General features: G+C 43.8%; 5 protein-coding genes across 8 annotated transcripts; 1 reads left to right on the top strand and 4 right to left on the bottom strand.

Annotated features, from left to right (window-relative positions):
- Nucleotides 1–27,242: 27,242 nt before the first annotated feature.
- HUS1 (HUS1 checkpoint clamp component) lies at nt 27,243–35,329 on the bottom strand. 3 transcript variants are annotated; one of them, XM_076068146.1, is made up of 8 exons: nt 35,063–35,327; nt 34,316–34,443; nt 33,765–33,941; nt 32,341–32,448; nt 31,471–31,545; nt 31,268–31,367; nt 30,421–30,552; nt 27,243–29,434 (listed from the first exon to the last, which is right to left on the bottom strand). In XM_076068146.1, exons 2-8 carry the CDS (start codon nt 34,400–34,402, stop codon nt 29,349–29,351), a joined length of 765 nt encoding a protein of 254 aa, XP_075924261.1. In that variant the 5' UTR covers nt 34,403–34,443; nt 35,063–35,327; the 3' UTR covers nt 27,243–29,348. The 3 variants fall into 3 exon arrangements, with proteins under 3 accessions (XP_075924261.1, XP_032812996.1, XP_032812997.1); XM_032957105.2 differs by having other exon boundaries at nt 35,109–35,324; XM_032957106.2 differs by lacking the exon at nt 31,471–31,545 and having other exon boundaries at nt 35,109–35,329.
- A 1,278-nt stretch (nt 35,330–36,607) lies between these two features.
- COA3 (cytochrome c oxidase assembly factor 3) lies at nt 36,608–39,086 on the bottom strand. The gene is made up of 2 exons (XM_032957107.2): nt 38,842–39,086; nt 36,608–37,834 (listed from the first exon to the last, which is right to left on the bottom strand). Exons 1-2 carry the CDS (start codon nt 39,047–39,049, stop codon nt 37,728–37,730), a joined length of 315 nt encoding a protein of 104 aa, XP_032812998.2. The 5' UTR covers nt 39,050–39,086; the 3' UTR covers nt 36,608–37,727.
- Nucleotides 39,087–40,666: 1,580 nt separating this feature from the next.
- LOC116943848 (uncharacterized) lies at nt 40,667–48,881 on the bottom strand. Its single transcript, XM_032957104.2, has 2 exons — nt 47,331–48,881; nt 40,667–44,758 (listed from the first exon to the last, which is right to left on the bottom strand). Exon 1 carries the CDS (start codon nt 48,658–48,660, stop codon nt 47,344–47,346), a length of 1,317 nt encoding a protein of 438 aa, XP_032812995.2. The 5' UTR covers nt 48,661–48,881; the 3' UTR covers nt 40,667–44,758; nt 47,331–47,343.
- Nucleotides 48,882–64,699: 15,818 nt separating this feature from the next.
- On the top strand, nt 64,700–85,065 carry IQCB1 (IQ motif containing B1). Its single transcript, XM_032957102.2, has 13 exons — nt 64,700–65,032; nt 69,921–70,083; nt 70,593–70,722; nt 71,720–71,813; nt 72,976–73,075; nt 73,821–73,993; nt 75,772–75,878; nt 76,257–76,366; nt 76,988–77,130; nt 78,066–78,214; nt 78,563–78,697; nt 79,430–79,586; nt 80,323–85,065. The coding sequence occupies exons 1-13, from the start codon at nt 64,906–64,908 to the stop codon at nt 80,538–80,540; spliced, it is 1,806 nt and encodes a 601-aa protein (XP_032812993.1). The 5' UTR covers nt 64,700–64,905; the 3' UTR covers nt 80,541–85,065.
- Nucleotides 84,433–109,130, bottom strand: TGFBR2 (transforming growth factor beta receptor 2). 2 transcript variants are annotated; one of them, XM_032957101.2, is made up of 8 exons: nt 108,850–109,130; nt 95,614–95,827; nt 94,891–95,135; nt 93,828–94,436; nt 92,530–92,864; nt 91,759–91,900; nt 90,129–90,256; nt 84,433–88,239 (listed from the first exon to the last, which is right to left on the bottom strand). In XM_032957101.2, the coding sequence occupies exons 1-8, from the start codon at nt 108,878–108,880 to the stop codon at nt 88,003–88,005; spliced, it is 1,941 nt and encodes a 646-aa protein (XP_032812992.1). In that variant the 5' UTR covers nt 108,881–109,130; the 3' UTR covers nt 84,433–88,002. The 2 variants fall into 2 exon arrangements, with proteins under 2 accessions (XP_032812992.1, XP_032812991.1); XM_032957100.2 differs by having other exon boundaries at nt 94,888–95,135.
- Between the last annotated feature and the right edge of the window lie 35,049 nt (nt 109,131–144,179).

A 144,179-nucleotide genomic window follows, 5' to 3' on the forward strand; every position in this document is an offset into this window, starting at 1 on the left:
ACAAGAAATTGCCGGGCTGAACCTCTACCCTCTCTCCCTTGTACAGAGCAACAGATGCATTTGCTTTATTACTCCCAGAATGCGCGACTAAACTACTGGTCGAGGATGTAAACTAAAAACTCTTACTCTAAACTATTTCTTTTTTTATTTTTACCAGGTAAGGCCCACTGAGCTATGGAGATCTTTCTCAGAAGCAACCCTGGCCACGAATGATAGCTCAACGAAGTGGCTTACGTGGAAATGTACTCGAAACGCGTGATGTTGATTCGAAATGTGGAGGGGAAAACAGGAGGACTCGGAGAAGAATCCAAGCGACCGCGGGGAGAACATGCAAACTCCCAATATAAAGGCGTCAGGGTCGGCATCGAAACCACGACCTCCTGTACACCAGGCGAGGTAGTTAACATCTTGACACCGTAGCACCCGTAATGTTTCATAATAACCGCTGTGTGCTTCTTTGCCACAACACGTAGGAACAACATCACATGTATCCCTCTAAGACCGAAGCAGGAGGATTTACCCACAATCCTGGCTGTCCGCTTGATGTTGCTAGTTGTTATTACTGGCGAAACGTCGTACTTGAATTGTAAGTGTTGTGGGTTTACTCTCCAACACACCGTTGTGCTGAACTAATAACGAATTGGCGTGCTCTATTTAAGTGACCAACCGCACTAATTGGCTGTGTCGGGTGGTGGAGGGTTAAACGACGCGTTAATATTGACGCGATCTAACCCAAGAAAACCTCTTTTATTGATAATATTGGTCGCGAAAGCCTACGTGTTCAACACACATGCGAATGTGGCCGTGTCCCGAGAGAGGAGAGGGGACAGCTGGAACACGCTATATCCCACCTCGTTGAAACAATAAACACCCACGGCACGCATCACCGCACCCAGCGGCAACACAAGCGTGTCGCCTCCCCTACGAACAAGGGTTCCAATCCCCCGTGTCTTCTGAGTTCTGACCTTGGCTTCTTCACGACACCTCCCCCCCTCCCACCACAATGCCTGTCTATGTGTCCCTATATGGTGCCACAGCACAGCGTGGTTAGCCACGGCGCCCCCCATCCCAACACACTCACAAACACGTGCAGGGGACTGCTGTACACATACAAAGACCAATATTCGCCGTGTGGCCTTAAGAAGACTTTTGGGGCAAGTGCTGTTCACGAGCACCTGTGAACGCCGGCACAGAGCACGTGGGGGCTTGGCGGCCAGAACCACTGCCGGCCGCCTTTGTCTCTCCAGTATTGATGTCTACACAACACACCAGGTACTCATTTAAGGCTGAGCCAAGCACCGGTCCAGTCGTGAGCGGGAATCAAACTCGGGATCAGGAGTTCGTAGCACCACAGAGACGCGTCGAGAGACATTCGCGACGGCGTCGTGGAGGAGAAGCTTGCAGAGCCTCAACGTGGATGTCATGCTGAGACAGTCCCGCAGGGATGCCAAATTCTCCGTCCGCCTTCCACAGCGGAGGTTTGAGTCATTGCCCTGGAGGAGGCCCCGCGATGCTAATGAATGTCGTCGTATTCTTTTGTATTATAACACAATTATTATTAGTCCAGCTTGCGTGTGGTGGGGGTGAATTGTGAGCACGCCCACACCTCGATCCAACACGTCGGGTCTGCGCGGAAAAGTACAACAGATGTCACTCTCGCGATCCCTCTCGTGGAAGCCCTTCCGCCATCAGTGGCGTGAGCAAGCAATTGCAGGGCTGCGCCTTTATCTGTGTTGCTACCCTATTAGCTGGGAAGGGTCGCACTCGCCCTGCCGTTTGTACTTTTGCACGTGCCAATCGGTGCATGGGATTGCTAATGTTCCACGTGAAACGGTTACCGGTTCCTTGTGTTTTGGAATCGGTAATCGACAATACGGATACACGTGACGAAAAACAAATCTACGCATTCGTAAATAACACTGTGGCCTTCAAATGGGGAAAAATATATATAATAGGCGACGTTTCGGGTAATGGCGCTTCTTTAGAGCGCATAACACAAATGGTTACCGGTTTCAAGATTGTAGTCTCACAACCATAGCGGATATCACACTGCGTCATGGACTATGCAACCAGCATTCCGGATTTGATTCGCAGCCACGGCTCACGTTTCGTGAAAGTGTCTTTGTGTTTAGTTTGTTGTCCTTCCCCCGCACCTCCGATTAGCACGGATGGCTACGTACGGTGCAAAAGAAGTTCAACATACGTCCAGTCCTACCTGCTCTCCCGCCTAACCCAGCCCGCTCAATCACCATCCTGCACTGGCCAGAGCGGCGAAGTATATTTACCAACTAACTTTTTTTCCCCTCCAAGGACGGGTGTATATTGCAGTAAATCCGAAATATTCAATAGAAAAATGGTTCAGCTCATGATTATTAATGAGGGGGGGGGAGGGGCCTCGTGTGGAGTGACGTCACGCGCGGGACGGACAGACATTTCTGGGGCATTATTTATAGGTAAGATAAACCCATGACTGACTCGGCAAAGGAGGCACTGTAATAAAACGACGAATCCCGTCGCGGATTCATTACGTCCTGTCACAGCGCCTTCATCACCCATGCGCGCCTAACTTTGTATAATTCATACGACACAAAGACAAAGATGCCTCGTGCAGCCTTACAGGCTGTCGAGGCAAGTGCTGTAAGCTCGCACTCATGAAGGCTGGATGGTGTGGCTGGGACCATTCCCGGCACGCTGTTGTCTGCCCAGTGGCAGCCTGAAGGCGCCGCAGCGTCGAGATGTTATCTGCCTCGCCTGGTATGGAGGGGGTCGAGGGTTCGATCCCGACCCTGACGCCTGTATTTGGTATTTGGAGTTTACATGTTTCTCCCCGTGGTCGCGTGGATTTATCTCCGGTTCCTCCGGTTCCCCCCCCCCCCCACCCCCTCCACGTTTAGAAACGTGCGTTTAGATTATTTTGCTGCTATAAATGTCCACGTGATAAGCCACTTCGTTGAGCTATCATTTGTATCCAGGTCGCTACTGATGAAGAGCGTTAAGCTCAGGCGGCCTTAGCTGGTAAATAAAATAGGTCAAGGAGTTCCAGGACCGGTACAGCGATTCGCTATTGAAGTTCAGCAACGGGCCGGGAATCAAAATCAGGTGGCCGGTTTCATAGCTCAGTGCATTAACCACTACACTACCGCTACCCACAAACACACATGCCCGCACGCACTCACACAAGCACGGACGTGCATCATCAACATGTTTGGCCCAGAATAGCAAACACGGCCGCATACTTTAAAATGTTGAGTCTCATCATCTCAACTGCGTGGCGCAGCTGTGTTCTGGATAAACCTAAAAATTCCATGACGTCTTCACTACAGGTGTGTCCTGTTAACCGGTCAGGTCAAAGGGTATTCCTGTTCAAACAAGTATGTTTGTGCCCTCTGAAAATCAGTGGAAACTCCACGTTTCCAATATCTTTGGGCCAGGATCTGTATCAAACAACTTATGAACTATTAACTTCCCCACAACGTAGGATTTAAATCGTTCGATTCTTAATTGAACATTGGGTCAGATCACGTAAGTAAAACGTGCGCCGTAGCGTATACATTTTTATCGACCCCAGTGAAATGAAAGGACGAATAGACCCGATTCACGGGATTGTGTGTGGAGATTTCCAACCAAATTGCTTACCATTCAATATGAATATGTATATTCGGAATTTGCATGTTCTCCCCGTGGTCGCGTGGATTTGTCTCCAGGGTCCTCCGGTTTCCCCCCGCACATTCAGAATCAAGCGTTTAGAGTATTTAACTGCTATACATTTCCACGTGATAAGCCACTGCATTGGGCTATCATTTGTGGCAAGGTCGTTTCTGAAAAAAGAGCTATATATCTCAGTGGGCCTTACATGGTAAACTCCAAAAAATTGTTTAGTCTAGAAAGGGGAGGTATCCGGTTGAATCGCAAGTGGTTGGTGGCGACTGAATCACACAGAAGTAGGTCGCGAAATTATCTTCACAGCCACCCAGCCCAACCAGGCTGATCAAGACACATTGCTTGCAGCGTCCAAGCAAATAACATAGATAATGGCTTTGCAAATCAACCTGGGAACACTCCTCGCTTTTCACCTCTCGAACCTATTCAGTGGCCTAAAATATGGCTCTAGGGTTTGGTGTTACATGTTATTTATGTAGTTTATAGTTAAAAAATCGGTCACAGTCCCTATGATCACTGTTACATTGCATTTATGGCTTTTATTTTGGTGATTTCGAAAACGTTTTTTTTGGTTTGGCCATGTTTTTGTTTATTGTAGTACGGAGTTAGACTGATGGCCTTAATCTTAGTTGTCTTGTGGTTGTTGTTGTTGTTTGACTTGCATCCCACTGGGATTTTTGCACACAGCGTTGGTGTACGGTGCTATTTCAGGAATATTTTGATATTTTTTCCTGGATTTTTTGTTTGCACAGTCACATAATCACTTTAAGATGTTTCCTTGTTCATGTTTTTGTTTTTTGTTTGTTGCGGTTGCACCCGATTCAAGAGCCGAATGGCTCACAGGGCTATACCAAATAAATGGAACTATGGAACTAAAGGCATAATTTGTCTGCACTTATCACCCCCTGCTTCGGCTTCGCAGGGGCTGTCTTCACTCAGGAAATCCCGCGGCCACCAGAAGCCGTCATAATCGAGTCTCGGAGGTGATGCATTGAGACTGATCACCCAATTACAGCTCAGCGAGGCAAATGCCATTCATAAGGCTAACGAAGCAGCAATGACATATTGTGCTAGCAAGCAGCCCCTCGCGAGAACGGAAGCCAATGAGTTTTAAATAAATAGCAATCGGCTATTCTGTGGGTCTCTCGGTAAAGTCACGTAGATAGGTTCCGAGTAAATAAAACTACGACGTTTTGATCGCAGCACAAGCGGTCGTCATCGACCGTTTGTGTTGCGATCGAAACGTCGTAGTTTTTGTTATTTTGTTATTTTCTTTGAACCTATCTCCGTGACTTTACCGACCCCAGTGAAATGAAAGGACGAATAGACCCGATTCACGGGATTGTGTGTGGAGATTTCCAACCAAATTGCTTACCATTCAATATGAATATGTATATTCGGAATTTGCATGTTCTCCCCGTGGTCGCGTGGATTTGTCTCCAGGGTCCTCCGGTTTCCCGTGACTTTACCGAAAGACCCAAAGAATATGAATTCCTGCAGTCACGAAAGCTTTAAGTCAAGAGCAATCTGCTAATTGGCTTATAAGTATTATAGGACATTATATTTACCGATAATAATTTACAGCCTTGGGTCAATGTACTCTTGAATGAACCACCCCTCCCTGCCATGTGGTATCATGGGGGTTATTTGACCACATTTCACCATGCTCATTGGTGAAGTAGGTAACCCAGGAACGCGACTGATGTTAGCCGTGGCCAGGAATCAAACTCGGGAGCATTACCCACTGTGCCACCGCTCCACACATAATGCACACAGCGTTGTTGTACGGTGCTCTTTCAGGAATAATTTGATTTATTTTTTCCTGGATTTTCTGTTTGCACAGTCACACATAGTCACTTTAAGATGTTTTCTTGTTCATGTTTTCGTTTTTTGTTTGTTGCGGTTGCACCCGATTCAAGAGCCGAATGGCTCACAGGCCTATACCAAATAAATGGAACTATAAACATATGGAACTATGTAACAATGTGGACATGTACAGAGAGCCCTTTGTCAATCCACTGCTGGATGACGCACCACACACAGCCCCACCATGCGCCGTGTTGGGTAGCGTGTGTTGGTTAAAGCAGGAAGTAGAGATGTAGGGAGCGTTTAAGTCCGACGCAACAGTGGCAGCCTATACTACCCGTTATGCATTACGGTCACCGTGCATAACAGGTGTTATAGGCTCAACCCTGCTTGGCTTCCGAGATCTGACAAAGTCGAGCGCACTCCAGACTATTCGCTCATACGAACTGGAATAATGTAGCGGGATATGTCTCTGCCGATATGTCAACATGCACATGTAACACACATTTATATGGCATATGCATTTGGTTATGATTCGAAATATATTCAAACTGCCTTCACAGCCATTACCTTGTGTATCTTTAAAGAGTGTTTTCCGCACTGTTAAACACGCGGGGTGGACATCATTCGCGCGCAGAGAGCAACGGGCGCTTATGTACTCACCAGCTGAACCCTTGCAAGATACACGTGACAAGATCTCTGTTTCTGCTGTCCTCAAAGCACCTCCCATAGCCCCCCCACCCACCCACCTCGTCCCACTCTCTCCCCTCCACTCACTCTTCTCCCATCTCTTTTTTTTACGATTAGAGGAAACAAGAAGATGCTCGGTGTAGTCGGCACTTTCCTTCGTTCATCATTTCGTTTAAAAAAAATGCTTTATGTAACCCCCCCCCCCCCCCCCTTTTAAATGAAAGATTTAACAAAAGATTTCTCGCTCTGCTCTCCTTACCCCTTCCCTCACTCTCTGCCCCCCTCTCTGCCCCCTCCCTTTCTCTCTCTACCCCGTCTCTTCCTACTCCATGTCGCTCTCTCGCTCACTTCTGGTACACGCGCACACAGATCCCAATTTAGCCTCAGACCGGAGGGACCCCCAGTGCTGTTAGCGAGCACCTATTAAAACACATTGCCGAGTCACGTTTGTCCACCCAGTGCTTATATTAACGCACTGCCGTAGCAACTAATTTCAAGGTTGAGTTAACTCTTGCCACCCACTGATGTGTATGGTCAGGAATGGAGACCAGGTCACCAGGTGCAGTGTGTGAGCCATTGCGCCGCAACTTGCACACACACACACAGATCGACAGTGCACAATATCCACACACATTATTCCGAAACGGGTACATAGAACACACACATAATATATAGCACATCAAAACAAGTGGCAATATGATTGGATGTATGGACAAATACAAATTGCGATCACGGGTCAACTCAGCAATTTATTAATTCAAGGAGTAAAAGGTCAATAATATAAGCAAAACTTTATTTTGCAAATCAACAAATCACACACTTCGGATTATACATAGCAATAATCGCCCCCTATTGGTAGACTAATGCCCCAGGTCACTCTTGAAAACGAGACTCTCCTGGTCTCTTGAGTTGTCGCCTGAAATCTTGCAACGTTAAACAGTGGCCATAGAAATGTGGAAATTCCACCACTGGCTGAGAGTTGTCAATAGACACGAGAAGTACCCTAATGTCTGTTGAGGCATGGAGACAATTTGACATTGACTTGACTTGCATACATTTTGAGGCTACACACACGCACGTACACCTCGTAACCACTGCCACCCACCGTGCCACTTAGCGTGCGGTTTCCTCTACCTAAATACAGTTCCCACAAACGCACAGAATGCATCCAACCCGCCACGGCGACGACGCAGCGTAAGGCGCGGACATTAAGCCACACGGGATTTGCCTTAATTGGGACCAAGAATAACAACTTCAAACGCCAGCGCATCCTGTACGCGCATGCATTTGAGGCGGTCTTGTCTCCCCTTCCCACCGGAGACCCTCCTTAAAAGCCTAAACAAGGCTCCCTTTGTCCGTTTCCTGCCGTGATGCGGAATTCTTGTGAGGTCGGGCTATTTTTGAAGCTGTAGCTAGTTCGGGGGGGGGGGGGTGGGTGGGTGGGCAACTGTGTCACTCTTGGGGAGACATCCGCACCTTCGTTGGCACGCGGGGCACTGCGTCAAACGATGCACGCCGAGGCTTAACGGATTTAGGCCACACGTCATCACGGGTAAATGCCACACGATCCCACAAGTTCTCGGTGAGCTCGGTTCGATTGCTAGCCGGGGGGGGGGGGGGGGGTGCACAGAACCGGTGGTATTTGAAACACGTGCCTTGCCTGGGTCATCTCAGCCGAAAATGAGTACAGCCTGTTCTCCTATAACACGGCAGTTGCGTCCGCGAAGAACAACGCGTTGTGGAGAAATCGCATTATAATAAATAATATAAATATATAGAGGGGTAAAGCGCAATCCGCAATAACACGTGAGATGCGTATTCAGACTGGGTAGCATGTAGAAGCATCCAGCAGTATCCCGGTGCTGTGTGCGATGCTACGCCGAGACAGCAGTACGACCGCTTATTCATACCTATGTGACGTAGTTCCGTTAATTCAATAGTGTTATATTCCCTTCAACGTGACTTTACCGAAAGAGCTAAAAATATAGTGTTATATCCAATTAGCGTTTTATACAATTCGCGTCATGAAAACACGCGTTATAAGAGAACAGACTAAATAAATGGTTCTATTGTTGGTGGCTGCGCGAGTATGGTGCTGCCCAAACCACCTCCCTCGTTGTGTTGTGTTAGCCTCAATAGGTGCTCATAACCATACTTTGCCCCCAGTCTATGAAGTGGAGGTTGAGGGTCTTTGCCATTGCACGCGTACATAGATATATGCAAATAGACAACAAAGCAAGAGGCGTTAGTGCTAACGTTATTTTCCATTGGCTAGTGCACTCAACTTTGAACCCGTCGATGCTGAGGATGAATGGCGGCCACGGATATCATCAGTCGCCAGGGACATGTGAAGCATTACTGGGTGTCCGCCACCGACAACCCACACTGAACAACGTGGTGAAGTATGGTCAAACGACTCACAATCAACACCATGGGGAGACATTCATCTAGCAATCCATTTACAAAGGGCTGTATACATCAAGTAGTTTACATTTGCACAGAGTATACAAACAAAGACAACGATCTCCAGTATAACCTTAACATACTGTTGGGGCAAGTGCTGTTGATGAAGACCGATGGAGGCCAGAATGGTACATGAGAGGGTGGGTTACCAGCACCACGCCCGATCGTCTTTGTGTCCCCAGTGGCGATGATTTTACACACCATACCAGGTACTCATTTGAGGCTGAGGGGAGACCCAGGATGCGATTTAGATAATCGTCACTGGCGTTGCCCATGAACAGCAACCGAACTCGGGACGCCGCGTTCGTATTGCAGTGCGGTGACCGGAAAACTCCCGCTCCCCACACAGAGTATACAAAAACAAGAGTACACGCACATACTGAATATCCTCAGCACAGCACTCGACGGCTGGTTTTTAAGCGCTGTCGTCTGTCTTTAAAGGACTTGTTTATGGGATCATGTTTAAGCAATTTAGCGAGGGACGTGTTCCATCGACTTCAAAAATGTGTTTCCAATGGAACATTAATGCCACGTGCATTATGCGAGCAGCACATGCAGCGTGGATTTCATGAATGCCAAATGTTCACACTGAAGACATCCTCCAAGAGCCAGCTATATGGCCGCGTTGCTAAGCTGGTGTGCACTCATAATGGCCATGCCAGAGGGATTGAGCTGGATCTCCTGAGAAACCTTGTTTTGTATCCGGTTTCACCCACCTGAAATTAAACTGGGTTCTCAAGCAAAGTGAGTTAATGGTCTCAGCTTTGGTCACCAATTGAACCTTATGGCGTCACCCCAGGGTACCATAGTACCCCGGCTCTCGCATAATATCCGTGATGCAGTCATTTTTATTCTTTTGATGGTCGGCGATGCGGCAATCGACTCATCTCGACGAGCTGCACACCAGGGACGTGCGGTCAGGGGCGGCAGGGGAGGCAGAGCCTCACCTGTCATACTCCAATGAAAATAGCTGTTACGAAAAAAAAGAACAACCAAATTAAATCAATATTAAGGTTTTCCACTGATCTGTGTTATAAATGTAATTTCTGTACGATTCCAATCATTTGCATAGTCACAATCGCCAAATTTGCGGAGCTCCGCTGCAAATACAGGAAGAGACGAGAGGTGAGGCAGCGACGAGCTCAGCCTCCCCTCTGATTGCGCAACCCCTCATTAACTGGATGGAGCGCGGGCAATAAGCGCGTGCCTGTTACTATCTCAGTATGTCACCAATGTAATGTTTGTAGACCCCTTCATTTCATGTCCTCGCCTTCCATACTCCAGGTAACTTATTTCACGTATGTGTATCAAGATATTTAGGCTCGCTGGTCTCGTCATGAAACTGCAATGAAAAACACGAGGGGAGGCAGCTACAGTGAGGGAAAAAAGTATTTGATCCCCTGCTGATTTTGTACGTTTGCCCACTGACAGAAAAATTATCAGTCTATAATTTTAATGGTAGGTTTATTTGAACAGTGAGAGACAGAATAACAACAACAAAATCCAGAAAAACGCATGTCAAAAATGTTATAAATTGATTTGCATTTTAATGAGGGAAATAAGTATTTGACCCCTCTGCAAAACATGACTTAGTACTTGGTGGCAAAACCCTTGTTGGCAATCACAGAGGTCAGACGTTTCTTGTAGTTGGCCACCAGGTTTGCACACATCTCAGGAGGGATTTTGTCCCACTCCTCTTTGCAGATTTTCTCCAAGTCATTAAGGTTTCGAGGCTGACGTTTGGCAACTCGAACCTTCAGCTCCCTCCACAGATTTTATATGGGATTAAGGTCTGGAGACTGGCTAGGCCACTCCAGGACCTTAATGTGCTTCTTCTTGAGCCACTCCTTTGTTGCCTTGGCCGTGTGTTTTGGGTCATTGTCATGCTGGAATACCCATCCACGACCCATTTTCAATGCCCTGGCTGAGGGAAGGAGGTTCTCACCCAAGATTTGACGGTACATGGCCCCGTCCATCGTCCCCTTGATGCGGTGAAGTTGTCCTGTCCCTTTAGCAGAAAAACAACCCCAAAGCATAATGTTTCTACCTCCATGTTTGACGGTGGGGATGGTGTTCTTGGGGTCATAGACAGGATTCCTCCTCCTCCAAAAACGGCGAGTTAAGTTGATGCCAAAGAGCTCCATTTTGGTCTCATCTGACCACAACACTTTCACCCAGTTGTCCTCTGAATCATTCAGATGTTCATTGGCAAACTTCAGACGGGCATGTATCTGTGCTTTCTTGAGCAGGGGGACCTTGTAGGCGCTGCAGGATTAAAGTCCTTCACTGCGTAGTGTGTTACCAATTGTTTTCTTGGTGACTATGGTCCCAGCTGCCTTAAGATCATTGTCAAGATCCTCCCGTGTAGTTCTGGGCTGATTCCTCACCGTTCTCATGATCATTGCAACTCCACGAGGTGAGATCTTGCATGGAGCCCCAGGCCGAGGGAGATTGACAGATCTTTTGTGTTTCTTCCATTTGCGAATAATCGCACTAACTGTTGTCACCTTCTCACCAAGCTGCTTGGCAATGGTCTTGTAGCCCATTCCAGCCTTGTGTAAGTCTACAATCTTGTTCCTGACATCCTTGGAGAGCTCTTTGGTCTTGGCCATGGTGGAGAGTTTGGAATCTGATTGATTGATTGCTTCTGTGGACAGGTGTATTTTGGTAACACGCTGAGATTAGGAGCACTCCCTTTAAGAGTGTGCTCCTAATCTCAGCTCGTTACCTGTATAAAAGACAACTGGGAGCCAGAAATCTTTCTGATTGAGAGGGGGTCAAATACTCCGTCATTAAAATGCAAATCAATTTATAACGTTTTTGACATGCGTTTTTCTGGATTTTGTTGTTATTCTGTCTCTCACTGTTCAAATAAACATACCATTAAAATTATAGACTGATCATTTCTTTGTCAGTGGGCAAACGTACAAAATCAGCAGGGGATCAAATACTTTTTTCCCTCACTGTATCACATCTGCCTCACTGAGGGGGACGTGTCTAACACGCCCCCCTCAGTGCGGACACGCCCCCCCTCCGTGAGGCCACGCCTCCCTCAGTGTGTGAATCTGGCTCTGACACTAGCCAGTGGCCTCCCCGCACGTCACTGCTGTACACGATGCACTATTGTGCGTACGAGCGTTTAGGGTTTCAGCACAATCGTCCTCGCTGCGTTTCGACATCGCAGAGTGGCACTGATTTCGGATTGATTTGTACCCCAGTCGCGGAGTTAAGTAACGCCCCTGGAAAAAAAAGTGTCCCAGAAATAAAATATTTAATTGCCTCGGCCATTTTTTATTATTTGGTACCCCGGGGTACCGCTATAAGGATCAATTGTAAAAAAAATAACTCATGTAAAACTTAGGTTGTCATACAGAGGTGACCAAGTGGCTCTAAAGTTAGAGCACAGACTCTTTGGTTCTTGCGGTAAAATCACGTAGGTATAAAATAAATTAAATCACGACGTTTCGGGCACAACACAAGCCTCCGTCATCAGGTGGAACAATCACAGCAAGAAACAATTGCTGTGGTTGTCCCACCTGATGACGGGCACTTGTGTTGCGCCCGAAACGTCGTGATTTATTTTATTTTATACCTACTATGTGACTTTACCAAAAGAACCAAAGAGTATGGATCCCTGCAGTCACGAAAACTTCAAATCTAGATTTTCAGAGCACAGAGCCAACACCGCTGAGATTATGGATTTGAACTGAGTTCTCAAGTGCAGAAAGTTTATGGCTTATGCCCGGTCACCAATGACTTCATTGCCATGACATACATTTTAAAAATTTCATTTGGCAAAAATATCACCACTTTTGAGAATTGTACATATGCATAAAGATTTGATAGCCATGACATGAACGTCTCTATCACATGGAATTTGTGAGCACCCCTACCCTGGATAATGGATGAGGTCACTTGAAGGGATCTCAGACGTTGTTCTTTGATATCACCTTCCATGGGCCATGTTTTAACACAGGGTGATGTAATATGCAAGATATATATCAGCCGTGGCAGATCACTGTTATAATTCAGTGGGCTCACATGACATTGACTTCTCCAAGACGGAGGTTCTCTGCAAGCCATCCGGCTACCATGAGAGATTCGTTCATGAGGCCATCCACAAATACAAACACAGAGACAATTTCAACCGAGAAGATGGATTCTGGCTTAGTAATCATTGGAAAGACGTGATAAACCATTTCGGTTCTTGATTGATTGTATTTTACGGTGACTTTCAGACCGCAGTCCATTCGCTGGCACTGCCTCTTAATACCTTTCACATCATGGTCAATGGTATGGTTTATAGCATGTTGTATAATAATAACTAGTATAACAGTGCAATGTTTAATATAATTAATAAGGCAATATAATATATTGTAATTGTATATTGAATATACAGCAGTGTGGTATACAGTAGGGTTGGTAGAATATTATATAGTGTAATTTTACAAGTCTAATATTTTTATAGTCTAAAGTATAGGGTAGTGTTTAGTAATGCATTGTATAATTCAATGGTGGGGTTTGTCTCTGGCACTGTATAGTACAGTGTATAGTCGTGTAACGTAGAAAAAAGTTTAGTTGGAGGCATATCAATATCATGCATAATGTTAGAGCTTATATTGGGCTGTGTATACGATATTATACAATGTAGTTTAGATTGGAAGGTATAACATTGTAATGTATAGTAGCCTAGTTTATAGCATAGTTGTAACGCAACACAGGACAGAGCAGCGCATCGTGGCTGTTTCTCTCTCTCCCCCCTCCTCCGTTCCGATCATAAATGGACTCGTCCGTCTGAACAAAGCTCGTCGCTTTCCGTGGTGCTAACGTTGAGAAAAGAGAAACCGCCACTTTTTTCGACATAGAATTGTAATTTATGACGTATTGTTAGTAGCTCAGCTGATGGGAGAGTATATTGAGTTTCTTCTTTGGTTCTTTCGGTAAAGTCACGTAGAATGAGAATAAAATAATAAATTGATAAAATAAAATAACACAATAATATTCTCACGACGTTTCGGCCACAACACAAGCGGCCTTCATCAGGTGAAGGGAGCGAGACTGTCTGGTAGGACAGCGCTGGAGTGAGAGAGCCACGTTCAGATCACGGCTTTTAAGCTGTGTGAGAGGAACAAAGAGCCTTGACGAAGGAATTAGCATAAAATTTAGCATTGAAAAGGCTGAATGATTAGCTTGTGACTGGTCACAGAAATAGCTATGTTAAAAGTTAAAGCATACACATCCGCAGAGGCACCCATTGTTAAAAGGAATTAGCATAGAATTTAGCATTGAAATAGCTAAATTAAGGCATTCGCTTGTAACTGCTACAGAAATAGTTACGTTGAAGTCAGAGCATACACATTCACCGAGACACTTAGTACAAATCAAAACAGGAGAATTTAGCATTGAAATAACTAGGCGAGTTTAGCATTGAAATAACTGGGTGATTTGCTGGTGACTGGTCACAGAAATGACTACACATCTGAGCTATTCACAGTACTATATAGTGAACCAATAAAAACTAAAATATAAATTACCTTCATGTTATCAATAAACTCTATATTCTCCAATCAGCTAAGCTACCAACCATAAGTCGTTAGATATCACAATGCTATATGGCGAAAAAATGGGTGGATTCTTACCCTCAAATCCACCCATTTTTTCGCCATATAGCATTGTGATATATAACGACTTATGGTTGGTAGCTTAGCTGATTGGAGAATATAGAGTTTATTGATAACATGAAGGTAATTTATATTTTAGTTTTTATTGGTTCACTATATAGTACTGTGAATAGCTCAGATGTGTAGTCATTTCTGTGACCAGTCACCAGCAAATCACCCAGTTATTTCAATGCTAAACTCGCCTAGTTATTTCAATGCTAAATTCTCCTGTTTTGATTTGTACTAAGTGTCTCGGTGAATGTGTATGCTCTGACTTCAACGTAACTATTTCTGTAGCAGTTACAAGCGAATGCCTTAATTTAGCTATTTCAATGCTAAATTCTATGCTAATTCCTTTTAACAATGGGTGCCTCTGCGGATGTGTATGCTTTAACTTTTAACATAGCTATTTCTGTGACCAGTCACAAGCTAATCATTCAGCCTTTTCAATGCTAAATTTTATGCTAATTCCTTCGTCAAGGCTCTTTGTTCCTCTCACACAGCTTAAAAGCCGTGATCTGAACGTGGCTCTCTCACTCCAGCGCTGTCCTACCAGACAGTCTCGCTCCCTTCACCTGATGAAGGCCGCTTGTGTTGTGGCCGAAACGTCGTGAGAATATTATTGTGTTATTTTATTTTATCAATTTATTATTTTATTCTCATTCTACGTGACTTTACCGAAAGAACCAAAGAAGATGAATCATTGCAGTCACGAAAGCTTTAAATCGAAATATATTGAGTTTATTGATAATATTGATGTAGTTTATATTTTGGTTTTTATCAGTTTACTATATGGTTTTCATTATATAGTGTAGTGTATACCCAGTTACTTTATGTTAATAGCTCAGCTTATTGGAGAGTATATTGAGTCCATTGATTATATTCTTGGTTCTTTCGGTAAAGTCACGTAGAAGGGAAACAATAAAATAATGAAAATATAAAACAATAAAATTATCACGACGTTTCGACTGCAACACAAGCAATCATCATCAGGTGTGAAAACCACAACAAGAAAATTTGAAAAAAGTGGCGTTTTTTTACGTTTTTTAACGTTACGGATAGCACCACGGAGAGCGATTTGACAGTTTGGTCAGATGGACGAGTCCATCTATGTTCGGAAAAGAGGAGGGGGGAGACGAAAAATAATGGATGCGGTCTGAAAGCCACCTTAAGCGTGATCAATCAATAAAGACCCAAAATGGTTTATCAAATCCTTCCAATGATTGCTAAGCCAGAATACATCTTCTCGGTTGAAATTGTCTCTGTGTTTGTATATGTGGATAGCCTCATGAACGAATCTCTCATGGTAGCCAGATGGCTTGCAAAGAACCTCTGTCTTGGAGAAGTCAATGTCATGTGAACCTACTGAATTATAACAGTGATCTGCCACGGCCGAGGTGTTGGTCCTACCGTGTTTCAGGTCTGCTTTGTGTTCACGAATGCGGTCCGAGAAATGTCGTTTAATTTCTCCAATGTAACTGCTACCACAGAGGCAACTTAGATTGTAGACGCCAGGGTACTGTATGTCCGGAATCACTTCTTTTACAGACGGAACCAGATCACGGATTTTCTGTAATGTGTTGAATCGGACCTGGATCTTGTGTTTATTCAATATTTTGGAGATCTTTTTTGTGATCCCCACAATGTAGAGTAAAGTGATGGTTTTGAAAGGCTCCTCAAGAGGGTCCTTCTTCATGGTTGGAGTGATAGCTTTGCGGATGTGTAGTCGGAATAACCATTAGCCTTAAGAGCTTGGTGTACGTGCTTGAGTTCACTGGCTATGTGTTCCTGGTCGGATATGCATTGGGCTCTATGATGCAGAGTCTTGATGAGGGAATTCTTCTGGGATGGATGGTGGTGGGAATCCGGTTTCAGGTAGGCATCCGTATGGGTAGCTTTCCTGTAGACAGAGTGGCTCATTGAACCATCAGGTCTTTTTTTTATTAGGACATCCAAAAAAGGTAGCTTGCCATCTTTTTCGACTTCCATGGTAAATCTGATGGCTGAGTGTATGGAATTGATGTGGTCGAAGAATTGGTCTAGAGCAGGCCAGCCATATGGCCAGATGACAAAAGTGTCATTCACGTACCTCTTCCATAAGGTTGGGCGCAGAGTGGCAGTCTGGATGCCGTCAGTCTCAAATTTCTCCATGAAAATGTTGGCTACAAACGGAGATAGGGGGGAGCCCATTGGGGTGCCCTCAGTTTGTTTGTAAAACGTTCCGTTCCAAGTGAAGTATGTATTGGTTAAGCAGTGTCTTACCAGGGGGGGTACCTCAGTGTTTAGTCCTTGATGAACCAAGTCTTCAATGATTGTGATGGTGTCAGGTACAGGAACTTTGGTAAATAAGGAAACTACATCAAAACTGACAAGCAGGTCGTCTGGGGACAGGGATATACCCTTGATTGTCGATACCAGGTGAGTAGAATTTTGTACTGCAGAGGTGTTTTTTCCAGTGAAAGGCCGCAGGATTTCAGACAGAAAACGAGCCAGTTTGTAGGTGGGGCAGTTGATAGTAGAGACGATGGGACGAAGTGGTATATCTACTTTATGTAATTTTGGTAAGCCGTATCATCTTGGTGGCCTGGCAGCAGAAGGTTTCAACGAGAACTGTTTGGTTTGATCAATTAATGCGGTTGAATCAGAAATTATTTTGTTGGTTTTATGACGAGGCTATTGGTGGGATCTCTTTTTATTTTTGTATAGCTATCATCGTTGAGTAATTCTTGAATTTTGTTGTTATATTCTATTTTATCCATGATGACAGTGGCATTGCCCTTGTCGGCTGAGAGGATGACAATGTCATCCCTCTTTTTTAATTTATATAATTCAAAACGCTCATCTTTGCTGAGGTTGCTAGCTGGCATCTTAGCGTTTTTAAGGGTTGCAGCGATTTCAGATCTTGCTACGTCTGCTGCGATGTGACATTGATTATATTGATGTAGTTTATATTTAGTTATTTCACATCGGTTTATTGTATGATAGTTGGGTAGTTGCAGTCTTTAGCGTTAACATAATAAATGCCTCTGTTGATATGTAAACTCTGACTTTAACATAGCCACTTCCGTGACCAGTTACATGCTAATTCCTCACATTAACATCATGCTAATCTCCCAGTTACATGCTAATTTCTCACCTTAACATCCTGCGAATATCTTAGTACCTTTCAGTGTAATGTTTAATATAATTTATTTGGTAATATATAGTATCGTAATTGTATAGTGAATATACAGCAGTGTGGTATACAGTAGGGTTGGTAAAATAAAATAATACATATTACAAGTCTAATATTATTATAATCTAAGGTATAGGGTAGTGTATAATAACGCAGTGTATAATTCAATGTTGGGGTCTGTCTATGGCAGTTTAGAATAAAAAGATTAGTTGGAGGCATATTATAATAATGTTTGCGACATAGAAGTGTAATGTATATTGACTTATTGTTAGTAGCTCAGCTTAGTGGAGAATATATTGAGCAAATTGATTATATTGATGTAGTTTATATTTAGTTCTTTCACATCGGTTTATTGTATGATAGTTGGGTAGTTGCAGTTCTTTAGCATCAATATACTAAATACCTCTTTTGATATGTAAACTCTAACTTTAACATAGCGACTTCCGTGACCAGTTACATGCTAAATCCTCACACTAACATCATGCTAATCTCCCAGTTACATGCTAATTTCTGACTTTAACATCCTGCTAATCTCTCACATTAACACAGCTACTTCAATGCTAAATTCCTCTGTTGATGTATAAATTCCTTTGTCAAGGCGCTCTGCTCCTCCCACCCAGCTTAAAAGACGCTGCCAAGCTTAGCAGTGTTCATTGGAGCGCTGTCTTTCCGACAGTTCTGTTTCTTCACCTGACGAAGGCTACTTGTGTTGTGGCCGAAACGTCGTGAGAATTTTAGTTTATTTCATTATGTTTTATTTTTATTATTTTATTATTTCCCTTCTACGTGACTTTACTGAAAGAACCAAGAAGATGAATCCTTGCAGTCACGAAAGCTTTAAATCGAAATTTAATATGCAAGAGTTAAGTTTGAACTTTTGTCTCATTACATGATATCAATGTCACATTTCGAATAACAAGAACTTTTTTTTTTCAATTTAATCAACATGTTCTAGTTTTCGGAATCAACAGATTGAAGGTTCACTTGTGATGGACACTATGTTTAGCGTGTAGAGAAGTGCAATGTAGTGTGGGTGTGAGATATGCCTATTCAAATAAACAAAATAGCACAGCTCCTTGTTCAGGTCCGATCCAATATTATTCATTCTCATAAATCAGGGCCGTTTTATTTCTGATAATAATTCAGTCTATCAAATAGTGAGTATCCAGGTAATGGCCCATTATAGCCAGGTGAGAATCCAAGCTCCTCAAGATTAATAAAGATTTTTTTTTTAAAGTGGAGAACCTTTAATAGTTATATTCAACTGCATAGCTCAAACTATTAAACATAAAAAAAATCATTGTGCCGAATGGGCCCCACGGTAAAGTGCAATCTAACAGACTGGCAACATTTGATTAACAGCCCTGGCTCTCCTGATGAAACACAGAACGTTGAACAAGGTCTAGAGTTTTCCTGTTTAAACAAATGCTGTTGGAAAACCTGGCTCCCAAAGGTCTATAGGCTGATGGAATCAAAATTTATTTTTGAGTGGAAAGAAAGACTATGGCCCATTTATAACATAGAGCTGAATTGTGGTGATGTGAGAAATGTTACTGAAGAGTAACCATGCACACTTCTGCGTAGTTCTGCAGCATCACATCTGGCCGTGTTGTTGTAAGATTCTGGAACGCACAACACTTATTAAAATGTAATTGGCCAAATAAAACAAGCAGGTCGTTTCTGCAAAACAGTATTGAGCCTCAGTAAGGCTTTTGTTGGTGTTGATAAATGTGCCGATGGGATATATTTAGTAGGACAATGTTAACATAAAAACGTTAAAAGTCATAAACATGGACCTGCAGCACAAACGTGATGTTGGCACACGGGCAGCATGGATTGGAATATTAAACAAACTTTAGAATGAGCAACACTGAGAATAGGTCATATGAATCAAGACATAGCAACGCATTAACGTCAAAAAATATATTTGGAAACAAATATTGGACTGGCTCAGTGTTTATTTCCATGAAATAATATGGGTATTTTTCCGCGTTTGGTATAAATTAAATGCCAGTCATTTCTAAAGCACATTGGGTCCCATTTTCCTATTGGACATATACTGCATACATGTTTTTTTCATTGAGCATAATATTATATAAGCTGTTAAAAACATCTGCGTGGTTTACATACGAAAACTCAAATGTGGTAAAAGTCTGGCCTTTATTTTGAAACGTACCACAAGTGTTCACAACAATAATAATTAAGCATCAATGTGGAGAATGTTAATGACAAAATAAACAATGCCTGCTTCACGTATTTGTCCACGCACACAAACACATGGAAGTAGAGTTTTTACACAACCCATTGGACACACGGAAATCTGGGAGTGCATCCTATTATCATTTGTTAAATGCATTAAAACTCTGTACCGGTTTTAACATTCGGTATCTCATCATCAGAATTAAAATTGTCAGGAAACATTGTAAACATTTTATCACCGTCTGCAGTCATGGATACCAGAAGCCTTTAATTATGAATTCATAAACACAAGTAATGTACTCAAACCATACTAACAATCAATAATAAAAATGTCTACAGTGAAGTGCCTCAAACCTCAAAGTGGGATCCAGTCTATTCCTAAGACAAACACTGTTGACTTCCCACAAAGTGGTAATCATTTTATCCACCCAGGATGGGTGATGCATTAACCCGTTACTATTAGACTTCGCAATTTTCTGTGTGAATCAAGTGGTCGGCAGGATTACCACCCGGCCAGATGAAATCGACCGATACATACTTGTGACATGCTGATAACCAGGTACCTCTTCACTGACATTTTTATGGTAAATAACAGAAAAGATGAAGGTTGGGATGGCTGAGAGGCAGGCAAAAGGCTTTTCTGCATGAATGACCATCAACACCAAGTGGAAGAGTTTTAGGTTGATTTAAGTGGTGTGAAAAGTAGACAATGCAAGGTCTGGATAAATGTTAAGCCTAAATTAGAGCCAGACTGCATCCATATTCCCAAGTCAATATACACCCACATTTACCCTGGAAAATCAGCATCGCACACAGTATTTAGCTGGTTGACGTGGAGAGATCTGGACTTTGTCTCAGACTGCTTGGGGATGAATATTCCACCACGTATGTTAAATAGAAATTATCTTTTGTGCATTTCAGGCAACTTTAAGAAAATATGGGGTGTAATAACCTACGTGACTTTACCGGAAAAAAAACAAAGAGTATGTAATAACCATCGGATATCTTTTTTTTCCACTTAATTCAGCCCAGCTGAACTCTGGGAGATTAAACTTACAAACACAGAGATGCTGAAGGTGCTGAAATGGCCTAGCAGTAGCGCATTAGCCATTAGTTGTGAAGATTCACGGTTCGAATCCAGCAGCCGCCCTGATTGATACTGAAGGTGTAAAAACCATTAAATACTACGTGCCTTCTGCTTCACAATAGATGTTAAAGATCCCTTGACATCATTCCTAATGAGAAGGTTGTTGTGTGCCGGCATATATATAGCATTAATTGCCCCCTACTGGCAGCCTAATGCCCAAGGTCACTCTTACAATTGAGATGATCCTAGTCTCTTGAGATCTCACTTAATTGAAACAAAATCAACTTGAGCTTGAAACCTAAGTACGGTAGACCACTCTACGTTGTGTGTTCATAGAACCACCTTGTGCTGGGTGAGAGTGGCCTACTGAGTAGCGTCATCTTCTAGGACAGATTTTTTCTCGAAATTCTTTGGCCCGCGGACCACTCAGCCGAGGCAAATCCGCGGACCATCCAGCCCCCCCATCCAAGGTGACAAAACACATTCACTTCTCTCTGAATACCAGTAATGCAAAGTGATTCATATTACCGGAGCATAAAAAAACACATTTGTAAGCTTTTTTTAGGAGGGGGGGGGGGCATTTAGAGCGTAGGGTTAGGGTAGTTAATCAGGGTACTTTACCTCACTTCATTTTAACATTAAATATCATGAGTAAAATAAAAAAAAGATATAAGCATTGTTATTATTTCCGGATCAACCCTGCTTTTGAAATCACACAGCCCCCACGGGCCACCTGGAGGACGGTCGCGGGCCACCGGTGCCCCGGGGTTCACACTTTGAGACCCCCTCTTCGAGGGCGATTCTTTCACTTGACCCGCTGCCCTGCCGAATTGCATCGTTCCAAAGGGGCACTTTCTACGCTGCATAACATGACTGGTAGCACGGCTGAGATGTTTACGAAAGTAAATAAATGAAAACAATTCAAAGAACAATTTCAAGTAGATGGCACCACGTTTTGTGTACGCTCGTGCCTTGTTTTAAACGGGTGTCGTGTTCGAAAATTATCTACAAACATGGTGAGTTCTGTGAAATAAAAACTGAACTTGATGTGAGAAAGGGAATGATTGTTAGTCATTTTTGCCAGATAAACGGTACTCTTCTTAGATATGAAAGTTATTGCGTTCCTGAACATTTTAATGTAAGACATTTACAGATGTTATTTCACAGGTGTAAATGAGTTTAGAGATGTGTTCATGAAGCATATATTAGAAATAATGATTTGAGAACAATAGCATCACTCAACAAAAAAGTAAGTGTGCCTGGATAAAGCACAATCTGTACAAGCGATGAAGGCCGCTGGTTGAGAAGAATAGCGGAGCAGGAGCTAAGGAACGGAACGTGTCTGAGAGGCCATCCTCTGAAGAGATGAACCGATAAACTCAGCCCATGTGCCACAATCATAAGATCGATTGGCGTTAACCCCTTAGTCCAGCAGTGGATTAACCACAGTTGCGAATGGTGATTTATTTGGGGAAAAAATTGGAAACAATTCTCAATTTTTCTAATCCCGCTGTGATTCACTCAATATGGATGTAATTAATTATGTTTGAGGCTAATGGCTTTAAAAATACAGCACTCAATTATTACCTAAATAACATTAACCAGACATTCATTTGCCGTTAATACGTCTGCCTAATATGTCAGTTTAATTCTTTCGAAAAATCGGTGTGTGTGTGTGTTTTTTTGTCTATTGGTCGAGGGAAGTTTTCGGGTGGTTTTATTTTTTTACTTTCTTTGGGATATGGCAAACGTGGTTTCCATTGACAACGTCGACAAGGGGGCCCTGGGACTTAACAAAGAGGCTGAACGGCGCGAACACTGCGCCTTTAAACAAAAAAAAACACACACACACACTCCATCTTTATGAAAATTGACGGTCGACTGCTGACACGTGAGAGGCAGGATTTCCTTGAGGCTGGGAGGCCCTGGGGGAGACTGGGCAGCAGCGTCCTTAATGCGTTCCACGTGTCCGCGGCTGTGCTGGCGCGCGCCGCGCCTCTGCGGTTGTGCGAGAGGTTTGAGTGTGCGAGTGGAGCATTTGAGTGAGTTACGGCTTTTGGTATGTGCGTGTGTGTGTGTGTGGCACTGGGGGAGACAAAGGTGGCCGGGTATGGTGTTGGTAACAACCGCTCAAATCACGCGTTGTGCAACGATTTAATAGGTGCTCGCTGACAGTGCTTGCCGCAACAGACTGTGTAGGCTACACAGAGGATCTTTGTTCTTGTGTGTTTGGAGGAGTGGCAAAGTGGTTAGCGCGTGAAGCTGGCGACCCGAAATTCATTCAAGGCCACAGTTAATATTCGTGGTGATTGCGTCAAATAGTTCATAGGTCTCTCCTAGGTCGACTCAGTCTCAAATTAGTACCTGCTGCGATGTGTAAACATCAGTGGCCAGACATAGGCACCCTGCCAGTCTCAAAAGGTGCTCGCTAACAGCACTTGCCCCAACAATCTTTAGGGGGATCTTTGTCTACGCATTCGTGTGGTTGGTGCAACAGTACAATGCAATGCATGACAATCCTAGCAACCTAAGTTTGATTTTCATCCATACACACTATAGGCAAATAGTAAATGAACCAGGGCCTTCCCTAGGCCAACCTATCTTTATATAAGTATCTGCGTGTGAACATCAACACTGGGAGCACAAAGGCAGTCAGGCATGGAACTGGCCACACCTGCTCTCAGGTATTGTATTCGCCTTTATAAAATGCTTACTCACAGCAATGGCCCCTATGGTCTACATGGCTAAATTTTAATATTCGTTTTTTTTGTGCGTGGTTGCATTTTACATCAGTATCGATGTGTTAGTAGAAAAATTATCTAAATAAATGGCCATAAACCTATAGATTTGACAAAAATATCTAATTTGTAAAAAAATATATACACAAGCTAAAGGAAAAGAATGATCAACTCAATCATCCAAACATGAACGGTTGTCATTCTTAGAGCATTTACTTTCAGCTTTGTAGAAACAAGAGAATACAAATTCTGTAAACCTAACATTTACTTCTACAAATACCTCTCCACAAAATATCTAGGGCTAAATTTCTTACAATCCAACCTTCAGATATATAGCTAAACATCTAATTTGAAAATATTGTTTGCATTTCAAAGTCAATCTGGGCTGGCACAAATGCTTAGCCGACATCGCCACCAAATACAGTCATGCTAAATTGCAACTGTTGTTGTATGTGGTGTTTTTTTTGCAGTACACATATCGTGGTGAATCAAATTAATTTCCCTGAAAATGATCCACATTGCCAGTGCCAATTAGAATCTTGACTTTGCTTGCGCCTCTTATACGTTGACTCCGCCTAAAATTGATGCCTACAACACTGTAAAAATCAGCACCTGAGAGAAAACGAGCTGGGCATGGTTCTGGGCATGGTGTTGGCCACACCACCACCTTTCTGGACTCAATAGGTGCTCGCTAACATCCCTTTACTCTAATCTGCAAAGCTAAATGGGGAATTTGTTTTTACTTTTGTGTAGTACGATTAGTGCACTTCAATGCAATATCCGCAACTTTTATAGTACATTCTGCCCATGATGTATAATGCTATGGTCAAATCAGTGTTTGGTACGAGGGAGGCGCATGGTTATCCACCATACACTTGAGGATTTATCGTGGTCCATGGGCTTAGAAACGTTGGAAACCATTGCCCTAGCCAAAGCAGACCCCCCGCCCCATTGCAAACATTGGCGTGACAAAGGTGGCTGGGTGTACATGTTTGCTGACTCCACTACTACATCATATGCTGCGCTCACCTTGATAGGCATTCACGAACACAGCTGGCAGTGGATATCGAAAAGATATCGAAAAGTTGTCGAAACGATATCCACTGGCATGGAATTAATGAACAAATAAAGTAACTTTCATTTTTTTTTCGATTTAAAGCTTTCGTGACTGCAATGATTCATCTTCTATGGTTCTTTCGGTAAAGTCACGTAGAATGAGAATAAAATAATAAATTGATAAAATAAAATAACACAATAATATTCTCACGACGTTTCGGCCACAACACAAGCGGCCTTCATCAGGTGAAGGGACGAGACTGTCTGGTAGGACAGCGCTGGAGTGAAAAAGCACGTTCACATCACGACCTTCATTCTACGTGACTTTACCGAAAGAACCAAAGAAGATGTCATTTTTTTCCAAAGGGATATTTAATTCCATTTACCAATGCTATTTCTTCACACAAGTTTTTTTTTCCAGCAACATTTATTGAAGGAAAACTCTGAATGGGTTTCAACTTCTCTGCATCTCGTCAGCAGGGCGTAGTTTGAGGGTAGTCCTCCTGGTGTGCTTGGGATTCGAGGAAAGAGACCTACATGATCACCGTGGGGCTTTTGCACACAGTAAAGGAATGATTTTGCACATTCACTAGCTATGGTTGATCCACTGCTGGATGAAGGCCTCCCCATGCTGCCGCCGCCACGTCTCACGATCCTGTGTTGTAATAATCCACGCAGCACCTGGACATGAACTGATTTCACTGCTCCATCTATTCCGTGGACATCCCCTTGCGAAATCGGCCGGCAATGTGTTTTTTTTGTTGGAGGGATGAGCAGAGAAAGACTGAGAACTGTGTGCAGGAGAGAGGAAGAGAGAAACAGATGATGGTAAGACAAGCCAAAAATAAATAAAACAATGTGAGACAAATGCAGGCAACATAATATAAAGGGCGAGTTTGAGCGTTGTATTCCCATGTTGGGACGTCAACAGCTAAGTGCCTTTATGAGTCAATTAGCTCCAAGATTCCTATTTAATTGACTGGTAAAAGAATGCAGTCATTACCTACAGGAGGTCCTGAAAATGCTTCACAAGGCCTTGTGGGGCAACAGAGAGCTCTAGAAATCTGCGGAAGGCACCTTTGCTACATGTACTTAAAGTTGACTGCTCTGAACTAAATGCTGTCGTGTGCGTGCACATTTGAGCGAAGTAAAAGAAGTTGTATAAATTGACAAAAATTACAGCAACGTAAATGTTGCATAAATGTGTGTGAATTTCAATTCAGTGTTGTTGATTTCTATCAAGTTACATGCAGAACCAGAAAATCCTATACACGTTCAGCTTTTGACGATGGTGCCATCTGCTGGCACTTCAATATACATTTTCGACCTATAGATTGTGCTGAGTGAAACATTGAAGTCAAAATGTCACTGTCATTCAAATAGACAGCCTCTATTACACTGCATGTAGATGAAGGCAGTTCCATTAAAATCACTTACTATGGAAGTTTATTGACTCTATTGATGAATGTAATTTCGTAAACATTGGCTTCACAGAGGCACGTAACTCGTGTATTAACACAATTCACACCAATCTTGCCACTCAGTGAAAAGTAGCTCCAACCCAAACCCTTTGTTCCCTAGATCAATAGTTTCCAACCTATGGTCTATGGACCAGAAGTACCCCGCACGGCCGTGGGAGATGGTCTGCAGAACTAGTGCTGATTACAAAAACATTCACAAAACATAATTTTTACTGCATGGTTATCCACCATATACTTGAGGATTTATCGTGGTCCATGGGGCTTAGAAACGTTGGAAACCATTGCCCTAGCCAAAACAGACCCCCGCCCTATTGTAAACATTGTAAATTGTGATGTACTGCACTGTATTGTAGTTGAGACATTGTGCAGCATAATATAAATATATTTAATGCTGAAATTATGAGGGAACTTCAAGTTCAAACAGAAATTACGTTTCCTCCGATTGGCTTTAAAAAAATTGGAATTCCTATTCAAACAAGCACAGGGCTGTGCGCATTCGTTTTCAACCCTGGGGCCAGAAGACGGAACATTATTTTAAAATGTATCATAAGTTTGGCAGGTTAAGATTGTAGTACGATCCTAAATGTCATAACAGAAAACATTTAACAACCAAAATGCATGTGGGTGTTAAGAGTATTGATTGCAACTCTCGTAAGATTCCTCATAGCTTTACGAAGCCCAATATCGCAACCATTATTTACTTATTCATATTCTTAGCTCTTTCGGTAAAGTCACGTTGAAGGGAAACAATAAAATATATATAAAATAAAAAATCTCACGTTTCGACCATAACACAAACGGTCGTCATCAGGTGTGTCGGTTTGCATACATTTATTTTTAAACGGTGTATTTATAAAAAAAAACGTCAGCGCCACGCGCAGCGATTTGGCAGTTTATTTAGAAGGACGAGTCCATCTATGTTCTGAAAAGAGGAGGGGGGAGACGAAAATTAATGTATGCTGTCTGAAAGCCACTGTAAGCGTGAACAATCACTGTAAGCGTGAAAAATCATTATTTACTTCTGAGTTATACTCTGGAACCTGCTGTTCATGTCCCACAAAATGGTACAAATTTAATTAAGCCCCAAGGAAAGGACCGAGTCAAACCCTGGCTGGGACTTGAAATCGCAATCTTCTTCATTCTGCACTGAAGGGCCTGTTAAACATGGCTGCTTTTTACACGTCATATAAAAAAAACAGTGTAAGAAGACACAAACAGCAACACGTGTACAAATAAGTGAAACTTTATTAGTACAAAAATTGTGCACCCAGCCATTGTGTAATATCCATAAGGCTGGCACGTGCTCAACACGCCTACATAGGTGTTAGCAGATAGGGCACTTTCGCTGCCAATTTTTTGCACAAACAGCCAAACCTGTAGAAAAATAGCAATGATCTTGAGTGCTTTTTACAAAACATAAGTGGAGACTGCATGTCTGCCAACACAATAATCTGACCCACCATGTTTTGTAGTTGTGGGAAATTTTGAGGTTGCTTCTATATATAACCCACAGGCTAAACTATTAATCATTTTTAGGCCTCAACAGAGAATCATCACGGATACAGAATTACAACCTGGTCACCTTTGCCTCGGGTTGTGTTTTCAAACCATTGCGTAACACTTTAAATGGACCATAACTCGAGGCTCAACAATTTAATTCACGTGACAGACTTTGGTATGAGGTAAGTGGGCGAACACTCCAATACCTTTTAAAAGGGGCAGCTGTTTGGCACAAGTAATGTTTAATTTGGCAATGGATTGTATTCATAGCATATGTTTATAACTTGGCAAATTTGGTTATATTGCAAAATTCTGACCAGACCTATAATCTACAATGCGCTTCTTAAACCAGTCTGTAATTTATTCAATTACACCAATCAAGATATGACAGTGGCTCTCACAGTCACCGACCTAAAATTAAACAAATTACATGGTCAGGACCACATGGATGCTAACGTTTTAAAACTAAAGACTGTATACATTTACAATAAGTACAAAATGTATTAAAACAAGGAATGGCGTTGCATATACCTTGAAAGCAATGTAAAGGATGAAGCTTTTAATAAAGGATTACACTACATGTACAAAAAAACTAATTTTGAGAACTATAAAGGTAGAATTATGGTTTGTGCGTTGTGCTATGACTCCTGGTAATATTTAACATTAGTGGCAATTCAATACTGAACGGGGATTCCCCTTCACCAACCCGCACTGACCAGCGTGAAGTATGGTCGATCGATACCCACAGCTGACACGGCATGGGGAGGCCTTCATCCAGCAGTGAATGACAAAGAGCCTGAACACTTGTTAATTTTATACAAAACTCAAAACGTAACAGTATCCTAAAGTTAGGCTTAGCATTTTAACCCAAAAGCATAATCGAATTGGAATATATACTGTTTCCAATGTCTTCCGGGGAACTCGTTTGATTAACATGTGAAACTCGTAAACATGACGACGTGAAATTGGAAAACGCTCAAAGTGCAACTTAATAAACCAACCACTCACAACAGACGTACAAAAGTATTCGCAACTGACATTAGGCAATAACTTAAGTCACATAAAACAATGATCTCAACTCTTGATTCAACAAGTTATTTGACGATACTGCATTGTTAATGGTCCACAAGCACATTAAAAAAACTCAATACATTCGTCAATAGCACTGCCTTAAAAGGAAAACAAAAGTATATACAGGTTTCCCATGCTTCATGTGGGCTCAGTTTGTGCGATTTCTAGGATATGCAGCTAGCTCATTTCTACCCATGATTAGCTACATGCGATTTTAATTCTGTCTCATGCAGTTTCACTTTGTATGCCTTTTTTTTTTTTAAATATCTACCACATAAAGCAAGGGAAATCTACAGTAGGCAACATTTCTGGCAACACAGCCTTTCTTCACAGCACTTAGAAAGGCCAAAGAGTCAACTCCTGACTGTAGGATTCCTGAACTGATAACAGGTACCACCAAAGACAAAGATCCTCCAGAGCCTCCACAGACTGTTGGGGCAAGTGCTGTTAGAAAGCACCAATAAAGGCTGGCACGGCACAAGTTGGGGTGGGTGGCCAGCACCAAGCCTGGCCACCTTTGTCCCCCTGTGGAAATATTTACACACCGCACCGGGTACTCATTTGAGGCCGAGTTGAACGAGGGGTGGCCCAGGACCAATTCAGATAGTCGTCACTGTTGCTGGCATTTAGGACGGCGCGCTAAATGCTACAATACCACACCCGCACAGGTACCATCACACACTCATTGACACGCATGGACCATGTTCGTAGTTTAGCTGGCTCAGACGAGTCCCATGTTAATATAAATGAGCAAAAGACATTTCATAACGTCATGGCGGGGATGAAATACTGCAGGATGTGGTCTTCATGAAACATTGTGAAGTGCAGTAGGCTGTTGTCCACTATGTCTGCATACCACACCACAAAACATTTTCAGTACAAATTTGCCTGGTCATTGCGGTACATTACTGAAAACCAGCACTCTTGAGAACATCTTAGAGCTAAGTGGATCGCGCAAAAAGCATTGTGTGTGTGAGATACCCAACTTGCAGGTAGCTGAAATGTTCGATAGAAGACAGTACAAAAAGGTTAATGACCTTATCAGAATTAACTTTAGAATTGACATAACATCATGAGCAGGACCCTCTAGAGAAAAGTGTCCTGAGAGAGTTGGCAACATCATGAAAGAATGAAAAGGTGATTTCATGAAAACCAGAAACCAATAAGGTGATTTTATGAAAACCCGAAAAGGATTTTAGTCAATGATAAATCGTTTCAGCATATTATTAAACTAAGACCAACTGAAAACAATGTTATTGTAGAGCATGTGGAATCACAAAAACAAGGCTCATCTCAAACAATTTCAAAAATGTTAAGTTTGTTGACCTTCCCCCCCCCCCAACTTCCAATTAGCACGGTTGGCTACGTACGGTGCGAAAGAAGTTGAACATACATACAACAAAAATGCCGTTGTTTCATTTGGTTACTCTCAAAATGTCCATCAACGTTTTTCAGCTTTTATATCCAGCTGGGTGGTGAAGTGACAATGCACTCTACTCACAATTACAAGTTATGAGTTCAGTCAGGGGTTAACAGGGCCAACTATCATGCCTCCGGTGCTTTCAAAATGCTAACAATTAAGTAGAATGGTCAAGTGGTCATCCTACGGAAATAAGGGACCCATCCTAAGAATGCAATATTACAATCACAGGCAAGGAGCTGTGAAGAAAGGTGACCCAGTGCCCGACACTTACTCTCGCTTGAGCAAGGAGACACTCGCTCCCTGTTGAGGGAATCGTCATCCTTCAAATACCATTCATATCACTGTCAGTGAACCTTATCAATCAGCATTCGTTGCTCTCAAGAAGAACATTAATTAATGGGTGACACTCACTGCAAACAGCCTTTTTCGGAGTCATCAGCTGGCTGGACACAAACTGCAGCAGTTTCCGGATGTCCGTGCGTGCACTCGCCATTTCTTCTGGGTCTCGTTCCTCTCCACTCCTCTGCTGTGTGCCGTCACTCACTGCACACACACACACACACGAACAGAGAAAAACACGACCCATTGAGGTTCATCGAATGTGAAAGCATAATCTTTTAGAAAGCACCATTTACGGCCAAGATTGTGATTCCAGCACTGTACACACCCAGCCACCGTTGTCTCACTTGCAGTACTTATTTTAGAGTGAGCTGACCTTTCAGAACCTTGGATAGATTTTAGTTAAAAGCTGAAAACGTGATGTGCATGCAACAATATAATTATGGTCACTGGGATTGCATTGCAGTGCATTAGTACATCACCCATATATCTACATGTTCCTGGGCAAATGTGTGCAGAAGAATGTGTGTGTATGAGTAGGAAAGTGGTGCATTGGTTATTGCACTGAATTACAATCCCAGCAATCTATACTGGATTCGTGGCTATTAACATCAATTACACATGGCATCTGAACTGGTCCTGTTGCTCTCCTATATTCATGCAGCCTTAATTGAGTACGTGGTGTAGCTCATCTCTCCCTTCAGAAGAAAAAAGCAAAAAAGTTTGGTGTAGGCCACACCAACCCCGAGTGTGCTGTGCCAGACTTTTTGGGGCATGTGCTGTTAGCATTCGCCCTTTCAGACTTTGACTAAATGGGGAATCTTGTGTTGAAATATGTGTGTGAATGTGTCTGTGTGCGTATGTTAACGTGTTACACAGTTTCTTACACGGTGCATTGCGCGAATGGGTACGCATTTACCCCATGGTGCCTTTCCCAGGTCGTGGAAATGTGTGGTCACAGTCAAAAGCTCCGTCTCTATCTTGAGGTTCATCTCTCCCTTCTGATTGGCTTCCACCACCTGTATGGGTTACGATGTCAGAGCACAGTGACATGCAACACGATGGGCATAGTGCCTCAACAACCAGCACTGCCACACGAGCACACAGAATGCTCGCACGCACCACAAAGTTGCTGAAGCTCTTCATCCGTTCCAAGAAACCCTTCAGTGTTTTCAAGGGTGGCAGGTAAATACCAACCTGAAAGTAAAAACAAAACAGTATGTACCGGACAGAATGCAATATATTGTTCAAGAATGAAAAAATAACGTCAGCGTATTAATAACTCATTTATTTCCTCAGGGAATCCCATGCACTGAGTGTTGAGACTAAATTACAAGACTGTCCCTGAATTTGGATGTTTGGCAATCTCAATGATTGGTTTAATTGACCAACTCAAACTCCAGTTGCTAAGCAGAAAACAGGCTTGAACAGTACACGGATGGGTGATCAACAGTTAAAGTTAACACACCTCTCTGCTCAAACAAGCAATAGAGCGGTACTTATTAGAGGCCCTGGACCAGTGATAGAAATTTCACATTCCTATGGTGGGGTCCAGTCTGTACACGGAACCACCAAATCTGACTTGCCACAAAGTGGTACACAGTTTATTGACTGCAAAAAGAAATGAAAAAGAGTTATCAACCATTGCATGCTGTTGTCAGCTGCTGGCCACCTTTGGAAATCTTAGTAATGTCGTTACACCCCAACACTGGTGATCATGCAGCTCACAATCGGCTTGTAGCAATTCGTCCCCCCTCGAGATTCAATGATTTGTCACAATTCAAGGGCACAATTCAATTCAAGAATAGATTATTGTGTTAACACTGCAGTGAACGTAGGGCCTGCCTCACTGCGCCACCTGGAGGCACAGCGGGTGATGCTGCGGCTCCTCGGAATCTGTGCACATATGATGCATGACCTTAAGAATTTATATGAATTGACAAATTAAAGTAGGAATGAAGCATGGGTGAGTGAGGCGGTGCAGGGTCTCACATCAAAGTCGGGCATGCTGGGCTCGCGGTAGTCACACCAGATCTGCCGCGGCACAACGTACACGGGGATGTCGTGCGTGACCACACGGCTGCATCCTGTCACTGTCAACTGTGTGCAAAGAGCAGGGAGAAAAACACTTGCATTTATATCGCACTAATAATGCAACAAATTGCTCAGCATGTCGTTTATAAGCCTAGGGGGATCCCTTCGTGGCAGCTGTCGTCGTGTGCAACAGGGTCATGAATGCTCTTTGTTTAGTTTGTTGTCCTTCCCCCACACCTCCTAATAGCATGGCTGCCTACGTATGGTGTGAACGAAGTTCAACATACATGCGTACAGGTCACGCAGCACTGGCCTGCAAGTGGGCAGTAGTCTCTCAGTAGAGGGTAATATATTGCTATTCTTTTTTCAAATTAAGCAATTAATGAGTATATTTTTCAAATTCGGCACACAGGGCCTACACTTTTTCGAATGTCATACGATCTTTAACATCCAGTGGTGTCACAAAGTGGGGAGAGGCACAGTAAATACATGACAAGAATCAACAAAACGCAGCGCATGTATATAACAAAAGGTTCAATAAAAACTTACCACCTTCGGCACTAGCAATACCTTATGATGAAAACTACCCAGAATACAAATAGGAATATTTTTGGCAATGGCCCTTCTTCACAACAAGGCTAAGTTGAGCTCATTTTTCATGAGTACCATGGTCCCTTTTGTGATACACATGTCAAAGTATCCTCCTGCTTAAATGAGCATTGGGCCACTCATCTCCAACAACAGCAGTGAGCTTTAATGGAACTATGCATTTATATGATGGCCAGTCTATGAACATGAGTGTTTACTTTACAGAAGTTCAAATCCAGGAGGAATTATCGTCTCCTTTAACTTACAAATGAGATTTTAACACACAACCTTCCAATTGTGAGTCAAAGGTTCTCGCCAGTGACACCTGATCAATAAATAATGTACACGTGCAGCCCGTTTATCAATCCACTACTCGATAAGAGCTTCTGCACAGTGTGTGGGCCGTGGGGGTTATCTGACCAACTCCACAACGCTGGTCAATGCGGACTATATGTATGTTGAGCTTCTTTCACACCGTACATAGCCAACCGTGCTAATCGGAGGATTGGTAAAGGTGGGGAGCATACATTTTGGAGAATGGGATAAAACAAGAGCAAATTGCAGGGCAGTTCTTTCTGGTTCCCTCAATGCATCCCTGCAACAGACGACACTAACACTTATTTAATGCACGGCGTCTGCCCATCCAGTGTTCAGGCTCAAACCTGCTTAGTTTCCGACAATTCGTGCGACTGGGAACATTCTAACTGAATTGGTGACAGGCAACCAACTGAATCACGAATATTTCGTAGGTATTGTTTGCGAAGGAGCGGGGCTGGCGACTCTGTGGAGCTCACCAGCTCCACGGCGAGCGTGAGGCACGGGCAGTGCTTGCGAGTCAGCTTGATCTTGACCGACTTGGCTGCCTGCGCTGTGCGTAGAGCACGGGACACACTTTCGGGTGCCACGTCAAGGTAGATCTCGTTGTGCTCCGCAGAGACCCCGTCCATCTGGTACTTATCGAAGAAGTTGGCCTGGCGTAGGTGGGATGTGACGGGTGGAGAAGCGACACATGCACAATAAGAGCGGCAAATAGGGAGCACCTTTCTACGATCAACACAATCAGCAGAACTTTAAGGGAACTTGACCGGGCGGTGTCACGATTAAAGATCCCAATGAACACTTGGAAGTACCGAAATTTGACTCGGATCATCACCCTTCTGGCGTCGATAACACCACCGCCACTTTGCGGGATTCCACCACCTGTGTCCAGGTCACCACAACGCGCACCGCTGCCGATTGTACTGATCTCAGAATGATGCATCATGTACTGTACATCCGACACAAATGCAAATTACACATCCCTATGTGCAACATATGTCACGCGAGTTGAGGCAGCAGTGACCACCTGCTGTAGCTCACACCACAAGCCCATGGCACCCTGGGAGGCCCGGTCAGATAGCGTGAAGTGCAGGTGGTCAGGGGTGATCCGCATCGTGCACGCCTTGGTCAGTTTGGAGATGCAGGTGAGCAGCCCTGCAACAAACACCACCAATCAATCGTACCAGAATATAAATAAGCAATCGGCCTCCCTCATACATCTGTTCCTCCACCAGAAAAAAAAAATGGGAGTGCAGAATTTCAGCGGCATATCTAACAGGGAGGATCGGGCCCTTGCCTATGAACATTTTGCAATTCACAACCATTGGTTGAACCCTGACTGCTGATGAGCCACTGAATGCCGAGGCCCGTTGTGCTGAACCAATGCTGCTGAAACTCGGCCCTCCCGAGAAGGCCGTGCGACTGATGGCAAGGTTAAAGAAATAACGTTTGACACACGTGGACGAACAGCCTCGTTTGCTTTCTAAAAAAAAAAAAGCCGATGACTTTTATCAAGAATACCATGGTCAGTGCACGTAGTTGACACCCGATTGACCCAGGTGGAGGTGGTACGGTGCTAATTTTATTAGCCCTCCCACACGTGAGCCCATTACAAACACCGATGCACGCGAGCCCACAGTGCGCAGTTCGCACACACCTAGACACCGTTACAAGGGTGCAATGCTTTGCCAAGTACCACACATGGAGGCTGTAAGGGGAATGGGGGGGTGTATGGAACGAGGGTTTAATTCGACTGCGTGATGAATGCACGCACGGTTACTGTTCAAAGTGCAGAGCGCACAGTCGCGACGGGCCCCTACGTATGAAGTGGTTGATGCAACCAACGTCCACGAGCTTCGCCCGAAACCGCATCGCCTCCGGAATGGTCGCACACCGAGGGTTCCCGAGTCCTTCGGTCTTAGTTCTTATAATCGAGTCGTCCCACGTGTTTGCCGGATTTGGCGCGCCGGGCCGCGAAGCTCGGCTAGAGGACTCCCGGTTCACTTTGGGCGTTTCCGGGGCAGTGGGCGGGGTGTTTGGTGCTTGATGGGCAGGGCTTGAGCATCGATGGGCGGGGATTGGTCATTGGTAGGCGGGGCTTGAGCCTTAACGGGCGGGGATTGAGATCCGGTGGGCGGGGTTTGAGCCTCGATGGGGGGGGGGGTTTGCGATGTTGTGGCTCGAGACACGGTGGGCGGGGCTTGATGCTTGTATTGAAATTGGCTGGCGACTGAAACTTTGCAAGCAGAACTAAGATAAATACTGCTGATGAGACACTGCATGTCGAAGCTGGTCCAATTTTCTTGAACTGAATCATTGCTGCTGAAATAATGCACACCAGCAAGGCCGAGCAGCCGATGATTTTGTAAATAAAACAAAAATTATGTGTTGACAGGTATATGGGTACGTACAATTTCTTCTCTATTTTGAGATAAATATTGTACGTTTGTAAATCAGTGAGGCTCAGTGAAAAGGAGTACACGCCATACATTTCAAAGTGGCAACTTGATCGTAGAGATTACAGGAAGTGGGATTCTTTGTCTCTCTCCGAATGATAGAATTGTACTATTCCGATCGTGCTGCCTGAAAGATTTTAAAAGCCGAACCACTGCGGGACAAAGATAACTTATGTTACAAAAAGTCTGTTAAGGTGGAGTAGATCAAATGTATAACGAATTAACCAAATTCTAAATGAAAAGCAATCACGTCAAAATCAGTCCAGTTTTGTTGTCTTGAAACAATGCTGCCGAAATTATGCACTTTCAGCAGAGCGGCATGTGGTTAACGTATTATTTATTGCCATAAAGAGTAAAGCCTATTCCTATATTTTTCATAATTTTGATACTGGCAAAAAGGTCCCAAAGATATTTAACTACTGTATTTTTTGTGCCCATTTAATAATGGATGGCTTAGTACTTTGTACGTGGGGGGTTTGGTACTCAAGTACTATACAGCCCAGTAATTAGCCGGCGTCTCCCATGCAATCGCACAGCTAAACACGGGAACCCATTAGTCATTGCGGCGTGTGCAGGACCACAGCAAATGAACTTAAAAATGCAAGTCATCCTAGAGTGGCAGGAATCGAGACTGGCTGAGCCTGTTAAAGATTCAGACAAGGTGGCTATTATAATAATAGGCTGTGTGCCACGTCAAAGCCCAAATTCATAAAAATAACCAGTTGCAAAATGAACTATTAAAAAACACAAGCAATTTTCAGCTCATCTGGTTAAATGGTGATAAAAATACACTCTTGATTGCAACTTCTCCAGACATGTGCAATGCCATGTTAATAGAGATTTAAAGTTGTAAACAGTCAAGATTAAGAAAGCTGCCCTTTATTGTGTGCAATGGAGGAAATTGTCGTACATCAGACTAACATGTGTAGTATCGGTGGATACACATTAACACGGCAGTAAAGATCTTTCAAATGTGCCTTCCGAAGCCAATGGTGAAATGCCACACCAACAATGTAATCTCTTAATAATCGCATGACATTTATTTTTCTAGAAATGGAGCTAAAGAAGTTATGAGCAATAACATTTGACTTGAATTACTGTAGTTTAAATTGAGACAAAAATTTTGCCAAATATGCAATATTGCATTACACATCAAATGAACCATTAAGCCATAAACAAGGCAATGATGACAATTTGTAAGAAGAATGTCATGTTGCCATGATAAATAAAGTATGTACTGTTCGGTTACACATTAGAAGTACCATAATCAGTACAATTATTTTATGGATATACCGTATAAAGAAAATATTGCATGTTTAATATCACAGGAATTCATTCAACTTTTTTTACATAGCCCCCTTTGCTGTTGTCAGTCTTGTTGCAAAGACACATTTTTGTTGTTAAATACATTAATCAGTTGATGTTTAACATTTTTAAATACAAGTCGGGCTGACATGAGCCGTTTTGGCGACTGGAAAGACACCCCACCCAAATCGCCTCAAGTCCGCTTAAATCCATTGTTTTCTTCACTGCATTCGTTCAGTCGGTCATTGTCATGTGTTCATTTTACATGATCAATTATATCCACAGGAAAGCCACAACGCTAAAGCGTGACTCCATAATCCTGAATTCCAACACTAACCCAAAGTGCGTAACACTCACTTTAATAAATCACCATAGCGCAACCCATAAACCAGGGAGGGTTCAAAACATTGTCAACGCTTTAAAAATAACCTACATATATGAGACTTGAATATGATATACACTTTTGACATCAATATTAATGACCCATAACAGCAACAAAAAAATCCACGAGGTCAACGTTTTAGAACGGTGCTGGAGGAAAACCTCGCGTGTTTGAACGACTGCAGCCAGATGAGGTTCAGCGATGGGACTTGCTCAGGACTTGATCCGAGTTCCCTGGTCCTGTTCTGAAGCAATCGACCAGCTTAGCCGGAACTCCCAGGGCCGTGCGAGGTCGGTTTAATTGTTGGAATGGCGCTCCTCACTGCGTGCCTTTGCCGCCTTCACGTCTTCATCGATGTCATCGAGGAAACGCTCCTGTCCAACAGAGTAGAATGTGTATCCGTCTGCCGAGCAGGGTGGTGGAGGGTTAAGGAAGCAGCGAAGATGGCAATAGGGAGAGGTCCCTGCTCTCGTATCAATTAGAGAAAATGCTAAGGGTTGGTTTACAGGTCAATGTGTTTAGCAGCATGGGTTTGTTTCGGTCAGGTGTTCATTTTATTCAAAAACATCGCCGTGTTTTTTTTCCATTATAAACCATCAGGGTAAGTGCTGGCAATATTTAAGAATATGATAAAAAAACGATAGAATGGTGGGTCCGGATCCAGGCAAACCCGGACGTCTGTATCTACCCAAGTGTTGATTATAACAGAGCTAAAGAGAAAATCATCGTACGATGGATGGGTCGAATTGTTCAGACACGTAAGAGAGCACGCCCAGAATCCAGCGCTACACACAAGCACAAGCCAAAATACAGATAACAGTACACGTGACGGTAAGTATTGTGCTGTACAATTCTAAGTGGAGGTTAAAGAGGTACTTATTTTACCAACCCTTGATTGGCAATTGAACGTGCAACTCTCACCTTAGGGGTCCGCGACAATCGGAACTTAAGTGCACATTTTGCATCGACGACAAAACTGTGGACAAGTACCAAAGGCGAGCGGGTTAGAGCGCGCGGAGTGCGGATGAAGAATCGGTGACCTGCATGAGTGCAACACCACGTGCGGTGTATAGTAAATAGTGACCTGGAGTCATACGCACAGTAATCATGCGCGATTATAGCACAGCGCGACCCACATACCGTGTGCTGCTGCACCAACACGTGAATGCAGTCTTGTACCAACAATACGCCCGTTCGGAACTAAAGCTCCTACTGTAGTCACGTATTTGTACAGTACGCGGCAAGGAGGGTCACCGCCAGGCTACGCGGCGCGGGGGCAAGACGCGTGCGAGTACAACGCGAAGGGCACACGCCACGCAGTGCACGGCAAGTCGGCCGCGAAATCGCGAGGGGCGCGTGGGTTCGCGCAGAGCGAGCAGGCCGAGCCGAGTTTCGACGCGCCAAGGATACAGATGCCGAGCACAACGGCCCCCAGGCCCAGCGCAACTCCGAGGTTGCGCCCTCGCAGGCGGTGCACGTTCCGCCGGAGCTGCTCGCGCTCCACGGTGCGCATGAAGTTCACCTGCTCCTGGGTCAGCTCGCCCGCATGCTTCGCGTCCACCCGCTGAGCGACTCGACCTTCGTCACCCACGCCGCCGCCGCCACCCTGCGCCGCCATGACATCTGCTGACTGACACCACGTGGTGGCGTGACGTCGCGCGCGTTGTGCAACGGCCGTAATCGGGGTTTTAGATGTTTGGAAGTTGTCGAGCGCTCGCGGTCTGCGTTGGTGGTGGTGATGGTGTGATTAGTTTTTGAAGTTGAATTGGTAATAAGGTTCATGGTCTTGGGGAAACATTTTTTTGTTACAAGTGAAATATCTGTTTTGTTTAGGTATATTTTGTGAACTAAATGTTACGTTTGCAATGTAATACTCTGTTTTATAACATTGAGATTATGAGACCTCCTTTGCCAGTAACAAGATATAGAAATAGGTTTTACCCTTTTAACTGGCACAAAAAACTGACACCTTTATTCAAGGCATCATGTTTGCAATAACCACAACACAAGCAGTCAAAATGTAAACTCTTTTGTTTGCAAACAAAAGAGACAACTCTGATAATAATGACTGCTTGTGTTGTGGTTATTGCAAACATGATGCCTTGAATAAAGGTGTCAGTTTTTGTGCCAGTTAAAAGGGTAAAACCTATTCCTATATCTTGTTTCTGGCAAAGGAGGTCTCATAATGTAAATGCTCACCCCGAGCCCTCAATACTCTGATAGTGTGCTGTTTTTGAGTTGTACGCCTTTTGGCGTCTTCTGGTCCAACACCAGTGGAGACTAGGCTCTAAGAAAAGCCGTCTCGGGTGTGGACCAATCAAATTCAAGAACAGTGCCAATATTATTATCAGAGTTGTCTATTTTGTTTGCATTTTGACTGCTTGTGTTGTGGTTATTGCAAACATGATGCCTTGAATAAAGGTGTCAGTTTTTGTGCCAGTTAAAAGGGTAAAACCTATTTCTATAACATTGAGATTGTGTACATTTTTTGTCCCTTCTTAAATTGTAGATTGTATGAGGCAAGTCGGAATTGTATTCATCCAGAAATATCAGACCATACATATGAATGACTAATCTTCAAAAAAACACGTACTTTACTGTCACTACATAATCTCATTAAGTTACCCTTTCAAAGTAATTTGATATTCACAAAGAAACACATTTTCAAAGTATAACACATTTTGAGTTATAGGGGATTAATTTTGATTTTTTTTTGCTTCAGAAAACTTAACGATTTTGTTTTACAGCCAGCTCGACTATCGGAGGTAATAATAATGTTTCGCTTTATATAGCATCGTTCATGCAAATTTAATCTCACAGTTGCTAAGGAACCACAGACACGCACGTGGTGAGCCGATGCCAACAATTTCCAAGGCTCTGCAGTCCTCTATATATGAAGATGTTTTTTTCAGCCAATTCACATTTCTACACGTGGGAGGCAACCGGGAGCACCCGGAGAAAACTCACGCATGTGAGGGGACAACACTCTATCCCATACAGAAAGGACAGATGAAATTAGTCCACACTTTGCTGTACCGCTTTAACCTTGGCAAAACCCGGGGAAGGGAGTTTCGCAACGTTTGTTTACCAACATTTTTGCGATCCACTAACCCTCGCCTCCAGTGCTGGATTAAAGGGGTGCATAGCCACCACTACCCGTAATTGGGGGAGGGTTATCCTGCATAATACAACAACGCTGATGCAAAACAAGAAGGAATGAATCTGTGACACTGCATTGAAACATAATGCGTGTGCTTTATTGCTTCTCAATTCGTTTACCAACACGTTTGTGGTCACGTAGTAACTGAGTCAATAAACCTCGTCGAGTGATTTGCAGCGAATAAAACAGCGTGAGCGTAAATATTTTTTTTCGCAAGCATTGTTAATCCCAAATCATCCATCCACGGATAATCGAACGTTAACTGGAATTACAACCGACAATAAAAGCCATAATCTATGCGCAAAAATCAATTTAAACCTACAAACCGTATCCCAGCACGCTCTGCATGTCCAAACGATATCATCATTCTTGCACATATTTCGCACACATTTTGCCTCCTGTCATTTATGTCCGAGTGACTTAATGCTGAAGAGCCCTCTCCCCCACGTGGCTATTATGTAGTCATGAGTCCTAATAATACTGTAACGAGATTGGCACACAGTTGTCCTGTGCTGCTGACGTTCTTGGCTCTATTTAGTGAGTGGCCATCACAAGACCGTGTGGAGCATATGCACAAGATTGGTGATCTCATTTTTAAGCGCAAAGCATGCCGAGATTTCTGTTATGTATTGCTGTTTGACACATTTTTAGGTGTATGATGCATTGCCACTTGTTCTTTGCCTGATCACGTTTTTTTTTAATGTTGAATTGCTGCTTCCACTCGACCATGGAACTGAAACCAAAATAACAAATAAGCAATGTATTTTTTTTCTAATTCGGTAAAGAAACTCAACATTTCAAGAGCCGCAATTGCATGCGACTACGAGACGGTGGTCCTTAATAAATAATGTCATGAAGCAGTCCGAAAAGAACCGCGTCCCGCTCCGGAGCCGAAGGCTGCCGACCCCTGCACTCGACAAAGTATGAATGTAACAACAACAACAACCTTTTTTTTGCCCTAGATTATCCAGAGTCATTTTAATGAGGGTCCCACTTGGGATGATGTGTGTGCCTCACCGAAACTCATAATACATACAAGGTGATCATTCTATAAAGCCCACAACACAAACAGTTAATCGAAAGACAACCTGTTTGCTCTCGTGTCCTCTCGGGCAGAATTATGTTGACCCAAAGGTGGGGGGTTGTCAACAGCTAAATGGCTTCTGTCATTGCCATCTGTATTTACATAAAGGTTCAATAGTTTGAGGAAACCAAAATCAATAGAAAAATTATAATAATAATAGATCACAACATTTCGATCGCCACACAAGCGGTCGTCCGCAATGCTTACTTTAACTCCCAATTACATTGCAATGGTGCTATCCGTGTATGCAAGTGAGTGCATCACCTTGTGTCAGAGAACAGCCCTGGAAGATAACGTCACAGGACTCTTTCTGAAGTCACTTCCTTAGGCCTGCTTATCCACACGAGGGCACTACTTAACGTGCCTGAAAATTGTTGTGAAAAGCTAATTTAATGAAAACCATATTAAATATGATGGGGTTTTTTTTCTAATGCCATCATCACTGATTCATTACACGTGAAAACTCACTTGAATCACAAGTGGCTGCTGGGTTTCAAAGCCAGCATCTCAGCAGTGCTGGTTCAGTGCCCTGACCCCTCAGTCAATTGGCCAGCTCCACGTTGTATTACTTCGAAAATTTTAGGTAACCATAGGCTACTATTTTTTATCTATGTATAGACACCTTCCAATTTGCACGATTGGCTACGTACTGTGCGAAAGAAGTTCAACATACATACAAAGAGCCCGATGGATAGGCTGATGCTCCCATATCGACGTGGAATTTCGAACACCACCTCAGGAAGAGAAAATCTACAGAATTTGCATATTCTGGCATGGAGACACTTTGAACTGATGTTTGCAAAGAATCAATAAGAAGGTACCTTCCAACACTGCCACAGCATAGGCCATTAAGAGGGAAATAACCCACACAGAGTGAAACAAGTATGGGCATGCTCTGAGCCCTCATCACATCGTACTGATGCTGAACGTGAAAAATAAACAATGATGTCGATGTGACAGGAAGTTAGTGTTTGAAAAAGGCTCCCTCTTTACACAGGATATACTGTATAGCCTTTGGGGTCATGACCAGATACTGTATGTAACTTATTGTGAGGTTTAAAACGGTAATGATGAGAATAACGTTCTTTATTTACCCAGGTAAGTCTCAATTTCATGAATTAGCAATTTCCACTTGGAAGGAAAGCAGAGCTTTGTACAGATAAAGTCGACGATCCATTCCTGCGCTGCTGTCTCCTGGCCACCTCAGACTATAGATTATACTTGGATGTTAAAATAATTGTAAATAAATACACTTTTATTTGTCAAATAAATTGGTACGCTAATATTGTCATAAAAAAGAGAAAAGCTTCACCAATCCTTACCACATTTTCAGGATGGTCCTGCATTGAGATGTTTGGTCAATTACATGAGAAAAAAAACCGAGTACAGTACTGGACAACCCTAGCTCCTACTAATTTCTGCTCTCACCTAGGAGCTAATAATGAACATCACGATCCCCTATTGCGTTTTCATTAAGTATGGATATCACTTCCTATGCAGACACACTTCTGAATTTAATACAGTTTTTCAAAATGAGTGGTAGTGCTATGAGACACTTCAATTTCCACCATTGAGTCAGGATTACACATGGATGAGTGTTGCTTCATTGCTCATTTGAGCAAGAACACTTTGACGTTTTGTTGTAGCAGCATATCGTTAATCGTTTCAACAGGAAGTTGTTTTTCATAATGAGTGTATATACACAATCCATCAAGAGAGCACGCACGACTAAATGTACAATTTTCTGTACTCCAATTAATGTACCCCAGCCTTTGCTTAATGGACTACATTCTGCTAATGACACTCAGGGAAAATAATACTCGACTAGATTTCCCCCCTGGTAAATACTGTAGATTATGGTGAAATATATTGGTCCTGAAGGTCTTTTACATTTGGTGTGAGTCAGCCTCATTCATATATTTTACTATTTATTTAATTATTAATTCGGCAGCAGCAGCCAGGTTCAATCCACTGCTGGATGAAGGCCTCCCCAAGCCATGGCCATTTCAGTTTTCTGCACTGTAATAATATTCATGTTGCATATGTATGGCATTCTAATGTAATTGTATCAATACTACACATACAGTGTGGATGTCTAAACTCACTTATTATTCTGGCAGGTAAAGCCATCTGAGCTATTAGCTCTTTTTCAGCAGGGACCTGGCCACACTTGATAGCTCATACAGTGGCTTATATCATTCTTGGGAATTTATAGCAAAAGCCAAACAAATCGAAATGCAAGTTTCTAAATGTGGAGGGGAAAACCGGAGGACCCGCAGAAAAATGCACACGACCACGGTGAGAACACGCTAACTCCAAACATGCAGGAGTCGGGGTCGAGATCAAACCCACGACGCATATACCAAGTGAGGGAGATCACATCTCGCCACCCTGATGTCCCATCATCAGTCTTGATTCACTGCTAGATGAATGCCTCCCGACATGATTTCCACCCTTACTTTGGGCATGTTCCCTCCTTTGGCTGACATTCCGCAGCCATCTTTCTCCCATCATCCCTTCCAGTCATATGCCTTACCAAAGTCCATTTACTATTATAAACAGTGAATAAAATACTTCTAAGTTTGTATGTACAATTTGTATAGTAAAGGCTTGGTACTCATATCAATACTACACATACAGAACACACAATATACAGGCCCTTATAGAGTAAAAAATACAATCTTATTTCTAATTTGCCTTTCTGTACAATTGAAGGTTTACATTTGATACTCCAGCACAATACATATAAACAGAATCTGTATGCACATGCTACATATTCACCAGAAAATAAATCATGCTTGCTACATTTTCACTTTGACAAAATCATTAGTATGTAAGGTTGCAATTAATTGAACCATCATAACTATAATGTTTTAAATACAACATGCATTGTTGACATCTTCTTCATCGTCAGACCTGCTCGTAGTTGTTTATTGGCATTTTCACATTAATTATTTTTCTTCACAGCTTCAAAATAGCCAGGGCATCAGAGTCTGATTATGTGGATGCCGCAACCCACTTCATTCAGCATGAATTCCAGGTTCTTCCTCCAGGAGTCCCATTACAGCTCCCTGTAAGTGTCCCTACAAACGATAACAACACATATTCAGACACATGTGCACTCATGCACATACACACAATCCTCAAAAATAGAAATGTATACGTGCGAAATTTACTGAAACATGTCCCTGATATAGATGCAAAAATGTGTATATTTTTACATTCAGACAGCATATTTTCTATTATTGTTTAAAAGTCAGTCACTAAATCATCTCCGATTTGCTCAACCAATTTAGGTGTCTATTATCGAACAACGTAACAATCATTGGATTCCAGCACCTTCCATAAAACACTGGGATCTTGTAAAAGTGTGAGAATACCTTCGTGTATTGTGCATTCCACAGACAATCGTTTGCAATGTATTACCATCAAGTCCTTGCGTTTCGTGGGAAAACATTGAGTAGTAATGGGAATCGAGCTTTTGATTAAAAACACTCAGTCGCAATATAAGGGTTATCATCCCCATCAGCCATGGTCAGTCCACTTCTGGATGGAGATCTCTGCAAATCGCCGCCCCCTCTCAAAATTAGCACCTCCGACTAACAATCCTGCAATGTACGAACCCACCTATCACCTGCACGTGAACTGAATGGATTGCGCCATCTCCTCGGTGGGCATCCTCTTGGACACGTTTAATTCATTGGCTGCCACTCTGTTATTAATCTTCAGCGTTGGCCATCCCGTTTCATAGCCTAAAGACGATTATTCCAGACTTGTGCTTTTTAGATAACGCGTATTTGATGGACACCACACGAACTCTTGCTAAATAAAAAGGCTATTGCTGAGCCCTCACATTGCTGCTTGCAGCCCATGAATACGGGTGCGTATGAAACGCCTGCTAAACAAGCACAACGTCAAACAGCATAATGCCCAGGCTGATGTTATAAAAACAGGTATTAATGCTGGATGAATTAAACAAACACATTTTTCAAACATCCACATTCCTGCTTGGGCTATTCAAGTTATAATCTAGGCGTTATAGGATATGTATGTAAAGCATATAGGATAGAGTGCAAATATGTACTGTACCTACATACAAAATATATGTATTTAATGATATGTAATTCCATACCACTTAATAAAATATCCGTTTTGCTATTTTTTTACGTAATGTAAATGTTCTCTGTTTAACCATTTTAATTCGAATAATGCACTTGGCCGTCCTGTTTGTGCATTTTTCTGCTGTTCAATTTTCTGTGTCAATGTACGTATGTTGAACTTATTTCGCACCTTACTTCGCCAACCGAGCTAACTGAAGGTGCGAGGAAGGACAACAAGCGGAGGTGCGGAGTAGCACAAACATGAATATGTTTCTGATCCATATTCCATAGCAATTTATTTGGCGATGCTACGTTGGCAGTGGTACGCAAAGCGCAATTAACAAAAAAAAACACTCAACACATTCATCAATAACACTGCCTTAAAACAATATATAGCAAGTGACATTTCGAGCAATGGCAATTCTTCATAGCGCATACATGTGTGCATAGATATGCTATGAAGAACGGCTATTTCCCAAGAAGTTGCTTATTATATAATGTTCTGCTAAAGCAGTGTTATTTACGAATGCGTTGCGTTGTCATATGTCATAGAATGTGACGTACTTTTACACTAATTAAACAGTTATTTTTTTATGCAACATTGAGATGTAGATTTGTTTCGGATTAAGTTTAGGTTTGCAAGAACACTCCAACCTCTATGAGTGTGCACACATACCTACTGCGTTGTGTCGAATGCTTACGTAAAAACTAGTTTTGTTTATAAGAAAACGTAGGGTACAATGACATTATGTACAATAACCTTTACATATTATTACATTAAATGAGTGCTTATCCTCTGTATAAGGGGGATTTATGTGGCGATACCTGCTCCCACTAAAGCAATGTGGAATCGGTGGCTCAGGACACCAGCGGAGATGAGCACAGGCCCACGCTTGAGTTGACAGTCAATTTAACTTTAGCTACAATTTAGTCATACTCCTTGGTTCTTTCGGTAAAGTCACGTAGGTTGAAAATTTAAATCAAAAATAATATATCACAACGTTTCGATCGCAACACGAGCGGTCGTCCTCATGCGGAAAAAAATAATCCAACAGTGGAAACTGCTGAACCAGCAGTGGGACAGTGGGACTGCTGCTTCAGAAGTTCAACTGCTGGATTATTTTTGATATATTATGTTTTATTTATTTTTCTGCATACGTGACTTTACCGAAAGAGCCAAAGAGTATGGATTCCTGCCAGCGGCGGAGCCAGGATTTTCAACCCGGGGTGACATTCAACAAATGTTAATTTCAAGAATGATTAGAGAGTCAGGCTGTTGAACTAGACGCCATCGGTTTGGCGACACACTCTGACAATGCAGTTGCACGGAGTCCGCCAGACCGAGTGTCGTACACTTTATACGCAGAATGTTTCAGATTTTCGATTTTTTATTTTTTTTCGGGGGTGACAATTGTCTACCCTGTCACCCCCCTGGCTCCGCCCCTGATTCCTGCAGTCACGAAAGCTTCAAATACAATATAGTCCCTTCATTAACATCCCCATATACCCTCTAACAAAACACATATATATTTCAACTCCAAACCACGACACTTACCAAGCTTCAAAATTCACACTCTGTCCGCGTGCCGAATACGGTCTGGCTGTGACTCCAACTCTGCCAGCCAGTCCCCCACCAGTAACCGCTGCCGGTACCGCTCCAACCTGATGGCCGATCCCAGAACATCGACCCTGCTCCGAGCCACTTCCAGCCTTTCCTGCAGAGTCACCCGTCCCCTGTCATCTTCTCCGGGGAGCAGAGCCCTGAGTCGCTCCTCCAGCAAGTCGCGCTCGCTGCGCCGAGCCTCCAGCTCCTCGTTGAGGGCCACCAGTCTGGCCTTGCTGCTGTCCACGGAGCGTTTGAGCTCATCCACGCGGCCGCACCTGCTGACGAACATCTCGGACATCTCCAGCTGCGGGAGCTCCGAGGACAGAGTGCCAGGCGCAGCAGGATCGATGGCGTGCACGCTGGCGAGCGTCACGCTGTGGGCATCCACCCACTCCCTGCAGAGACGAGCGGCGCGCAGGGCCTTGCAGAAGATGTCGGGCACCAGCCGCAGCACCTTGTAGAAGGAGTCGCAGCCCTGGAAATGGAGCAGTGCCGGTCCGCTCTCGGCTGAGAAATACTCATCTCTGAGCTCATCGCCTCTCAGCAGCAGGGCCCACTGCTTTCGCAGGCGAAACAGGCACTTCGCTATGCGGGGCACGGATCGCTGTGGACCTCCCAAGAGGTGCTGATGATGATCATCATCATCGTGTCCTTGATGGTGATGTTCTGCTGAGCTCGAGTCTTGTGAGTCACAGCTGCTCACATCTGTGCTGGGGCGGCTGGAGACACCAGAGGAGGCGGACTGGGCAGAGCCCACGCATTGACGCTTTGGTACTGGCACCTGCACCGACCCCTCGTTCAAGTAGAGGTTCTCGCACAGTGGGATGAAAATGCGCTCATCAAACACCTTTTTGAGAACGACCAAGTAGCGCACGTATTCACCAAGCCAGGTGAGGTAGGTGCTGACTTCGGAGGATCCCGCTTCTGGCCCACCTAAATGTCCTCTTCCTCCTTGTCCATCCCCTCTTTGTCCTCCTCCCAACTGTCTTCCTCCTTCGCTTCCTCCTGTATGTCCTCTTCCATGTCCTGCTCCTGAAGGTCCACCACGATGTCCTGTTCCTAAATGTCCTCCTCTTTGTGCACCTCCTAAATGTCCTCCTCCTGCCCTTGCTGGAGGACCTCTGAGAACTGCGAGCCCCGTGATTTCACTGCGCTGAGACTCTGAAAAGATCCTCAGCATGCGGTACAGCAACGCTACATCGAACGAGGACCTACAGGATGCGATGTGCTTCTCGAACGCATCAATACGCCTCTTCAGTTTGGCGTAGGCTGCTTCCATGTCGATGTATTTATAGTAGTGCAAAGTGGCAGCGTTCGTTGTTATGTGTTGAGATGAAATGGCTTGTGCTTTAAGTAATTCTGCGGCCTTCAGAAAAAAAAACCTCACTGACTCACTGCTGCTGGAGCGTAACACGCTTGCTCTTTCCTTTTCAATTCGCGCATTGAGCTTGCAACACCCAGCGTGGCGTCACGTACAGACACACACACACAAGCTCCAACAAGCCCTCCTCCCTCCCTGCTGGAGCCATCCCAACAACACGTGCACCCCACCGGCCCGCCTCTCGCGCCATGCACCTCGCGACCTCTTCACCTGCCCACCCCGTGCGTTTATTGCTTCGCCTAACATCTGCGCCTTCAGTTCCACGACTTGTTTTAAGGTACAGCCGCTTTCTACAAACGCATATTTTTTTCAAGACGCATACAATGCATGTGACAAAAAGCCTTTCGTTAATCTGCTGGGTGAAGGCCACTCCATAAAACAAAATCACCCTCCAATTTTGAGAATCGCAAAAAAAATTGGTTTTTAATTCTTTTACTTACCGTTTAATCATGGTTTTTACTTATTTCAACCAAACTTCAGTTGTCTAGCCTTTCTAGGACATTATTCGAATATGCATAACTATTTATTATGCATAACTATTTAATGACTGCATATGCATATATTACATGTTAAACAATAAATACACGTAATTCACAGGACTTTTTAAAGCCACTGCTAGAGAAAAGCACGTTAGTTGTGGGTTGTTCGACCATACTTCACCACGCTGGTCAATTCATTGTGCTGAAGGGGGTGCTCCAGGACCAGTTCTGATATCACTCACCACTGACATTACCTGTGGCTGTGACTCGAACTTAGATCACAAAGTTCGAAGCGCAATGCACGAACCACTACACCACCACTTTATAAAGGATACAAAATTAGTATTTTTATAAATACTTACAAACATATGATTGACTTCCTACCAAAATACTGTACATATACCTAAATATTATCAGGGTTTACAAAAAGTCTTGATAATGCTATATTGAAAGTATTAATACACTTCAGATATGAATTTTTTTAAAATGCATTACGACGTGATGCTATATGTTTTTGTTTATTTGGACACCCCAATGTGATTGGATTAAACATATAAAGTTCAGTATTTAATACATACCACTGTAACCAATGATTATTCTGTTTAACAACACTGTACAACATTTCTAAATTCCTTTTCTTTTGTGGGGCAGTTATAACTGCAGCCAAAATGTTTGTATGTGACCATATGTTACATTACATGTGTATACTCAAACCTAAGTCAAAAAGTCAGTGATCTAGTGTTGAAATGAGCATTGAGGTGGTAAAACTAGAAACATTTTTTTTTATTTTGCCAGGTAAGTCCCACTGAGCTATAGAGCTCTGTTTTCAGAAGCGATCTGGCCACAAATGATATCCCATTTAAGTGGTTTATCATGTGGACATTTAGAGCAACCAAATGCTCTACACTCTTGCTTCTAGATGTGGAGGGAAACACCCGTATCACCCGGAGAAACATCCACGCGACCACGGGGAGAACATGCAAACTCCAAATACTGTATACAGGCGCCAGGGTCAGGATCGACCCCACAACCTCCTGTACACAAGGGGAGGTAGTTAACATCTCGCCACCGCGGTGCTCATTGCGTGCTTACAGTCATTAGGCAGTGGTGCATGACCTGGGGGTCAGCAACCTAAATAACAAGAAGAGGCATATTTTTTCGAATTCCGTCAGAAACTCAATATTTTCAAAAGCCTCAATGCATGTGAATACGAGACGATCCTGAATACGGAACGTCACGAAGCGGTCCTTAAACAGCCGCATGCCCCTCCAAAGAACCGCTGGCTGTCGACCCCTGGCACGTGACTATGGTGTCGGTGAATCTTCTCCATAGGACAACCGCTTACGACTTCCTCACGAAGTGATGCCCTGGAGGGATGATGTGATGATGGGTTGAGTCAATCCGATTGCGAGCTTCTCGGCTCTACTGCCGAGACACCGCTCAAACTCTACACAGAGTATTTATTTCTGAAAACGATGATTTTCACAGACATCACCCCAGGTCTCCATTGCCAACTGATTAGTACGGTTGGCTACGTACGGTCCGAAAGAGGTTCAACAACATACTTTGAAAAAGACAACGTCAATGGGCTCTTGTCAAATAAATAATGTTGACAATAAGCCACGTGACTTTCTGCATAGAGGAGAGCATTCATAAACTTATATTGTGTATAATTCCACACATATATATGACATACTTATATGGGTTGTACATTAAACTCTATGCATGTAGCCATTCATACACACATCAAATGCCTCGGCCTGTGTTGATTTATATGACTGTAAAATCAACACCCGTTCAGAATCAACACTATGCGCGGCTGTACAAACAAAACACAAGCTGTAGTCTGCACACTCTGCATAGGTTATAAAGTGCATTCCTTAGTATTGCAGCATTATACGGTCATACCTCTGTGAGCAACATTTAAATAACATACTTTGTGCATTGTATTGGCAATTTTCAAAGGTGAGACATTCACGTGTCACGCTTGCGATGAGGCAATCTGTCATTACATAATGAGTAACTTGAAAGGTACATTATAAAAAGGCAAATTAGATGACCGATGATATTTTTCCCATGTAAAGAGCCCCATCTATTACATCTGAGCATGATGAGAGATGGCGATGGCTTGGGTAGGCCCTCAACCCTGGAGTGTATTTACCACGGCCGATGATGATTATGATGATCCACTAATATTCTTATTTGTTTCTTCAAAAGAGACCACTGGTCATGTCCATAAAAGGCCAGTCTATCCTTTAGGATGTTATGGGTTTATCTAATATTCTTAGGCCGTGGTTATCAACCTTTGTGGTATGATGCCCCCCACATAAAGACCACTGATCCCTCCCCACCACCCCCCAGCCCCTGTACCACCTCCCAGATGACAAAATCAGAGAATACACAGGGAGATGTCTACGCCTCTAGTCAGTGCACTGTTGTTAGTAAGGCATTTGTGTCATGTTGTGTATTAGTGCGTTTTGTTAGACACTTGCTTGATGCTGTGCATTCGTGCGTGATGTTGTACGCAGCGTGGCGTTGACGTACGATTTCGGAATATTTCCTGCACGGTCTCCGTGCCGCAGCCTGCTCTCACTCTGAAAAGCTTTTTTGGTTTCCCAGGGGGGCTGAGCACCCTACGGTTTGAGAAACGCAGTTCTAACGTTCGTTTCAGATGCGACTGTGATGAGCAAGGAGGTAGCCAATGGCCAGGGTTTTTTTGTAATTCATAATAAAGGTTTTTGGGTTAGATCGCGTTTATTTATAAATGTGTCGTAACCCTCCACCACCCGACACGGCCAATCAGCAAAAAAAGTGTCACGTTGACAAAAGACAAATAATTCACTACTTCAGCCTTTTGTCAACGTGACACTTTTTTGCCGATTGGCCGTGTCGGGTGGTGGAGGGTTACGACACATTTATAAATAAACGCGATCTAACCCAAAAACCTTTATTATGAATAATATTGGTCGCGAAAGCCTACGTGTTAAACTTTTTTTGTAATGTTTGATGATATCTTTTATTTACACAGGCGAAGACCCAAACAAAGCCATTTCCCCTTTTGTAAAGAGCACTTGGGTAACTTGGTACAGTAGTTATGTAAGAACAGTTCTTACAACAACAAAAAAACATGCAGTGATAACACAGGTCTTGAAAACTTTACCTTTTTTTAAATAAGATGACACATTAAATCAACACATTTTAACATGCGGAATGTATTGTAACGTTAGCTCCCTATAGTGTCAGCATTTGAAGGCATTTCCAGTTTTTGTGTGAGGTGATAACAGGATAACGTATAATTAGCTTTTAGTAGGGAACACGTGTCTACGTAATACAAAACCCGTGAACATTTGTTAAAAGGAAGCAGATTTACCGTACTTTTCGGTAATTGCAGCTTATACAAATCCACATTGTGTATTACATTACAGTACATTATGAGCGAATACGTCTTCAAATGTGCACACTGAAAGTAAACCAACACGTATTTTTTTTACACATCTCTCAAAGGTTTGATGATGTTTTGCTGTACACTAAAATACAGAGTGCAGAATTTTCTGGTGATGGTATAAACAATAATCCTCGTTTACGCAGGAAGACCTAAGAGTCTTAAAACACCTTTTGCAGGAGGGTGTTGCCCAGGGTGTAATAATAAACATCATAGTTCTGCTCTAGGAAGCACATGTCTAATCCTATGGCGCAAAACTACCCTTGACACGCACGACTAACACAACTAACTATACGTTAATCCCCGTAATACTCGAATGGCTAATAAACGCCTCCAAACAACATTTGACATTGCCTATTGTTATACCTGTATGCATAAAGAACCCCCAACCCCTCCACCCACCCATTTCAAGTGAATAAAAAACGATGCCACGCTTTGGTGAGTTGCTGAGTGCAGCCCCTGCGGGGAACATTTTGTCAACGTCTTTTGTTGCTCTGACGTCTCTGACCCTTCGGACCGTGCAATGGTGCAGCTGCATTTGTTTATTCGAGCCTTGACGGGCTCAACGCTCTTTTCTGTGGAGGGGAGCAAAAAGAGGGCTTTTTTTTTGGGGGGGGGGGGACAATCTACCCAGTAATGCGTGAAAGAACGTTTGGTTTAGAGCTTTTTTCACGTGCGCTGTGTTATTATTTCATTTGTTTGGATACTTTTGCTCGAGATGCATGGTCTACACTTGGGCGTGTGTGAGTGATCGTTGCCTGACCATGATGCAAACGTTTAAAATATTTGCACAATTATTTGCACACCTTTGCTTTGAACCCAGCATCATGAGTTGGATTCCTGGCCACGGATAACGTCAGTGGCAATTAATATCTTAACGTGTTCTGTGCCTCCCATAGGTCGATGCAGCCTTCAGTGAGCACTGTAAAGTATAATTTAGTAATTCATTAATTTCCTTTAAAGCCATTTGTTAATCCACTGCTGGATGAAGGCCTCCCCATGCTGGTCAACTCGGGTTGGTAAACGGGAGGTTTACATATTTAATGGATTCGGAGCGAGATTCGCTAATCAAATAAAAATAAGAGGTTTTTTTGGGTTAGATCACGTAAATATATATGTGTCGTTAAACCCACCTCTGCCCGACACAGCCAATTAAAAATGTGTCACGAAATCCTCGTGAAACCAAATTATCACCAGTTTTACAATCCTGTCCATTTAAATAGTGTCAACATCGTCGTTAGTACATTGTTAAGTTATAGTATAGTAGAGTGATCCTGAACATGCGTAACATTCACCTTGGAGTTTTATATTCACATATTACTAAAGACATGTTTCCCTTTAAATATATTTAGTGGGCTACATTATTTCCAGTTTGTGTTGACTAGTACATTCATGGATCCCAAGGCTTGCACTTAAATCCACTGCCACTACAAGAGACCCACATTCTGCACTGACGTCAATTGCCAATGTGCATGCAATTCACAGAGGTCCATTTGTCATTTGTTTTTACTGCGTACTTGCCTAGTCCATTATATTCCATCAGTAGAGGTCTGTGAAGGTTATCTTAAATCTACACTTTTATAATACCCCTAGCAGAGCCAGTAACGCTATAAAGTATGAGCTGTGGGACAATAAGTTCATTTGGGTCTACGCCTCACACTCCATATACTGCCTTTCTGATAGGTAACCGAAGTTGTTGCGACGGATTAATGCATTTATTACACGTGGGATCACAGCTACTGCCACTTTTGGAAAGGTGGCAGTGTATGGCTAGCAGGTGTGCATAAGTTCAAGGTGAAAAAAATGTGTTCGGGTTTCTGGAGGTGATGTGGAGGAAGGGAAACTTGTTCAATGGGGCATGAACAAGCGATTGCTATATACACAGCTGTTTTTTTTGGAGTGAGACAAATTTATGGTGCCAAGTGCAGTTCTAAGCTACCAAACTATTTGCTATACAGTACAGTGAAGGCACAAGCGGTTTCTATGGCCACGCATGCAGCAGTAGTACCATGATGGTTATTCACTTGTATTATATAGTGGTGGAGATATATATACAGTACTGTAATTTGGAATTGGAAGAACATTATCAACACCATGCATTAACAGACATCATCAGATATATTCTATTGCAAAGAGACTAAATATTATATTTAATATTCATGTCAGATCAGCAGCCTAATTGTGTTTTGAAGGCTCCCTTTTCACAAGGGTCTTATTTGGTAAATTAAGTAATAAATTAAATGCCATGCGTGATTATTTACTGCAGTACAATTTTTCGTGAAAATATTTCATGCATTATGTTCATGAATACAGGTATTTCAAATAAGTAAGAATACATTAAAGTATTGCATTTAGGTTGAAGTGTGCAATTAATTTGAAGTTTAATGTCTACCACCTCTGATGAAACTGAGAGCTTAATATGCTGTAAGAATTGTTTATATGAAGGTATCTGACCTTAACAATACAACGCCATAATTAGTTTTGCAATTTCACAATCAGGCATTTGTTGTTGTACCGAAATGGAAGTTTCTAAATTAAATAATGCAATAAATAGCATCGCAATGTATAATGTACTCAATGTGAAGGGAAAGTGTTAAAAGCAAAAAACACCAAATTATCTGAAACCACAAAAGGCATGCTGAGGTAGAGGATAAATACAGTCACGTCGACACAGAGACAGATATACAGTATACGCCACCAGATTGAATATACCGAACTAAATGATTAAGGAAATAATATTTTAAAAAACGGAAAATTCAGCAATGAGAGTGCAAAAGCAGCAAAACAGGAGGTTGATGATTGGCAATTGCAATTTTTGGGAGAAGTGTGGAACCCTAACACATGACAGGGATTGAATCTGAGTGGAAAATTTAATGCAGCTAACCATCGCAAAAACATCTATCCCAGGAATAAAATTGTTTTTCAGAAGTAGAGGAAGTTTCAGATGTCCACACTTGAATAAATATATCACTTTACAGTACTATATTAAAAACGGAACATTCCCTAACCATCTGGTGTAACGGTGGATATCATCAAGGCAGGGGCAGTTGTTGCAGAACAAAAAAACTTAGCAGACCTATTGATCTTACTAAACGATTACATAGATACATTAAATACAGTACAGTGTTGTACCTCAACAAAATATTGCCTCAATCATTCTTATATTTTTAAAAGTTATAAAACTGGCTTGAAAATTTGCAGGAAAAATTAAATGAATAAAAATGTATTCGAAAAATAATAACCACATTTACAACACCAAGAGTGCATTGAGGCAGTAACAATATACATCCTGTTTTACTGGTAGGAACCTCCTGGTTACACCAGCCCACAGGGGATTATTGTGTCCGTCCGTCGTGCATCCAAAAATGGGAGGGGTGGGGCTGGTTGGAGAGGGGAGGGTGGGGAGGGGCTGGGTGGGGGGTGGGAGGGGTGGGGCTGGGTGGGGAGGGGCTGGTCACCCCGTGGTGCCCTTAAAAAACTCAACGTTTAACCTACTCACGCCGGCTTGTGCCCGCACTCACAGTCGGGCATATTTGTGGAATACACCACGCCGCCGTTGACCCTAGCCATTGACCGAGCAACCCAACGTTCCTACCAGCTCCCTCCGCAGGAATGTGTTTGGAGTCAGATAGGGTTGCACGCTTTCAAGAAAATAATTGACAATGACGTTAGATGTTTTCCAAAATATGGTTGGAGAAATACATATATAAAACTACAAATGTGAATGGAATTAAATATAAGTCATGTCGATATATTTCTGGATGATAGCCATTAAGTCAACCAGTGGAAATGAACTCCAGTACTGTATATAGGAAATAGAATAACTGAATACATAAAGCTGCAAAGTGAAGTTCAAGATAAATGAGCAGAAAAAGTAAAGTACAAGTTCATTAAACAATTAAACATATCTGTTGGAGGGACACAACTATGAAAAAATAGAGTACGTGTGTAGTGCCGTGAATTCACTCAGACGACAAGCGTCTCTTTTTCCGCCATCACTTTTATTCCATCGTTCCGTACACACAGTAATTCTCTCCGTGCTCCGCCAACTCGGACACTCCGATTTACTTCAGCATCGTCCGTGCATCCCCTTCCACACACAGTGTTTCTTCCTCTATCTCTTCACACACAGTGTCTTCCCTTCCACACACAGTGGTTCGTCTTCTATCTCCTCACACACAGTATTGCCGCTATCTCTTCACACGCAGTGACTTCCCTTCCACACACAGTGGTTCTTCTTCTATCTATTCACACACAGTATCCTGTCTATTCACACACAGTGACTCCATCTATCTATTCACACACAGTGACTCTATCTATCTCCGCTAACGCTAACTCTCCCTATCGCTATTTACTGTCTTTGGGGTTCGGCTCTCTATCTATTCTTCCCTAACATTGCCAGCTGTCCTCTTCGCGTCTCTCCACCTCTCGCCAACAACTGCCCAGCAACAACTCCCCCTCCGTTCAAATCACCTCGCGTTTTATCCCCTTTCGCATTAGCCTTAATTAATTGCCACGTGGCTCGCTGGCCGTTTTCCCCCAGCTCGCACCTGTCCCCTCCGTCAGACATCGAGACGCCACCACTTAACACTAACAGCCTCTCGACCAATCACAGCCCTCATGCCACGACTCCCTTAATTACTTCGGGTTGTTTACGCCACCCGTGACTCGACCACCTGTTCGACCTCATGTGACCCGTTCTCCTTGTCTGTCTGTATGTACTGTATGTGGCCAATTCCTATGCGTATTGTTTACTCCACTACATCACCCCCCCCCCCCCCCCCCGTGATGAAAGAACCTAGCCGTCCCTGGCTACGATATACTCGAATTGGAGTAGTGGAGTGAAGCGGACGGAATGATGACAACATATATACATAACGCATTTGCAATACACAACCCTTTTGTACAATCACACAACGACACGCACACAACACCTATATACAGAATTCCCAACCCCCAAAGTCAATGTATTGTATTCCTCCTGGAACGGGTTCCCGCTGCCGGTCCATCTCCCCTGCACGGGATACCCTGCGGTAAGGGAGGGCCTCGCTCGTCTTGCCAATGAACCCTGCGCCCATCCCTGTCCCAGTGACACTCAGCTGGCGGGGCTGTCCGTCGTTCACGGTCGGGACGGCCATTGGTCCGGATCTGTGGCCGTTCAATCGGCGTCCGGTCGGTAACCCTGCCGAAAAGGGGCGATCCTGCAGGCACACGGGGGGCACATCTCTGGGACATGCGCACTTGTGACCTCCCCACAGGTTCGTCGGACACATCCAATACAGGCCGCTCTTGGATGGGGGATGACGCATCATATGGTAACACAAATTTCTTCAGGCGCGACGGGTGAACAAACCATGTCCGACGACCGAATTTTATTCGCACCCTCTAATCCCGTAAAACCTCCAAAATATCAACGGGCCCCTGCCAGGGGCGGTGAAACTTCGGGGACGTTCCCACCGGCACCATGGGGCAGTGCAACCAGGCTTTATCTCCAACACTCCACGGCTCTCGTGGCCGCTGCCTGCCGAACAATCTTTCGTTAGCGGCTTGTCATCGTGCCGTATTTTGCAATGCAGCCTTTCGGGCTTCCCTTAGACGGTCCAAAGCCACCTGCATCGGAGCAGGCACCGTCGTAGATTTCTCCCGTTTTCGAATCCCCAATTTTACAATAGCCGGCGCTTCCGGTTCCCGTCCATACATCAGAAAAAATGGCGAGTACCCCGTTGAGGCATGCGGGGCCAATCTATACGCGGCCAGCATCGCTGCAACATGCAGATCCCAATCATCTTGAGCGGTGTTTACTTGGTAACAAAGCATGGACGTCAGCATCATATGCAGCCGCTCGACCATCCCGTCAGTCTGCAGGTGGTACGGGGACATCCGGATCTTTTTGGTCCCCAGCGAGTCACACACGTCCTTAATCAATTTCGATGAAAAATTTCTGCCTTGGTCAGTAAGCAATTGTTCCGGGGCCCCTTTATCTAATACGTATCCTTTCAAGAAAGCCTCAGCGATCGACATCGCTGACTGGTCCACTAGCGGCCATGCCATCGGCCAACGAGTTAAGTATTCCAACCCGACGAGCAAATATCTGTGCCCTCGGGGGGTGACGGGGAACGGACCCAAAATATCTAGTGCCACAATTTCGTTCACTCTCGAAACTTGAATCGATTGCAAAGGGACACGATATGGCCGTGCCGGCGCTTTCCTCCGTGCACATTCCTGGCACGCTTTTATATGCTGTTTCACATCGTTAAACATTCCCGGCCAGTAAAATTCACTCCCCACCGTCAACACGGTCTTCTTCTCCCCCAAATGCATCAATTTCTCATGTATCTCGTTAATCAGTTTCCCCCGCAACACCTTCTGGACAACAATACAAAATTTTTGTGCTTCCACATCCCAGCAAACAAGGAACCCCTCCGTTAACATCAAAAATGGGCGATCCTCCGATCCCCTTGAACGAGAGGCACGCAGCCTCATCCTGGTCAGCGAGGATTCTTCCACCTGCAGTTGCTTCCACTGCTTCAATGACAACCCCAACAGTCCAATTTCTGCTCCAGGGATTATCCCTGGCACCCCCGAACCCGCTGCAGCGACCGTTTGCGGAACCTTCTGCAGCGGCGGGCTGCAACGCAGCGAGCCCTCTGTGCACCGACACGTCTCAGCCGGTCGCGGCAACCTCGACAAAGCATCCGTGTTTACATGGTGCGTTCCTTTCCTATGCTGGATCGTGAAAGAGTACTCCTGGAGGGTCTCAATCCAGCGAGCCATTTGCCCCGACGGCTGATCCACGTGCAGCGAGTACTGTAGCGCCGCGTGATCAGTGCGGATCAAAAATTCCCTGCCGTATAGATACGGTCGGTACTGGCGCACAAAATGGACAATCGCCAATAATTCCCTACGCGTCACACAGTATTTTTGCTCCGCCAGCGATAACACCCGGCTGCCATATGCCACCACTCTCTCGACGCCATCAACCATTTGTGACAAAACCGCGCCTATGCCCGTATCACAAGCATCCGTGTCAAGTATAAATCGCTTCGTAAAATCCGGGTATCCCAACGGCGGTGCGTCCGCCAGTGCGGCCCGCAACGCTTCAAATGATTTTTGTTCAGCAATCCCCCATTGAAACTTCACACCTTTCCCGGTCAGCGTATGCAATGGTCGAGCAATCGTGGCAAAATCCTTAACGAACCACCGATAATACAACGCAAAGCCCACAAAGCTACGCACTTCCCCTGCTGTTTTCGGCACTGGCCATGTACGCACACAACTCGTCTTTTCCGGATCAGTGGCCACTCCTGACGCGCTAACGATGTGCCCCAAATACTTTACCGATGTTCTCAACAATTGGCACTTCTGTGGTTTAAATTTCAATCCAGCGCGCCGCACTCTGCCAAAAACGGCGCGCAGCCGTTGCAACTGTTCATCGAAATTCCTACTGAAAACAATCACATCATCTAAATATATCAAGCATGACTCCCACTGCAGGCCCGACAACACGAGTTCCATTAATCGCTGGAAGGTCGCCGGCGCTGAGTGGAGTCCCATCGGGAGCACGTTAAATTGATACAATCCTTGTGGTGTCCGAAATGCCGTTTGAGGTCTTGACTCCTTATCCAGGGGCAATTGCCAAAAGCCCGACAACAAATCGAGGGTCGAAAAGATTCTGGCGCTGGACAGGGCGTCCAGTGAATCATCAATTCGTGGAAGCCGGTACGCTTCCGCCACCGAAACTTTATTCAATTTCCGATAGTCAACACAAAATCGCATGGTTCCGTCACGTTTTTTAACGAGGACAATAGGGGCTCCCCACGGGCTGGACGATGGGGCGATAATATCCTGCTCTAGCATTTCATCAACAGATCGCCGAATACATACTTTCTCAAGAGGACCTACACGATGCGAATTTAGCCTTATCGGGGGTACGTTCCCCGTGTCAATACGATGCTGCAACAACATCGTTCGACCCACGTCGTATTTCCCTGAACTGAACACATCCTTAAATTCCACTAGCAACGCATGCAAACTCGACTGTTGCACAGGCGATAACTCTGGGTTTTGTTTGTAAAGATCCCTTTACCATTCCGGATCGTCCTCCTCCCTTGACAACATTTCATCCTGTCCCGTAGTAAAAAATGTTTTTGTTTCTGGACCCGGCGCACCCGTTGCGTGCGCCAACGTAGTGCCCCCTTGAATAACAACCTCTTCGTGCCCCGCGTTTACAATTTGAATGAAGGGATCACAATAAGTTGGTATTATGGTCAAAGCTCCTACCACGGTGGGCATTCTCGACACAGCATTTGAGGGTGTCAATAGCACTCCCTCCTGTTGCTCATCCCAAGGCAATTCCTTCTTTAACCGTAGCGGTACCAATATTTGCGATGCAGGCGGGACGCGCACGGTGCGGCTCACCACAGCCTGCACCACAGCGTTCGCCACCGCAAATTTCGAAGGCGTCCCCAAAAATGTCATACATCTCCCCGACGGTTATTCCAAACAACCTTTTTCCACTGAAATCTTAATTGGCATCTTTTGCAAAAAATTCGTGCCCAACAAACACGGTACCGCCAAGGCCGTTGAAACCAAAACACTGCCTGTCACAATAACCTCCCCAATTTAAATTGTCGCAACCACACAGCCCATAATGCCCAAACTACCCCCGTTTGCCGCTACACATGGCCCTTCCACTGGCGCTAACGATCCAGGCGACGTCGGCAGCGACCGAAAAGTTTGCAACGAAATGAGAGTTGCCGACGCCCCGGTATCCACAATAACCCGTACCATAACACCTTGAATACATGCCATCACATCCGACGATCCCGGCGCGGCCCCCAACACACGATGTACCAACGCGCCCCACATATCCCGGCCATGCGTACTATCCGAACCCGATGAATACGGTTGAGATGACGCAGATGAGTGATGTGGATAGGGCGGCCGTGTATTGAATGCATCTCGACTCACCCGGGATCCTTGGTCTTGGGGGAACCGCCCGCTGTAGTTGTTCGGCATCCACGGAAGACCACCTCTTCGTCTCCAGCAGTCGTGGGCGAGATGACCCCTCCGCCCGCACTCGTAGCATGTCCGATGCACGCCGTCTCCATATACCCCGGGATGACGCCGTCGTTCTCCGGTCGACACCTCGGCCGCCGCTGCCATCGGTGGCGCCTCGTCCACCACCACCGCCACCGTGCTCGCGGCCCCGGCAGGGGTCGTCAGCGACGGCTGCGCTACCGCCGCCGCTGGTTTATCTCGTATATCAAGGTTGACTTGTATGTTCCTGGTGATCAGCAACGATGACACGTCGTCGTCATCATCCTTGTACGGGAGCGACAAGACGACTTTCAGTTCTTTCGCCAGCTGTAACATCTTCTCTTGCAGCAGGGAGTCCCAGCCCTCCTCGTCCATCGCCGGGTACGCAACCTGGGTGAGGGCCAGCAAGGCGCTGCGAAATGCCAGGGGGGACTCTGTGGCCTCCCGTTTCCTCTGTTGAAATCGACGTTTGGCGACTGACCGCGGCTCGTAGACCTTCCTCATTGCCGCAATAGCACCGTCCAATGTTTTTCTGACAGCGGCAGGGAGTCCGTTAAAAGTCGCCAAGGAGTCATCATCCAATGCCGTCGGCAGTGCTCGTAACGCGGCACTCTCCGTCCAATTCAGGGACTCGTAAGCTGCACGGAATCTTCGTATGAATGCCGTCCAATCTCCCACTTTGGCCTCAAATCGTTGTACGTGTAGCCGTCGTGACGGTCCCTCCGACTGGTCGTCTTCGTCGTCGGAATCTTCCAACCGCTCCGGCTGAGCGGCAACCTCCGGCGGTGGACCCGGTACGGGTAGTTGAATGCGGTTCTCCGTCAAGAAGTTCTGGAATTCCTCCGACAACTTCTCCATTCTGGCCTCCCACTGGGTCATGAGGACTCGCCAATCCTCCGGCGATCCCGGCCCTTCAGCACCACCCGAACCGCTGTCACCGTCCGGAGTACTGCCGGACGGTGACAGCTTGAAGAAGGACCCTCTTGAGGAGCCTTTCAAAACCATCACTTTACCCTACATTGCGGGGATCACAAAAAAGATCTCCAAAATCTTGAATAAACACAAGATCCAGGTCCGTTTTAACACATTACATAAATCCGTGATCTGGTTCCGTCTGTAAAAGATGTGATTCCGGACATACAATACCCTGGTGTCTACAAACTAAGTTGCCTCTGTGGTAGTAGTTACATTGGAGAAACCAAACGCCATGTCTCGGACCGCATTCGTGAACACAAAGCAGACCTTAAACACGGTAGGACCAACACCTCGGCCGTGGCAGATCATTGTTATAATTCAGTAGGCTTACATGCCATTGACTTTTCCAAGACAGAGGTTCTTTGTAAGCCATCTGGCTACCATGAGAGATTCGTTCATGAGGCTATCCACATATACAAGCACAGAGACAATTTCATCCGAGAAGATGGATTCTATCTTAGCAATCATTGGAAAGATTTGATAAACCATTTCAGGTCTTAATTGATTGTTCACGCTTACAGTGGCTTTCAGACAGCATACATTAAAAAAAATTGTCTCCCCCCTCCTCTTTTCAGAATATAGATGGACTAGTCCTAAATAAACTGCCAAATCGCTGCGCGTGGCGGCAACGTTTTTTTTTTAATAAATAAATAAATGCACCTTTAAAAATAAATTTATGCAAACCAACACACCTGAAGACGACCGTTTGTGTTATGGTGGAAACGTCGTGAGAATTTTTATTGTTTTATATATATTTTATTATTTTGTTGTTTCCCTTAAACGTGACTTTACCGAAAGAACTAAGAATATGAATTACTGCAGTCACGAAAGCTTTAAATCAAAAATAGATGGACTCGTCCATCTGAATAACTGCCAAATCGCTCTCCGTGGTGCTAACGTTAAAAAACGCCACTTTTTTTCAAATTTTCTTGCTGTGGTTTTCACACCTGATGATGATTGCTTGTGTTGCAGTCGAAACGTCGTGAGAATTTTATTGTTTTATATTGGTATTATTTTATTGTTTCCCTTCTACGTGACTTTAACGAAAGAACCAAGAATATGTATCCCTGCAGTCACGAAAGCTTTAAATATTTTTTTTAATCATTATTATCTATTTAAAAATGACAGTACTATATCAGGAAGTAAATGGACCGCGATACATGCACTTCACCTACTCTTGCACGTAAATTAACTGTAACAATTTAACAGTGTAAACGAGACCATGTGTATTTAATGTTAACTCATTTTCAATGGAAATCGTTTGGATGGGTGACCACCATTCACACACCATGCGATATCAGCAAGGGCCAATCCAGCCACATCCATTAGATTGAACGTGCCCCCACGTCTTTGTTCCTCGCTTCCACCAACCCACAGACCAGCGCGGTGAAGTATGGTCACATAACTCCCGAAAGACCCACGCATGTTAGATGTTTGCCGAACATTATCCATTAAAAGTTTCAGCTAACGTGGAACATTTGGGCCACGTATCGACGTTTTCTGGAGGGTACTGTACAGGGTGGTCCAAATGTCTCGTGACCCCTGTTTAATCCTCTAAAACTTTATATATTTTTTTTCAAAACAAGGTTATATTTTAAACAGAAATGAATATTACAAAGGGGGAAAAAAAGTCACGGGTCAATTCATCGGGGGTCACTAGACACTCCAGTACATACAAATCCAACATTGTACTCGGTTTTATTGGATGCGATTCAATGGGCGCGTGTTTGAAACGTGTTGTTTCGTCATGTGCACTTGCAGAATAATACATTTTTTTTAATGTATATATACACAGCACAGTAGTTAATTACTGAGTCTTTGTATATACACAGCACAGTAGTTAATTACTGAGTCGTTTGCCACACATGCGTCTGGGTTTAATCGGTCGCCATGGTGACGCGTGGGGTCCCTGGTTACATTCCGCAGTCTGCATTGGCAAAGGGGCGGAGCGCGAAACTCTCGTTGTAATTGGTTAAAACAACCCCACGTGACAAGCGCGAGCCAATCAAACCCGGTGGTGCTCGGCTTGACTTATCCAGACTGGAAGATTTGCGTCGTGTTAAATCGTGACTTCTTAAAGCTTTCGTGACTGCAGGAATTAATATTCTTTGGGTGGCTCAAGGCGTCGTCGCCGTTGTCGTCGTTGTTGTTGTTGTTATCCTCCTCTTTTAAGTTTGTTCTTCTTTTAAAATCATCCTTCAAACAGAAATGTCTGACGGCGAAGGTTCAAAGGCGGGCGCCTCGGACCCCGTGGAGGCGCGCGTGCTGGACGTGGCCATGCGGGTGGCGGACGCGGCCGACGGAGACGTGGCCAGGGAGCTCCTACTGCTCCAAGGTCTCCACCAGCACCAGCCATGCTCAGTCCACTGCTGCACGAAGTTCTCCTCCCACCTTCCCCCCCACCCTCCACCGCCGCCACCACACACACAACCAACTACGCCGTCATCTCTCACGATCCAGCGATATAATAATCACCGTGTTAGTGCGCGAGTTGAACGCGTCGCTCCACGATGAATGTGTGCCCGCTTGTGGGATGCGTTCCATGCCGTATGCGCTGCCGTTCCGTTATTATTCTCGACCCTCGGCCGACATCGACGCTTCTCTCTCTCTCTCGAGAGAGAGAGAGCCGCGACGTCTCCACCGGCCCAAGCCCGCTTTTTTGTTGTTGTTACTGCTGTCATTGATAACCTCTGCGATCTTAATACGTCGCGAGCACGAACTGTAAAGCGCGCAAGGAAGCATGGCAAGATTCTAGGATTATATACATCGTGGGGACCGAATGAGGAACACGTGGCACAATGGTCCTGCAGTAATCGCAGTAACAGTAAGGTTGTGACTTTGACAGCGATGGTGGCAAATGCGCTCGAATTGAAACAAAACATTTGGTGTATTTGCTCAAATGAATGTTTAACAGGACACCCATGGCCCTGAGCCAATACGCGGTGTTCACTCCACATGCCGAACACCAGAAGACCACCGCTCTTTCTTTACGTAGAAATGATGGTGGGCCAACTCGATCTCTGATGTTCGTCTTATTACTGTAATACGGCCGTGGAGTGATGTGGTTAGAAGGTAGACTCAACCTATTATCCCTTTATTAGGGGTTTACAAAATGAGTACCAACCTGTGCGAAGTACAATGTGATCGTTCTATATGGATTGGCTTGCCTCTTGCGATGGCAACGTGGTGATTCTCACCGGACGAAGGTTTGCGACGGAGATGTGACCCACTTGGTTGCTACTACTATTTGGGCAACACCTTTCACTTGACTAGCATATCTCCCTGGCAAATTTTAAGCATACAAATATTGTCACAAAAATGCGAATTACCCCGTATTCTAGATTTGAAGCTTTCGTGACTGCAAGGATCCATACTCTTTGGTTCTTTCGGTAAAGTCACGTAGCTAAAAAATAAATTAAATAAAAGAAAACAAAAATGAATTTAGTTGTTTTATTTTTGCTTAATTTTTTTACCTACGTGACTTTACCGAAAGAACCCAAGAGTATTTACCCCGTATTGTCAATAAAAGTAATGCAGGGTAAAACAAATGCAATGGAACAAGAGGTAAACTCATCACCGGAGGAACTCTAGCCACTCCACATGCCATCTGTTCAGCTACGTGCGCATTGTAGCCTACATCTTAGCCACATCTCAAAAGGTTCCACTTAAAATGAATACTGAGGGTCTACATCTTCATCAATCCAGCTCCGTGATCGTCATCCTCTTAAGCGCGTTCTCGCCTTCGGCTGGCATTCCTTCACTTAGTTTTCTGCTCAAGACAAAGTTCCTGTCAATACAGTATGTCTGATTTTTTTGTTTTCGTAATCCACATGCTCTTCGCACGCATAATTGTGGCCGTAAATAGCAATGTTATCCTGCTTTACAAACTTCACAAATTGTTACATTATAAGGTGTGTTTATATTTAGGCAGCAGGTGGCAGTGGAACACCATGAATTATATTTAAGCGAGTTTGAAAACAAGGTTTGGCAATCTTCATTGGGGAAAAAAACAATTATCCCCATACATAATTAAATTGGAACTTTTTAGCCAACATAGAACACAACTCCATGAAGTTGGAATTCAATCAATATTTTTTCTCAATATTTTAGCGTGATAGTTTTCGACGCAGATTACAACAGCCATCATTGATCGGTTATTATTACAGAAACATTGAAAACAATAACATTTTATTGTAATGGTTGAATAGCAGAATCCTGATTTTTAAGTATGTGATTTGACCAAACTGCCTTTACTGAACTTAAACTCCCAAAGTCAAGTTTTAATTTTATGGGAGACTGACATTGCAAAATAATGAAAAGTTGATGTCTCATTGGGTCTCTCCAGTGTAAATATCTTTTAAAATTATATATTACAAATGATTTCTACTCGGAAACAGCATTTGTAATGGCTGTTGGCCAACACGATTAAACACCCCCCTGTGTTATATTCTTAGTTCTTTCGGTAAAGTCACGTTGAAGGGAAACAATAAAATAATAAAATATATAATTAATCATATATATTTTATTGTTTCCCTTCAACGTGACTTTACCGAAAGAACTAAGAATATGAATTACTGCAGTCATGAAAGCTTTAAATCAAAATTTACCCCGCTGTGTTCCAAAGAATTTGCGGTTTTCCATCTTGTTAAATATATAAACAACATACACTGTAGTAGGTGACTGGTTTGCTCAGATTCTGTGTTCAAGATGTAATGGTACTCAAGTGCACGTGGCTTTGGTAGTCCAGGCAAATCACCAGTGATTCATTTTTTGTTATTATAATTTGGTATGTGTTTTCAGTTAAGTCATATCTAGCTCTTGGGTATGAATAGTGGAATCTGAGAGATAAACAAGTAATTTATTTTAAGCTATGGTGCATTAGGTTTGAGCTGTAAGATTGTTTTTAATAAAACACTGCTGTGAAGCCCAAATAGATATTATTTTATTGTTTCTTATTGTCACACAGCTGTTAGTGGGAGCCTCCAGTAGTGTACAGTGAGGGAAAAAAGTATTCGATCCCCTGCTGATTTTGTACGTTTGCCCACTGACAAAGAAATGATCAGTCTATAATTTTAATGGTAGGTTTATTTGGACAGTGAGAGACAGAATAACAACAAAAAATCCAGAAAAACGCATGTCAAAAATGTTATAAATTTATTTGCATTTTAATGAGGGAAATAAGTATTTGACCCCTCTGAAAAACATGACTTGTACTTGTTGGCAAAACCCTTGTTGGCAATCACAGAGGTCAGACGTTTCTTGTAGTTGGCCACCAGGTTTGCACACATCTCAGGAGGGTTTTTGTCCCACTCCTCTTTGCAGATCTTCTCCAAGTCATTAAGGTTTCGAGGCTGACGTTTGGCAACTCGAACCTTCAGCTCCCTCCACAGATTTTCTATGGAATTAAGGTCTGGAGACTGACTAGGCCACTCCAGGACCTTAATGTGCTTCTTCTTGAGCCACTCCTTTGTTGCCTTGGCCGTGTGTTTTGGGTCATTGTCATGCTGGAATACCCATCCACGACCCATTTTCAATGCCCTGGCTGAGGGAAGGAGGTTCTCACCCAAGATTTGACGGTACATGGCACCGTCCATCGTCCCTTTGATGCGATGAAGTTGTCCTGTCCCCTTAGCAAAAAAACACTCCCAAAGCATAATGTTTACACCTCCATGTTTGACGTTGGGGATGGTGTTCTTGGGGTCATAGGCAGCATTCCTCCTCCTCCAAACACAGCGAGTTGAGTTGATGCCAAAGAGCTCCATTTTGGTCTCATCTGACCACAACACTTTCACCCAGTTGTCCTCTGAATCATTCAGATGTTCATTGGCAAACTTCAGACGGGCATGTATATGTGCTTTGTTGAGCAGGGGGACCTTACAGGTGCTGCAGGATTTCAGTCCTTCACGGCGTAGTGTGTTACCAATTGTTTTCTTGGTGACTGGTCCCAGCTGCCTTGAGATCATTGACAAGGTCCTCCCGTGTAGTTCTGGGCTGATTCCTCACCGTTCTCATGATCATTGCAACTCCACGAGGTGAGATCTTGCATGGAGCCCCAGGCCGAGGGAGATTGACAGATCTTTTGTGTTTCTTCCATTTGCGAATAATCGCACTAACTGTTGTCGCCTTCTCACCAAGCTGCTTGGCAATGGTCTTGTAGCCCATTCCAGCCTTGTGTAAGTCTACAATCTTGTCCCTGACATCCTTGGAGAGCTCTTTGGTCTTGGCCATGGTGGAGAGTTTGGAATCTGATTGATTGATTGCTTCTGTGGACAGGTGTCTTTTATACAGGTAACAAGCTGAGATTAGGAGCACTCCCTTTAAGAGTGTGCTCCTATTCTTAGCTCGTTACCTGTATAAAAGACACCTGGGAGCCAGAAATCTTTCTGATTGAGAGGGGGTCAAATACTTATTTCCCTCATTAAAATGCAAATCAATTTATAACAATTTTGACATGCGTTTTTCTGGATTTTCTTGTTATTCTGTCTCTCACTGTTCAAATAAACCTACCATTAAAATTATAGACTGATCATTTCTTGTGGGCAAACATACAAAATCAGCAGGGGATCAAATGCCTTTTTCCCTCACTGTATATCGTATAGAGTTTCATTATTATCATGGGTTACAAGCAGAGTGTATGAATGTTAAGTAAGGGGCCATTCATTTAGTACGTATGCATGGAGGGGGAGGGGGGTTAACCCAAATGCGTACGCTTGCTGCTGACAATGTACGTATGTATAGGCAACGGGGGTGGGGGGGGGGGTGCTGAAGCCTCGATAATAATTTGTTCAAATGAGTTAGATAGGTGGTGGACTATCTGTTTGCTTAATCACGTTAATATTTTTCGATTTAAAGCTTTCGTGACTGCAAGGATTCATCTTCTTTGGTTCTTTCGGTAAAGTCACGTAGAATGAGAATAAAATAATAAAATAAATAACGCGATGTTCTTTTATTAATTTATTACTTTATTTTCATTCTACGTGACTTTACCAAAAGAACCAAAGAACACGTTAATATTATTAATCCTTTATCGTTTCTGCGTGGATTAAATTATGGCCGTTCTATAGGATTCGGCGGGGGGGGGGGGGTGGTTCGTCAAGCGTACGTACGCAGGTGGGGGTGTAAAAAGTACCCGTGCGTACAGGGAAGGGTCAAGTTTTGACACATTTTTGCGTACGTACTAAATTGATGGCCTCTAATGACATGTTTGTCTTGTGCAAATGCAGATGTTCTGGCCAGTGCACCAGCTGGTAGCAAGGAGTCTGGCCGCATCAAGCAGCTGCTATGGTACTACGAATTGGTGCAGTACCTACTATTAGTCCTGGAGAAAGACTACTCACGTACACAAGAAGGGTGGTCTGTTGCTGCCCAGATTGCTCAAATACTCAGGTGAATTTATTCTCTGTCCATTATTAATGAACAGCCTCTTTGCAAATTGTCACTAAAGTATCATAAACCCTCTTTAGCAACAATCAATATTGAGAGTCAATAAAATTACAAATGCCATTCCTGATTGCCATAGTCTATATTTGCATGTTGGCCACTTTCCATTAATTTTAAGGTATCTCATTGTAAAGGGTGGTCTCCATTTGCAAGTAAAACCGGCGACCCTATTTCAAAATATTTTTTATGTTTCACGGTAGCATCAAAGATGAAGGATGTAAGTTTTTTGGCTCATGCTTTCCCATGAACGTGTACAATATTAAGGCCTTGATTTTTACGTCAGGTGTTATCCTGTCTCATGTTATTTCCCTGGGACATAGCTGCGCTATTGTGGAGTTGTCATGAGGCTGGTCTGTCTAATGTGGATTTGTAAGTGAACTAGTGCCATCATAAGTGTGCAAGCCCCAGACCCTGTCAACAAGCGTCATCGGGGCAATGGTTTATTCTGCCGACAGTACCTGCTGTGTTGGACTGAAGCCACTCACAGACGCCGAGGAGTTCCACTCGCAGGTGCTGCCAGCTGCGCTGGAAGGAATGTTGCTGCTGGCACGCCGCCTGCAGGCTCGCATGCTGCATGCGCGAAAGGTCACACGCACACCTTTGTCACACGTGTGCTTGTATTTATTCATGCATGTGGATAAAAGTTATAGATACATCTGCAGCCCTGCAATACTTTTCCCACATCGCTGTTGGTGGAAAGGAGTCGAGGAGAGAGGGGGAGTTCTACAGGACAGCTCTAGAGGATGTATTGGTCTACTTTTCACACTCGTCAGATGTCTTGCGACAGTTGGGAGTACCCACAATTTACCACACCGCACACAAACTGCAGACCGATTAACTGATAATACATATTTATATTGCTGTGTGGACAGAGGTGAGGGGGATTTAAGAAACTTGCATCATTGTTTCAACTTGCTGAAAGATCGAACCGGTTACCTCTGGATTGTCCAGTGTGCTAACCATTAACACCCCGGAACCAAGTGAACAAATACTGTTCATAAAACAACTAATATGTATGTCCTTAAAAAATAAAATATAAACTTCAATAAGATGGCTTTTTTTTAAGCAAGGCAAAAGAAATGGGGAGGAGAAAGGATGTATGAATGTGACAATAGGAGAGTTAGTTCAAGGGAAAGATGGTAGAAGCACAGTTATCGAATTTGTAATGCAGCTGTCAGAAAAAAAATTAGCTGTGTCCTGGAATATCTGGCTAATGTCTGCAAAAATAGTTTTACAAGTTAAAAGTGTGTCATTGTACCTATATAAGTCATTGGCAAATTCACTGGCAGTGACAGGTAACATTTTTAAATAATCAGAAACTGTGTTGCTCATATCTAATGATTATTGGAATGCACTGCATTGTTTTTAATATTGTATACTAGCAATAACACAAATATGACTCATTCAATGCAAACTAACTCAGTTTGTATAAATTCTTAAATTGGTCTTTTGAGCAAATTGAGCATGACTTCAAGTGTGTAGTTGATATATATATGTTTACCTTGGTATATAATTAACTAATTTTGCTGTAAGTGTCACTGTTTATGTAAAGTACACAGGTTCAAATTTGTTCTTAACCCAGGAGGAAGAAAAGAATGGTTTTCTACAGAACTTTCAGAATGTGGTGGATTCAATTTGCTGGCTCTTTGGAGGCCACATTGAGCTTACTTCAAGGGGTGAGTCAGTCTATTAAGATACAATGTGACCTATCTTGTTTCTACTGACAACCCAACTTGGTTACTGAGCAAATTCAAATAAAAAAAAACACAAGGAAGAATACGTCTCAAAATATGTAATGACTTATTTACTTCATAAGTATTTTTTTATGTTACATCATCAATAACATAATTTAAAACATGACCACTTGCATAGTTTCATATTTTAGTCAACATTTTTAAAATATAGTTTTGGATGGCTGATAAAGGGTATTGGAAAGCATATGAAATCTTCATTAGGAGTAAGCAGTGATGTCTGAGTGAAGAAAACATGTAACGTAGGCAGTTATTGTTATGGAGTTAAAATCTCTTAAATACAATAGTCAATTGAAAAGTATTTTTTTAAACATAGGCTTCAATGTATTACCTCTCTGCAGGCAACCTTCACACTTATATATTACATATATATGGCTGAGTGATGTAGAGGTAAAATGTGCACTGAGCTATTATGGCTTTGATCCAGTGCCTTCGGGGTGAACAAGTGAAAAAGTGAACACAGTTTTCTCAGGTTGCAACAATTCTTTTACGCGGCAAGTTCCATGACCTCAGCTCGATTAACTGACATCACGCACCATGCATTAAAAAGCCCAAGTGCAGCGTTTGTGTTCGCTTTACAGACTAAAAGCCTTTGAAACATTTAACAGTTAACGAGTGCATGGCTCAGGGGACCGGTTAGCACCGAGCCAGTTAGTGTAAGAATATCTGTTCAAGACCAAGATTCTAATTATGTCAGCCTTATTCTTGTTTTTTTTGGTAAAGTCACGTAGAAGGGAAACAATAAATAATAAAAATATAAAACAATAAAATTATCACGACGTCTCGACTGCAACACAAGCAAGCTGTGGTTTTCACACCTGAAGAAATTTTTTTCTTGCTGTGGTTTTCACACCTGATGATGATTGCTTGTGTTGCAGTCGAAACGTCGTGATAATTTTATTGTTTTATATTTTTATTATTTTATTGCTTCCCTTCCACGTGACTTTACCGAAAGAACCAAGAATATTAATCCTTGCAGTCACGAAAGCTTTAAATCAAGATGTCAACCTTATTATTATTAGCGACCTATGTGGTTTCACCAATAATGACATTAAGAACAGATATTGTGGGATGTTATCACTTTCAGCACTCAAGTCTGAACACCTTCAACAGCTGCTGATCACAGACGACGCAGACACAGCCTGCTCCACCATGTCGCTCATTCAGAATGTCCTGCGAACCAACAGGCAAGGAGCGTGTGAACTGACTATTTGACCTTGAAGCACATGCTGAAAGGTCTATACGTCTGCTGTCATTAGCAAACAGCAATCTGAGTGACGATGGCTTAGTGACAGTGGTTAGAGCACTCAACTCCACAGTAACACACAGATGGATATATACATTCAGTCAGCTTTATCAGAAGTAGATATGACCTATTATGCATTTGGTCAACAACATTTGGACCTTTTTGACAGAATTATGCGGTTGTCCTATTAAGAGGCTTGATTTAGCTATTGGAATGTGAAATTTCCACCACTGGTTTAGTGCTACAAGTGGAGATGAGTGCTGCCATGTTAATTTGAGCAGGGATACATTTTTACTTTTGGCGTTCATGTGGAGGCTGAGAATAATTCAGAACTTAATAGAATTACTATTCTGTAGAGTATATGGAAAGGGATCATACAAGATGTGAGGGTAGAATCATGAGATTGTTGCATATTTTTCAGTTGAAAGGCATTGTAATGGCAGTGGTGGTAAATAATGTCCAATCCTTAAAGTGCTGCCAATGCATTCCATTTCATAGTTTGTTTAATGCAGTTTAACAATCTTAAATTACGACAGATATATAAAATATTACATTCTGTCAATAGATATGCTTAATTATTTTTATCTCCAACCTCTCCCATATATTTTATTGCATCTACAAAATACGTGACTTCATTAAGCTCTTGTGCTGAATGTTTTCTAATAAAAACATTTCGCTCATCATAGGGGAGCTGTCGGTGAGGTGGACGAAAAGACCATGAATGCAATTTTGGATGAACTCGTGTACAAGCTCGCTGTGACCTCTGACCCTCGCTTAGGGGGCGGGGTGGCAAGGGCACTGCTGTGTATAGCTGAGTCCCACCGTCCAATAATAGCATCCTTCAGCACCAGGTTCAAAGGTAAGAGTTCAGTAATTTATCCATGTGTTTAAATTATAATGATGTTTAGCTTTATATAGTTTTGATGTACATGAAAATTGCATCTCACAATGCTGAGGGACAACATTAAAGATTGAAGGCAGCCAGCCGGTGAACTGGTCCCAACAATTTCCCAAACTCTGTGGTGCTCTATATATTACGATATTCAATTAATAAGTGTTTATACATGTGGGAGAAAGCCCCAGCACTCAGAGAAAACCTGCAATGCGAACAGACAACACTATCCCATACAGGGGACAGATGATATCTGTCTGCACTTTGTGCCACATTTTCCTGACAAGCCAGGGTTATAGTACCTCGACGCCCACGGAGAAAGGAAGCTTTGCAAGTTGTGTGCACTCCACAACCCCTTGCCTCAAAAGTGCTGCAGTATCATATTCTTGGGTCTTTCGGTAAAGTTACGTAGATAGGTTCAGTATCGTTATGCACCACCACCGGCCAGTTAATTTATATAACCATCCCAGTGCTCAGGTTAAGCACTCAATCAAACATTTACAAAATATAATAGGATGTTTCCCCTTGGTACTGGCAAAGGAGGTCTAATGATGTAGATGCTTACCCTGAGCCCTCATTACTTTGATAGTGCATTGTCTTTAAGCTGTATGCGTTTGGCATCCTCTGTCTAGCACCAATTGAGACGAGGCTCAAAAGAAAGCCGTCTCTGGTGTGGACCAATCAGTTTCAAGGACAATGCATATATTATCAGAGTGTGTGTTTTTGTTGTGGTTAATGCACACATGATTCCTTGTAAAAAGGTTTCAGTTTTGTTGCCAGAAAAAAGGGAAAAATAATATTAATAAACATTTACAAGTCAAGAATCAACATGTCTCCTGGGTCAAATCACTGAGTACCACTTTTTAACTGTGTTCTTAATATAGGCGTACTGGCAACCATCATGAATGTTTAACTTTTACCATTCACACTGGGCTGACAGTGCAGATAAGCACACTACCCCAATGCTTGTGTAGGCAGAGAGATACTTTTCCTTTTCGATTTTTTGTAGAATAAAATATTTTTCCTATTTTGTATTCAGTGCAGAGGTATTATCATCACACGTGTGTTTTACTTCACTTGTATGTTATCTCATTCATAAATAAAAGTTGTTCCATGTCCAAAAGTGTGCTTTGTAATCCCAAATTACTGAATTTGGATAACACGGAAATTGTGCGCATGCTTCATGTTCAAAAATTAAAAAAATACTTGGAAACTGTTTAATTGGAAAAATGATATCAACATAGACCTCTACTGTAAGACTAATGCTCACCTGTAGGCTGTTACTGGGTGCCTCCTTTGAACGGTTGAGATAAAATTAAAGGAAAAGTGCTTTGAGATGCTGAGGAAATGATGTGCCCTATACATCCAAAGATTATTATCATGAATATAAAAATCTGGATTCATGAAAAAGTCCACAATGTTTTTAAACATATGGTTGATTTATGATTATCTGTCTATGGAAACACCAAGGTGGATTTAAAATAAATGGTCCATTACTAACCGTGCATCCTGGTTATGTAATTTGAATTGCTTATGCATTTTTAAAATATATGCTAAGTTTTGAATATACAAATGTGATTCTCTTGATTTTTTTTACCTTCAAATTGTTTAATGAGGCATTGAAATCATTAGGTTCATGTAAAACAATTGTCGGGAATGTGTAGTTAGGTATATGTATTTTTGCCAGTATGGTGTCATGTTGGTACCAATGTACATCTCGCTGTGGTGGATGTGTTTTCTGGAAGGCTTGCAACTGCTGCTTAACATGTGGATTGGCAAGGGTTTTGAGAAAGACTTTCGCCGTTTGCTGGACCTGCTCAGTGCTGGTTCTAATAAGCAGGCCGAATTACAGGTATTGTCAACTTGCTGTTTAAATGAAGCATAAATTGCTTCTGTTCAGGTATAAATAAATTGGGAATGAAATTATGCATGCCACCTTATTTTATAGTAATACACGAATGTTATACTTTTGCATCATGTATTTTATTTCTACAATTAAATACCAAATATCTTGAGAGTGTTAAATACAGAGGAAAAAAAACGTTGTCATTTTCAGAATGTTCCACAGAGTCTCTACAGGCAACATATAATTGCCTTTTCAGTATTATGTTTACTGCAATATTGAATGTACGATTCATTAAAATGTATCATCGGTGAATCCATCTTCACTGCTGAGTTCTGAAATCAAGCACACCCATTCTTTTCATACATATTGATATTTATGTTTCAGCATTTACACAAAGCAGCAAGTGTCGTGCAGAGTGCGTGGAGAGCATACCGTGCAAGGTGCAGGCTTAAAAAACTTCCACACGCTGTGACATATCTGCAGCGAAGCTTCAGGTATATATGTTTGTGTAATTTACGTATATGTTACATTGCTGCTCTAACCAACAAACATATTTGAGTGAAATATTAATAATCAGGAATTAAAAGTGTTGATAAAGACATTATTTTCTAAGCCTGCCATTCTCAACTGAGAATGGAGAACCATTCAACTCCTATTTTATACCTCTGAACTGGTGATTAAAAAAAAATCTTAATTCCTATAGTGAGGATGAGTGAACTTATTTCACAACCACTGTTGACTTCCTACAAAGTTGTGATTATCTTATTAGTCCAAAAAAGTTATAGGCTGAGTCGAAAATGAGTTTCCACTAAAACCCCTGAAATATTAAGTTGGATTTTAAGAATACTGGATTTGAGATACCAACAAAATGAAGCACTGAATTTAGTGCAATGGTGTGGTCTGGGGAATGTTATATTTTCCAACCACCTCAAAATTTGGCTTATTGAGTGACAATGAAAACACGGGTTGGGTCAGTCTTCATTAACCTCAAATGTGCAATGAATCCAAAAGTACAGATTGTTGATTCATTCTACGGGTATAGCTCTCACGATTATCGTCCATTATGGGGAATTTACCGAAAATAATTGTGATTGAAACAATACGTGCTGGTGCAGACAGAAGCGGGAGAAGGAGCGATTACAAAGTGAGCAGCAGCGACAACAAGAAGAGCTGCGTCAGGAGCTGATAATACGTCGCCAACGAGCTATGCGCACTTCCCGGCAACGTCGACTGCTCCTCCTGGAAATTGTGCCAGCCAGTACGTTACGACAAATCTGCCAGTAATATCTCAATCACAGGCTGACAGTTGCACCAACCACAGGAGATTTCTTAAAACGAGTCTTTTAAAAGAGCATGTTTTAACTGGATTAGTGTGTAATTCTAATTAACACGAATTTTTTTTTATTGAGGTATATCCATGACAGCCCTTATAGCAAGCCCTTGGATCCAACCAACAGACTTGGTTTATCCTAGTCTGGGCTCGGATCACTAAATGTCTTCTTGCGCTGCATGCTGGGAGATGGGGCAGGCCAGGAAGGACAGTGGAGGTAGGAGCTGCTACTTGCCAGGCAGTGGACATGTCCGATTGAAAGACACCATTGCAGGTTGGCAAGTAAATAGCCTTATGTGTGGTGGCGGCCTTTTATGGCCAACCCGTCAGGGTTCCCTCAACCCCACAGTCTCTCTGATTCACCGTCCACGTGATGAAGGGCGTCTAGACAATGTTGTTTTTTTTCCTTCCCATGGTTGCCATAGTGCAGCATGGCCTTATCCCAGAGCCATTGCCTATACCACCCAGGTACTTACTCTGAATGTGTCCGATGTTTTCGGATCTCAGAAGCCAAGCAGTGTTGAGCCTGGATAGTACTTGGATAGGGGACCACCAGAGCTTTCCAGGTATTGTAGGCCCAGGGCTGCAAAATGGACAGGAGATGGTTGTGGTGAATGTTACCTCTTGTATGAGTGAGATTTCTCTGGTACTCTAGTTTTGTCCCACGTGTCCAAATTCAGCAATGACTTTGGCCAAATGTCCCACTGCAGGACCATCGTTAAGAATAATTTTCATATTCAATGTGGCTTTTCCAAAAAAATTGCATTATTATTAAAGAGTCAAGTGATGGCTTAGAATGAAGCTGAGCGTCACTGAGCCACCATGTGTTTTTTTTTACTCACTCTGAATGTACCCAATCACAGACGAGATGGATCGGTACCTGGCATTGGAGATGACCCGCGCTGCTGTACTGATTCAGGCACGATGGCGTGGATTTCAAAAACGGAAGGCATTCAGGAGAGACCGGCAACTGCTTTTGCAAGCAAAGGCGGCCGTTACCATTCAGAGAGCCGTGAGTATACATGGAAATGTCAGCCTCTGTTAGAGTTATATGTTTTCTTAATAGTATCTTATAACATATTTTGTTCTTGCAAATTAATCTGCTGGTGGTAGAAATCAACACGCTACTGTGGTGGTGACCAATTCTCTCTCTTGGACAGCAACTGTATATTTCCAAACAACGAGTGTAGCATCACCAAAAGAATGGGTCCAGCTGAGGCTTGAACTTTTATTCTCAAGGTTGGGAGCATACATTCCTTACCAAGTAATCTGTTTATATTTAATTATAAGTCAATCCTTAATGTTTATGGACCAAGTGGCCGTGGCCCTTGCATCAGCTGCCATGTGTCCCCTGCTGCAGGTGCGCAGATTCCTGGAGAGACGGCATTCCCAGCAGACAGCAGCATCATCGCGCTCACTGGGCTGGAGGGGCATGAGCGATGCTCGGCGGATGGAACTACGCGCCCACATTGAAGAGCACATCCAGAAGCACCCGGTACCCTTGGGTTTAACCTATCCGGTCCCACTGCTGTTTATTTACACATACCTTGGTTCGGTGTTAAAGAGTTGAACGAGAAATCTCACTCCGTTGCGGTCACTGACGAGTGAATTTCAAAATCATTAAATTGTCTTTCATTTGGCTAAATATGGTCAAGACGTCCTTTAAATTGTTTTCTTGAACGAGAAATCTCACTCCGTTGCGGTCACTGACGAGTGAATTTCAAAATCATTAAATTGTCTTTCATTTGGCTAAATATGGTCAAGACGTCCGTTAAATTGTTTTCTTTGATATACTATTAATCAATGAGTGTGATATTTAATATATGACAACTATAATTGTTTCTTTGATATACTATTCATCAATCAATGAGTGATATTTAATATATGACAACCATTCATTGGGGCCTTATACTGATGTCAAATGGTCTCCTTTGTCTACTTTAATATGACGTTCTTTGATCTAGTGTCAGAACCCAAAAAATATTCAAATCATCATATAGTCCTAAGTATAGTTATGGCTTTGCATGTTTATATGACCAAAGAGTACAAATTGTAAGGCTATATAGTTGCTCTACTTGACAAAAACATGCAAAGTGTGATTTATAAAATCTTGACTTTAATTTTTCACCTCCGATTAGCATGGTTGACTATGTACGGCGCAAAATAAATTCAACATACATATCTTAAAAAATACTTGCCCTCTTGTCCACATTGGTTATCTCACCAGGCTACCCCAATGCATGGAGAGGAGGCACGTGAGCTGCACAACCATGCACAGGCGCTGCTGGGACAGTTCCTGCTGCAGAGGCAACTGGGCCGACAGTCTGAGCAGCGCAGGGCGGCCACGCTCGCCCAGATTAATACTCAAGCCGAGCTGCTCGCCAGTGCGTATCAGCCCTTAGTGATGTGTCTCGAGATGCATGCCATTGTGTTTGTGCGTGCGTGCGTGCATACCAAACCATTCCCACAATATGTGCTGCTCCGTACTAACTTTCCTCTTGTCTGCATTGAGTTGTTTCCCTTTATCTTAGCCTGATCTGAATGCTATTTATCCATCATGTTTCTGCTGTATATAATATTCTGTACATGATCCACTTGATTAGCAAACAGCTCAGATAGAATATTTTCCCTGTTGTATAAGTCTCTTGGTACAGTTGTATTCAGGTGTGTTATAATTCTGTAATTGTAAGATCTTGCAATGTCTTGAGTGTAAGCCGATTACACTTTATTTATTTAAATTTTACTATATATTTTTATTTTACCAGGTAGGGCCCATTAAGCTATATAGCTCTTTTTCAGAAGCGACCTGGCCACAAATGATAGCTCAAGGAAGTTTCTTACGTGTAAATGTAACGCATGCAAACTCCAAATATATAAGTGTCAGGGTCTGGATAGAACCTACGACCTCCTGCATACCAGGCGAGGGAGTTAACATCCTGCCATCGAGGCGAGAATGAGAAGTCAATAGTGGTTCCTTACACTACTGACTGGCTCCTGCCATAATGTGGAAATTCCACCACAGGTTCAGGACCATTTGAGCCTGACATATGAATGCATTACGGTAACCACACCAGCAGTACATGACCTTTGGTGTTTACGATTTTTGTGCGTGTGCTATAGACATACCAATCCCAGCCCAGGCCTCTCCACGGGATGTGGAGGCTCTGAGGAGTCGCTCGGGCCCGGTGGCTGCCCGTGCACGGCAGGCTCATTCCCTAGCCCTGCGAAGCCTGCGTCGAGCTTGGTGGCAGCGTCTGGGAGAAGAGTCGAGCACTGACCCAGACCAAAGCAGCACAACATGGGACCCGGAGCGGGAACTGGAGCTTGCTGGCGTGTAACACGTTCATGTTTTTGTACATCTTGGCAGCACCCACAGCCATAACTAACAGATATCTTGCTGCTTTTGGAATTCGGCCATGCAGAGAAGACTTCCTTGGCTGGCTGCCTATCAACCTATGTCCATAAGAGGATTCAGCCAAAGACTTACATGTTTTGCTCTCGTATTTCTTTAGTTATGTGAACCCTATTTTTTGGATTTAAATTTTATCTAATTTTGAAGTATAAATTGTGGTGGGCTGCGCCTGTGTGGCAATCTGCTTCAGGAGGTAGATATATTGTTTACAGTAGCAGTTTTAGAACGGCTACCACATACCATCCAGCGCAATATACTGGATGCTGCTTGAAATATGAATGGCATGAGAGGAGGGACTGGCAGAAACCAGGTGGCTGCCTCCTCTTTCGTGGTGGTATGGAGAGTAGTGATGTCCTCCGTGATATTGCAGGGTCACTGCTCCCACTGTCTTACTCAAAATTAACTTTGGCAGTTATACATATCAGATATGATTGCAGGCGATATAAAATGTTGTTTTAAATATTTAATTAGTATGTAAAGATGAATTTATGATGGTATTGGCAACACCCACAATCATTACTCCGAGTAAACACCAGGCTGTGCAGAGAATCTTCACTGGAAGGCCACCCCTCCTGTACTCCAACGTATAAGAGACATGGGGCTCAACCTTTCCCACTTCAGGAAGATAACAGGTGTGAATCTTAAAAGGTATGTATCATACAGTGCAAACACAACTCGATCCCTACTACTTGGCAGTATGTTTAGGCACCAAGGGGTCTGACCTATCCTGTCTATCTGACCATGTGGTCCTCGTGAACGTTCCCCATTCCCGAGTGCCTACGGGAGGTTGTAAAGGAAACATGCTTAACTACTGCAGCGCTGCTGAGATGGGGAGTTGGGAGGGATCCCTGTGGGAGCTGCCAAGACCTATAAAAAACAATATTTATGTAAGAACTAAATCTTACATATTTGTATGGCCTAGCAGCAAAGTCATTCCTGATATACCTGTCAAAGCCAGATTGGTTGTGGTAGGAACAGGGCCCTTACTGGGCCACAGAGTAGAGCACTCCCACAAAAAGGACATAACTTAGTGCTCATGAATACATGTGGTATGCTGAACATTTTATTGAGAGGGACCTGATGCACACCTGCCCATGAGGTTACCATCACTCTCATAAGTTTCTGATTGCCATACTTGACGGGAGTCCTGCCACTTGCGACTTCAGAAGGAGGCCATGCTGCCATGGGGGCTGTCGACTGACGTTGCTTCGGCTAAAGCACTCCTAGCGATTGCTGCAGGCGACCATCTCGCAGGAGGTGATAAGACTTAGCATCCATGGGATGGCTTACTCCACTAGTGGCTGCGGAAGCCACGACTGTAGGCCACACACCACTTCCGGTGCGGTGTCTGGAGTTGTGGAATCCACCATTGGCGAAGTCGTGGCTACCACCTTAACCCCCACCCCCCGAACAGGAGAAAACGCTGGCCTCGCCCAATGCCGTCTTCAGGGCGCTCGTGGTAGCTTGCTATCTTTGCCTCGAAGGCTGCGACCACACGCAAGGTGACTCGTCGGTCAACCTGCAGAAGCGCCTTCTGACCGTGCCTCTGTTGCCAGGCGGGGCCACTAAAGTGGTCGGGACTAAGTCTGCTGCTGCCGTCCAGGCTGCCTGCCGCCTGTGAGATGAATTACCGGTGCAGATCTGTAACACTGCAGCCATTTGTGTTAAGAGATCGTTTCAGGTGACCTGGTCCACAATACAGGACAGCACTTTACCACATGCTCAGCGTATGAGAATAATGCATGATAATCAAACTCGTATTTTAATTATCTTTGCTAGTCTCTAACCAAGAAGACTTCTCTGCACTGGCTGGTTCCCACCAGGGGAAGATGCCATTCGGTGGTAAGGCCCGTGAAAATCTGTTTTCACGTATATATCTTGATTTGAAGCCTTCGTGACTGCAGGAATCCATACTCTTTGGTTCTTTCTGTAAAGTCACGTGGGTATAAAAAATAATAGATCACGACGTTTCGATCGCAACACGAGCAATCGTCTTTCACCTGAAGATGGTTGCTTGTGTTGCGATTGAAACGTGAACTATTTTTTTCTAACTACGCGACTTAACGTATATAGTTACAAATCCTATTATTTACAAAGTGACACTTTAATGCCTGTTTGTTCTGAGCTAAGTATGGGCCAGAGCAAAAATTGGTTTCTCCTGATTTGGTGAAACTTGTGGAATCAGTGTCTTTTATGTTTACAATGGCGACACTACCTTTACAATGGAGACCTATAGTGATCTGTAGTATATGCACACAGTATAGTACAGAATATATACATTTTAATAACCTGCTTCCCATTTTGCAATCATGACTTCTAAAATCCTTCTGTTTATTTTCTTTCAGTCATGTTTTATTCAATACAATATATTTTGTCTCCCACAAACACAACTCGGGGATCTGGGAGATTTCTGGAAATGGAAGTGCGTGTGGTTGAGGAGAGGACTGGGGCTGATAGAAGCATATTGCAAGTTTATTTTGAAAGGGGTGACTACCAACGTTTAGTTTTCCAGAAGTTGTGCCAAAAATCCAATGCAAACAAGAGCCTAAGTTTCTTGAGGATGATATCCAGCAAGCGCTGCATGTCGGTGTGATCGTAACAAATACAATGTGCAACGTGTTGTTATTGCAGAGGGCTCCAACTTAGTTGTTGCAGCGTTTGCACCAACGGATTAAACTAAGGGAGCTCACAACTCTCGTGATTGCTAGCTATGTTCTGAATAAAGTATGATTCCAGCTACTTAATCTCGTGATTAATACATCACGTGCATTTGCACATACACTCCAGTTATATATTCAAAATACTTTTAGTAAGCGACTATTAAATGTACAGCAAATAAAGGAAGAGCTCATACACATCTGCCAGTCTTATTTCACTGCACTCGTTGGCAGACGACTTTTACCAGGCTTTAGGTTGAGTAGACCTAAGGGAAGCCCCTTTTGGTGCACATTTTGACCGAGATATATGGACAATCTTTACCAGAAGCACTGGGATTTTAACCGTAACACGTTTCTCCCCACATACTGTATATGCTTTTTCACATATGAACTGTGTACAGATTTGGCTACTAATCTGGCTTGCGTACAGAAAAAAATTTCCATTGTCTTTTTACACAACACATTCACTCTCTGGGTCTGTTAAGTAGTAAGTGGTGTGCTTAGAGCAGGGCTTCTCAAATCCCAGTCCTCACACAAAAACCTTGTTCGGGTCACCAGGTGTATGGCACGTGTAACACATTAATTTATTTGGAGATAATTGTGAAATGTTGAAACATAGTGGTGGGGTGTAAGAGCTGGAGCTTCAGAAGCCATGTATTAAAGATTCAGTTGCGTTGTGAATGTTTAGCACTTTTCACTTGAAAATATATTGTCTGAATCGGTGGTCAACCATTTAACATAATTTTTACAAATATCTCTTCATACTTGGTGCCCACTTTATGTAGAACGATGATTTAATTTCTATTTCCATATTGCTGCCATGCTGGCTTGGAGTAGGGTTAATGGGCATAAGGTACTTGTACTGGAGTACAAGGTACACCGATGCATTCTATATTTTTCAACCTTAATTGCTAGAATCCTCAAAACAGGTTCATACATATATGATACCACAAAAAGTTAAATGGATGTGGCATGCCAAACAAAACAAAAAATTCCTGGAACAGTTTTCCAGATTGTTCTGGCTACAATTATTTACTGTGTATAAGTGAGGCTTGTAAAAAATGTTTATGCAATTAAACTGGGTTCTAGATTTTAATCAGGGCAGAATGGTTCTGAAGAATGTGCATCGCTATATATTTAAAACAACGGCAGATGTTAAAATGTAATGAAAAATGTATTTATTTGTATTTTGCAGTATCGCACCCATAAACTGAATTTTTAATCCCGTCCACTCAGCAAAAAGTATATACAGTACAGGCAAATAGCAGGAAAAAATAACTTTGGTATATTTATATTATATATAAAGTGTGCTGTAATATATACCTTACAAGATAAAGAATTTGTTCACACATTGGTGGAGTCATTTTTAGAAATCACAATACAGTTTTTGAAGTGCTACAGCTTACCTCTGTAGAGTAGGCACTGTGATAATGTATTCATTTTAAAGTTAATTCTTGATAACTAACTCTCTGTTTCACCTTCCCATCATTCTAACCATGCTTAATACATTTTATATATTATTTTATCATGTGGCACAGTGGTTTTTGTTCTGATTCTTTTTGTTTCATTGCTCTGCTTTTTTTTGCTTTTGTCATATTGGTGACCCAAATCTGACTCCTGGTCTCCTGAGTTTTCACCAAAATAAACTTGCATATTATAACCACAACCCCATCTGTTTTATCTCGAAATACCATTCAAGACAAGTGTGTTTTCATTAAACCCTCAAATTGTCACATCGAAGTTTTTTTTCCATTGACAATTACTGTGTTAATGAATAAAGACTACGTAACATTTGCTTGAGTGAATTCGTGCGTTAACATTACCAATCACTGCCAGATATCTACTTTGCACCGGTATTATGCCAAAATGTCATACACTTGCAAATGTTCAAAAATAATTGAAAATAATAACACTGCACAGACTACATCGTGGTTAGTAACACTTGAATACTTGTTTCTTCTTAAAGCTGTTAACAGAAATAAAAAAAAACAATGGCAAGAAAACAATACAGTTTTCACGTAGTAAGCACACACCCTTGTATTAAAATGTTCAATTGTTGAGCATATCTTCCCAGTTAATACATGGCTTCACTTTCCACATTCTCTTTCGTTTAAGAACAATTGAAATGTACATGTTTGGGGCTGAACCGGCAGAGTATTTGTGACCAGCAACAACAAGCTAATGCGTATTCCATTTTCCATAAAATGCTTTGAAAACATAGAGAAGTATTCCCAAGGTGCTTGTTTTCAACTTTTGTTTTGCTATAAGCAATGCACACCTCTTGTTGTTGTCTTTGCAGCCTGCAATAATATTTCTGTTGCGATGTGTTTTCTCGTCATGGTTGACTTTAGGCAAGTGCTAATGGGATTGCCACGGTGTAAAAGGACAAGTCCTCTTCCTATACGGGGCTCCCAGGGGCATATGACAGCAGCAAATAGTGCCGACTGTACCGTAGTGATGAGTCCTAATGAAGAAGAAACGAGTCAACAGTTTTTGTCTTTGTTTCGCTACTGCCTGTTGTGGGGATGGCCACATTTTGAGTAGGTTCTGAACAACAAAATGGCCACATTATTTTGAGCTGGTGGTCTGAATAAGGCTGAGAGCTTTTGTATGTGCAATGCCCACCTTTGTTGTGAAATCTATTAATTTCCTCGGATATTACCATATGCTCTGGATTATTAAATGTAAAGGAAAATAATAAGTAACAACTTGGCTCTAAAATACAGTGAAAAGGTGTCATAATCTGGGGAATATGGTCATATCAAAATGCTCTATAAACCATAGTTTCAGATGTCTTGTCACAAATTCTTGCCAAATTATTAACTAATAACGTATGTTTTAAAATATTCAAATAAAATATATTCTGTTTAACTACAGTACTGTAGAACTTTCAATTATATTTTTATAGCATCAATTTTATCAACATTTCAATAAAACATTCATATTTACATGTTGCAAGCCGTTTGCACTTTGAGCTTTTAGTGTCATGTACCATGCCCAAAACGTTAATATTTTGCGATGCATTTTACATATATCTTTTTAATATACTGTACTGTACACACGTATATACAATATTTGATCATTCAAACTAAGGTTTTATCAAATAAAACCCAAAACGAAACAAACTTATACAAACAGAAGGATAATGTCATTTCAGCAGCTGTTCCAGGCCTCACAAAATGCCCCTTCCAAAAAGTGACACATTCCACAACTTATGCAGATAATGTGACAAGTCTCTCAATATAATCTTGCACTGCACCTTTGGTCTGTCGGTATGCCCTATCATATACATGCCCTTTGGTTTACCAACAGCCAGGCAAATCAAACATAAAACCCTCATTCATTCAGTTTGCATTACAGTATAAAATTCCCTTTTGTATTACATTAACCCTATTTCCTCCACATGGCTCGTTTGAGACATCGTTTGTTTTGACTTGATTTGCATCAGCTAAAATCGGTCATGGATATGCACGTGTTTTTTTAATGCTTGCATAATTGGAAGTTGGAGAGCCAACCCATACCATTGCACTTCATTTGCAAATTCCATTTCGAGTGTGTATTTTTTTACATTTCACTGGAAGGTGATGTAGCAGATGAAGATTTGAGATGGTTGAAATGTATTAATGTAAAAGCAACATGTGTTGGTCTTCCCTTGTATGTTGACAAACTCGACAATCGTTACATGTGTATGTATCTATTTCCAGTCCTTGTTTTATTATAGTTCATCTTTCCCAAGGTTAGTGTGATAAATCTGGGTAGTTACATGAAAAATTAGACCTCATTTTCTATTTACCCCCTTGGAAAAAAGAGGCAAGGAAATGGCTCCAAATACTGTCAACCTATGTTGAGAAAAAGTTATTCCCTTTGTATCATCAAATTATAGCCATTGTTTTGAAAAGTTTTATATATAATATATATGTTTGGAAATGTCATATCATTGAAATATTACAGTAATAAAATATATCACCGGTTATCTTTGAATTGTCTACTTGAAAAATATAGGCCAATTGTTTTACATCAAATGGAACCCAGTTACATTTACAGTGTTTTTCAATGCCTCAGCACTGAGGGGAAATGTTGTCTCATAAAATATTGAAAATGATGTCTTGCTGTGAGTATAAAATAAATTTGATTTTAAAAAAATACTGCGTGTATGTATATATGGTAATGCTGTGCACTCACCCCCTTGTGCGCTTTACCGACACTCGTAGGTGTTGACAGCACTTGCCCCAAAAGTCTGTTAAAATCTATATGGGGGATATTTGTCTTTGTATATAGGGGTGTTTGTGGAGACAAATGCACGTGTATTTATGTTTACAAAATAGTCAATCTTGCTCGTGTATTTGTTAACACGTTATAAATGTTTATGATTGTCCATGCACTGTGAAGAAAGTGTTGTACACGTGTGCTCAATTTACAAATGCAAAACTAAACTGCGTTGTTCTCTCTGTGTATGAAGTCGACTTGGTTAATCTGCATGGCCATGGGAGCGTGTTGACGATTAAAGCTCGTTAACGCGTATAGAGTGCCTGAGTAATGGTAGAAAAAAACAGGACCAACAAATCAGTGTGCATTTAAGCTGATGATGCACTCAGCCGACTGATAACTTTTCTGCTTACACGCGCGCGCGTCCACGTCCACGTGTGTGTCCGTGGCCGCGTACGTGCGCACCCGTCACTTTAACCCAAGACTTCCGGCTGCGTTCTCTTCCCCCTGCGTCCCCCGTGCCCCTCAGCGGGAGGGGCTGCCCATGAGACACTGCGTTTCGCCCTTGTCCTCAAAACTGTCCGAGCTCTCGGCGGGAGAGGAGTCGTCGGTGGGCGGCGGCTGACTGTCGCGCTCCCTCTCCCGCTCCGTCTCCGCGAGCTCCATCTGGCTGAAGCGCTCTGCCACGCACTGCGCCGTCAGACGGGCCTCTGGGTCGTGGTCCCAGCACTCGGTGATCATCTCGCTCAGGAAGCCCATTCCCTGCAACAGAAACGTGACGGCAGCAGACATTAAAGTGTGTCGTCTTCATACTGAGGCTTCCGTCTTTCGGAACAAGTGAGAGGCGGCAGCCTCACAGTCCTGTGATGTAACAATACAACTAGTTCCCACTGCACACTACGCTCCATCTTCGCAATGGACACCCTCCCGGGCGTGTTCGATACTTGGCTGCCACTCTGTCGTTAGTCTTGACCATTAGCCAGCATCCCTTCAAAGTAACACCGTTGACAATGTTTTACTCTCCTTTCTGCGCCGAGTTGATCTTCACCAATATTTTATCTCTCAGCTTCCTGAATGTAACTTAGGCGCTTTGTTACAGTGCCACCCATTGCTGGATTCTCCAACTAAAGTAGATGTCATTATAAAGATTTTCTGACTGTGCTACTCTTCTCTGCTCTGACATGAACATTCTGCCACAGCACCAGCCTATCATATATATGGTATCGTCAGCCTTGATGAATGCACAGCGGGATGAAGGCCTACCCAAAGTGTCACCAGCTCACGGTCCTGCAGGACAACGATTCACATAGTACCCACACACAACCCGATTTCATTGTTGCATTTCCGCGGTGGATTTCCTTTCAAGGGCGTGTGCCGTATCTTGGCAATCGCTTCGTCATTTGTCTCAATCATTGGACAGCATCCCTTCTGGCGACATGTACCTAGTAAACGTCTTAACAGTCAAGGTCCCATAGTGTAGCTGCTCACCCCGAGCAATAAATGCCCTGATAGTGGCATTGCCTTTGTGCCGTGTTCGCCTTTTTGCCGGTCTAACACCGTTTGAGACGAGGCTCAAAAAGAAAGCTGTCTCTGGTGTGGACCAATCAGTTTCAAAGACAATGCCACATATACTACCAGAGCATGTCTTTTGTTTGCATGTTCACCACATGTACGTGTGGTTAATGCACACAGGATTCCTTGAATAAGGATTCTGTTTGGTGTATTAGCATCTTGACACCTGTTGTATTGCCAGAAAGGGTCAAATGTATTGTTATATCTCCAACTTGCCTATTTTATCTACCTCATATGTCCCTCTCTCTGTTTCTCAGTGTACAGTAATTCCCACCGTGGACCTCTAATAAGCTTAAATTTCGATTTAAAGCTTTCGTGACGTAGAATTCTACGTGACTTTACCGAAAGAACCAAAGAAGACTCTAATAAGCTTCCTTGTGCTCTTTTCAGATTTTTTTTCCCCCCATTTTCTATGCCATTTTGTAGAAACAAGTAGGGTTACTGACAGCAATAGTGATATTTTTTTCATTTATATACACCAACTGCCATTGCAGTCAGTCCTTTAAGATTTATTGAAATGTTTATATAATTTCAATATATATCATTACTTTATATATCTTGGTAATTAACAAATGAAAATGTAACTTCACAGACTGAATCACTGATCAACACAGGAACGCCATACCTGGACACTTGGGTAAACCATTAGCTTACAAAGCCATACTTGTGTACCCAAGAAAGCCTCATTGAGCCTCAAGATCCTGTCAAGTTTTTGTGCTCGGGCCGATGTTGCGATGTGTAATCCCAATTGAATAATTTGCAGGTAATGTTTCAGCATTGGGACGTTTGGCCAATACCAGTTAAAGTGTTTTTGTTTTTTTTAGTTGTGAGAGGAAACCTTAGAGTCCGGAGGCTGCTCATGTAGAACAGGAGAAAAACATACACACTCCACTCACTCAAGACACTCTCACTCACTCGCACGCTGCAGAACAGGGGGACACACATAAAACACTCCACGCATTGCGCAAAGGTTCTGAACAGAACTCGGGCCCTTCTCACTGTGTTAACCCTGCACCGCCCTGCACGCTCAGATTTATTTCACATGCACATTGGCTGCAATGTTGTTAGGCGGTGGTCACCTGGTGCAGAAGCCAGCTGCCCGGGATGTCTGGGCGACCTCTCTCCCGCAGCACCATGTCCTTCATGCTCTCCACGCACGGGTGTTCATGCACCTTGGTGCCAAACGGCGGCTCGTAGTCCTTGACATCTGCACCACAGCCATGCGGCGGGACATAGCCTCCGTTAGGCTCGTTTGTTACCAGGCTTAACAAAAAAACAGCTCACGTTGCCTTGGTCGTTGAATCAGAATCATTCAGAATCTTTACTGAGACTAGGAATCTGATGAGCTATGAAGCTCTTTTTCACAGATGTCCAGTTTGGGCGTGTCAGAAAGTTACAACAACAATGCAAAAACCGATAGGAGTGCAAAGTATAGGGTAGGTAATGAAGTCACAATAAATATAGAAATAGAAATTATGTAAGTACAAATTTCCAAAGTATATAAATTCCCGGCGATTTCTCAACAATAAGTGCAAGCTTGGGAAAGGCAGCAAAACAACAACAAGAGTCTTGGACCATAGTACACAGACCCTCAATAAAAGACAACACACAGTCCCTCAATAAAACTGCAGATTAAAATGTAGCTATCGATACATGGGTAAGGCTTATCGTACTTGTAAGCATTGTACTGTAAAATGCATGCAACATATGTACAGGTCATCCATTGATTCAAAGTTAAGAAGCACATGGCGGGACATAGCCTCCATTAGGTATTTAGTTTGCTGTCCTTCCCCCGCACCTCCGATTCGCACGGTTGACTACGTACGGTACGAAAGAAGTTCAACATACATCCATACATACTGTACCAAACTGTCTCTGCTCAAACCAGCATGGGATTATCTAATCTCTACTGATGGCCTGGCGATTGTTATATATTTTTTTATGATTTACCCTTGTTTAGACTGATAGACTCAGGTCTCGTTTTTAGGAGGGTCCTGCCAAATCTTCACAGTAGGGGGATGATTTAGCTTTGTATGATCCAAATGTAGTAATTTGCATGGATGTTTGGCCAATGTTAGTTACATTGTATTTTATATATATGGGAGGAAAGCAGAAAACCTGGAGGAAACACAAAGCAAACAGGAGGAGAACATACAAACTCCACGCAGAAAAGCGCCAAATACAGGAATTAAACACAGGTCCTTATAACTGTGAGGCACATGAGTTACCGCTAAGTCACCCGGCCTCTCAAATATAGATAGTGGTGGAAAGTCAACATTCCTAAGGCAGGGACCAATCTATCCATAGCACAACCGCTACTGACCTCTCCCAAAGTGATACTCATCAATCATACAGGGATGATGATCTGAGTTAACCTGCATCCACAGTTGAACTTTCAACCTGCAGAATGTAAACGTATCACCCTGTCCACAGCACCACCTGGTGACCCTATCAGCACATTACATGCCACTGATGTCGCTACACACAGGAATTCACGTACACAACAACCGCCGACATCTGCCACTAAGTGCCAAAGACGTCACCACAGCACTTGTTCCAGGCTAGGTGCACTGTGAAGCCACGCGAAGTGTCAAAGGCTCACTGAATAAAGGTCGCAGGACTGACCCCAGGCGTTATGGGTTAACTGAGGTGACTGACAGATGTACCGCCCGCGCACATACCCAGACACACAAACATGCTCGTGCCAACCTGTTAAGACGTCACAGCGAGATGCCATTTCCCAGAGTACGAGTGCCATGGCGTACACGTCCACCTGCTTGAAGGATTCCAGGTCCTCGAGATTGATGCGCGACTCCAGGACCTCGGGGGCCATGTAGCGGGCCGTGCCAACCTGCAGAGCAGTCACCCGCAGCGTTGCTTTACATGGCAGGCTAAGCTGTCGCAGTAGAGTCCATATTACTGAGAGCCTCGCACTGTGTCCATTGCCAGTCCATGCATAAGTCGTGTGAGCTCTCATGTCATCATGATCAACAAACTAAAATACTGACACACCATTTTCAGCAATATTATCTGTTAAACATTATAGTTCCATCCATATTTCCATCTGTTTGTCAATGTTTTTGTCTTCATGGCTGTCAGTGTCCATCTGTCTATCAATCATCCATCTGATTATATAATCCATCTGTGTGTGTGTGTGTCTCACTCGTGGGGAGCGGCAGTGTAGTGGTTCGCGCACTATTCTACGCACCTGTATTGTATTCCCGTTTACAGCCAACATCGGCAACGTATATCTTAACTGGTCCTGGGCATCCCCTGGGTCGACTCAATCTGAAATGAGTACCTGGTGCTGATTTGTTAACATCAGCACTGAGCAGGCAAAGGCAGCAGGACGCAGTGCTGGCCACCCACCCCCTTACGCGCTGTGCCGGCCTTAAATAAGCGTTCGCTAAGAGGCACTTGCCCGAAAAGTGCGTTAAAGGCTATACGGGGGATCTGTGCCCCCGTCTTTGCGACTCTCACCTGCCCGCTGTTGGCCAGCTCGTCGGAGCTGAGGGACGGGTCGAGCCTCAGCGAGAGCCCGAAGTCGCACAGGCAGCACGTGCCGTCCGCCTTCACCAGGATGTTGGAGCTCTTGATGTCGCGATGCGCGATGGGCATCTTGGGCCGGCCACAGGGCGTGCGGTCGCTGTGCAGGTGCGCGACGCCGCGGGCAAGCGACGCGCCCAGCAGCATTAGCTCGCGCCAGCTCAGCACCTTGCGCATGATCAGGTCCTGCAGGTTTCCCCGCGGGTGGTACGCTGTGATGAGCCAGTACTCCTTCACCATGCCGCCGCCGCCGCCGCCACCCGCCATGCCTGTCGCATCACGTAGGGGTTGTCAGCAATGATAGCAGACGGGTGGCTTCCGGAGGGTTCATGAATCATTGATGTTAGGGCACTGGTCTCAACGCCATTACCGGCATCATCGATATCAAGCTCAATGCAGGGGCCACGCATAGCATCAGCAATAATATTGGCTTCGACATATTTATTGATGTTCATCTGTCACAAGACTTGACGTCCCAGAGGACATTTGCAAATTATGCGTGCTCAGTTTCCCATAAAGGCCCCGTGATCAGTTGCAGAAACAGCTTAAGGTTTTCCCTTAGTTTGCGACGTAAATCAGTGTGATCTAATAGGAAATTTCACTTTACGAATGTTACACAACTGGCTACTGGAATTCAAATGTAGATTTCAACCACGCTTTATTAAACTGAGTAGTAAGTTAATCCTCTCAGCCCGGTCACATGACTGCAATAAAACCTACTCCAGTTTGGGTTTTCGCTTAATTTAGCTAAGCCCAGATACCAGGTGTAAGTTTGGTGGATCGTGCAGAAATTGCATTCTTACATTAACTCTTACAATTACTGCATGACCTTGGCATGGTGTAGTCATGATGAGCAGAGCAATCAGTGTTCGCATCACGGAAAGAGAAGTTCGACTAATTCGCAGTCCACGACCACGTTACGAAAAAACATTATTTTTAAAACACAGCTGAAAAGAACAAATATGTTGTGGATACACAGCTAGGCCTTGTGTTCTCAGTTGTCCAACATGCATTTTAAGCTCAATCATTGAGAAAAAACTAAAATCCCAATAAGGTGCTCCGCCATCGCTTCCTAGCAGTGTCACTGCGTTGGCGCATCAAATGGTGTGACGTCGCTTGAACGTCACCAAAGCGCGACCAAAGAGGCTCCGAGGTCATGTCGCGCAGTCTGGCACACAAACGGAGGGATGCATCGCTCTCGGCCCGTGAGAGATTTAAACAGCGCCACTCACCGGCGTGCAGCACGTCGTGCTCTGGCTCGGTGGTCAGCCTCTCCTCGGCCGTCAGGAAGTGCAGGATGCTCTCGTGCTTGAGGTTGGCGTCGGAGAAGATCTCCTTCTCGCAGCGCCACGACGCAAACTCGGCCGCGCGGAAGATCTTCACGGCCACCGTCTCAAAGTGATCCGAGGCCGCGCTCTGCCGCAACTTGGCGCGTCGCACGCGAGCAAAGCGCCCCTTGCCCACCTCGGCGTCCAGCTCGATGGGCAGCAGCTCCGTGTTGTGGTTGATGTTGTTAGCGCACGTCGAGCTGACGTCGGACTGGTCGTCGCGCAGGGCGCACCGCTCGCTGCTCTCGCCGCCGGCTACTCCCGCCGCCCTCCGGCCGCCAGACGCCGCCGCTCTCCCGCCCGCCATCCTTCCCGAGGACGGTGCGGAGAGGCCCCTGCCGAGCGGCGTTTTGATGCCTTCCTTGGAGGGCAGGGCAGCAGCGCCGTGGGGGCCCCGGCGCTTGTGCCGCTCGCACAGCGTGTAGAACGTGAGCATGACCAGCGCGATCAGGGCGACCGCGGGCAGCAGAGCCAGCAGGATGATGAGGTACAGCTTTTGCCCATCGCCGTCGTCTGCACAGCGGTTCAGCGCAATGTGATTGGCGCGAGTTCGATACAATGGGCAACAACTCAATTTTGGCCTGCGAAATGTCAATGCGGTGCATTTGGAACAATTCAAGTGCGACGCAATTTGGGAGTGGCATATGGCTGCAATCCAGTGCTCTCATCAAAATATTTAAATTAGAGTAAAGTGACTCAAGTTTATTATTGATTAACTGCAAATTGCTGCAATTCTAACAGTATGTGTTAAAGCACGTGTAAGCCACGTAAAGATACAATGACGCGTACACATTTATAAGCATATGGATATTGGAAAATACTTATCGGGGCCTGATGTCCAGTAACGACCAGTAACGACAGCGAAGTAATAATGAACACACTGCATTTTGCAATCTCCTGCAGCGTAACCCCAGAACTGACCATGCGCACCCCCCAATTGCCGCAGAGCGGTGTCCGTGCTTACTACCGGTGCTGGACTCGTTCTTGAAGGGCGGCTGTTGGGAAGGAAGGTGGCTTCTGATGGGCAGGTAGTGGTTACACTCCTCGGCCTTGCACACGCACGCCCCGGTGAAGTTGGTGCCGGTCGGCACGGTCTGCTTGACGCAGCTGGTGCTGTTGGCGGTGCTCTTGTTCAGCCCCGGGAGCTTGGCGACCAGCTCTTCCAGGGAGAGGCACTGCGTGCTCACGTTTATCGAGTTGCCGTTGTCGTTCCTGTGCCGGCAAGAATAATAGTTCACGACCAGGGGGAGGGGTGGTGGGGCAGTTAGGGGGCGGGGAGACGCCTCGCCAAGAGACTTGAAGGCTCGGCAAGGCTTCACATTTCGATTGATCAGGAAAGTATTGTTCGTGACGCAACCATCCCAAGGATGCTGCCACGGAGGGGGGGGGGGAGGTAATGGTTAGCACAATGGACTTGCAATCCAGAGGTTGCCAGCTCGAACTCAAAACACTTTTTTTACGACAGTGCATGCAATTAACCAACTTGTGAATTTACTCCAAATACCTTTGTGACACAGGAGCACAGCAATTTTAACTCAATCGGGCTCAATATTTAATCCTCCTTGTGATTACTTGGGTTTCCATCACGGCTGATGTTCCCCAAATCAGAGCAGACTACTTACGAGTGCATGCAAGACGTACAAGTCTACAAAGCCCCGTAGGAGTACAGCTGCTGGGAAAGGGTGTTTACCAGAAAGCAGCGCAGTAGGAGTCGACGCACGTGGAGCTACGCTCGCAGCCGCTGGTGCACAGATCATTCTTAGGGTCGCACGCGGCCGTGGTGATGGCGAACGGGCCGCTCACGTCATCGCACAACTTGCAGAGGACGAAGTTCTGCGTGCCTTGCAGCGGTAAGATGTCAGTGAACCTCGGAAAGCTGGAGACCAGCGGCAAGAAGACTCCAACTAGAGCGGGAGGGATCCAAAAGATGCAGTCATACATACGCAGATACAGGTGGCAGGCATTTAATTTAACTTTTATCTTATCTTGCAGTTGGCGCTGGGGCTTGGGGGACTAGTTGCAAATCTGGTGTTAGCTCAGTGCACCGAAATGACGTTGCTGAGATCCTGAGTTTGAATAAGGGTTGCAAGTCACATGCTTTTACACCGTGTTCCCAACTACATAAAAAAAACCTTGCCATGACCTTAGACTAACACACGAACTCCAAGTATAAGCAAAACGGTGATACGGATGTGACCACTTAGCTTTCTCAAACATAAGTTACTGCTTGAAAAGCAAAACCGAACTATTTATTCCTATGTAATTCCGTCTCAGTCAAGGAATCCTCCAAACATGTTCAGCATTGTTCACATAACTGATTCACGCAATTTCTGATAATGTCCAATGCCAGTGAACAGAAAAGAGCCTCAAGCCAGCTGTCAACTGCGTTTCTGTCGTCAGCAGTCACGCGTTCCACCACTAGGTGGCCACACTGAACAGCCGACGGCCAATGGAGGGACTGCACGTGGCAGAAGTTTGAAGCGTATGGCACCTTGGCACCTTGGCTGAAAACGCCAACACAACGTAGCACAGTTGCACCACAGTTGACCTGATGCACGAGGCGTTAAAAACTACACACCCATCAGTCAGCCGTTCATCGCATGCATTCATGTTCACGAAGGTGAAATAAAGCCGAATAATAGTGACTCTCCCGAGTCACTACATACGATCAGATGTTCAAGAAAACATCTATACAGGGCTGTATATTAAACGCCATTCTGCCTGGCTTTTGAAGATTATGAAAAGTGATTTGATTCAGTGGAAACCGAAGCAGGTATCTGGCTCTCAGTAACCAAGGACTTAATAAATATATACACGGTATATAAGTCCTGAAAAAACTATTATAAATATTGACTAACTATATTAAGATTGCATGGAAAAGTAACTATACAAATCTGGATGAGTTAGGAAATGAAAAATGCTCTCAGCAAAGCTATTCAGAGTGATATGAGAAGATGTTTGAAAAATATATTGGAAAAATAAAGGTTTAGAAATAAATCTAGGCAAATATTAACCATCAAGACAACCATTATAACAACCAATGATAATTACGTACAATATATTATTAAATAACTTAAGACGAAGGCTACAGTGTTTGGGTAAAGATACTCCTGTGTTAGCAAAACAAAAATAAATTTGGCTGACATTCTTGATTTGAAGCTTTCGTGACTGCAGGAATTCATACTCTTTAATTCTTTCGGTAAAGTAACGTAGATAGAAAAAAATAACTAATAAATCACGACGTTTCGATAGCAACACAAGCCATCGTCTTCAGGTGAAACAACACAGCAGGTGGACTGCTGAGGCAGGAGGAAATGTAGCGAGAGAGCCACTGCAACCAGAGGCCACACGCGCCTGTGGTGGGCACAACCCAAGGGCAAGTGGGCGGGGCTAGGTATGGAATTTGCAAGTAAATGTAGGATCGCAGAGCTCGCACACCTCAGCTAATCCGAGGGGGGGTGGGGGCGCCGCAACGGGCGAGTGGGTGGGGTGAAATTTACAGAGGGAACAAGTTGACAAGAGAGAAATAAACTCCTTAAAATTTTATTTTTTTAAACCAACGGTTTGATTTGAAAGTGCACTAAAAAGTAAATAACTCGATTGGACAACAGGAAGTGTACGGCATCTTGATTGCAAGATTTGACCACGGCAGTTTAAATAACTTTTTTTTCACAACTTCGTTTAACTGAATCTTCAATGTGCAACTTTTGTTTGTGTGGAGGGTGCCCGTAAGCTCGTTGACACGGAGCGTGCGCCCCTGAGACACGTTGTGCCTGCTGCTTGGGCGAGGCGATTCCACGGTTTAGGGACCGCGGCGTTTTTGACCTTCCCCAATAATTTATTAATTAATAAGCCGTCCATACAAAATGTTAATCGCTATAAAAGAGCCAATTAATCGATTAATTGATGCCGATTTTGACACAGGCATGCATTGTCACCGGATCTGAGTACGTGTGCGAAATGTTTAATTCATTGGACCACAGGAAGTAGACTAAATTTTGATTGCAAGATTTGACCACGACAAACATCGGAGTCAAGTGAAGTAAAGCCGTTGACAAAAAAAAGCATCAAACTTAGCAAACTTAGAAATGTAATGCAACTTGCAACGTCCATCCCTAGCCCCGCCCACTTGCCCTTGGGTTACACCCACCACAGGCGTGTGGCCTCTGGCTTCCCGGTGGCTCTCTCGCTACATTTCCTCCTGCCTCAGCAGTCCGCCTGCTGTGTTGTTTCATCTGAAGACGATGGCTTGTGTTGCTATCGAAACGTCGTGATTTATTAGTTATTTTGCTGACATTGCTCTTATTGATTTCCCATGACTGCTGCATGTTTTATATATATAGCACAGTGTGTGCTATTATTTTTTTAAGCATACTATGCAGTCCAGCATACCCTTCACCAACCTGTACTGACCAGAGGAATGAAGTATGGTCGGTCAGTCAACTTCCATGACCGACACAGAATGAGGAGCCAGAATTTCAAGGTGCAATTCCTTTACCTGAAGCGAAATTTGCTGGAATTATCTTTTGTAAAATCCGAAACCCAAGACCAGCGACTTAAAGTGCCAAAAACATAATGTTCAAATCTCCTGTTTCTTGTCCAGGGGCTATTGGTATGTCACCAACCCTCCGCTTCCTCTATGCAGACTTGGCCTAAAATGAGTACCCTGTACAAATCAGCACTAGGGAAAGAACGGTATTCAGTTGTGTTCAGTACGGCCACATCACCCCATGATGTGCTGTGCCTGGCTTCAAGAGGTGCTTGCTTACAGAGATATTTTATGTAATGTGTAAAGACTTTTTTTCCATTTGTCTTCAGGATAAATTACTGATGTCTGACTTAATCTTAGTTCATTAACGTCGCGTAATTAGAGGGTGCTGTAAGCTAGATTTTTACTTGATGGTCTTATTATGGTTTTGAATAGACGAGCCGAATTAAACTTTGACAGGTTATCCTCTAAGTGATGTCCAGATCATCATTCTCATGAATAATAATTTACCACTTGCAACGAGAATGGAATTCGCTGACTCTTGATGAGAGAACGACAAAGAACCACATACTGTACTATAGAAATAATGCAGCCAGCACCCGATTCGCCCCCCCCCTCATCCTAACCATGCTTTGCAGTCCTCTATATATTACTGGCCAATTAAACTATGAACTATATTTTTTTATTTCACCAGGTAAGGCCCACTGAGCTATATACAGTGAGGGAAAAAAGTATTTGATCCCCTGCTGATTTTGTACGTTTGCCTACTGACAAAGAAATGATCAGTCTATAATTTTAATGGTAGGTTTATTTGAACAGTGAGAGACAGAATAACAACTAAATCCAGAAAAACGCATGTCAAAAATGGTATAAATTGATTTGCATTTTAATAAGGGAAATAAGTATTTGACCCCCTCTCAATCATAAAGTTTTCTAGCTCCCAGGTGTCTTTTATACAGGTAACGAGCTGAGATTAGGAACACTCTTAAAGGGAGTGCTCCTAATCTCAGCTTGTTACCTGTATAAAAGACACCTGTCCACAGAAGCAATCAATCAAACAGATTCCAAACTATATTCTTAGTTCTTCCGGTAGAAGTCACGTTGAAGGGAAACAACAAAATAATAAAATATATCTAAAACATTTTATTGTTTTATATATATATTTTGTTGTTTCCCTTCAAAGTGACTTTACCGAAAGAACTAAGCATATGAATTACTGCAGTCACGAAAGCTTTAAATCAAAATTTAGATTCCAAACTCTCCACCACGGTCAAGACCAAAGAGATCTCCAAGGATGTCAGGGACAAGATTGTAGACCTACACAAGGCTGGAATGGGCTACAAGACCATTGTCCAGCAGGTTGGTAAGAAGGTGACAACAGTTGGTGCAATTATTCGCAAATGGAAAAAACACAAAAGAACTGTCAATCTCCCTCGGCCTGGGGCTCCATGCAAGATCTCACCTCGTGGAGTTGCAATGATTATGAGAATGGTGAGGAATCAGCCCAGAACTACACGGGAGGATCTTGTCAATGATCTCAAGGCAGCTGGGACCATAGTCACCAATAAAACAATTGGTAACACTACGCCATGAAGGACTGAAATCCTGCAGCACCCACAATGCTCCCCTGCTCAAGAAAGCACATACATGCCCGTCTGAAGTTTGCCAATGAACATCTGAATGATTCAGAGGACAACTGGGTGAAAGTGTTGTGGTCAGATGAGACCAAAATGGAGCTCTTTGGCATCAACTCAACTCGCTGTGTTCGGAGGAGGAGGAATGCTGTCTATGACCCTAAGAACACCATCCCCACAGTCAAACATGGAGGTGGAAACATTGCTTTGGGGGTGTTTTTATGCTAAAGGGACAGGAAAACTTCACCGCATCAAAGGGACGATGGACGGGGCCATGTACCGTCAAATCTTGGGTGAGAACCTTCTTCCCTCAGCCAGGGCATTGAAAATGGGTCGTGCATGGGTATTCCAGCATGACAATGACCCAAAACACACGGCCAAGGCAACAAAGGAGTGCCTCAAGAAGAAGCACATTAAGGTCCTGGAGTGGCCTAGTCACTCTCCAGACCTTAATCCCATAGAAAATCTGTGGAGGGAGCTGAAGGTTCGAGTTGCCAAACGTCAGCCTCGAAACCTTAATGACTTGGAGAAGATCTGCGAAGAGAAGTGGGACAAAATCCCTCCTGAGATGTGTGCAAACCTGGTGGCCAACTACAAGGAACGTCTGACCTCTGTGATTACCAACAAGGGTTTTGCCACCAAGTATTAAGTCATGTTTTGCAGAGGGGTCAAATACTTATTTCCCTCATTAAAATGCAAATCAATTTATAACATTTTTGACATGCGTTTTTTCTGGATTTTGTTGTTGTTATTCTGTCTCTCAATGTTCAAATAAACCTACCATTAAAATTATAGACTGATCATTTATTTGTCAGTGGGCAAACGTACAAAATCAGCAGGGGATCAAATACTTTTTCCCTCATTGTAGCTCTTTTTCAGACATGACCTGGCCACAAATGATAGCTCAACGAAGTGGATTACCACGTGGAAATGCCTTGCAGCCAAATACCCTAAGATGCGTGTTTATAAATGTGAAGGGAAACCCGGAGGACCCGTAGAGAAATCCACGCAACCACGGGGAGAACATGCAAACTCCAAACATACAGGCGTCAGGGTCGAGATCGAACCAAAGACCTCCTGCATATCAGGCGAGGCAGATAACATCTCGCCACCGTGGTGCCTCAATTAATGAGCATTTACTTGGGTAAGGAAACTAGAACACCCAGGGAAAACCCACACGTGCGAGGGGGCAACACTCTATCCCACAAAGTTGGAACAGGTGGAGTCCACATTTGTTGTACCGCCTGCTTACCCCACCAGTTAATCTAAATATGTTTTTCCAATGACATTTCAGCTGTGCTACAGTATTGGCACATGCCATCAGATGAATAACATGTCCTTAAGGACTATGCAGCGAGTAGTGCATCACCCTGTGTCAGATATCGGTTATGGAAAATGCTGTCGAAAGAGCTACCTCTGAAAAATCACTTAGACCTCTTTATCCACATAGGGACACAAGATGGCATGCCCCGCAAACATATTTAGTCACAAATCAATTAAAATGTATTACAGATGGAATTTTTTCCCAACGTAAAAACAATGTGCATGTATCATTAGACCTCTTTTGCCAGTACCAAAATATAATAATTGGGCTTTTCCCATTTTTTTCTGGCAACAAAACTGAACCCTTTTTTACAAGGATTCATGTCTGCATTAACCACAATACGTGCAGTCAAAATGCAGGTATTGTGGTTAATGCAGACACCAAGGGACGGCTTTTTTTTTCAAAGAAAGCCGTCCCTTGGTGTGGACCAATCAGTTTCAAGGACAATGCATATATTATCATAGTATGTTTTTGTTTGCATTTTGACTGCAGGTATTGTGGTTAATGCAGACGTGAATTTTTGTAAAAAAGGTTTCAGTTTTGTTGCCAGAAAAAAGGGGAAAAACCCTATTATTATGTGTATGTACTTATGTTGAACTTCTTTCGCACCGTACGTAGTCAACGGTGCTAATCGGAGGTACGTAGCCAACCGTTTTATGAAGGTATTTTGTTGCGCTATCACAGGTGACCAAGTTGAGACCATCAACTCCCTACACTTGAGAATCGAGCTGAGTGATGGGCGGCCTACTCTGGATTCAAAGCCAGTATCCCAGCAGTGCCGGCTCAGTGATCTGACCCCTAAGCCACCTTGCCACCTCATTTAATGTACTTTCTAGGTACACAAACATTACGGTACTGTAGTATGTGTGGCGTTAACACTGCCAACATGTAAATACATTGTATGGATCATTACCCTGAATTAACACCCAACTCAAAGGTGTTATTGTGGGGAGAGTAGAATACCATACTGTATTTTTTTTTATCAAGACAATGCACACCAGCTACTACATGAGAAATGCAGATGACCTAATGATTAACTAAATAAATATCATGCCACACGACAACACACACGACACACGTGAACATATATCATGCACGCAGTGTGCAATTACTATGACAGATAGAAATACAATGGCCAGAATGCCAAACGCAATTATAGGGATTATACTCAACTCTCATCTGGAAGATTGCGAGTTAAATGTATCGTTGATGGTCCACTCAGCCTATAACACAGTACTTTGTTGGATGTCACAGGTGTTTCCCTGTCTCGAGAGTGGCCTCGGCCATGTCAATGTAGAGTATATGCCACGAGCTCAGGGTCATCAATGGAGATGGATGCCACCCCATTGCTTCAGCAGGAATTCACTGTGGCTTAACTGTGACAAAGCGATAACTTACAACATAGCGTGACGGTAATAGTAGTTTAAACCGTGGTTACATTGAGATGTTGCCTTGATGTCATAGTGAGCATAACCAGGTACTGCAAATCCAGCGGTCGCCCGTTCAATCTCCTGGCGTGGCAGTTTGAAAGGTTGGCCAAGTTTCTTAAACGCCCCCATGCCTCTCTTCACCCAGAGGTATTCACGGGTCACTTGGTAGTGTGCGTGTGGTGGCGTAAAGTGTGGGCACTCACATACATTTCGGGGCGTCTGGCCAACGTGGTGGAAGAGTAGGCCAAACACCCGCTAGAGGGGCTCTCTAGAGCGCCATCCGGTAGAGGCCATTCCGCTAGTAAGTGCAGTAGTGGCATGAACACACAATTGCAGGGCTGCGCCTTTACCTTTAAATTGAGAAAGGATGCCGAGAAATGGGGTTTCCTTTGTGTTAACAATCATTTATCGAATACTTTTATTTATTTATTTGTTCCGGCAAATAATTAAACCATGATGCAATTGAGGGCAGCAGCAAATGATTGCCTTCGGGTCACAACTGATACTGGAGCTAGTTATGTAACGGCCGAACCCAAACGGTTGAATGATTTATCATTACATCATTACACAGGCGTGACAAGAGGTTGGGAATAATCCACCCAGCAATTCCGTTAACCAGGTACGATTCTATTGAGACAACTTGTCTTTTGCAAAGCAGATATGAAGTAAAACGCAGAACAGAGTGTGTACAATATCACGGGACCTTTTCTGCCAGTAACAAAGTATGAAAAATAAGAATAGAGTTTTACCCTTTCTGGCAATAAAGCAGGTGTCAATGTGTTCAAACACCAAACAGAAACCGTTTGCAAGGAATAAAGTTTGCAACAAGCACACGTAATTGTGGTTAACATGCAAACATGCATTTTTTTTTTAACTGATTGGCCTACCCAAGCTATAAGTGTGCTGATACTTGCATTGCATTTGACAAGGCAATGAAGAAGGTCGTCTCTGGTGTAGGCCAATCAAGTTTCAAAGGCAATGCGTATATTATCAGTGCATGTTTGCATGTTCACCACAAGCACGTGTAGTTAGTGCAAACTTTATTCCTTGCAAAAGGTTTCAATTTGGTGTTTGAACATCTTCACAGCTGTTTTATTGCCAGGCAGGCCGAAACCCATTCTAATTGTATACAAAGTAAAATACATTACAAAAAATAACTTCATATACTGTGCTGTGTATTTCATACACGACTATATGGAGTATGTGTATGCATACATACGGTACAGTATTGATCAGATTCAGAAGATCAGATTCAGAATAGTAATTTATACTAGAGGAATCCGATGAGCTATAAAGCTCTTTTTCACAGATGTTCATTAATGTAGGGTACACAGAGATAAGGCAATTTATATGAAGTAGGCAGGGAAGTAACCTTTATACAATTAAAATCTATTATGTATCATATACGGACAATGGGGTTATTGGCAGTATTGTGTCTGAGAGAGACAAACGTCCACATTGAATGCCCCCTACTTAACATTCACGGTTTGCCCACTAGTGTTTACTGTATGCTTCCCTGTGGCATGTGGGTTCGATTGGTCTGCATCATAACACGTGGAACTGCCCTGTGAGGTCGGTGAGCCAAGCTCCAATATCAACAACGCAAGTGGGCACAGCCCAAGTGCCTCGCATAAGAACATGAAATTACTGCAAAACCACAGGGGCCCATTAGGTCCATCTAGGATTTTAGGTCATTCAGCTGCCCGCAGAGACACGCAAACTGTAGGGGAGTTTCCAAGTGTTATTGCCAAGGACAACCTTCCCGTCACACCAAGACCTCAACAATGTAACCTCGCCACTGACTCAAGTCCTGATCCCTCTGCTGGGATCGCGCTGCTGTCACCGTTACATGATGTCACCCAGATCCTGAAAAACGCTGGCGAACAGAGTGGAACAATGCCGACGTCCAGAATAAACGCCTCATTCGAGAACAAAATATCATCGCACCTCCTGGCCTTAACATTCCTCGAAGGCGTCGGTGGAACCAGCAACCACGTGAGAACATCAACAGGCTGATGTGCGCATCTCCTTCGTGAATGTACAATTTTAGACAAGCCATGCAACCAAAGCTACGGACCGTATAGTGAACCACTGTAGTCTGCACTCCTTTAACGCAGGAATAGCAAAACTACACCAACTCTCTCCTGATGCCCTCTCATGCTTGTCAGATCTAGACGTTTGCATCTATCTCCTGAACACAATGCCATACACAAGAATAGAATACTTGTTAGGAGCATTCTGATCCTGAAGTCTCGTCGAGGCGTTGCTTGAAGAGTTCCCTTCGAATCACCTTTCAACCACACGGGATGAGATATTGGGTCCTTACCCACAACCCAATAATAGGGCCACACTTTCAGTTCTTTCGTGCTGGTGGCTTAGACAAGGCTGGGAGCATTGTATATGCCAGGGACGTGCGGTCAGGGGAGGCAGAGCCTCACCTGTCATACTCCAATGAAAATAGCTGTTACGAAAAGTAAAAAAAAGGAATAATCAAATAAAATAAATATTAAGATTTTTTTTCCACTGATCTGTGTTATAAATGTAATTTCTATACAATTCCAATCATTTTTATAGTCAAAGTCGCCAAATTTGCGGAGCTCCGCTGCAAATACAGGAAGAGACGAGAGGTGAGGCAGCGACGAGCTCAGCCTCCCCTCTGATTGCGCAACCCCTCATTAATTGGATGGAGCGCGAGCAATAAGTGCGTGCCTGTTACTATCTCAGTATGTCACCAATGTAATGTTTGTAGACCCCTTCATTTCATGTCGTCGCCTTCCATACTCCAGGTAACTTATTTCACGTGTGTGTATACAAAATATTTAGGCTCGCTGGTCTCGTCATGAAACTGCAATGAAAGAGCACCAGGGGAGGCAGCTATCACATCTGCCTCACTGAGGGGGACGTGTCTAACACGCCCCCCTCAATGAGGACACGCCCCCTCAGTGAGGCCACGCCCCCTCAATGTGTGAATATGGCTCTGACACTAGCTGGTATATGCAGTATGGTGGTTACATGAAATGCATCTTATGGTGGTTACATGAAATGCATGCAAGACTGGAATAATAGCAATTGTGCTTCCTGCTGTTTCTGAGCACACCTTTTTGTGTTGATAAATCTGTTTTTGTAAATTACCTCCATTATATTGATAGCATGTACAGCCCTTTGCCCATATAGCATTTTGAGATGTGGTCACATTTACATGCTATTTCAATACAAATGGCGCGTGAATATTTTGAGTTGGCATGTTCACACGTAGAAACAACATGCGTTTAAGAGTATTTGGCCGCTTTAAAATTCCACATAAGCCACTGATTTGAGATTTCATTTGTGGCCAAGGTCGCTTCTGAATAAGAGCTATATAGCTCAGTGGGAGTTCCCTGGTAAATTAAAAAAATAATTGAGTTGATAGTTTCGTAGGTTAGGGGGATTCCCAGATAGGTTCATATACATGTATATCACTCGCCACTGATGGTAGCCTTGACCAAAATTGAACTCCCAATTTATGCATCCGTAGCACCGAGTTCACAGCAGTGATTTGTAAATACACAATGTGTTCCAAATGAAGCCAAACAATGTGTGATTCGGTCTTTGGGAAGTGTCTCATTTTTAAATTGTTATAACCACTAGAATAGCATTTTCGTTGTGGCAGCCTTATCAGTGAATACGTGTGCATCCGTGTGTTGATGGAATACTTTTTGAGATTTCCTAATTTCATCAATTCCACAAAAAGTATGCCCAAAACTATTGTAAAAGCCATACTGCAGTACTGTAAATACAAGTATAGTACTAGTCTTGATTACGTTTACTGTACTACTAAATGTTTATTTATAATAATTTTCAGCTGTTTGTCAATCCACTAATGGATGAAGGCGTCCCCACACCTTTCAGATGTAGGTTTTTTTAAAAATAAATCCATACTTCACCACACTGGTGAGTGTGGGTTGCGGACAGGGCCCAGACAGGACCAGCTAAAACTTCAGATATCACTCGCCACCGATATTTAGCCATGGTTGCTCATAGCAGTGCGTGTTACTCTGCCACTCATAACCAAATGTTTCCCCAAAAAATACAGGGTGACAAATGTGTATATAATACTGTACCATATACATACAATATGCAGAACTAGCGTGAAATTCCAGAGAAAACTACATTTAATCAAAAATATTCGCCATATCTCCCACCAATCTCAATATAATACTTGTCTTAAGTGTGTTCATTCTCCTGATAGACGTTGTCCAACATTGCCAATCCATATTGAACAAAGTATTGCGAACATTGTAAGAGAGTCATTTGACACCATTGGGGTGTCTATAAATCAATCACCCTGTAGGTAGCCTCCGTTAGGTGTTTAGTTTGTTGTCGTTCCCCCCGCACCTCCGATTCGCAAGGTTGGCTACGTACGGTGCGGAAGAAGTTCAACATACATACGAATGTATATTATTTGGGTCTTTCGGTAAAGTCACGTAAATAGGTTCAAAGAAAATAACATTTTCCCAAATAATATGAATTCCTGCAGTCACGAAAGCTTTAAGTCAAGATACATACGGATGTTTTAATTTAGAGTTTATTTATTTAGAGTTTATATTGATTACACGTTTGCTCCCGTTTAGCCAGTTTCCCAGCTATTTTACTTCAATCACTGCGCAATTTGTTTCCAATACAAAGCGCACTCGGAGGGTTTTTTTTAAAGTTTAATTCTGCATTGTCAAAGGCAAATGCAAAATCAAAGGCAAATGAAAAAGGTGAAGAAGCATTGTTAATGTCAAGACTAGTTGACGGGCGAGACACATTTTCCAGGCATCCCAGTATCGTAACTTTCCATGCTGGTGGGCAAGTTGCATAAGTAGAATAACGTGCACCTGTTGATTGACATGTAAAGATCTCACGTGTCTCCATTACCCCACGTAATGCAATCATGTAGAAAGCGTTTTTAGATATAACAGTGATATCAATTACAGTTCATCCCACACCGCTGGAAATTAATGTGTCCGAGTCCATCCGCACGATGGCCAGATTCAATACACAGTGCACGTGTGATGATACTGAATGGCTCGGAATTGAACTCTGATCATCATTAGGATTGTACTGCATTCTAGAATTGTGGGTCATACACAAAACACAGATTCGTCTGTATCGCACACGTGTCTAACACACGTGTAGTATGGGTTTCACTAGTACTGTATGTAAACCATTGTCACCAGGCAACCAAGCTATTATCCAAAGATTAGAAGCTCATGCTTGTAGGGGCCCATTTAAATCGTCAGCCTATAATCGACGTATTTTGTTGCTTGGACTTTCGCAGCAGTGACGCAGTCCAAATGAGCAAGCAATACAATAACGCATGGCAAGTTCGACAGTGTCAATAGCCACCGCAACGTTTCACTTGTCTTATTTGCAGCGTTAAGCATGGCACCAACTATACTACGGTGCATGATGAATACGGTGGCATTAATTGGAACTTTGTATACATTAAGTTACATTACGATTCGAGGTGAGGTCAGTGTCTCCCCTGTACAAACGAGAAACTGAGCTGCAGCTCATCACCGTTAGAGGCTCCGATTATCGAGCCAATGGTGGAAATTCCACATTACAATGGCCAGGTGCCAGTGTATCCAAATGACGACCCACTTCTGACTTCCCACAAAGTGTTTGTTCTAACTACGATGTATCAGACGACAGTGCACACACACGCGCGTGCGTGCGTGATATAACTGATAACTATTTAAGTGTTTACCCTATATCTTTACAAGTGAGCATCTCCTTTGATTAAGGCTCCAAGTATTGTATTTAACATTAAAGTAGGCGTTTTACTGTCAGCAAGCCGTAACATCCGTTAACTGTTTTAATGTTACACTCCGACGAGGTTGTTTGTGAGAAGACTGCAAGCTAAATACAAAACGTAAAACTTCACGCGACAAAAAAACGGCGCTGTCAAATGAACTCATATTTCGCTACTTCTATAAAGGCATATAGTACGTAACTTTCGTTTCTTTTGCCACGGACTTACTACTGTATCACTGTTAAAACATTTGCGGAAATATCCACTCACCGGAAACCGTGAGCCAGAGGCAGCCTCCCATGGTGGGGACACGATATACGCGCGTTTTGGAAAAAAATATATATATGATTCGTGCGCCCCAGACTTTTAACAAGAAGACAGAGAGGCGGGGAGGGCCCTTTAAGGTGGCATGGCACTTTTAAATCGGACAACAACGGTGGTGGCCCAACTCGGCCAGCCTTCGCTTTGTAACTTTTGTTCAGTGTCAAACGAAGAAGGGGAGCTCTCGGTGCGACGCAACTTCGCCCACTGAGCTATGCGCAAAAAGTGTGAGTCTCTTTAAGAAAACACTAAAAATAATAAAATAACTGCCAGAGGAAATGTGTAGGCGGTGAGTCACACTACGAGTGGGGAGGGGGGTTAGCGAATGAGACTGGCGTTTAGCTGACGTCTGTGTTGAGTGTGGTGTTGCCCTCCTCTGTGTGAGTGTGGTGTGTGCCCTCTGTGTGAGTGTGGTGTGTGCCCTCTGTGTGAGTGTGGTGTGTGCCCTCTGTGTGAGTGTGGTGTGTACCCTCTGTGTGAGTGTGGTGTTCCCTCTGTGTGAGTGTGGTGTGCCCTCTGTGTTGTGAGTGTGGTGTGCCCTCTGTGTTGTGAGTGTGGTGTGTACCCTCTGTGTGAGTGTGGTGTTCCCTCTGTGTGAGTGTGGTGTGCCCTCTGTGTTGTGAGTGTGGTGTGCCCTCTGTGTTGTGAGTGTGGTGTGTACCCTCTGTGTTGTGAGTGTGGTGTGTACCCTCTGTGTGAGTGTGGTGTTGCCCTCCTCTGTGTGAGTGTGGTGTGTGCCCTCTGTGTTGAGTGTGGTGTTGCCCTCCTCTGTGTGAGTGTGGTGTGTACCCTCTGTGTGAGTGTGGTGTGTGCCCTCTGTGTGAGTGTGGTGTGTACCCTCTGTGTGAGTGTGGTGTGTGCCCTCTGTGTGAGTGTGGTGTGTACCCTCTGTGTTGTGAGTGTGGTGTGTGCCCTCTGTGTGAGTGTGGTGTGTACCCTCTGTGTGAGTGTGGTGTGTGCCCTCTGTGTGAGTGTGGTGTGTGCCCTCTGTGTTGTGAGTGTGGTGTGCCCTCTGTGTTGTGAGTGTGGTGTTGCCCTCCTCTGTGTGAGTGTGGTGCTCCCTCTGTGTGAGTGTGGTGTGCCCTCTGTGTGAGTGTGGTGTGTGCCCTCTGTGTTGTGAGTGTGGTGTGTCCTCTGTGTGAGTGTGGTGTGCCCTCTGTGTGAGTGTGGTGTGCCCTCTGTGTGAGTGTGGTGTGTGACCTTTGTGTGAGTGTGGTGTGCCCTCTGTGTGAGTGTGGTGTGTACCCTCTGTGTTGTGAGTGTGGTGTGCCCTATGTGTGAGTGTGGTGTGTGCCCTCTGTGTTGTGAGTGTGGTGTGCCCTCTGTGTGAGTGTGGTGTGTACCCTCTGTGTGAGTGTGGTGTGTGCCCTCTGTGTTGTGAGTGTGGTGTGCCCTCTGTGTTGTGAGTGTGGTGTGCCCTCTATGTGAGTGTGGTGTGTACCCTCTGTGTTGTGAGTGTGGTGTGCCCTCTGTGTTGTGAGTGTGGTGTGTACTCTCTGTGTTGTGAGTGTGGTGTGCCCTATGTGTGAGTGTGGTGTGTGCCCTCTGTGTTGTGAGTGTGGTGTGCCCTCTGTGTGAGTGTGGTGTGTACCCTCTGTGTGAGTGTGGTGTGTGCCCTCTGTGTTGTGAGTGTGGTGTGCCCTCTATGTGAGTGTGGTGTGTACCCTCTGTGTTGTGAGTGTGATGTGCCCTCTGTGTTGTGAGTGTGGTGTGTGCCCTCTGTGTTGTGAGTGTGGTGTGCCCTCTGTGTGAGTGTGGTGTGCCCTCTGTGTGAGTGTGGTGTGACCTCTGTGTGAGTGTGGTGTGCCCTCTGTGTGAGTGTGGTGTGTGACCTCTGTGTTGTGAGTGTGGTGTGTGCCCTCTGTGTGAGTGTGGTGTGACCTCTGTGTTGTGAGTGTGGTGTGCCCTCTGTGTGAGTGTGGTGTGTGACCTCTGTGTTGTGAGTGTGGTGTGTGCCCTCTGTGTGAGTGTGGTGTGACCTCTGTGTTGTGAGTGTGGTGTGCCCTCTGTGTGAGTGTGGTGTGTGACCTCTGTGTTGTGAGTGTGGTGTGTGCCCTCTGTGTGAGTGTGGTGTGTGCCCTCATTGTGAGTGTGGTGTGCCCTCTGTGTTGTGAGTGTGGTGTGCCCTCTGTGTTGTGAGTGTGGTGTGTGCCCTCTGTGTGAGTGTGGTGTGTCCTCTGTGTGAGTGTGGTGTGTACCCTCTGTGTTGTGACTGTGGTGTGCCCTCTGTGTGAGTGTGGTGTGTGCCCTCATTGTGAGTGTGGTGTGTCCTCTGTGTTGTGAGTGTGGTGTGTGCCCTCTGTGTTGTGAGTGTGGTGTGCCCTCTGTGTGAGTGTGGTGTGTGCCCTCTGTGTGAGTGTGGTGTGTGCCCTTTGTGTGAGTGTGGTGTGTGCCCTCTGTGTTGTGAGTGTGGTGTGCCCTCTGTGTTGTGAGTGTGGTGTGCCCTCTGTGTTGTGAGTGTGGTGTGCCCTCTGTGTGAGTGTGGTGTGTGCCCTCTGTGTGAGTGTGGTGTGTGCCCTCTGTGTGAGTGTGGTGTGCCCTCTGTGTTGTGAGTGTGGTGTGCCCTCTGTGTTGTGAGTGTGGTGTGCCCTCTGTGTTGTGAGTGTGGTGTGCCCTCTGTGTGAGTGTGGTGTGTGCCCTCTGTGTGAGTGTGGTGTGTGCCCTCTGTGTTGTGAGTGTGGTGTGTGCCCTCTGTGCAGTGCCGGCCTTCATAGTTGCTCGCTAATAGCACTTTGCTCCAGCAGTTTGTTAAGGGGGGACCTTAGTCTTATTTTCTTTGGGTCTTTCGGTAAAGTCACGGAGATGGTTCAAAGGAAATAACAAAAAAGCTACGACGTTTCGATCGCAGCACAAGCCACCGTCGTCAGGAGGAAAGAGCTCTTTCCCGACGATGGTCTGGGCGTCGCTTAGGTCGACTCAGCCTTAAAACGAGTCACCCGATAAACATCGCTCGCAGCAAACTTTCCCCCAAAAGTCTGTTAAGTCCACACGGGGCGATCTTTGTCTTTGCATTTTAAATAGTTGTTTTTTGTTTGTTATATCAAAGCAATAAATGCGCTAGAGAAAGTGACGTGTTTAAAACGATCGAAAGGCAAGGGATGTCACGGGGCATGTTGCAAAAGGGTTTTTTTGTAAAACTATACCCGTGCACAGATCAAGAATGTGTAAGCTGAAGGGCTCTCTGTGTGTCACGGATGGTCCGCTTATTGGCTGCACTAGGAGGAACCTGTTTTCTTTTTTTTTTATAACCTGGGTTCGATTCCCTGACCACGCACAAAATGAGTCAGAAGTAAGCGAAATCTGATCTCGTCTTGGGTCTCTTCAAGGTCCGCTTTTCGTTCAACGAGTACCTGCTGTGTGGACATTAATGCTGTGGATAATCACCGTGGCTGCGGTTTTGTAAATAAGAGGTCACGTTCATCACGGAAATGGTGAGTTTGAATGACACTAATGTCCAGTGAATTATTAGAAACGGCTGTTGATATTTGGAACACGTTAGATTAGACGTTTCCATGGTTGGAACGTTGGGGAGGTGGGTAGGAGAAAACCCGGCCCTCTACAACCAAATCGGAAACAGCCAGCGGAGATACAGAGAGATAAACACGGCGATCTACAGAGAGACACGGATACACAGGTACTCTAACAGAGAATGAGATCCACGCAAACGCGGGTATACACAGAGACACACACACACTGACGGAGATCCACGTAGATACACGGACATGTGCAGACGCACGCATACGATCATACAACAACAACAAAAACACTTTGATCCACGCAAAGATTATCGGAGATATATACACACACAGACTCGGAGATACACACATAGACTAGGAGATACACTCATAGACTTCGAGATACACACACAGACACGGAGATACACACACAAACTCGGAGACACACACTCAGACTAGGAGATACACACACAGACTCGGAGATACACACACAGACTCGGAGATACACACAGACATGGAGATACACACACAGACTCGGAGATACACAGACATGGAGATACACACACAGACATGGAGATACACACACAGACTAGGAGATACACACACAGACTCGGAGATACACACACAGACTAGGAGATACACACACAGACATGGAGATACACACACAGACATGGAGATACACACACAGACTAGGAGATACACACAGACTCGGAGATACACACACAGACTCGGAGATACACACACAGACATGGAGATACACACAGACTCGGAGATACACAGACATGGAGATACACACAGACATGGAGATACACACACAGACTAGGAGATACACACAGACTAGGAGATACACACACAGACTAGGAGATACACACAGACTCGGAGATATGCAAAGCGGAATATGGAGATACAAAACAACACGGGGATGCAAAGACATTTGCGCGCAGAGAAAGACATACACAGAGAGAGACAGAGAGACACAGAGAGACACAGAGAGACACAGAGAGACATCGACACGGGGATTCATATAGACAAAGGCCACCTGTGTAGCCTTAACAGACTGTTGGGGCAAGTGCCCATATGAAGACCGGCAAAGCAGACAAGGGGGTGGGTGGCCAGCACCACGCCCGGCCGCCTTTGTCTCCCTAGTGACGATGTTTACTACACACTGCACCGGGTACTCATTTGAGGCTGAGTCGACCTAGTGGAGGGCCAAGACCGGTTCACATAATCGTCACTGGTGTTGGCCGTGAGCGGGAATCGAACCCGGGTGGCCAGGCTCGTAGTGCAGCGCGCTAACCGCTACACTATCGCTCCCCTTACAGCCACACACAGACACATACACAGATACACACATAGACACACACACACACAGACACACACACAGACACACACAAGAGCACAGACACGCACACAGACACACACACAGACACACACATAGACACACAGACACACACACAGATACACACACAGACACACACACAGACACACACATACAGACACACACAGACACACATACAGACACACACAGACACACACAGACACACAGACACACACAGACACACACAAGAGCACAGACACACACACACAGACACACGCACAGACACACGCACATACACATACACACAGACACACACAAGAGCACAGACACACACACAGACACACACACACAGACACACACACACAAGAGCACAGACACACACACACACAGACACACGCACAGACACACGCACAGACACATACACACAGACACACAGACACACACACAGACACACACACACAGACACACACACAGACACACGCACACCTACAATAAGTAGAGGAGGGTGCACCGACACACCGTGACCTCTCCGTGAATTATCGTTTCCCCCCACCCCACCGCATCTTGGCCGTGAATTTCACAACAATTTACCGTGACAAAAACGTAGCCTTAGACGTCAGCAGCCGGGGCTTGGTCGGTGCGAATGATAAACTCCACGCATTTGAAGTTCTCTCCCAAGTCCACCCCCAACTTTCGGAGACTCCCACCCCCTCCACTCCCCAGCACAATCATCACACTCAGTGTTGCCAACTCAGAATTCACTTCACTTGTTCTGAAATGACTCGTGAAAACTGTGCTAGTCCAAGTTAGCAATGAAATATTAATCCCATTTCCTGAGACCCTACTCTCTGACACTCTTTGACCCCAATTGATAGGAAAACAAACCTATCGTTTTTAAAAAAAAGGGTATTATTTCTATTAAAGTATTCAATCTCTCCCCACGGATATTGGGACTGAACTCTGGGAAGTACTAGATTCCCTTCTATTATCCGAGACGTCATCCGGAATTGTTAGGAAAATTGAACCAGTTCACTTTTTTCTCCCACAGATAACAACTGAAAGCAGTTTCTGCGAATAAATGCAAATTATAGGTTCTTCCAATGGCGCGCTCCACATGTTTACAGGTATATGGAAATTCACTGTATATTTCAACTACTTTCTACGTACAGCCCTTATGTCAGTCCACTGATGCACGAGGGCCTACCCACGCCACGTGCATTGTGGGGAATTAATTGACCATACTTCACCGTGTTAGTCATTGCCCTTTGCTGCCAACAACATACATAAAATACTGTACAATATATATAAAATATTGTACAAGCATGTTATCTCCTCCGTCAAGTTAATGTGGAAATGTTAACGTTGGCTCGGGGTCATTATTGCCGATGAGCACTGCCCTATTTCTCGTTTGTGCAGGGGAAATGTAGAGATTTTGCAGAACAGTGGTTGTCCAATCGAAAAAAATGCCCCCCTAAGAGAAGTATGGAATTTGCAACCACCAGCTCAGGTTCGTCAACATAGATGTGCCGGTGGTCTTTGGTCTCTTTCGTATGGCAAGAGGGAAAATCAACAGCTTTGAATCGTGTTATCGTTGAATGCTCAGGTTTTCTTTTTTCCAACCAAATCTAAATACGGCAATAGACACGGCGTGGATGGCGTACACGGATGGAGCATTCGTTAGTGATTCGTTTGATGGCCTGGACATCACAGTCACAGTGCGACGATGATTTGACCTCCAGTTTGTGGAACGTGGATGCGCATCTCACACGTTCCGTTCGAGTGCAGTTCAACGAGGGTCCATAGTTGCCGAGAGGGACAGAGAAGCCCGGTGCTTCTACAGTCAGCCACGTCCACAGCAACACCACGATTCTGTCCAGCAAAGTGTCCGTGTGTTTATTTTCGGCTGCTAGAATGGAGGCGCACAATCAGAAAGGTTCCCCGGGTCTCATCCTATGCTGTGCGGGTTCTCTTCGGTCTAATCAGAGTGGCATCGAGTCGGAAGTTGGCGGGGACGATGTTCTCCAAACACAGGAAGCCACGGGAGTGGAGTGGACTTGGGGGCGGTGCCGCGGATGATATGAAGTGGGGTGTTGATTTTGGTTATCGACGAGGTTTGTGTGAGTGCTGGCACTCCAGACCCGACCACAGTGCTCCACGGTGGAGTGGACAAGGGCCTGCGTCGATATCTGGAACGGTGACGGTCGTGTTTTGGCGGTGTTCTACAGCAAGTTGACATTTAATGTTTTCCGCGACTTTGGGGGGTTGTTTTTTTGGTTCTCGGTGGAAGACAGAGACGACACTCGGAGGCGTTTGGCTAAAGGTGCCAATTCTTGAAAGTTCGCTTCCAGGGTCTTTCATTATTTTCCCAGGGCTTTTAGCAGTGTCCTCTATTGTCCGTGCTCGGGGGTTTGACAGTGTGATCTCATGCGCAAATGTGAATGCTACTCGTGTAGAGATTGAACAGCCCTGATGTAAAATAAAATAAAAAAAACACACCCCTGTGGGAGTCCGTTTTTCAATCTTCGCGGGCTGCTGTCAGCTTCACCAAGGTGGACGTTGAACTCATGCTCCTATGATGAGGGATGCTTTTCGCTCTGATCCCAACAGAGCGATATTCCACCCACAGTCGGATGGGCACAGTAAAATACAGTGCTGTATGCGAAACGGCATCTGGACTGGAGACCGAGTGACTCATCAAGTAAGCAGCTGTAGCAGCCGAATTGTATTGCGGCCAGAAACCCAAACAGGTGCCAATGCTGTCAGCTTCTGTACACTGTGCACGTTCAGACCGTTTTGACATGCGGACACGGTGTATGCATGCATTCTTGCTATTGCACAGGCAGTTTGATTCGATGTGAATTGCTCAAACTGCAAAAGTCCACGATGTATACAAATATACAACAGCCGTGTGGTGTCGTAAGTGCTTTAAGTAACTATTTATAGAGGCATAAAACGCATTAATGCCACTTTGAGTCACGAGTGCCACTTTGCGGTGGGAAGTCGACAATGATTGTACTTTAGATTGTCGTCACCCTTGCCATAGGAATGTGGAATTTCAACGAGTGGTTCAGGGCTATCATGAGCAACTGGTCGACCTTTTGTGTTGTTGTTGTTGTTTATAAACCACATGGCGGTCACGATCACCACAAGTAAGCCAAATGAATCGATTGGCGGTAGCCCGGGTCACCACAAACTATTGGTGGGCCGGGCATAGTTTAAGGTTTATTTTCCTGGGAGCATCGCTGGTACTACCACCCTGTCCTGCCGGAGGGCGACGCTGGGAGCGATGACGACGACGACGATGTCGATCCCGCCAGCACGACCGTGACCGCCGGCCATACCAAGAGAGCGCCCGGTGCGCCATTGCCTCCAAGTGGTCTCGCTCCCAAAGACAAGGGGGGTGGCCGCCCCCGTAAGAAGCAGAACGTGCTGGGGAATGACCAGACCAGCATCCTGATGTACTTTAAAAACAAGCGATCAACAGCCGTTGCCACGCACAAATACCCCAGCAGCCCCCCTTTTTTAGGGGTGTTTTGCGTGTGTTTTTTATTTCCATATTTGGCGTGCGTATCGGGCTCAGTGACATCTCCCGCCTTCATAGGCCTTCTGGTTTCGGAGTTATGGAGGTTCTGGCACCCCCGGGTCACGATGGTGACCCGGGTCACCGCCAATCAATTCATATGTGAACACATGGGGATGCTGTTCGGTAAGCAATGCCATTACGTAATGCTGTGAATTCAAGCCAATGTGCTATGGAAAGTCCATATTCCTATGGTGGGGCCAGTCTCTGCATCGGACAACCATTGTTGCGTAACGCATAACGGAGGTAAAAATAATAAGCTCAAGATGCAGACCTGCTAATGCTGGCGGAAGGGCCTCCATGAGCGAACGTTCAAAGGAGCGCCTCAAGTTTATCGGGAATTTGGTCTACTTTTCCATGCTGTGAGCAGACATCGTGGAAGAGTTAGGAGTATTCCCTGAAGTTACCCCATTACATGTGGCTTTGCTGATCAACTGTGGAGTGCACAAATGTACAGCAGGGTTGACAAAGGCGAGAGGGGGTTTAATAAACTCACCCAAATAATGTCAACAGCTTGGAAGCGCATCATGAGTAAATCACGTGGCAACCTTAATAAAGTAGTAACTACGTGTGCTTACATCTATTGCAACTAAAACGATGTTAATATAACATTACTGACCATTTAGTATCGCTACTTAACTATCACTAACTAGCGTCGGAACCAAAATATGTGTACTTCATATTACAATGTACTTATAATCTAACAACCATTTAGTATGGCGAATTAGCTTTGATGAACTTGTTTCATCACGTAAGTAACCTTTATAGTAACTTTTATATTACCACAGCTCACGTGAGGCTATTGTAGGCTAAAATAATTTAAATGATGTGATACATTATCTCCTATCACTTTCTGCCACTTCCTGCTTACTCGTTGGTCTCACATTGATGACACCACACTGCCTATTTAAGACCCAAGGCTAGAGGACATTGTCACAATTCTGGCAACTGCTTGATGATGGTGGTTGTATCCATCAGTGAAAGGTCAAACTACCCATTTGGTAAGCTGAAGTAGTAATACATTGACGCGTTTGTTCACATGACAACTTTATTGGGTGGAGGAGGGTTTACAAAACACGATTTACTTATGCGAGCCGACTCAAACATCTGCAAAGGAGGTCTAATGATGTAGATGCTCACCCCGAGCCCTCATTACTTTGATAGTGCATTGTCTTTGAGCTGTGTAACGCCTTTTGGCGTCATCTGGTCGAGCACCAATTGGGTCGAGGCTCAAAGGAAAGCCGTCCCTTGGTGTGGACCAATCAGTTTCAAGGACAATGCCACATATATTACCATAGTATGTTTTTTGTTTGCATTTTGACTGCAGGTATTGTGGTTAATGCAGACATGGATCCTTGTAAAAAGGTTTCAGTTTTGTTGCCAGAAAAAAGGGGAAAACCCCTATTATTATATTTTGGTACTGCAAAAAAGGACTAATGATACAAATTGTTATGTAACATTATAGTGGATAATAGATTTACCAAAAAATTATTTTGAGGCGCGGATTACAATGAGAGTGGATAATAGGCATGCATATAAGAGGACTTCCACTGTCCAATGTATGTGCAGTATACGTATGTTGTTTCAGCCTTAAGGCTGCTTAACCACGAGAATGCGATGTGTTTTGTCGGTTTGGGTGTCATTCAGCAGCATTTGCAAGGAAGGTTGCCAAACCAGTCAATAGCCCTTAACATGCCTTTGCGCCACACCCCATGTGTGTTGACAATTCAGTCCCTGGAGGCACATAACCAATGTTACGCACTTTCTGGTCAAAGGATTGAATAAATAAATCTACGAGGTGCCAGTCAGAGTTGTGAGAATGTGATAATATAATTTATCCGCACACTACCCCACAAGATCGTTCAATGGAGGCACACAGGGGCTACATGCTGTCTCCACAAACGCCAGTAATTAATTGGCTCAATAAACTGGACCTGAATATTTGAATTACTTGTTGACTATTTACATTCAACCTCAAACAACTACTCCTGAATTGGATTGGTGTTTTGTGGGATAACAAGATCTATTTAAAAAATATATATTTGTGCTGTTTAACGTTTTATATAGTAAGTTCAAGTAAGATCTTATCACTTCAGAAGTGATAAAGATTTTTCGGCATTTTTTTTTTTAAAGAATACAATGTTTCTGGTAATACTCAATTGTCGCACTAGTTTGGATAATATTTTTTTAATTCGCATTTATAAACACAGCTAGCCAAAAATAAGACCGCAGGAAAAATTGGCGAGTTACCTTGCAAACAATAACATCTGAAAAAAAATCCTGACACTTGGGTGTGCAGGTGAAACTCTCCAGGTGCAAAGATAAATGGATGGACTTTCTAACGTCTAAATGTCCCAGATAATGAATGCAGCAGTTGATATACAGTGTCCCCAGGGCAATGTTTCAGCTTGCAGGTGTTGCTGTGTACCCCCAAGACGAAGAGGCAGGGCCACATTTTTCAGAAAGCACAAGGCCAAGTTATAGGAACACGTTTCAAATACTTTAGGTTTCAAATACTTACCAATGTTGCCAATTTTATATGAACGTACATGATTGTCACTTATATAACCAGGCTCAGAACAGCTTAGCTTTCGAGATCTGAAGATATAATTTGTACTTTGTTTTGTTCAATAATAATACATATTATAATAGCAAAACAATTTAGTGCTATTATTATTAATTCTATTACAGTATTACTACATAATTATTCACTATTATCAGAGATAACACGTATATTAAATGTGCCACTCAATAAACTGTTAATATACCAATTTCAATGCTGTAACCTGAACGCAGAAAAGATATGCTCTACAGTCACGATCAATGCAAATTGTATCCATAACTGTTATCATTGGTTCTTTACCACATACTGACCTGCGTGTTGTAGTATGGTCAAACAATCCCATAACTGGCAGTGTGTGGAGACCTTAGTCAAATAATGGATTGTCAAGGGCACTGTACATTACCATTATTTTTTTTATCAATCTTAGGATGGCAGCAGCTGAAACTACTTCTGTTATGAATTTAAATAGCCTAAATGGCCAACAATGCCGGAGCATATGCAAACACAGCACATAGCAGTATCCTCCCTCCGGCACCAACCCCTATGGTCCCTCCTGGCAAAGCTCCCAAGCGAGCTCCCATCCCATTCCCAAATTTAGACAGTAACGGTCGATCTGATCCTAATCCCAAATTTAGACGGTAACAGTCAATCTGATCCTATTCACAAGTTTAGACAGTAACGGTGGATCTGATCCTATACACAAGTTTAGACACTAACGGTCAATCTGATCCTATTCACAAGTTTAGACAGTAACGGTCGATCTGATCCTATACACAAGTTTAGACACTAACGGTCAATCTGATCCCATCCCCAAATTTAGACAGTAACGGTGGATCTGATCCTATACACAAGTTTAGACACTAACGGTCAATCTGATCCCATCCCCAAATTTAGACAGTAACGGTGGATCTGATCCTATTTCACAAGTTTAGACACTAACGGTCAATCTGATCCTATTCACAAGTTTAGACAGTAACGGTCGATCTGATCCTATACACAAGATTAGACAGTGTTGGTCAATCTGTTCCTATTCACAAGTTTAGACACTAACGGTCGATCTGATCCTATCCCCAAGTTTAGACGGTAATGGACAATCCGAATCTATCCCCAAGTTTAGACACTAACGGTCAATCTGATCCTATTCACAAGTTTAGACAGTAACGGTCGATCTGATCCTATTCACAAGTTTAGACAGTAACGGTCGATCTGATCCTATACACAAGTTTAGACATTAACGGTCAATCTGATCCCATCCCCAAATTTAGACAGTAACGGTGGATCTGATCCTATTTCACAAGTTTAGACACTAACGGTCAATCTGATCCTATTCACAAGTTTAGACAGTAACGGTCAATCCGATCCTATTCACAAATTTAGATACTAACGGTCAATCTGATCCTATCCACAAGTTTAGAAAGTAATGGTCGATTTTATCCTATCCACAAGTTTATAGAGTAATGGTCGATCTGATCCTATCACAAAGATTAGACGATAATGGTCGATCTGATCCTATTCCCAAGTTTAGATGGTAACGGTCGATTTGATCCTATCCCCAAGTTTAGACAGTAACGGTCGATCTGATCCTATCCCCAAGTTTATAGAGTAACGGTCAATTTGATCCTATCCCCAAGATTAGACGGTAACGGTCGATCTGATCCTATCCCCAAGTTTAGACAGTAATGGTCGATCTGATCCTATCCCCTAGTTTAGACAGTAACAGTCGATTTGCTGCAGCCGCGACGCCTGTGGTTGACCCCTCGGTCTCCTCCACCCATGAGATTCTCTAGCTCAGAGGGCCTGGTGGGCAGGGTCAACCAAGGGGGATGCGAGGGGTGCACATGCCCAAGGTGCCATAGTTGGCCTTCCCAAGTCATGCAGTTAGCTAGCATCATCTGCAGTATCCTATGCCTACACATTTTTCCATCGGTACACTATGATTCTATAGAGCTGGCAACAAAGGTCTTCAGTCGTACCCCTAATGATGATATGGGTGTCCACATCTCAGCTCTACAGCACAATACCGTAAGCACAATAACCCTGAAAACATGAAGCTTCATCATTCTGCTAAGATAACATCAGAGCCAAGGACTGTGGTTAGAGCAATCCATTCCCACGTAGGCCAGTCCCAGCTGTCTTGGCACTTCTGATTCTGAACCTTCTGTGTTCTGGATAATGCTCTCAAGGTAAGTTAACCTATCAAATACCTCAAGATGATCACCACACACTCGGGCAGGCTGTACAGCACCATCAAGAGAGACATGGAAAGTCTGCACTTTATTGTTAACCAAAGAGACTTGCAATCCTAATGGCGCTGTCTCTATATCCAGGGCCGCTATAGCCAACACCAGGATGTCCAGTGACTTCGTGAGCATCACAGCATCATCTCCAATATCAATGCCAGTGGTTCAATTCAGCAATAGATACACTGTGGAGGCTATGGTCAACTTCCCGAAAGAGCACATTGTCTATTCAAGTGTTTGGGCAAGTATGCATCCTGCATCACCCCAAAATTCACTGGGAAGAAGTCAGAGGTACACCCACCACACTTCATAGTGCTCAGTTCCTGAATTCAGGCCAACCATCAGATCCATCACGTTTGCCAGAATTGCACAGATTTCCAAGACTTTCAATGCACCGAATTAAGTTTATTTTGGTTAACCAGGTGAGAACTCAAGAGACCAGGATATAGTCTCATTTGCAAGTGTCCTGGAAAAACAAAATGACAAAAGTCAATCAAGAAAAACAAAGTACACAGCATTGAAGTAAACATAAATCAAAACAAGCGTATTGAACGCCTTCTTCAGACCAACATAGGCTGAAAGTGATTTCTGGTCAAACTCTCGGACGGCACTCGATAAGAACACAAAGCGATAGCATTCGATCAACCGCTGACTCTTTTTGGTGTTAAGCCAGACTATTTCGAGGCACGGAATCTACAGCAGATGGTTGCAGCCCCTTGCCAGATGCACACGCCAGAACCTTGCCAGGTATTGAGAGCAGAGTAACACCACAGTACTTGCTGTAAATACTGCCGCCGGTCACCCTTGTCATTCCAGGTCCCATGTCCAGTCAGCTGTTGTGTTATCAGACTCTGAGACGACACACAATGAAACTACTTTTGAACAATACCAGATAGGCAATCTACAATAGGATAGCATGAAGTTGCATATACTACGTAGAGGATTCTAGATTTGAAGTTTTCGTGACTGCAAGGATCCATACTCTTTGGTTCTTTCGGTAAGGTCACGTAGATGAAAAATCAATAATATGAAAATAAATGAAAGTAAATCACGACGTTTCGATTGCAACACAAGCAATCATCATCAGGTGTGACAACCACAGCAATATTGTTTTTACTTAAGTGGGAGAGATGCCGGAGTTAGGAAGGCTATATATGCCTTATATTATTTATTTTTCATCTACGTGACCTTACCGAAAGAACCAAAGAGTAGGTAGAGGATGCAGTGTCTTGGGATCTAGCTGTATTTAGATGTTTGACATAGATCCAATTTGTATTGCACAGACTCTATGACACGTGGTTTGCATGTGAAATATGAAGGTTGGGTGGCTAGTATGAAAGCGACTCAGGTGCACAGACATGTCAGGAACAGTGTGTGTGTGATTACCCGCATGAAAACAACCCTGCCATGTAAGCTAGGCTCATTGATGTGTATGTATGTAACTGTGTAGTTTGTACGTTCTATACGGGTTGTCAGCACAACCATAATATTATGTTATGGATATGAGTTGAGCAAAGAAACCGGTGAATGCTACTATATCGTGCGTGAATGTGCTCTGCATTGCCAAGCTACTGTATTACACTTGCTACTGTGGCAGTGACGTGGCCTAGTGGTAGTGTGGTAGCGCGCTAGCTGTTTGTCGCAGAGGTTCGTGGTTCGAATCTAGTAGCCACCCTGGTTATTACTGCGGTGTGTAATAGCCATTACATACTATTGCAAAGTGTGCTATGTTGCATAGAATTTAAAAGATTCCCCTGATGTCATTCGCAAGAGTGGGTTTATGGCGTGCCGGTGTAACGATCCAAATTTGCCAAGTAAAAAAAAATTGTCAATTGGAATGATAGATAAATGTTGTTTAATCCTAATTAACCTTAGGTCACTATTGAAAATGAGACTATCTTGGTCTCTATAGTAACCACCTAGTTAAATAAAACAACCTTAAAACTATATATTCTTAGTTTTTTCGGTAAAGTCACGTTGAAGAGAAACAACAAAATAACAAAATATATATAAAACAATAAAAAATTCTCACGACGTTTCGACCATAACTCAAACGGTCATCATCAGGTGTGTCGGTTTGCAAACCGACACACCTGATGATGACCGTTGTTATTTTGTTGTTTCTCTTCAACGTGACTTTACCGAAAAAACTAAGAATATGAATTACTGCAGTCACGAAAGCTTTAAATCAAAACCTTAAAACTGTTTGGTTTTGGCTCTGAGTTACAAGACATATCTAATGAAGTGTGGTAAATACTGCTCTCTGATGTGTTTTTAGGTCCTGATAGCTTTTTCGGGAACTGAATTCAATTGTATCTATGGAGCACAGCTGCAAACACATGTGCAGTAGTGTTGTAAATATTTGTAACGTTTGGATAAGCATTTGCTTGCGTCCTATAACACAACGATTTTGCAATTGTTTGTTCAAGTAAAAAAAGTAAACTTAAACGAAAGGCTAATAGAAAATATGCTTTTAAAATATAATTCGATTCATACCGCCGTTTGTCATATATGGAGTGAATATTTTTCAAATCAAACTAATCTTTTGTTAAAACTGTCACGGAATTTTCTCTTCGTAAGCTCCTTTTAAGGCTGGCACATTACATGACAGTGGTATGGTTAGAACTATGCGGGACAAGTTGCCTTTGTGTCCCCATTGTTGATGTTGACATTCCACTGGAGCGTGGGACGACAACATTATTTTGGTGGGGCGCAGGCAAGCGGACGTGGGGCAGAGATGTGGACAGGGAAGGAATTGGGCAGAAGTATGGCAGCAAGGTGAGTGGTTGCCATGAAACAAACACTGAGAGACACGTGGAGACAGTGTGGCTGACGACGTAAAGAGACACATTGGGACTGAGTATACGTGAAGACACGGAGACGGACACAGAGACACAATAAGAGAGGCAGAAGACAGAGAGAGAGACAAACATAACAACATGAAGACAGTCAAATACGGAGAACAAAGTATGGGGGGCACCTTGCTGGGCTATTCTATGGGTTTCGCCCCCCCCCCTCCCATCTATTGTGAATGTTAATAATTTTAGTCTGAGTCAACCTATAGACAGCCCAGGCCAGTTTCAGGTGCCAATTCATACTGGCGATGATGTTCTTTTTCAGGAATGGAACCCAGTCACTGGGGATCAGAGCACTTTACACTAACTACAGCACTGTGCACAAACACATGCGCACGGCGCAATTCCAGTCACACAGAAACAGCTGCGCTCTGCGCTAAGCAAACGCACACTCCCCGCTCGCCATCGCCGAGTACATTGACACACCCCCTTTTCGTAAGCATAAGCAGATTTGGGACTTGGCATGTGCCTTAGCGTGGAGCTGACTTGACATCAGTGTGGTCCGGGTACATGGGAGTGGTGAGTTGTGAAAAGGACGTTTAACTGATGATTCAAGAAAGAGGTGAAGGAGCAGCACCGTAATTCCTTGTTCATGCCACTGCTGAGTGGAAGGGCCTCCTAATAGAGTGGGATCTAGAGGGACATTTTGGCCTACTTTTCTATTCTAGCCATATAAGAAGAAAGGTGCGCCTACAATATAAATCGAGACGTGTTAAAAACAAATCCGTCTAAAATTAGAGTGACAATTGAATATTGTTAAGCCCATCATATCTCCGAAGTTGATAAAATAAAGTTAAATTAAATACCACAAGTACCAAACGGAGGAACTGCCCCCCCCCCCCCCCCACCATAGGAATGAGGAATATCCACCTCCGACTCAGGGCAGCCAAAAGCGACGAGTGCTGCCCATGGAGCATTGAGACACTTTGACCCTTGAAATTTCAAGGTGAAGGGACGTTGAACGAGGAAGATTTCAAGATTGCATTATTTTTGGTGCTTTCCTACCAGATGAGTCTGATTGTATTCTATGAACACCGTCTAGTTTTTGTCTTGCCTTGCACGCAACACGGTGGTGCGTCAGCAACAGGCTACGGTTTCGCACTTACATTTTTACATACAAATATTCTGAATATTTTTATTCAAATTCGGTTATACTGTACAGTATATATATTACTTTATCAGGTAAGGCCCACTGAGCTCTCTTTTCCGAAGCGACCTGGCCACAAATGATAACCCAATGAAGTGGCTTATGATGTGGAGATTTATAGCAGCCAAATACTCTAAATGTAAATACTGGCACCCTGCATAAGAATGTGGAATTTTCACAACCACATCAGGGACCCCAACGAAGATGAGCATTGGTCCATGTTCATTTTCTTACTTTATTATTTTTACATTTATGAATAACTTGACCACATCAACTGGTGTGCACGCAATCTCATCAGATGCCAATGGGTGACCACCCTTCCAAACAGTATAATATCACAGCAGGTGACTGCTGTGATATTCTGTGGGTACCACGTGGCATTACCATAGTCTGATGTTGTACTGTACTATGCTCCAACATCTATGCTCCCGCCTTCTCCACTCCACACTGGTCAGCATGGTGTGGTAAAATAGCCCCGACGTCTGGCACGACAAGGAGAGGCCCTCATTCAGCAGTGGAATGCCAAAAGGGCTACACGTGGACAATAAAATAAATGGTGGCACATGTAGGATGACACGGTATGCACAGATTCTATTGTGGTTTGGCAAAAGCGTGGTGAGAAGTTTCCTACAATAAATTTCCCATGTTATTTTATCATGTATTAGTTATTGGTTAGGACATGGAGTCCATCTCATAAATTTTGGATTTATGTTAATGCCTTTCCTATATTACTTTTAATGCTCAAAGAATTTTCCCCAAAACATGACAATGTGCCATCCACACGAGGTTCATAAAATGGATAATGCGAAGATTATGAAGTTCATGATACATCGGGATAAATGAGTCAGGGTTATGAGACTTGGGAATTTACTTCACCATGCATATCTCTGGTGCTGCGATTGCTTACATAGCTCGGTCAGCATACACCCTTGAGTCACGCAGCCAGATACAGAAAACAACATTGGAAACGTATGTTGAGATCTCAGTGAGGTCGCTCGGATACATTCAAGTTACAATATTGTTTGTTTGTCTCGCTGGAAACGCATTTGCTGCATAAGGATGCTACTATTAACCAAGACACTTGAGAAGTGGATATTTTTATTGAGTGACTGGATACACATTGGGTCAGGGTGGAACTTGGTTCATATGCAGGCTGTATGCAACGCGGTAAAAACTATAAACTATATGAAAAAAATACTATTTTTTATTTTACCAGGTAAGGTCCACAGAGAAACTTAGTTCTTTTTCAGAAACGACCCGTCCACAAATTATCGCTCAACGAAGTGGCTTATCATCTCAACATCTATAGCAGCCAAATATACTAAGCGCATGTTGTTTCTAAATGTTGGAGGGAAAAACCGGAGGACCCGGAGAAAAATCTACGCCATCACGGGAAGAACATAAAAAACTCCAAATATGCAGGCGTCACGGTCGGGATATGACCCACGACCTCCTGTATTCCAGGCGAGATAGTTAACATCTCTCCACCATTCTATGGCGTTTGGCCAACATAGAAGAGCAGCCCAAAAATACTCTCTTGAGAGGTTCTTCCTCAAGCAGAGTCTTCTCTACCAGCAGCGCTGCACCTTCACCTCTGACATTTTGGCAAATGCCAAGCTCCCAAGGTTTACCAAGCTCCATTGCCATATTATTAATATATACATGTTACTATGTGAAATACCGCAGTTGAATGACATTCATGGTGACATGTTTAGAGTTAAAGGAGGTTTGCAAGTTAAATTTGACATGGCCAATGCAGCTGATCGTCTCTCTGAGGTCAATAAAATGGGTACCACTTTGTGGGCAGATAAGAGTGCTTCAGAGCCAACAAAAAAGTCCAACACCGGCCATTGTTCCCTTGAGCAGTTGGACACTGACATTGCCGAAGTCCGTATAAGTGATTTATAAAGGACTATAATAACATTATGGGAACTTCCAGGGTGTAATGGTTGGCACACAGGGCTTGCAATCCAGAGGTCGCTAGTTTGATTTCCTGGTGGAGAAGTTAGAAATGTTAGCCAAGTTTCTTTAATCCCCCCCCCCCCCCACTATCTCTCTCCCCCCCTAGCGGTATAAATGGGTGCCCCACACTTTGTCAATCGGACGGGTCACGTGTGGTGGGGTAAAATGTGGGTACTATTCCAAGACATTTGACCAGTGTGGAACATTCGTCCAAATGCCCTCAAGAGGAGCTTTATTTAGCTCACTCTCGGTGTAGTTCTTGTGTCAGCAGTGGCGTGAGAAAGCAATTGCGAGGCTGCAACGTTGCGTTCATTAAAATGATTTTTGACACGAGTATTTACCCAAGGTTTGAGCAGATTAACATGTGTTTGACCCGGATGTAGCGTTCCTTATAAACAGCATACTTCCTGCAAGTCAACTTCTTATCAATCGCCAATTCTAACCACATGGCTGCTGCATCCTAAGCGATAACAGCTGCTAAAGGACAACAGCTTTTATTTATAGTCTCGGTCGTGCCCAAAACTCTATACTTTTATTCGAAGCTTTCGTGACTGCAGGAATTACTCGTTGGTTCTTTCGGTAAAGTCACGTAGAAAGAAATAAAATAATAATTTATTTCTTTTAAATTAAACAATTATGTATTTATTTCTACGTGACTTTATCGAAAGAACCAAAGAGTAACTCTATACTTTGTTCGCTTGCGTATGTATTTCCCTCCCGAATTTATTGTCCTTCAAAGATATTGGAATGAACTGCACTGCGGTTAGATTGTGTAAGTCAACATGTAAATGTGCTTAGGGTTGTAATTTTCTCTCCTTTTTAAAATGGGCAAATGCTGTGGGGTGTGATTTATGCAATGCCGGAGGAGGTGCAGTCATTTGGGAACTGTGTACATTTTCTCAATGGTAAAAGGACTGTGACTCACTTATCCCTTAACCACCCCAAATTAAACCGCAGTTTTGTTTTTCTTCTTTGGTTCTTTCGGTAAAGTCACGTAGAATGAGAATAAAATAATAAATTGATAAAATAAAATAACGCAATAATATTCTCACGACGTTTAAACCGCAGTTGTTATAGCCATCTTAAACTACAGTGCCGAGAAAAAAGTTTGTAAACCCTGTAGTATTTTCACATTTTACACATTTCAAACTTAAAATTAGATTTGATTTGAAGCTTGTGTGACTGCAGGAATTACTCTTTGGTTCTTTCGGTAAAGTCACGTAGAACGAAAATAAATTAAACAATAGAATACGGCGTTTCGATTGCAACACAATCAATCGTCATCAGGTAGAAAACAATCCTAGTGAACTTTAGAAATACAATGCAATACAACACAGAGAGTCGGCTAACACAGCAGTCAGCACCTTACCTGGTTGATTACGTTCTTCCAAAGATTGCTAAATTTGAGAGAGAGAGAGAGAGACAAAACACAGACACGGGGACACACAGACAGACACACAAGCAGAGAGAGACAACACAGAGACACACAGAGAGAGAGACACAGTGTGTCTATGCTGTGTGTGTCTCTCTCTGTCTCTTTGTCTAATTCATGCATTATTCTGGGTTTTTTCAAAATACATGGAATTGGTTAATATAGACCCTATTGGATATTTAAGAAGAGACTGGTTTTTCTCCACGTCCTCCTGTTTCTTCCCGCAAGACAAACACTCAAAAAATGTTTTTTTTAACAAACGAACCCATCTCAAAAAGAATCCGGTAAATCACTGCGGCTTTCCTCAATGAGTTAAGGGAGTTTTTTAAAAATATATATAAAATTTGAGCCCATTGAGGTAGTTTGTACATTCTGAACATCTTACCATCTAGTGCGGTGCTTTGCAACCGGTGTACCACTACAGACCAATGTACCGTGGAAAAGTTCCAGGTGTGCTGTGGTATTTTTAGAACATATAGGAAAGGAAAGCGCCTCACTGTGCACAAGCTCAGACAGGCCAACTCTCATGCACGCTGCTCAGTTGCCAATCCAGCCCTCACCTCCCACTCTCTCCTCTCCATTCTTCTCATTTCGTATGGCTGATGTAGATGCAGCAACAACTACAATTTCCCATTCAGGTGAGCAAGTCACATAACCGCGTCAGAAGCAGCGGGCTGTATTGCTGTGATATCTTTGTATTTGTGGATCGGGCATTGCACCATTGTATGTTGTTACGGTCTGTTCTGGATGATCGCAGTCGCACTCGGTAGGGTTTTTAATCTCCTATTTGTCCATCAGGTATCCGCATCTGCCATGGTTTGTGCGGATGCGGTTTAGGGTGGCCCATGAGCTTCGTGGAAGATCAAACCCAGGCATTTTCCATGTTGGCCCTCTCAATTGGTTGTGCGTTACGGCAGACAGCCGTCAGCCTCCAACCATGGCCCCCTCCACTCCCTCGTCTGGAGCTGGGGCCCTCAGAAAGGGACAGATGAAGGACATGTAAGCCTGTGTTTGGCACCTGTCCGAAACATGTAGGAGCAATTTCTACAATCTTTTATTATCCCCGGCCAACGTTTCCACACTGTAGTTGCATCTTGCAGTGCTACTTTCACGATGACGTCATATGTTGGTAATTGCCCGTGCAAATACTGACCACTCCAAAATCTATTCAGCATCATAAATACTGATAACAATCGTGCTGAGACACAGAGTGATTTAAAACCGAATTGATACCTGCAGCAGGCTTACCTTCGCAATTACAAGAGCTAATATGCCTACTCAAATGATCATTGCAGCATCACACATCTTCATGGCAGTCCTGAGCCCAGTAGTGGAAGTTTCCCCTTCCCATGGCAGGGGCCAGGTCCTCTATAGGATGTTCACTCTCTGCTTAAACACAAATTGGAGATCATTCTATTGAGCTCGAGGATATGATGGCATTTTAAATCACACCCCATTCGATTTCGAGTCAAGGGCATCACTTCACCTTTATATCATTTAATGCGATCAAGTCAACATCCGTTAGGTAGCATTCGTTATGATACAACACATTGGTGCATTAAATATGAACTAATTCAGAACTTTATTTGTTAAAGTAAGGCAACCGTCTCTTCGTGGATCTACCAACCCCACCTCAACATTGCAGCATTACAGGTGACCCTGACCACCAAGGACAGCCTTTAACAGACTGTTGGGGCAAGTGCTGTTCACAAGCAGCTATTAAAGCCGGCACTGCCACCACCAATCTTTATGGCGCGCAGATTGGAATTTGTTACCCATCCTGCTAAAGGGCTCAACTCGTATTTAAAACGGGGCACTGTTTATAACGCTGATGGAAAAACGAGCACTCTGTGTTTCGTATAATAACTCTAAATGCAACCTCTATTATTGGCAAGTCTGCAAAGCCGGGCAAGGCAAATCTAAAAGCGTACAAGGATCTTCCTTCAGCATATCATCGCATCGGCCCAATTTGCACAATGGCCATGTGTGTTCCATGTGTAAAGATGAACACTTGTGTTCTGCTTGTAGCAGAGGAACTCATAAAGGGGCTTTTTGTGGCCCCGTAGGTTAACTGACGGCACCGTGCTGTGGAAAGCAATTCACATCAATCTCGAGAATTATGAAATGTGCTTTGTGGTTTGAGGATGGAAAAGTAGATGTGTTGTTCAGGAGGAGGGGAAGGAGAAGGAGGAGGGGGAGATGTTTGTGTTGTTGGTGGGTGGTTGACCAGAATACATTCCCGAATGGGTTACGAAGGCATTGGGTGTGGAACTCAAATCTTATTGCGGATTTCATTTGTGGTAGGCGTTTTGTGCAAAACCCCCCCCCAAAAAACATTAACCATATTGGTCGCAAAAACCTACGGGTTAAATTAAACCCAGGAAGTATGTGTACCGTTCTGATAATGGGATATTAGGGAATGCATAACACAAAATGTATATAGAGTGCGTACACACACATGTTCACCCGTGTGCACAATGGAACACCTCTCATCAGCATTTAAGCAAGTGCTGCTGTTGGTAGAAATACGCAGCAAACAAAGAGTTATCACCTTATTAGCTGACAAATTCTGCATATCTTATAATCAGCAAATAAAATTGTGGATGACCCCTCTTCAAAATACGCATTTGCAGATAATAGGAAGAATGAAGCACCTGCCACACCCACTTTCAGGTGATTCCTCATCTATCAGTGACAAATCACGGATAATGTGAAGGTTAGAAACATGCGATTAGAGTATTTGGCTGCTCTACATTTCCGCATAAGCCACTTCGTTGAGTTATCATTTGTGGCCAGGTCGCTTCTGAAATAGAGCTGTATATCTTAGTGGGCCTTATCTGCTCAAATTAAATAGTTCAGAGTTGTTGCGGACTTGGGGGATGGACACTGGATTTGCAGACGAGAGTCAATGGTAATAGCTGCTTCTTTGAATACATCATTGTGTGCTGTATGTTATACGCACACTTAACAACGATATTCCCCAAGACTTGACTGGCACACATGCAGGTGGTGTGCACGGCACCATGTCAAACGGCCTCGGTCTCCCCAGTGCTGTTCATACACCACACCAGATGCTCATTTAAAGCTGAGAGAGGGCAAGGGCCAGGTCCAGATATCAATTGCTTCTGGTTGTTTGTGTGGCCGGTAATTCAATCTGAAATCGTAGATCGCCTTTGCAAAAGGAGCTTGCCTCAAGAGGCTCTGTCTCTCTCACGTGAGAGAGAGAGAGAGACAGAGCCTCTTGAGGCAAGCACTTTCGTACCTCGAATAAAGATGAAGGTGCAGCCTTGCAGTTGCTTGCACAAGCCACTGCTGGACGAAGGGCCTCCACTGAGAGGGAGCTCTGGAGTATATCTGGTCTAATATTCCATGCTGGTCATACACGCTGGAATCGGTGGGAGTACCCACACTTTAGTCCACCAAATGTAACCTGTCGATCACTCAGCATTTATACTGCTACAGGGCGGGCGGATTCTAATAATGAATTTGTATCAACTTCCTCGCCGGGAGGTGAAACTTGAACGAGCGATCTCTGCATTGCAAGTCCGGTGTGCTCACCATTACACCACCGTGGCAGCTCCCCATGCATTGACGCGACACTGTGGCTTATTCACTTGAGCGAAGGTGAACGCAGGCGCTTTGCCTTGGGCATTCAGGACTGTAGTTGTCCACGTGTGCCTGTTAATTAAAAGAACTTGACGCACACCTAAAATTCCCTCGAGCTGACTCACTGCAATGCAAGTAGACCACTGCGGTTTTTTATACTGTGTGCAATGCCGTTGCTCAAGTCCCGTCATCCCCCCCCCCCCCCCCCCCGCAACTTAGTCTAATAATTAGCATGGTTCACGCGTGGCTGGAAATAGGCACAACTTTGCCAAAGCGTTAGGTTACCCAGTGACGTTGGTTTAACAGACTGCACATTCCAGGTGAGGTACAAACGTTTCCCGTGGCAAGTGTCCGTGCCGCGGTTCTCGCTCTTCGTGGTCGTGAATCTTGGTCGCCCAAACAGCAGGGCACGGAAAGACGAGCACAAACAGGTCACAAGAAAAAACAAGTGACCGGGGAGCCCTTCCTCGCAATGAATACGGATAGAACTACAGAACTGCGGTGGTTCGGCCATGTGATGACAGCGTCACGGACCGGCAAACGCAAGACTTCAACGGCAGATGTGCAAGGACACAGGCAAAGCTGGATGACCAACGTAAAGATCTGGACCTGGCCGAGAGAGGTGGAAACTCCACGGTTTTCAGGAGAGAGAGGAGAATTGAGAGGGATGACTCACCGTTCACCTCTTGCACCCTCCCCACGGCCGACACGCCTATCAAATTGATTGAAATGTAATGTAAATAGCCATTTACAACCATCTCTAACAGCGCATTTCCGTATCATCGCAATGTGGACATTAAATTTAATGTTAAGGTCTTGCTCGAAGTGGTTGAAATCGAGACGCTTGTTTGTGAGTTTTTCCAGTAGCTCGTTGCATGCGTTGGCGCCCGCTTCCTGGAACGTGCAGTCACAGTAACTGCTTACGATCACCACCATCACCACCTAGATCAGCACCACCACAATTACAACCATGATACACACCACTACCACAATTAGCTCCAAGATCAACACCACCACGATTACACCCATAATTCGCGTCATGATTCGCACCATAATCACCACTGCCACAATCACCATCACAACCCCACCACAATCACGACCACAATGATCACCACCACAATCTACATCATGATCACCATCATCACGAGCAGATCTCAGGTTGGGTCATTGACAACATGCGCGCTTAGCGCTGAGAAATAGCGGGGTGCCTGGACATCTGTAAAAAAATAACTTCACACGTCATCGGATTCCTCCAGTCTAAATAAAGATTATTATTCTGAGCTCATCGAAGTGGTTTATCAGATGGAAATTTATAGGAGCAGCCAAATCATCTAAACGCAAATTTCTAAATGTGGAGGGTAAAAACCACACAAACTTTAAACACACAGGCGTCAGGGTCAGGATCCAACCCACGACTTCCTGTGTACATGGCAAGGGAGAAAATATCTGGCCACCATGTTAGTGTCAGGATATATATATAGTATAAACAATACTACTTTTACTTTCTGTGATGTTTTCATGTGAGGTTCATAATTAATCATTCAGTCCTAGAGACACTGACCAATGTGAAATAGAGTCAATCAACCTTATGTTTATTTGAACATAAATATCAATATGCATACAGTATTCATTTTTAAAACCGTGTAAATCCTCACCTGCAAATGCACCAGGGGTAAAATTCACAGGTTCCAAAATGGGTCAATACTACTCACCCACAATGACCAGAATTTTTTTTGTGGCATTGAATACATTAATTAATGACTTGGTTCACTCCAAAGCCAGCCGCTGCTCGGACAGTGCTCAAAGAGACCTCAAATATTTAGTTTTACTCTCAACAAAAGCACATTCCATCATGCGATCATTGCATCGGCAAGTCCAGCATACTGTGCGCGTGCGTGTGCTTTGTGCTCAGCATGTTCCTCTTGTAACTTGGTCTCTTGTTATTGTTTAAATGGGCTTGCAGGAAGTGGTTGCTTGTTGTGGAAACGACAAAAAACAAGCATGCGTTTTATATTCCTTGTACCTTGGAAAAAGTCAGTAACAGCAGTGGCAATTGGTTTAAGCTAAAGGTTACGCTGAGAAGCGATGCAGCGTGTGTGTTTTTAAGAGACTAGGAAGGGAAATGGCCTGTTTTGAGCACCCTGTTTGTGCATTAAGTAGTGTTACCCTACGGCCCTGTGTGTGCATGTGTTGTGTGTTGCGGGTGTATTATTATGGGCAGGTATCTAAAACCTGGCCATGCACATTAACTGATATATGGACTTGGCATAGGTCAACTCACAACATTAACTGAGTCAACGTGAGGCGATGGTGCTATCAATATATACAATGAGAGAGACAAAGGTGGTTATTAGGGGTGGTGTACCATGCGTGGGACTGCTGTTTAAGCAAACAGCAGCCTTATTAGACGAACTAGGAGAGCGTGTACATTCCCTGTGTCCAGTATATGTGTGTTTCTGTATGTGTGTTTTAGGTGGGGTGTTATACTACAGTGGTTCATGTCTGCTTTATGATTCTAAATTCCTGGGTTTTGCTCCTGGTCATGGATAATATTAGCGGCAAACGGTATCACCTCCCATAGGTTTGCATGGCCTTGAAATGATTGCGGTGCTCGATGCAGAATGTAAACATCAGCTCTGACTGGGGAGTCTAAAGCAGCTTGAACATGGTCCTGGCCCAATCCACTCTCTAATGAGGCATTGTGGGTTTAGTTGGTGCGTTGCAGAGTCTTTACTTGCATGCGTATGTGTATATGGACGTATTGGCGGTACACCGGTGGAGCATAACACACCGGTCCTCATAAAACAGGTCTCTAAAATCAAAATTAGAATCAGCAAAACCTGTTTTATCGGTCTTTAATTGTCCCTGTCGACAAGTTTGACACGATTCGGATATTTATTCAGTCAACTGAGACTTACTCAAAAAATATTGACCGTTGATTTGAGTTCCGTTGAATCGAGGAAGCATCCAACCAAGCGTCAGGCACGAGGAGTCACATCTGCCTTCGGGAACACGGAGCCAGCCACTCGTCATCATGGTTGGGTTGCTCGCTTAACGTCAACAGACTTGGGAAGCTTCGTGTTCAGCTGCTCAAAAACATCAGTCCTCCGACCCGCTTCGTCATAACGAGAACTGATTTTGACGCACCACCACCATCAGCCCGGAAAATGTTCTGACCGGGGTTGTGAATCGCGGGATAATAATATATATAAATACCGCGCACCGGTGTACCGCCAATACGTTCAAATATGATCTGCCACTATTATGAACAAGAGTTTACCACAATTTTGCAGTTTCTCATGGTCATGCGCCAATGTGGGGGGCAGTAGCGTAGTGGTTCGCGGCTAGCACCAGCGACGAATATCTTAACCAGTCCTAGGCCTCTCCGTGGTCGACTCATCCTGGTGCGATGTGTTAACATCAGTACTGGGAAGACAAAGGTGGCCAGGAGTGGTGCTAGCCCACCCACCCCGTTGTGTGCCATGCCAGCCGTAATAGGTGCTGACTAACAGTACTTGCCCCAACAGTCTGCTAAGGTCGCAGAAGTAATATTTGGCTTTGTATATGCATTCATCTCCATATATCTCCATATATATAAAAAGCAAAGTTGTGAATATGTGCGTCTGTTCAAAATGTTTAGCGTACTTCCCGGCATGCAACACACTTGAAATTTGCCATGTGGGTACTTTCCAGACTGTACATCATGCAAAAATTATAAAAATAAACTTTTTTGGGGGGGAGGGGGGGGCTCAATAATGCATGTTTTTTTTGCACTATAAGTGAGCTGTGACGTCAAATCTGTCATGTGACCCGCGCACGTGGAAGCGTAACGCATTGTAGTGTAGTGGTTAGCGCGCCGCGCTACGAACCCGGCGGCCCGAGTTCGATTCCTGCTCACGGCCACCACCGGCGACGATGTTTTTTTACCGGTCCTGGGCCTCCCCTAGGTCGACTCAGCATCAAACGAGTAACTACTCTGCTGTGTGAAGATCGCCACTGGGGAGACAAAGGCGGCGGAATATTTAACGTGCTTAGCTCATGCAGGACAGCACGCTCTATGCCTGATTGTGTGCGCGCTGTGCTTCAGCGCCAGGTGCTGCGCTCTTGCAGCCCCGTGAAGGAAGGCTGCCTGCTTTTGCACTTGGATTGTGCTTGAGTTGGAGCTGCCAGACCCCCGCTCGCCCCCGGCAGCAGGTACACTATGGCTTTCATTGCACTCAACAAGCAGGTCACAGACGGGCGAGGGGTGGGGGGCAGGGAGGAGTGGGGGCGGTAAATTAATAACAGCGAGTCCACTTGTGCGGCTTGGAACATTGCTGGTCGTGGCCTTGCCAAGGACATTCACAGCGGCCGGACATTCACAGCGGCCGCTTGTAATTTATTGACGTTGGGTCAGAGTCTGATGTGACAAAGTGGCGCAGCTCTCGCTGGGTTTGTTGAGGCCCCTACTGCCACCGGCTGGGGGGGAAAAAGGCGGAAGAGCGTCCAATTGCACGAGCAGCTAAATTCGGTTTGCTTGAGTTGGTCATTTGGTTAAGGTCAAAGTCAAGAGGTCATTGCTGGATGCAATGTCTGCCCTCGCAATGTTCCACTGCCTCGCTCCAATGCTCCCCTTGGTCGTACATTATCTGAGTGCCAATGCAATCCCCGGCCTTGATAGCCTGCCTTCTTCCAGCTCATTGCACAGGCCCCACTCATCGCAACATCCTCTTCGCTATGAAAGTATTTTCTTGCCACATTATATTCTGAACTTCCAAGTTGATTAACCTCTCCTGTAATAAATGCACCTATTATTCTCGGGGGGTGAGAAGTTCCGCTTCTGTTTCCGTTTAGTGGAAAGACCCGATGTTTAGCGCACAAAGCAAGTTTCTGTTAAATCACCCAGCTGATGATTTTTTTTTTTCTGAGAACTTAAATATACGGGTGGGTTGAAGATGTTTCTAAGAAATGACAGGTGGTTTTGGTACGGGAATATTTTCACAGTAACTGCATTCACGCGCATTATTTCAAACACATAAGAAGGTGCAGCAGCCCGAATAAGGCAAGGGCTTTTATTTTATGACTCACATGTGCAATTTATAATGACTCGCAGCAGGAGACACGATGGACTCTTCATTAAAAACCCCAAACTGCTTCAATTTCATATTTCTGTGCCAATGTCAACATGTTTTTCAACTGCTATAATCACTGTCCGCACAATGAATACGGTACATGCATAGGTGGAGTTTGACTTCTATATTTGGGGGGGGGGGGGCAGGGGGGTTCGCTTTGTCCCTTGCAATACTGAAGATAAATGAATAAAGGTATCCAGTTTGGGAGGGGCGTTGTCCCCCCCCCCCCCCAAACTCCCCCTGTGAATATCTTCTATATATATAAAAGGGAAATTTGTGATTGTGTGTCTGTTCGAAATGTTTAGCATACTTCACAACATGCAACAAACTTGAAATTTGGCATGTGGGTAGCTTCCAGACTGTACACAATGCAAAAAGTATAAAAATATACTTTTGTATTTTGGGGGGGGGAGGGGGGCAATAATGAATATATTTTGCATAAGTCAGCGGTGACTTCACATCTGTGATGTCACCCGCATGCGGTAGCGTCACGCTGTGTGTCTGCTGACGTCACGCCCCCCCCCCCCATCCTCCGCGTACACCGTGTTATTAATCCAAGATAAGAATCCAAGTCTCGGGCGAAGCCGGGTAGCAAAGCTAGTGGTGTTATATAAGTTGATCAATGGACTGGATGTTAAGCACTTGGACCACATGTTGTGTGGTTCAGCTGAGTTTAATCGATAGTAATGCTAATAGGAGTTGTACTGCTGGGATTTCTGATTATTTTTCTCCAAAGGAATGCTGGTGTGTGTTTTTTTGTTGTTGTTGTTCAAGATCACTTTTCATATTTTTATACAAATGTTTGGAGGTGGTTTTTGATGCAACTTCTAAACAGTTTGGTGAAATTCGCACCAACTTTTTTTTCTATTCAAATATCGTCTGATAAAATGTACACTTTACTGAAAGCTTTCGTGACTGCAGGAATTCATATTATTTGGGTCTTTCGGTAAAGTCACGTAAATAAAAAAAATCACGACATTTCGATCGCAACAAAAGTGGTCGTCACTTTTCCTGATGACGACCGCTTGTGTTGCGATCGAAACGTCGTGATATTTTTTATATATTTTTTTATATCTACGTGACTTTACCGAGGGAACAAAAGAATGTAAAAATTTGCACTATTTAAATGTTATCTGGTACTGTAGTCGTTACAACATCCATTGCGCAACCATTCTTGTGACCACAAAAACGATTTACAGTCGTTAATCATAAAGACATTATTATTTGTATGTGCAATTAAGAAGGGCCATCATTGCCCATTATCTATTGTTTTCCCTTTTACAGCTACATTATTATTGACAAACGGTTTTGAGTTTGTCTTACCAATGAACAACCAGGCTTTTGTATTGTACTTTGTTTTAGCAAGCACACACAGTGCAGCATTTCATTCACAGCACAGATGCGATGCTAGCATTGGGCTCGTGTGGCATTACGTACGTACTTAACAACCGTCAAACAAAAACATGCCCTCATGGTGTGTTCAAACAGAGACGTTGACAAAGATTGAGCGCGACCAAGACGGGAACCGGCATACTCGGCTGAATTACGAATGTCTTAACAATAAAAAAAGAGTCGGTTGGTTTATTATTTGGTTGTTAAGATGCCATTTTTTTAACTTTGGCTTCCCACTAAGAAAAGCGTTTGGTGTCTGCGACTCTTGTGCACTCTCGGCGTCTCTGAGGGCTCCATGAGCTGTGTGTGGGGTGGCTGTTTCTCGCTGTGTTTTGTGGGCACAGATCGCCAATTGTTTCGTCTCGCTATGTTGTCAAAAATTACATGGTTTTATTGTCCACTCCCCCCCACCCCCCGCCCTCATATCTTCACATTTTATACCTTTAGTGGGATTTTTTTCTGGATTATGTTTGTAAAACGCGTTCAGATTCGATGGCATTTCAGCACAAAATAAACACAAATCCTGAATTCAAAATGTTTTCATTATTTATCGTTCCGAATTCTTGTTTTTGGTCATTTGCGAGTACAGTATGTTTCCAAAGTGCTTTGCGATACGTTATTGACAACCCATTTAACCGCATTCCTCATCCGTAAACAGTTGGGTCATTTAAGTAATCATCAGCCACGGTCAATCTGCTGCTGGATAATTAATAGCTTCCACAAGCCGATGCAACATCTCACTATCCTGGGATGCAATCATCGCTCTGATTTCATTGCTCTGTCTCCTCGGTGGCTGTCCTCTCAGACGCGTTCCATTCGATGTGCATATGAAGATTTAACGATGCATAATACCTTCATGGACACCCTTTAGCCAGGCGGTAGTGGCTATGCATGCCTGTAATCTAGCATTCTGGAGACGAGTGATCGCTGCACAAATGTTGTGAAACTCCCTTCCCGCGGGTGTCGAGGAGGAACCAAAGCAAAGCCAGGAGATAGAGGTACAGCAAGTAGACGAATCACCGTCTGTTTCTACCTGTATGGAGATAGAGTGTTGGCTCCTCACTCGTGTGGGCTTTCTCGTGGTGCTCGTGTCGTCTCTGACTTGTTTATATACTCATCATGAATTGGCTGAAAACATATTACACAGAAGTCCCGATTCAGGGCCCTCCTGTAAAAAGAGTCATTTGCATCATTGTGTTTTTTTTTTTCTGGATAAACAAGTAAATTCATAGTATGATTATAATTGATGTGCTCCTCTCAATGTGTAATGGAAAACGTGCATCTTTACGTGCTTCTTTTCTCAGACCTAATACAAACTTTCAAAGAGAAGCTTGATGAGACATTCATCGAGGCCGTTACATTGAATAAAGTCTAGCTGCCGTGATCGCTTGACATCATGATCCAGCTGGGTGGCCCTGGAGGCAAAAGGCACAATTTGCAAGCATTATCCGGGAGGCAAAATTCCTAGTTGGCATTGCCTCAACTCACAACCCTCCCAGTGTCATTAAAATAAGTGCCAATTTGTGAGAAGTCAACAGCGGTCATCCGCTGGACAGACTCGCCCTCCTTAAACGAACATGGAATTCCCTCCATTGGCTCCGGGCCACCAATGGTGATAATGACCGTTGCATAGCTGTTAGAAGCTTGCTTGTATTATTGTTATTATCAAACCCATTTCATGTCCGGCGGTTATAGGCGAGAGGACACTCGACAGCGGGGGGGGGGGGGGAGCGGTTTGCGGGTTGTGTCCTCAGGGCTCGTGACTCTCCCTGTGGGGAATGAATTGGCATGGGAGGGTGGGGGGGGCACATTTTTTATTCTGTAGGAGGGGATAGTAGAATCACTACCTATGAGATCTTCACTCAAAACTGCTCTAGAGGAGTTGTACACCCCTAGCTGCCACTGCTATTCAGTGGCCTAAAATATGGCTCTAGGGTTTGGTGTTATAATTAATTTATGTAGTTTATTGTTAAAAATTCGGTCACAGTCCCTATGATCACTGTTACATTGCATTTATGGCTTTTATTTTGGTGATTTCGAAAAGCTTTTTTGGTTTGCCCATGTTTTTGTTTATTGTAGTACAGAGTTAGACTGATGGCCTAAATCTTAGTTGTCTTGTGGTTGTTGTTGTTTGACTTGCATCCCACTGGGATTTTTGCACACAGCGTTGGTGTACGGTGCTATTTCAGGAATATTTTGATATTTTTTTCTGGATTTTCTGTTTGCACAGTCACATAATCACTTTAAGATGTTTTCTTGTTCATGTTTTTGTTTGTTGCGGTTGCACCCGATTCAAGAGCCGAATGGCTCACAGGGCTATACCAAATAAATGGAACTAAATGAACTATATGGAACTAGTAGGGAGGGGGTGGGAGACTATATTTAAAAGGAGCAGAGATGGGAGGGGCGGCTGAGACCGCTTTCCGGATGGGGGTTAGTTGTTAGAGCTTACTAATATATATTTAAATTGAGCAAGTCGCAACTAAATGTGGCGCAAAAAAGGATCAAATGATTCACTATCTCGGAACAAAAACTTTGCAAATATTAACCTATACTAAACACTGATTCTACGGGATGGTTAACACAGGCTGTTGCTGCGACCGTGAGTCATCGTCCGCTTTCAGGCCTCCCTGTTTTCGACCGAGGCCTCCCTATTTTGACGTCATTGCCTTATGCTCCATGCTGACTGCGATTCATCTCCCTTCCGTTATCCGCCTCGCGGTTTTGTTGCTTTTTCCCTTCAGTCATCCTCCCCCCCCCCCTCTCGTGGGTTGTTCCCACTCTTGGCTCCCGCTCCTCTCTGAAATGCCCTGCGGATCCGCAGTGGGAGTTGGGGCGGTACAACTAAAACCTTAGAACAGTGCGAAACATGATGTCTAAAAATGGTTGCTAGCTACATCCCGATTAGCGTAAGGCGGCGAGATGTTAACTTACCTCTCCTGGTATACAGGAGGAGGTGGGTTCGATCTCGACCCTGACGCCTGTATATTTGGAGTTTGCATGTCTCTCTTCCCTTGGTCGCGTGCAATTTGTTTCCATTGTCCTCCGATTTTCCCCTCCACATTTAGAATTGAGCGTTTAGAATATTCGGCTGCTATAAATTTCCACGCGATAAGCCACTTCGTTGAACTAATATTTGTGGCCAGGTCGCTTCTGAAAAAAGAGCTTTAAAGCTTCGTGGGCCTTTCCTCGTAAAATAAAAAAGAAATGTAGTTTAGTTTATAGCTTAGACCTTTGTAAAAATATATACGCATACAGTAGAACGTTGCATGCGCGACTAGGTAAGTACTGAGGTATTGACTGATACGTGAAAAGGTCAGTTTGGTATGTCAACATCTTTAAAATTCCAGTTACTCTTTTCTCAGGTAGTTTACCGGACAAAAATAAAGTTCCAACGGCTTTCGATGTACGTTGCTCTACATTATAAGCGAGTGAATGTATGTACGTACGTGAGAACAGGAATACATTTCTCAGTGTGAAAAAAGTCAAGATTGCGACAATCTATAGAAATTACGGTTTCACCATTTACAAAAACTGCACTGGGTGTGGGCCGGTTAATTGGTCAGAGTGGATATGCGACGGTTGGATATGTGACGTACTGTATATATATTCCCATTTGTATTCCAATTGTACGATGAGCATCGTGTTGTATGAAATGAAGACATTTATATTTATGGCTCCTGTGGAAAGCATGCAATCACAACACGTTTGACAATAGCCCCTAAAATATGACATCCCGTTCAAATAATTAATCATTTCAAAGGGATATATATAAACCCTTACCAATAGTTGACTGTTTTTGTTTAACGGGCAATAGAGTTTTATAAAATTGATGCCAATGACAATGAAGAAGCATAATTTTCCAACAAATTAAAAATGTGTACATTTTCAGGCTATAGATCGAAAATTAATATTACTGTGCACCTCATAGATAGAGTAAATGGCAAGCTGGCAAAGGAGGCAAGTGGCCGTAAGTGTATTTAGACTTATTGATTGGTTTGGTAAAATAAAGCACAATTGTGACCATCATGATCTGCTGTGTTAACGGGGAGTGTAAACAAATACTTTAATTTGTTTGCGTGGAGGGACATATATAAATATTATCGGAAATAGAGATTTTTTTCGGGTTAGATCTCATAAATGTGTAGTTAAACCCACCACCACCCGACACAGCCAATTAGTAAGGTTTGTCACGTAAACAAAACACGCCAATTTGTTACTTTTTCAGCAACACCGGTGTGTTGGAGAGTAAACCCACAACATTTACAAATTCCAGTACGACGTTTCGCCGGTAATGGCAACCAGCCTCATCGGGCGGCAGCCAGAGTTGCGGAGAAGTCCTCCTGCTTTGGTCATCAGTGTTGTTACTTATGTCCAGTAGTGACTGTGATTGTGTGATTGTCACTGTGTGGTGCCGGGCTTACGAAGCCACGGTGGATAATGTGTTGGCATTACATGCAGCCTGCTTACTGGGTAATAGTACCAGCCCTAGTGGGGCTTGGGTGAGTGAGAGCATCAGGCAGCCAGGGTTACGTTGGGGTATGATACGCTGGTTGACCTGCTGACACGTGACCGTTGATGATATTGAAGGGGGGCCACCGGTGGACGGGGGCCGATG

The sequence above is a fragment of the Petromyzon marinus genome, chromosome 19 (genome assembly GCF_048934315.1).
Source record: "Petromyzon marinus isolate PM22_M1 ecotype Great Lakes invasive population chromosome 19, UKy_Petmar_22M1.pri1.0, whole genome shotgun sequence".
Taxonomy (NCBI): Eukaryota; Metazoa; Chordata; class Hyperoartia; order Petromyzontiformes; family Petromyzontidae; genus Petromyzon; species Petromyzon marinus.

Excerpts from the sequence above, each read along its gene's own strand:
- COA3 (XM_032957107.2), bottom strand. The coding sequence starts at position 39,049 with ATGGCGGCGCAGGGTGGCGGCGGCGGCGTGGGTGACGAAGGTCGAGTC. Across the intron at positions 37,835-38,841 it reads GGCCGTTGTGCTCGGCATCT|ACGGATACACATTCTACTCT; the intron begins GTATCCTTGGCG and ends CCTGCTCGGCAG.
- LOC116943848 (XM_032957104.2), bottom strand. The coding sequence starts at position 48,660 with ATGGAAGCAGCCTACGCCAAACTGAAGAGGCGTATTGATGCGTTCGAG.
- TGFBR2 (XM_032957100.2), bottom strand. The coding sequence starts at position 108,880 with ATGGGAGGCTGCCTCTGGCTCACGGTTTCCG. Across the intron at positions 90,257-91,758 it reads TCGCTGTGACGTCTTAACAG|ATGTCAAGGACTACGAGCCG; the intron begins GTTGGCACGAGC and ends GCTGTGGTGCAG. Across the intron at positions 88,240-90,128 it reads GCAGCTGGCTTCTGCACCAG|GGAATGGGCTTCCTGAGCGA; the intron begins GTGACCACCGCC and ends TTTCTGTTGCAG.
- HUS1 (XM_032957105.2), bottom strand. The coding sequence starts at position 35,160 with ATGCGGTTTCGGGCGAAGCTCGTGGACGTTGGTTGCATCAACCACTTC. Across the intron at positions 32,449-33,764 it reads TCACGCTCGCCGTGGAGCTG|TTGACAGTGACAGGATGCAG; the intron begins GTGAGCTCCACA and ends CTTTGCACACAG. Across the intron at positions 29,435-30,420 it reads TCCGAAAAAGGCTGTTTGCA|ACATAGTGGACAACAGCCTA; the intron begins GTGAGTGTCACC and ends TGTGGTATGCAG.
- IQCB1 (XM_032957102.2), top strand. The coding sequence starts at position 64,906 with ATGTCTGACGGCGAAGGTTCAAAGGCGGGCGCCTCGGACCCCGTGGAG. Across the intron at positions 75,879-76,256 it reads ATAAGCAGGCCGAATTACAG|CATTTACACAAAGCAGCAAG; the intron begins GTATTGTCAACT and ends TTTATGTTTCAG. Across the intron at positions 78,698-79,429 it reads AGCACATCCAGAAGCACCCG|GCTACCCCAATGCATGGAGA; the intron begins GTACCCTTGGGT and ends TTATCTCACCAG.